The sequence below is a fragment of the Vidua chalybeata genome, chromosome 11 (assembly GCF_026979565.1).
Source record: "Vidua chalybeata isolate OUT-0048 chromosome 11, bVidCha1 merged haplotype, whole genome shotgun sequence".
Classification (NCBI taxonomy): domain Eukaryota; kingdom Metazoa; phylum Chordata; class Aves; order Passeriformes; family Viduidae; genus Vidua; species Vidua chalybeata.
This window is the reverse complement of record NC_071540.1, coordinates 12123648-12267826: the sequence shown is the minus strand read 5'-3', so window position 1 is coordinate 12267826 and position 144179 is coordinate 12123648. Positions and strand designations below refer to the sequence as shown.

Here is a 144179-nt window from a genome sequence, read left to right as displayed (position 1 = left end):
ACTTATCTGTACAAACACTGCCTCTCTCCAAACACCCCCATATATATGTGGGATTTTGGGAGGAGGGGAACAGGTTGGGAAAAGAGGAACAATTCTCACTTGCAGTCATTTTTATGGTCCTTATTACAGACTTCAATGATAAGAATCATCCCATTCTCAATAACAGTCTGTTACACTGTTTCATTATCACTATATCCAAAGGATATAACAAAAGGAAAATGAATGGGGTTTTATTCTACCAAGGACTTCTGGAAATGCATTGACAGAGGAAAATATAGCTGTGGCATAAATTCAGCAATGCTAGAAAATACAATGCTGAAAATATTTTGAATATATAAATATATACATGTTACAGATTAAAGTTTTCATCTCTGTTCAAGAATTTGCCTTTCTGTAGACATATTTTCAGGATTGCTTCTCAGGCAGCTGCATGAGCTGCAGAGACAACAGCTGAGAGGTGTTTAACTGTCTTGTGATGTTCAGTGAGATGCACCTGTGCAAGGTTTCCTGCACGGCCTCTGTCAGATAAATACTTGTAACACATAAATTATAAGATACCTGACATCAGACAGCATCCCTGAACTGTAGTTTGTTTTCACTGAAATATATGGAATTATTCTTGCTGGTGGTGTTAGCATGGGGAATCAGTGCTTGCCAGAAGGAGGTCCATAATAACTGCTATAATTAATCAATTATAAAATTGGAATGTTGAAAGAAGATGAGAAAATGTGACTTAATAATTTAAGCCATCAGATAGTCACAATTAAATGCTCAGCTCTGCATTTTCCCAGGGTAGACATCAGTAGCTAAATAGCAGCACCAATTTTCATTCAGTAAAAACTATTTCAACACAAACACTAATATTGAAGTATAAACTGAAGACTTAATTAAACAAAAGAAAAATTATGACTAGTCTAACTTGCAGCATTTGGCCTTTAAAAATCATTAGTAATTCATCAGTGGTGGCAGTAGGAAAAATAACTTTCAAAAGAGTTTAGAAGCCTTTTGATGTTTTTTTTTTTTCTGCTTTAAAAATCAATTTGAGTTTGAAAATGTCTCTGAACATTTTCTCAGTCCCCAGTGTTTACAAATATTGCTGCTGCTGTTGAGCAGGAGTGTTTTCATAGCAGCTAAACCAGGTGGTGGTTTCCCCTTGTAGCCTCACCAGTGCAAGAGGAGAGAGGAGTGGAGAAAAGCTGCCCATCTTGGACTGCAGTAAATGCTCAGGAGACAGCTCCTTATTGAGCACTTGTAGGGGAGAAAATGCAGGTCTTTATACTGTGTTTTTGCTAAACTTCTTTTCTCAAAACAAAAAGAATTGTTTTACTAAGACCCATCTTTACAAACTATATGAAGGACAGGGACTAAATTGCAAAGCACTCTCTGCCTGTAATATCCCTTAAAAATCCCTGTGGAATGCCACACTATCATTACGCATTAGCGTTGGCGTCGGTAGCTGGATACGCACACAGGGCACAAAGGGCAATTACTTAGAAGCAGGTAAAGACTTTTATTTCGTGGAATTCAATGCTAAGTCATAAATCGTGTTTTAGCCACGGTACTCGGTTGTTGTTCAGATTTGCCCCGAACCGGGCGCGGGTCCGAGCGCACAGAGCCCCGTGTGCCCCGCACGCCGGGCGGGACCCGCTGAACTGAAAGCAGGTAGAGGCACTTCCTGCAGGCAGAATTAAACAGAGAAAGGGAGTTTGCCTCTGATCTCCTTCAAAAACCAATCAGGCCAGATCAGCCAGGCGTTGATTCTCCCTCCGTCCCTCCTACACCTTTTCCAGAGGCCCAATGGCCTTGTCCCTTTGGGAGATTGACTAGAGTCACATGAGCTGCACCAAGGGCAGGTAACTCAGGAGAGGGGAAGGGGAAGAGGGAAGGGAAAGAGAGAGAGAGGGGAAAAAAAAAAAAAAAAGCTCAAGCCCAGACTGAGCTTCTGCCATGATGTCAGAGGGAAAGAAACCCACAGCTTGCTAATTTCACCTCCTAATCGGCCCCGGGAAGGAGATCACCGGGAACAGGTAGAGATGGGAGCTTTCTTTCTCCATGTTTTTTTTTTTTTTTTTTCCTCAAACACCCAATCTCCTAAATAGCTCTTTCTCTCCTCTTTATATTGTGACTTCTCGTTCGCTCCTTTTCCCTTTGATTACTTGGAGGTAGGGGGTGAGCCTTGTGGGATTTTTTTGGTTTTATTTTTTTCTTGTTTGTTAGTGTGTCTTTCTTTTGCCTTTTTTTTTCCTCTTTTTTTTTTTTTTTTTTTTCTTTTTTGACCTCTGCTTTTGATTGTAGTTGTTTCCCCCTGTGGTCATGACGGCTTCGCACAGTGACTCTTTGGTGGTGTTGTTTGGGGCAACAGCTGGTGCATATGGGGCTAAACTGGGTTCGGATGAGAGGGAACTAATTCTCTTGGTGTGGCAAGTTGTGGATCTACAGAACAAGAAGGTATGGCTTCGATATCGGGGGCGAGGGCGCGTTCCCCGGCGCGGGGCGAGCGGGCTCTCCCGGGCACTCGCCGCCTGCCCGGAGCCGTTTGTTCATTTCACAAATGCACCGAGGGAGGGGAGGGCGCGGGGCCCGTGCCCGGGGGTCATTCCCTGCCCGGGGCGCTCGCTCGGGAAGCTCCTTTTTGTTCCGTCTTGAGGGAAGGAGTAACTTTTAAAGAAAGTTTGGCCGCTTCCACACCCCACTGCCCCGTCCGCCTTAAATCATGTGTAGCTTCGAGGATGTCTACGGACTTGTGAAGCTTTAAAACAAAAAGCTGCCCCGGGTGGCTCCGAGCGTGCTCGCTTCCCTGGGAGCCGGCTCACGGTCACCGTTGGACCCTTGGGCCTGCTTTTTGTTTGTTTAACCAATGTTTGGATAACCTTCAAGAGAATATTGACTTCTTTTAATTTTTAGGCCAACCTAAAAGTCTAATCTTTTTTCTCCCCAAAAGCCCTATCATAAATAACCCCCTAGAGATGAAGGGCTTTGATAAAACAAACACGACTATCAGTTTCATTAGTTGATTCACGAAGCTGCCTTAATATTAAGATCTTCCCTTTGCACTTAACAACTCCCGCAAAAGTCGCTGCTAACTGCAAAAGGCCTAGATACTCCGGAGCAGAGAGCGTGGCTCTGCGGGGTGGGAGGGAGAGAAACCGCGGCCAAAGGTTTCGATTTGTGAAATAGACAAATGCGTTTTCTCCTGGCATTTATCGGGAGGTGATACTGCACCTTTCTGATTTTTCTGCAGTCTCAACATAATGCTATAAAGAGCTATTTTGATTGTTCCTCACTTTTGTCCATAATTTCTTGAATGTTTTTAGGTAGGGACGCTACACAAATCCCTGGTGAAAGCAGACAACTTGGACTTAAGTGACCAGTGTCGTGAAGTCAGTGGCTTAACACCAGAGGGACTGGGCAAAGCTGAACCACTGGACCGGGTTCTTCAGCAGGTGAGGTGCTGCTTCTGGGTGAAGCCTGTGAATGAGATTTAATGGATCTGAAAAAGAAACAGGCTTTAGTTTTGTCTTTCACCTTGAAATCACTAGCAAGCTTTCATCCTTGTTTTTAAGCTAACCCAAAAGAGACTTGAACCATTTGAAATGGGAACTCCATAATGCTGAAACAGTAGTGTACAATACCAGAGTATTTGAGCTGATGCTATGAGTCCTGGGAAGAAATGACTTCTGGTTGTTTTGATGGCTCTACTTTTATTCCAAGTTTCTCTTAAGCTTTGAAAAAGTAGGCCAGTAAGAGTACTGTTTAATAAAGCAGTGCTAATCAAACTTTCAGACTTCACATGGTACATTCTAATCTACAGGTTCACTGTTCTAATGTGTATTGAAAAACTTTTTCTCATTTGCTCTTCTAAAAATCAGTTGAAATCTTCAAAATCTTTCATGTAACATCAGTTATGCTTGTTGTGTATTACTCTTTTCCAGATGAGATTAATGAGTAGATTATGAAGTGATTTGGTTTGATTTTTTTCTGATATATGTAGTTTTGCTCTTTGGCTCATTTAATATGACACTGAGACAATAAATCTAAAATTTGTATGATACTTACAGTCAAGAGGACTTCAGCTGCTTCAAAAAAATTAGTGCAAATAGTGTACACGTAATGCAGTTCCCAAAAGTTTGCTTGCTTTGACTGTCCTTTCTATGCATGAAATGTGCTTGAATGGAAAAATACAATAGTACATTTTTGTGTAACATATAAACCTGCCTTTCCACACCTTGTCTGAATCATTCGTAGGTGTGTTTCAGCAAGAAACTTGCTTAGGCAGTAGAACAGGTTCATGTTGCTGTAATTTCTGGTGACACAGATAACTTGGCAGACTTGGTCCTAACCCTCTTTGATACTGCAAAAATCAACTACACTCTGGAGTGTCTTTGAACATGTAACTTCTATGTGGCTTAAAATCTGTCAGCATTGGCTGCAGTGGCATTTGTTCTACTTGCATTTGTTTTGCTGGAGTCCAGGACCAAGAGGTGATTTTCTTTCTTCTTTTTTTTTTTTCCTAAAGCTCCGTAATAACCCCTGAGAAAATGTGCAGCTGCAGGTTTGATCTTGTCCCAGATCTTGCACTAAAGACATCTGGAACAGCTTAGCCTAGTACACTCTGTTTACCTTTATAACAGACACACTTTAATTATACCCAATACTTTATGAGAGATTGTATCTTATTGCTGTAAATTGCACTGTAGGTGGGTCTGCTTTAGCAAATAAAAGGAAATACTACCTTTGTGTGTAGGTGGGTAGAGACTCTTGAAAAACAACAAATTTTTTCCTTTTTGTTTGCATATCTATGCAACTAAATAAAGATTTTGTTGTTAATTGTTGGATGCCAGTTGTGATGTGGCCAGTTCCATCATAAGTCTTCTGGACCACACCTTACCTAAACTCTTCTCCCTTCCCCTCTGTGTCCTGACTCCTGTGAGAATTAGGAGAGAATTAATTCAAATTCCCACTTGCAGTGGTGGCAAAAAGCAAAACTCCATATTCTTTAATAGTAAATCCTTTTCTGTGTTTTTGAAGACAAGCCTGAGGGATATTTTAATTGCATCATGTATTTTAAGGATGAGTTAGGTGACAAGACATACAGTTTTTATACCGTTTTTTTTTTCTTTCTCAGTTAAGCATTTTGATTAGCAAAAGCAACAGGTAGTTGAAGTGGTTATTTGAAAAGGAGGAGGAAAAGGAAGTAGACTTGTACCTTGATTTGAGATAATGTTATGGAGTACGTGAAATTAGCTTTCCACACCCTGCCTGGATTGTGGTAGAAAATTGATGATGCAGCTGAAAATTGAGCTAAGCACCTTAGCTCAATTGAGGTGAGCACCTTAGCACATATCTCAATCATGTAAATGAAAGTTTTGGTGCCTGCTTCTGTTTTTTTTGCCTTGGGTTCCCAGTCTCTATTTGTAGAGGGAAGTGAGAATTACTGAGCACAAATCCATTGTAACTTTTATCCATGCTTCAGAGGCCTCTTTCAACTTCAAACATTCTGTGGTTCTGAATCAGTGATTTGTAGCTGGTAAACAGTAGATCAGCTTCTGTGGCTCTAGAGTTATTCCCCTGACCACAGAAAGTCTCCTTCTGTTGCTGGATAGTTCACTTTCCAGCAATGATGGGGTCTACGAAAGGCCTGTAATCTGTGATCAAGTCCTTACTCTGCTTTTAACCAGGCACTTCATCAAATGATGCATCTTTTTAATTTTATTTCATATTCTTAAAATGTTACATCTTGCACAGCTTACTACTTGAGTTTGTCTTAAGAAATATTTTGAAATAGGGTTCATTATCAATAAGTTTTGGTTGTTGTAATTTTACAAGGTAAGGTTCTGAAGCACAGTGCCCCCAAATAACCAAGTTCTTTGCTGCAGCATATGCTCTGTATGTTTTGTTGCAAGGTTTTAAATACTGTACTTGTCCAGGGTAACAAGCACTTGATTCCAGAGGTACTACTGCAGTTATGGGATCCATCTGTATTTTCTCATAGGTGATGTGCAGTGTTGTGGTAGCTTTCCTTTGTGGGGTTGGAGTATGTACAAATGTCAGGGAAATAGTTTCCTGAAGTCATAAAACGTGTGCCCTTTGGGAGCACCTTGCTTGATGTATTTAGTTCAAAATGGCATTAATAACTTACCTTTGATGTGAGACGAGTAATGGTGAACTCACAGCTGCTGAGATGTTGCAGAACGCTACTGAGTAGAAAACTGAGGATTTTTATTTAATAAAGTGGGAGATCTCTTGTTCGAGTGTGCATTTGGAACTGTCTTGAGCCTGTGATCTAAGCCTCTAAACATGCATCAGCTACACTACTTACCAAAGGGAATAGTTTTCTTCCTGGATGACTGGGACACTCTTGCCAGGTTTCATTGTTCAGATCCTCAAATCACAGGACTGCTTTATTTAGCATGTTATTTATATTTTTCTAGTCAACTGCTGTAGCTTTATTGTTTTCCACTTTGCAAGCTTTTAAGGGGGAGCAGTTATTCTCAGGTTGCTCTCTGAAACCTTGTAGGAATGGAACCTTGCTTTTAAAGAGCAAAACCAAAATGAACTTTGCCTTTCTCTCAGCCCCATTACTCTGTCATCAAAAAGCTGACATCCTCATGTGTTTCTCTGATTGTGGCCATGGGGGTTCTAAGTTAAAGATCCCATATGAAGTTGAAAGTGTTGTGGATTTCTTAATCCCTCCCATACAGAAAACCTGGCTGAATCAGCATGACTTGCCTTAAGACATGTTACTTTCCTTTTGCAAGGCAATATTTGCATGTCTTCCTGAAAAAGGATAAGTCTAAGAAGAGCTAATAATTTTGGAGAACTGTCTGCAGTATTTAGCTGTAATTACCATCTTTCTTTGAACGATATACATAAAAAGGGAGACATTCTCAAGTGAGACCTGGCTTTGCTTTTGGATCTACTAAAACTATTCAATTTTAATCTGTGGATTGACATTAAAATATTAAAAATGTGTTTAAAAGAATCTCCTAGTCTTGCTGATTGAATATATTGAATCAAATACAGCAGTGAATATTTTGATTCACATTCTTATATAGAGAAAGACAAAGCTGGGCCTTTCCCCCCGACACACTTTCCTAAATAATGCTCAAATTGAAAATACTGAGTGGTTGCCACTTTATTAGGTGATAGCAAGTTGCCAGCTCCCTCAAGCATGTTTGGACACCTATTGATCATCCAGCTGAGTTGCAGGTGCAATTTATTTTCAGCAAATTCAGCAAGAAACAAGCTGGTTAAATGAGCTTTTGGAAACAAATGGGATGGGGGGAGAGGTGGAAGAACTCATGAATTCCTCTAACCTGATAAACCGGTTACAACCCTTTTTTTAAGAGAAACTTGTTCTGCAGCTTCTTCTTCACAAAGTACTAGCAGAAAGTTTTCTTGGCTCCCTTGCCAGCTGTCACATCTTCATTTTGGATAAATGATTTTTTAAAATTTATTTTTAATACACCTCTCAGTCTTCAAACTGCAGAAAAAAATCTGAAAATGCAGGGTGACTTTTTTTTTTTGAGTCTTACGGTTGGTCTTCCAACTTCAGATTATTTGGTGCCTGCATCACCTCAATAAAACTTCTAACAGAGTTTGGAGTATTTGCTGGGTCTGAGTTCTGACGGTTTGGAGCAGGTGTTTGGCGAATCTTTGGCAAGTGTTACTAGACAGGCTGTTCTTTCCACAACAAACACTTAGGGTGTCATTTCACAAGATTTGGCTTCAACACTGAAGCCGGCTTCTCCCCTGGCCCTACACCAGACTTTGCCATCTTTTTGTTGTGTCAGTAAAACCCTTTGTGAAGCTGTGCTGTAAACAGGATCACTGAAATGAGCAGATGGGGTGGGAACTTAAAACTGCTTTGCTGTCTAATCTCACATCCTGTGGAACTACACCCTTTGCTTGTGTTTTCATGATCCAACATGTTTGATGGCGATACCAGCTTAAGCTATTTCTGCCCCTGAACTCTTCAATGGCACCTTTCATTTAGGCAGGTGCTGCTACATGACCCTCCCTCCTGCATCCTGCCAGTACAAAAGTTTTTGGGGATGTAGATTGAACTGGAGCAGGCCACTGTTCTGAGTTGAAGGCAGTTCTGCTTTGGAGTGGTTCTGTCTGATGCACATGTGGCAGATTGGGAAGTTTTCCCGAGGGCAGCCGTAGCACTAAGGTGTGGGTGAAAGGAGGGGAACATTTTAGGACAGGTAGAGCACCGAGCAATTTATGTGAAACTGTGGCCTTGGTTTGGCATCAGCAGTGAGTGATAAGGATTTCCTGATAGACACAAGGGCCTGCAGGTTGTCAGGGTAGGTAAGCGATAGATTCCTGCTATTACAGGAGGGCTGAGAGTCCTGTGTGCAGATAGCCTTATGTAGAGTTTTCACATTTATTAACATCCAATAGCTCCCTATTTTCATTGATAAACATAGATGAGGATTGGTTAAATTATAATGTATACTTCTTATTGGAATATCATCAGTATTTACTGTGGGGAATTAAGGATGTGCTAATGCTTCCTGTAGCTGTAGGATGTTGCAGTGTGGATTTTTGTTGTTTTTTTTAGCTATGGTTAACTCTTTTTCAGAGCCTTAGTTGCAATTCTATTGTTGATGGCCTAGATAAACGATTTTTCCCTTTACAAATTCTCAGCACTACCCAGCTCTGTAGCCCATTACATTATTATTAAAACACTCAAATCTGTTCCCTCAAAAAGCTTAGAAAATACTTGATAGTATAAACAGTTCTTCTGTTATGTGTATTAAATATATATATATATATATGTATACAACAATATGCATATGTAGATCATGTGAATCCATTTGTTATTGGCAGCACTTATGTCGTGTGGAAAAGCAGTGACCTTACCTTCTCCAAAGGTTGCAATACTTTTATCTGAATTCCTCAAGTATTCCCTGTAGGAAATAGGAAGGTTCCCTTGCTTTGTTCCTGTATTTAGGTACATTTCACTTCTGAATGAGCAGAGAATTAGATAAAAGAGTTTGTCTAAAGCTGCATATTCTTTTCCTTATAGATATAAAAGTGTGGTAGCCTTGGCAAGCTGGGCTATCTTTTCTTAAAACTAGAAGTGCCAATATTAATGAGAAGTGAATTGGCCCAGTGGTTTGAGGATATGAGTAGACTTTTTTGTGATAGCAGATGTTGCTACATTTTCTGGTGAAGTTGAACAGTAACAATTAATTACCAAGTCTGGGATTAGCATATATGGACAAATAAACTTTACTCTGAGCTTGTAGAACAGCTAAAGGTGCCTGCCTTCACAGGGAGTGATGTTGTGCCATGTTTGTAAACTGTGTCACTAATACATTTGGATGTTTCCACAGCTACAATATGTCTGAATATTCGAATTTCTTTTGAAATTGTTCTTGCAATTTTTTTAACATCATTGAAAGACAGCAAAATAGAGGGTAGAGCATTGTAGTACAAAGATTGTTGGATTGCATGATCCTCAGAGACTTTGAACTTCTTCTAACTTGCTCTAAATAGCTACTGAAAAAATCACTGGAAATGTGTTAATGAATTATCGTCAGAGTTTTTAAAAGTGGCTGAGGAATAAATGAAGCATAAAGAATTTTAACATGGTAGATGTGGCATTTAGCAACATGGTTTAGTGGTCAACTTGGCACTGTTAGGTTAATGGTAGGACTCAATGATCTGGAAGACCTTTTCCAACCTAAATGATTCTATGATTTGTATTCTATTATTTTGGCAGTAATTATATGTGCAGTGCTTCTATCTGTTCTTGCTGTTAACATGAAAGCAGCTTAGAAAACTTTGTGTGGATTTGTCTGCATTGTCTGCAAACCTGGGCTGTTTCTCTCTTCCTCTGGTAGCATTTTGAAAGGGTTGCACACTTCCTCAATCTGTATGTTGGTTTACTTGATTTTTTCCCCCCTTTTTAATAAACCAACACTTTTAAGTTATGTATGAAGTTCTTGGGTAGCTGGGTGCTGCCAAATGAGGGCAACATCTCTATCAATCTCTTGAAGCTCTTTTTGCTGAGCAGCTGGGTTTGAGACTGATGGACAGTTGCTAAAATTGATACTGCTAGCAAAGCAGTGTTGTGGCCAGAACTAAAAATGCTGATTAAAGATTAAATTTTTAGCAACATAATGTCAACCCTCTCTCATTTTATAATTTCTGTGGTTAAAAGTGGAAATTTTATGTCTCTTAATTAGAAACGAAACCAGTAATTCTCCCTCATGTTCATGTTTTTGCCATCTCCTACCTGCTTTGGAAAAGCTTTTTTGTTGCCTGTAGAGATATCATGTTATTTTCTGTTAGCTACAACCTTATTCCAATAAAAGGGAGGAAATACTGATGCTCTGAAAGACACCTTGTCATGTGTTCTAGGGGAGTCTTGGGTCAGAAGTCATGTTTGTTCTACAAACCATGTTTCAGTGCTTTGCTCTGATGAATCAGTGGTGATGTTCTTTAAACTGTTCACAACTTGCTCCAGTGTACTTCTGTACAATAGCCTCTGTTGCTTTGTTCACAAACAGCTGCTTTGCTTATTTGTCCCTCATTCATTAAATCCACATGCTGTGAAGGTAGTTGTGAGTTATGGGATAAATACTAAGCAAAAGGTATTGGGAACTGAAATTCAAATGATCACCCCTTTTGATGAGAGACAAAACAAAGCAACTAAACCAACTCTCTCACTTCTCCCAAACTTCTATTTCAAAATATTTTCGTTTCTCTTTCCTCCTGCTGCCTTTCTTTGTAGAGATGCTGTGGGCAGAGTACGGCAAAAAAGGATTGAGAAATGGATATTTTATTAACATTAAAATATTGGTTAGAAGCTTGCGGTTAAGAAATAGTTTTATTCCTTCTTGCAAAAACTTGGCTCCTATGGTGATTTTGGACACCTGTTAGCTTGAAATGAAAGGTTTTGTTACTGAAGCTCTAGGACAGTCTCTGAATTTTGTTATCATTCTTATTGCATTCAAATCAAAACTCAATCAGTGAGGTTCCCATTCTCTGGCTCTTATTCTAGAGAGATGTAAACGTGCTTTAACATTACAATGAGCTGTGAAGACACTGGCAATATGTGAAATTAATTTTGCTGTAACTTCTGTAAAGATGTTTACTTTCCTGGTAAGTAAGTCTGTTGCAGTGAATTGCACTAAGAGGAAAGTAGAACTATAGTAATATTATTTGAAAATAAAAGTGAAAAAAAAACCCTGTGGAAATTTTGCTGTGTAACCAGACCTTATTGTAGCTGACAGTTGATTTAAGTTAACTTTGCAGCTTAAAAATACACAAGACCTTGTATAACACACCAATCCTCTTGAATCAAATACCATTGGATTGGAGGGGGATCATGAGAGATACAGAGCTGGAAATACATAGTTGTCACAAGAATATGACTGGGACAGGGTTTTGCAGTTTGCTTGACTGATAATTTGAGTGTCTCAGTGTTATTTCTTACAACAGGATTAAAATTACACAGGACTTCAGCTTATTGTAAAGCATGTGAGATGGCACCTTGTAGATATGAAGTGTAGAAGAAAACTGCTGTTCTTGTGGTTATGCTTAAAGAAACAAAAGAAAATATAAATCAACACCCTTTCTCTAAGAAGCTGTGACTTGCTTGACATTCAGACAAACTCATGTCAAGTCTTTCAGTCACAAGGAACTTCCTTTGGAAGCAGTAAGTTACCTGAAAAGGAGAATGTAGCTCTGTGAGAGGAAGCAACATCCTAATAGTGTAACCATTAATGTCTTTGTTCTGTGTTGGGCGAGTCTGAATCCCTTGGAAGGCCAAGTGTAAATTTTGATCTTACTTAGTTGTGAACTGCTAAAATCAAATCTAATAATTTCTTACTCTCATTTTTCCTTATGAGTCATTACCAATTCTTGATGCTTGCCCTAATCTGTGACTTGGAAGTTTGAGAGATTGATGGTAAATTGATGTAGGGATCTAATTGCACTTGTCCTTTATGTATTTGTGAAAGTATGCTTGTGCAAGAAAGGGAACACTCCCCCATTTGCAAAGCAAAACAGAGTCAGTTTAAGAAAGTTTGAGTTTCTTTTGCTCATATTTGTAAGGGTTTGATCAATAATCAATTCCTATTTAACAAAAGATACTTCATAGATTTCAAGACTGTTATTCAGGAAAGTCCATGCTTATAATCTTACAGTACAAGTTTAATGGAGAAGGAGGAGTATGAGAAAATCATGCAGGAAACTAGGTTGTGGATGATAAGTGTCTCCTCATTCTTTTGGTGTAGCCTCATCTTTTTACTTTCCCTGAGTATTATTAAAAAAAAAAAACTTGAGAAACAACCTACTAGAAAAAAAGCTTTAATTTTGCAGGCATTGGCTATTCTCCTACAACTGGTTAAGCTTGCACTACAAACAATGAGGTAGTGTTGAGTAAATAGAGCAGTACCAAGCATTGCAGTCAATAGAGCCAGTGCTAAAGATCACATTGCTAATGAAAGTTTGTCCTTGAAACAGAGGTTGAGTAGGAGTGGGGGAGGTATAGAACACTGAGAGAGAGCTTGTGCTTATATCAAGACTTTGGGAAATGTTGCAGTCATGGCATTAATTAAAAACTAGAGTTTGGAAAGTATGTTCAGCCTTGTCTTTCAGGCTATAATGACTTGCTCTGAGCTGAGCTGATAGCAAGCAGCCTGTGAGGACTGTGAGGCACCATTGTAAACCTGCTTGAAATGTAGGTAAAAGGTTGACAGAGGAGGGATTTTTTTGTATTAGTTACATTCAGAATTTTCTTTTTGCTTAAAATCAGATTTATGAATAATCTTTGCTAACAAATTATAAAGTATTTTGTAAGATATGCATATTTTGGGTTATTTTGTTGGTTTTGACAGCTATGGTGTCTTTCACACAGATAAATTTAAAGTGAAAACATTTTTTATCTCAGTAAACGTTTTTTTCTTTAGCAGTTTCCTGACACATAATGCAGTAGTAAAGTAAGTCCACAAACTCTGAAATTCTTATGTTGCTGGACTGGGGTGCTTTATCTTACACAAGGCTAAATTCAAGTAGCTTATTTGTGGAGTACTCTGCATATTTCAACACTCTCTTATTAAAACAGGTTGTGCTTTTGAAGATAAAAGTCTGTGACCTGATTGCTGTGACATTCAGATGGTCTGAGCCATGGTCTTGCCTTGTATGCTTAATGCATTACCTGAATTAGATGCTGTAGATACCATAGTTGGAAAGCATGCAAATAATCTGGTGTTTCAAACTTTCATCTAAGAAATAATTAATCAAAAATGGTCATAAAATGCTCAAGTGGCATGGCTTGGACAGATCTTTGTCATGGCAGAAAGTTAGGTGTTTGCATTCTTTCCTAGGAAGAATTAAAGCATTTAGTTAGCTATTGTTTACTTTGCTGCACAAGGACCCAGGTCCAATTAAAATGAACCACAGAAACAAATAATGTGGAAGTTTCATCTTTAAAACAGTAAGGATGGTCTGTTTTCTATGCTCCACAGAGTGTCACTGGACAGACAAACCATGACAATTGTTGCTCTGTTTCTGGATTTCATGTTCCACCTGTTGCTGAACAACACTAAACAAACTTATTTTTATGCAGGAAATTAGCTGTAGGCTGCTCTCACCAGCTAAATTTAAAGTTGCCAGTCCCTTTATTAATTCTGAAGGAGTATAACGAATTTTAAAGGAATTTTCTCTGTTTTATTGAGTGAAAGGATGCAATAAACTTCAAGGGAAATGGAAAGTATTCTTCAAGTCTTGCAGTAATTATAAGAAGCGTCTGTAGGCCTTTCTCTCTTGAGAGACTTGTGGTGACCTGTGAGGTGGTCAAGGAGGAGGAGAAGGTGGTATTATTTCCTGTAACTTCAGCTTCCCAACAAAGTAAAAAATAAAACTGAATATCATAAATACACTTAAAAATATAATTCTGTTTTTCAATTACTACTTCTTTTGAAGATTTGTTATTGTAATTTCATGGCAGAACCCCAAGCCTAGGATAGCTGAGACCCTGTTGTCACCTTTTGCACATGGCATGAGTGGAAAAGAATCAGTTTCTTTCTGTGAGAGAGGCAACAACAGGAGTTTGTCTAGATAAGCAGTTGGTGTGGAGGAGACTGCTTTGGAAGCTAGAGAAGCAGCAGGATGTGCAGCACCTGGTCTGGACCTCTGTTCAGGAAAGAAGACAAAGTGGTAGCAGATTACCAGGTAGTAAGAAGCAGCATAATGTACTTGAGGAGAAGGCAATCTCCAGTGCTTGAAGCTCAGTGCCACATCCTGCCTCTCCTTGAGACTTAGTAGGGCAAACTTGCTCTTACACTTGCAAATTCCAAAGATGGATCTGGACTCTAAGTGGTTTTGGCTACTATGTAATGTCTCTTGAGTACATTTATGGTGGCCTTTGTGACTGTTTAGTCCTTCTGTTTTTTAATGCAGTTTCTAGGCCATCAAGAGGCATAAAGTGATACGTAACTTGACTGGTCATACTGAGCAGAATTAGATTCTCTGGCAAGCTGGAAATTAACCCCATGCTTTTGTCCAAGCTAGTCTGCAGTCACTAAATAATCTCATGCATTAGTGTTCAGTAGAGCAAATAATTGCCTTCCTCCTAATAGGAGACATCAACTGGCAATATTATTTTTGAACATTTCTAGTGAATGGACCGGGGCTGCCTCTGTCATCTCCTGCATGTTTGCTCTGCAATGAAATAAAACCAAGGGGCAATTTCTTTTTCACATTTATGTCTGAATGGTATCTAAATACTGTATTTTTCCCCCTGTTTAGCTAGAAGGGGAAAAGAAGTTATTTGTAGCTCGTGGCTACACTGGGGCTTACACTGTTTTCTTTTTTTCCATACAGCAATTTCAGTACAAGGTCACCACGTATCCATTATCAGCCATGTGGAATATCAGTTAACAGATGAACAAAGGCAAGGGCTTACTATAGGATTCTCTGTTTAAAAAGTTACCCAGCACAATAAAGGGTTATCATACTTGTAAATAGTGCTGAAACACAGTCTGTGCACCTCCCAGTAGTATTGACATGCTTTAAATTCCTCTATTGCATGGATAAGGCTGACATTATCACCAGGGTTGGAAGAGTGAAGGAGCAGAAGACTGCCCATGGAGAGGATTGTAAATAAATGTGAAACCCTCATGGGTGTAGGAACTGAGGCACAAAGTCCAAGTGAAAATATTTTCCTAGGCTGGCATGTCATGGTATGTTATGTGTGTGCAAACTTTGTATACCAAAGCCATGGCTTGTTACTCCTGACTTTGCTCATGCTGTATTGGACCCTTTCAGTCTTCGGACAAACTTCAGGATTGCTGGGTGTTGTTTTTCAGTGGTGCTTCAATCTTGCTTAGGTTTTCATGGCAGACAAGTTCTGTTAATGAGATTGGGCTGCATCTCAACTCTTGATCTCTTTCACTTCCCCTCATCCTGGAAAACATGTCCTTTCCCAAACACCCCCAGCCCCTCAGGTACACACTGTGGTGCCATTGGTGTCCTGATCTTTGGTGGAGCTGCAGAGTGGGCAAAAGAGAGTCCAAAGTGATGGGAGTCACACAACAGCTGAGGCTGGAAGGCACCTGTAAATGTTGTCCAGCCCAAGCCCTGAAAACAGGGACACTTGAGCAGGCTGCCAAAGACCATGGCCACTTGGGTCTTTAGTATCTTCAATGGTGAAGAATCTGCAACTTCTCTCAGCAGCCTCTTTCATTGTTCAACTACTGGAGATCTTTCAGGAACCACACCTGCAACTGTATAATTGGGTTTGGGTGTTCTCTGGAATAAATTGTAGAGGACTTAGCATAAAATCAGACTTTGAAGCAACAACTGCAGTACATTTTGCCTGTTGAAACAGAACTGGAAATAGAAAATCTTCAGTGAAACCTTTTTGAAGATTATCTTTTGTTTTCCATGCTGTTGTTAGCTGAAAGAAGACTGATCATTGTTATATGCTCAATGCTACAAGCAAAGAATGACTCAAACGTAAGGCCTGAAAGGGAGTCTCAAGCTCTAATGTTGTGAATTACAGTAATGTCTAATAAGTGATGATGATTTTTTTAAAATACAAGTTAGACTGGAAAACATCCATGGTTATAAACAGTAGGGCTTTAATCATAGGTTTGCACAAAGGAGTTGTATGCAGTGCACATTTATGTGCCTCAGACAAAACTTTTTTCTTCTCAGGGTACTTTACAGTGGAGTCTTATTTTCACTTTCTCTAGAACAATTTCATTTTAGTAATATGAGGGGTTTTTAAGCTCAAGGGAATATATCAGAATGTAAGTCCTAAGTGAGCCAAAATAACTTTTCTTCTAAGTTATTCCTGAAAGTTTTCTTCTTAATAATGACAAAAACCTATAATTCCTGAAAAAGTTTTATTGTCAGGGTTTTTGTTGTTTGTTTGTTTTGGTGGTTTTTGTTTTGTTTGCTTGGGTTTTTTTGCAAAACACTAATCTAGAATGCTAAACCTGTTCAAAGGCTTTCTACAGCCTTTAAGCCAAATCAGTTATCATCTTTCTGTCTCATGTCTCCAATTTTGACTGGACCAGATATGATCTGCTCACCCTCCCCAGTCTAAAGATGGCATGGATGAAAAAATGAGCACTTTTTGATATGCTGACCATGCCGATATGTAGACCATGTATTCATCTGCAATCACCAAATTGTAAACTCTGGGCAATTTAGTAACATCCTGTTGATAACTACTGATTTGAAACCAGATCTCTACACTGTGAGGACCATTCTTTGTGCAAAGAATATTGATAAATATAACTCATCTTTCTACTTGAAAATAGATTCAAGTCTAGCTTGTGTGTACTACAAGCTAAGCTGTTTTCTGGATTTTTATGTTATACTTTAGCATGGCATTCCAGACCTGCTTAAACTGCAAGGATGCCTTTAATTCTGAAGCTCTGGGAAGGATTTTATCTTGTCTTAACTGTGATGGGTCAGTAGGGCCAAAAGAAGCAAAACAGAGGAATTCTGTGCATGACTAAAGGAAAGGATCCTGTTCTAAAGACTCACTAGGAGCTGCTGGAAATCTGATGCATAAGAGGCAGATGAATTTTCTGTTACTTTGAAGTGATTTGAGGTGATTTAAAGAAAGAATCCCCCAGAGTGCCATGGTGTTTTAGACATGGTTCCATTTGACAGCATGGGTGCATTCTGTGACTGAATTATTTCAGTATTTAATTACCATGCCAGGCACAGACACAGCATAGATGCAGTGGCCTTTCTCAAGGATGACAGCTATTTTTAGTAAGGGAAATGAGACTATCCAAATAGACAGATGTTTATTTTACTTTTTCGTGTATCATAACTGTAGAAAAAGCTTAATGAAGAATCTTCTTCCTTCTCCAAGATCTACATCTTAGCTTGGCTATATTTAAGGCAAAATGAAGGGGGCTGTTACTTTAGTCCCTTGGGATTCATCTGTAAAAAACACAGCAGCTTGTGCTGGCTTTCATCCAACTTTGCTGCTGGCACAACATGTCTCTTCAATCTCTTTGTACTCTCAGCTACATGACCAAAATCCTGTTTAGCCAGTTTTTCAAACTGGTGTTCAAAGTCTTTTCTTCCCTCTCACCACCTTTTCTCTAAGAACTGTTTTAGGTTTCGTGAAGGCAAGTATACAGAGCAGCTTGTTTGATTCTTCCTCTTCTCTCTGTTCAATTTTTAATCTTGGTGTGGAATTAATGAACATATTCCTTTAAATATGGAATGACTCATCAGAGCTCTGCTGGAGAGACTGATCTGGTGGAATAAGCAAGAAAAGTGGAGGATGATGCTAATAGACTGGTTCTTGCAGTAAAAATGAGGGCTGGTTGCAAGATGCAAACAGGTAATTAACAGTGTGTAACTGCTGTGAAAGGAGTAGACAGGGTGTGTGAGCTCGGTGGGGGCAGCGTTAAGGTGGGGCAGCTTTGCCTGCTGAAGTGGGGGCGTGCTTGGACGGCAGCATGAAGGTGAATGACAGAAGGTAAATAGTTGAGATGGATTTTATTAGTGGAGTGAAGGAGATGGGAATGGAATTTATGAAATGACAGAGTTGTGGACAGGTTGTTCAACATGTGAGACAGAAAAATGTAATGTAAATCTGATGCTGGTCTTAACTTGTCCTTGGCTTGCTCCATTTGGGTGGATGCCGGTTCAAGGCTGTCTTTGAAATGCTGCCTGAAATCTGTGGTGCAAGAAAGGAGGCTGAAGATTGCTTTTCCTGGGCAATCTGGATTGCTTAACTGGTGGGGCTTGTTGGGCTGAACAATGTGGCTTTACAAACACATCTGCCCTAGCTGCTTTAACACGTTTGACATGTGTTAGGTGTATCTATTGCCTGGAAGACTTGAGGGTCCAGCATAATCTGTAGCAGCAAGAGCTGGTCCACAGCTATGCCTTTCATACTCAACCTCTGCAGAATTAGAAGACATCTCCTGTGGATGAAAGAAGCTACTTCAGGCTGATCTCAAATATCTGTCCTTCCTCTGAGGCTATTTTGCCCTGTGCTCTGATCCTGGGTGAATCTTCCCATTCACTCTGCTGCCCCCTCCTTTCCTCAGTTAACCCATGCCATAGTTCAGCTGGTTTGGATAAGGAAAGATTGCTTATGTCTGCTGACTATTCTTCCCACAGTCTTCTTGGCCTCTTCCAGAGCAGTACACCCCAAAGTTTGACTAGCTGTTTTTTAAATAGAAGTTTCTAAATAAGCTCCCAGCTAGGCCTGCCAGCCTTGTGGCAGTTTATCTAAGGCACTTTAAGCTGCTGGCATTTGGTAAGAAAAGTAGAGTATTGTTTTGACATGTTGATTGTTCCACTGGAAAGGAGTTTGCAGTGTTGAATGTTATCACTGACATTTAATAAATATGCAGTGCAAACACTTATGCTTGGTAAAAATAAAAACAAATGCTGATCCTTGGGAGTCCTTTAAACCTTAGTACAGTTGGAATTCTGGGCTTATCAGTGTCCTTATGCAATATTTTACTACTCTGGCATCTTCTCAGTAGAGGCTTCTGAAAATATCTGTGTTGTCTTTTCAGCTGTAAGGTTGTGTGGGAAACACCACCTGGAAAAATGTGAATGTTTCAGTGCAACAGTCTTGAATTTTACTAACTTGACTTACACCATTTGACCTGAGCATTTCCTCCCTTGTACAAACATTTTTGTCCTTTTGTTTTCTAACTTGATGAAGTCTTTTCATAATTGAATTGTTATGTATTATGTGTACAGCAGGAGGCTGCTTACATTTGTTGCTTTCTTCAAATTGTGTGGGTTAGATTTCTTGTTGTATCTGACCAAAATAGCTCCCTAACTGCACGCTCTGTATTGGCTCTTGAGCATCTTCAGTAACACAGGGTACAAAGTTGAAGGTTTGGGGAGTGTTTTATTGCTGTTCATCAGTAAGACTCTGCTTCCTTTTGGCAAGAATCCCTGTGCACCTCCTCTAGAGGCTGATTCCTATTGCCATTTCCAACCCCTTTTTACAAATATTTGCTCTTTACTGTTCCCATTAGTTAAAAAAAAAAAAACAAAAAACAAACAAACAAACTAATAAGTTGCTGCATTTAGGAAGGAGGCAATTCTCCTCATGTGTGTTATTGTGGTGAGAATATTTGTTGTTGGTCTGTGACTGTGGCCGTCCACAGAACTACTTTTCTGAAGTGGTTCCTCTAGAGTCCACTGGAATTTTCTTCTTTTTCTGATGTTTACACATCAACTGAGGTATTTTGAGCACTCTCAGATCTCAATTTTCTGACTTTAAATAATCTTTGAACAATAACTGGCTTTAAAGCCTCAGGTTCTTCAAGACTCCAGCTTGTGGTAGGACCACAACCTGTACAAGCAATTGGGAGGAAACCTGCTTTGTGAATCTGCAAGCTGGTTGATTTTCAGTTAGTTATTTTGTCTGTGTGTGGTGTGTTAGTTCTTTCTGTGTGTTTTGGTAGTGTGCAGAGAATTGCATTATAAAGGTTTTTGTTCTGGGGGGATATTCACCCTTCTTAAAGTTTCAAATATGTTCTCTGCTTTTAAATAACTTCACTTTATAGATATGTTCATATCTGTATCTGTAAATATATCTGCAAATGAAGCAACTCAACACAAGGTGCTGAGCTGAGTGCCCCTCCTTCCCCAGCTCTGCCCCTCAGTTCCATGCTTTGATGTGTAGAACCCACTACTACAGGATTGGTAGTGGAACTCTGGTCAGCTGCCCAAGCCTAGAAAAGGGCCTGGATTGGTTTGAGCAGTTATTTTGAAATAAAGCCTGGGTAATCATGTCTCTGCTCCTTCTAAATCATGTTCAGTACACGTTTTTCCCCTTGTGGAGCCTTACCTTTGGGCTGCAGGTGCTGCAACACTTGTTCACACTGTGAGTTCTGCGTAGCTGTGGGATCAGGTCATTAGGACATCATCTTTCCTGAGCAGAGACTGTAATGTGTAGTGTCACATGTGTTATGATAAAACAAACCAACTCTCTTTTCTCCCCATACACAGGTTAAAAGACAGCACAAAGATATTGTCTACAAAGATATTGTCTATTGATTACAAGTCTCAGGTCAACTTGTAATTTGCTTTTGGGGGTGGTTGTTTTGGAGTTAAAAGCTGTTGCTGAGAGCAGTGGGTGGCTACTGCATCATGATTGTAATTATTGCTTTGTTTGTGAGGTGATGATTTCCTGGGAGGGAGTACCATCAAGAGGGAAGCTTAAAATAATTACATTTGTCCCCTTGAAAATTAGTTAACAAGCTACTGCTTACTGATATGATACAGGTAGGTACTATAATATGCTAGCTGACTTATTAGGAGCTAGGAATTTAACATTGGTATAGAGTAATAAAAGGCTGGAAACTTATCTAAGGATGGAAAATAATGTTGAACAAGACAGCTGGAGCCCTTTCCTCTTGAGAATTAATTTCCTGGGGGTTAGCCATCCTAGAGCTGGGAATAATTTTTTTTAATCTAGTATTCATAACACTTCATCTCTACCAAGAACTTTATTAGCTTGGACGTGACTTGATTATAATTTTAGTTTTGAAAGTATTAGATCACTATTTGTTTGGCTTTTCTTAATATATTACTGTTGAAACATTATTAAATCCTGATGGGTAGAGTTTTTTGATTTTGAAGTTAAAAATAATTATTAAGGACATAATCAAAGTCAAAGGTGCTATAGATGAAGAAAGGGTATTGCAAAATCAATATTGTGATTTATCTTCAAAGTTCTTTCAAATATTTAATAACTTAAATTATAGTTAGTCCAGATTTTTTACATTACCAATATAATATGATCACTTTGCATATGAACTCATAGTTCTGCCATATCTTCCTAATTAGTCTTTTTACTATATTCTGGGTATTCTTGCTTTCTATTCCACAAGTGCATACAGTTTATTTGCTTACTTTAATCAGGAGCCCATGTCTGTTCTCCATCATGTTTTTTCAAAAACTTTTACAAAATATTGAATTACTTTATCTCCCTAAAAAAAAAGTGCTGAAGAAATGGCAAGTACATGAAATTACCAGTCAGTACAATGAAATTTTTTGCTTCTTTTTCCAGTTTAGTCAGCTGGTATCCAGTGATTTGAAAGTACTTGGAAGGAGCTCTTACACGCTCTGCAGTGATGGCCAGTTACTCATCCGACAAGTTCTCCACCCGGAAACATCCAAGAAGGTACAAGATCAGAGCTGGTGCAGAGAGACAGCGCTGGGAGGGGAGTGATACAATTCCACCTGGGAACTAGAGTGTCCCAAGACTATTGAAGATGATCCCCTCCCTGCCTGAGCCCTGAGTAGTTATTTTAGGCGCTTGCTCTTGAAAGTCAGACGCACTATTTGGACTCCCAGATGAGCTTAAGGAAGAGGAAAATTAGGAAAAACAGGATAGAGACAGAAGCAATACAAGTACTTTGAATTCTGTGTGTGGAGTGGAAACAGAGGTACTGATCAAACCTCAGCAGAAGTGATGGAGAACAATTGCTTTGCTTAGGCTTGTGTTAAACCAGTGTCCTGTGCAGGGTAAGCACACAGGTGGTGATGTGGCCTGGCAGTGGTTCCCCATCTGCATTTATTCAGAGGGAAGCAGAGCTGCATCTTGTTTGCTACTCCCACATGAAGCAGCAGTTTCTGCTCCAAGCTCCTGGAGGGTTTAGAGCACCCTGTCACGCATTGGGAGGAGAACCTTGCCTTTATGCAAGGTGGTGGCTCCTGAGTTTGCTGGCTTAGCAAGGTCTGCAGGAGCCCCACAAAAATGAGAGCTGCTGACATGGAAGGAGCTGGCCAGTTGTAGGGTTTATTTCTGAAAGTTGCTGGTAGAGATTTTGTAATCTGTGGCAATATTTATTTAAAATTTGTCATCACAGTTTGGTACAAATCTGCTTTTCAGTGTAGCCGCAAAAGATAAAATAGTGTCAAAAATGGAAGTTTAGCAGTAAAACATAGATATTTTAAAATATTTTTCCCAGCCATCCTCTCCAGCTGTTTTGCATAGGTGTGACTCCCAGAGGCTATTTGACTTTGTTCGTGTAGAGATCCATTTCTACAGAGTTATGGAATTTGAACTGTGCAGCAAAGGAACCAAACTGCTCCAGCACCAACAAGCTGGTGACGTGGAACTACGTGATTTCTGAGAGTGTCTCATTCAGTTCAAAAGTATTTATTGAAATTTAAAGGCATAGCATGTACAAAACAAACATTTTTGCCTTCCTTGTAGAACTTCTTGTTGTCAGACTGCTTCTATTCCTTTTATGATCTGCGCAAAGAATTCCACACTTGCTACCCTAGTTCAGCCGCCGTGAAAGATCAGACTATCAAGACCATGGCAGAATGTATCCTTTTGCTGCAGCTTATATACCACAATCAGTTAAGCTTCCTTGAGTTTCATCTCTGATTGTAACAGTTTAGAAAAATAAATTTAGATGTGGGTTTTATAAACTCACACATAAAGTGAAAGGAGTGTTTACTTAAGTGTGTGTCGGGGGAGTGGCTCTGCTTGTAATTTTTTTTCCCGCAAATTGAATCTAATTGATTTCTAAACCATATTTAGTAAATCTGCCAAAGAAAAGCATCACTTGCATTGGTACTTGATCTTAAAGGAAAAGCTGAGCTGTCAGTGGGCTTTTTCAGCACTAGCTGGCCTGCAGGTTTCCCCTGTTTGCAGATAATAGTTATCTTGCATGATCTTGACTACACTGAGTTTAAAATGAAGCAAAAACAAAACCCACACAATACTCTAAATCTCAATTCAAATTAGAAGGATTATTGGGGCCCATCTGAATGGGATTAAAGTTCAGTTATGTTTAAAGTGATAGGAACTTACTCAGCTTTTTCTTTTTTGGACTGTTAACTCTGAAATTATGTAAGCCCTCAATAGTTTTCAAACTGTTGTCTGTTGAAGTGAATATAAACCAGTTTATGAGCAGAGTAACATGTCTAATAGCCACATGTCCCTGCTAAGACCAGTAGATTTGATTATTAGTTCTATGTTAATATCAGGAAAGCCTTATGACTTGTTTACAAAGGATTGTGCAAGTCTGTTATTTTCTATAACCACCTGTTTAGATCTAGGCTTAGGGACAGATGAAGCAGAGGAGGACTTTGGCGTGTGGCAAGTGAAGACCATGGTGGCTATCATTTTCAGCATGCTTTCAGAAGGTTGTAGTAAGTTAACGATTTATGAATGCTGAAATCCTTCTTTACTGAAAGAATTGGCAGTGGTGCTGTCATTCTTAACTAATCTCTGACTCTGGTTATATTTAAACTTCCTGTTTTGTCACAGATCACATATTTACTGAGCCTGAAACTGTGAAACACAAGTATGAAACGGGTCCTTGGTAAGTGCCTTTGTCACGGTTGTTTACAAACAAAGATGAGTCTTGCGTACAGCAAGGAAAGCTTGTGGATATTTCCCCATGGTCATGTGAGAGCAGGCTGGCTCCTGAGAACAGCCCAGTGTACTCAGCAGTCACTCCAGTGCAGCCAGACTGTGGCTGGCTTGCTGAATGCTGTACTTTAGTCCATCTCTTTAAAGTCACTGCAAGTTAAATGCTCTTTGTTCTCTTGCTTCTGTTTTGCATGGCAGTGAGGCTGGCTTATCTTACCCAGGGTGAAGAAATATTTGTGAACTTTCCCTAAGTCAACAGGGCTGATGGCCAGTGCACCCTACATGAGCTGAGCTGTGTGGTGCTTCCTAAAGTGATTTTACATGCTAAATTGGGTGTTGGCTTTAGGGATGAAGGAACAGGATGGCTCATTCTTTACAAATGAACTTCAGTGACCAGACTGAAATATCTTAGGCACAAGTAATTTGTGTTGCTTGGATTGCTAGATCTTTCAAATAAAATTAATTCAGTTCCTCATTACTTTACATTGAGGCAGTTTTCCTATTTTTTTATTTAAGGAATTCCAATGTGGTGACAACATTGTGCATCTACAGTGTTGTGGATATAAAGGAATTATCCAAGTTATCTTCCCTTTCTTTATTGAAAGGAATAATGGGGACAGGAGAGTCTCAACAGAAAATATGCTCCCAATTTACAATTCAATTAGTTGCAATCTGAAGTTTGATAAAATATTGGAAAACCTGGATTAAAGCTTATTTTTTCTTCTTTTTTCTTTCTGTGCAGTAGTAAATCTGAAACTGTGGACAGTGAGACAGTAATACGTGCCAGAGGTTTGCCATGGCAGTCTTCAGACCAGGATATCGCTCGATTTTTCAAAGGACTCAACATTGCCAAGTGAGATAAGGAGAATTTGCCTTGCTTTATCACTTGCCTTTAATACCAAGTTCCTTTAATATTTGTTTTACACACATCCCCCACTCTCCCCACTGGAGTCCTTCAGTCTTTCCCCACTGGACCCTTTCCCACACTGTGGCCATGACAGCTGAACAGGTTTACCATCCTTAGGGGTGCAAGAAAAAGTTTTGAAATGTGTGAAGAAGAAAAGAGACTTACCAATTGAAAACCAATACACATTCATTCATTGCTAGTATCAAAAGGAAGAAACTCCTATTGCATTAATCAAAGCAGTGGCCAAGACATGAAAAAAGCTTTAATTTTGTGTCAATTTATTATTTTCCTGTATCTCCTAAACAGGCCACATTCAGAAACTTCTAAGTACTGTTTGGAATAAATTTTCATATGATTCATGTGTATAACTATGTATAGATTTATGTGTATACATATATATCAAGAGAGTGAGTTTATTTAGAATACATGTCACTTATATATATATATATAAGTGATAATATATATAATATATATTCCACATCTCCTACACTGAGAAAATAGATATTTTTTTTTATTTAGAGTGATGAAGAAGTTCAAATGTGCATCTCTGAGATAACAGGAAGGACAAACTTGCATCTTTATGGGAATTGAGAAAGTGGTGAACAACATGAGATGCATGATCTCAGTGAAGCAGATTTTAAAGTATAATTGTGTTACAACAAAAATTAAATTGTGGATAGTGGCAATTTCTTTTTCAATCTGTAATCTTCATGTTAAAGTCTGATTCCTTTACTATTCTTACACAATTATTTATTAAATGTATTAAAGATTCTGACTAAGCTTATATTTGTTGGCTTTAACTTCCAGAGGTGGTGTGGCTCTTTGTCTGAATTCTCAAGGAAGAAGAAATGGGGAGGCTTTGGTTCGGTTTGTCAATTCTGAACAGAGAGACCTTGCCTTGGAAAGGCACAAGCATCACATGGGTAGCAGATACATTGAGGTAAAAAATTGTGACTTGAAACAAATCTTTGGAGAGAAACCTGAATATTTTAGGCATGCTCTCATTTAAAACCAAACTGCACTTCTGTTTTGCTCAAAGTACCAAAACAAAATTTTCTTGCTTGTGAAAGTGTGTGTGGTTTGAAGCTGAACATTGTGATTTTTATGTGGATCTTTTTGTTCTTTCTTTCAAGGTTTACAAAGCAACTGGGGAAGAATTCTTAAAAATTGCAGGAGGTAAGTGATGCTGGAGTTCAATGTGATTACTTAAGTTCATAGGAATGTTCTTCTAGTTCTTTTTTTTTTCCTTGACTGAGGATGCAAATGGATAATGAAGTAGCTTTTCCTGTTTTGCCTTCCAAGAATGTTTGACCCAGTCAATTTCTGTTTTCATGTGGTTGAAACTGAACTATGAGCATTTGAGCTGTGATGCTCACAAATTTCCCTCCTTCTTGGGAGGAAGACCAGCCTTTGCAGTGGAAGCATCTGTGTGTCTTGTATCAATTCACTCTAATCTCATCTTTGCTCCAATTTCATTAAAATATGAAGCACTTGCAGGTTAAGAGGTTTCCCCCTCTAAATAGATGGCTGAGAGTTAGTGGTGTTTTGGGCCTTGTCTGGGTTTGTTGCTGGCTGTTCACCTACTGCATTCTTCCTTAATACTTTGCTGCTGCAGCTGCACCCCCTGGAACTGGGTGCCCAGCACTGACCATTGACCATCTTGGCTGACCATGTGCTGTTATCTCTCTACCAGGCACCTCCAATGAAGTTGCCCAGTTCTTATCCAAGGAGAATCAAGTTATCATCAGGATGAGAGGCCTTCCATTCACTGCTACTCAGGAAGATGTCTTGGGTTTCCTGGGGTCAGAGTGCCCAGTCACAGGAGGAAAAGAGGGACTTCTCTTTGTCAAGTACCCAGATGGCAGGCCCACAGGAGATGCATTTGTGTTATTTTCCTGTGAAGAATATGCACAGAATGCACTTAAAAAGCACAAAGAAATACTTGGAAAACGTTACATTGAACTCTTCAGGAGCACAGCAGCAGAGGTCCAACAGGTTGTAACTATTGGTTGTGAGACTCAAAACTGAACAGTTGAAACATTTCTTCTAACACTTGCACACAAATATGTTGTAGACCACCATTAACATTTATTATATGAAAAATGTCAAGAAAGGCCAATACATGTTTCCTAATGGGCATGGAAAATTATGCAGCACTGTTTTAGCTTTGTTTGTTTGGGGAGGGGGTGTTTGTTTTGTTTTTTTTTTTAAGCTGCCACTGCTTGGGTGTTTATTTTTTTTACCATCCTTCAGACTATAAAGTAAAAATCATTGCATAATTTTCTTCTCATTAAAGGCTGACTGAAATCGCAAAAATAATTCTAAAAATATAGTAGATTGATAGTATTGTAGTAATGCTTCTTGAAAATCTGCAGTATTGTCTTTAAATGCTAGTCTCCATGTACAGAATTTCTAATATTAAATCCAAATCTGGATGCATGAAATGAGCAACTGCTTTCTTGGAAGCCAAGAATTAAGAGGACATATCTGATTTTTGTAAAAGGAAGTAATTTTTTTTTCCCTGAGGTAATATATTTCCTTTTTTCCCTATCTTTCATCAATTCCTATCATTACCTTCTTAAACTGGTAAAACCATTTTATTTTGTCACCAGCAGCTTGTCCCTATGAAACTTGTCCCTATCACATATTGTATTTTTCTTCCTGACACAGACTATTTCTAGAATGGTGGCTCCAGAGGGAACCACTGTTAGATTTGGTCTGGTCTTTGCATAACCACTGGCTATAAAAGTGTAATACAGTTACTGTGCAACTTATGTGACAGGTGAAGTCTTTCTGTAGAAGGGATGGGGCAAGAGAAAGAATATCCACCCTTGTAGATCATTGCCACTGCTGTGATATGGATATTACAACAGCCAAGAATCTGTGTGCTGTGGAGATTGGGAAGTGGCATTTCCCCCTCCTCCACAACTCCCCTCCTGAGAGAGAAGGAAGCAAAATCTCCTATGAAACAAAATCACTCTGTCACAGCAACCAACTTTTGTGCTTCCAGTTTTTTTAGGGGTGACCTGGATATAATTTATATTCTACCAATATGTCATTACTTCTTCCTCTATGACAGCTGTCTAGGCTAACACCCGAACTTTTTTGCTGCTTGGGCAAGAGATTATTTCTTAGGAAATTACAGGCTACTTGTTTGAATAATTACAAAAAGTAAAGCCAGCTCTCATCTATTTAGTGCAAAGTAATTGCAATATTCTCCGCTCAACTGAGAGGCATTTCTGTCCTGAAATGCATAACAAGGAGATTCTAGAAACAAACTCCCTCAGCCAAATCACCTTTAACAAAACTAAAGCTTTGTAACCTGTTTTTTAGTACCTCTTTCAGTAGAATGTGTTTATTTGTGATAATCATCACTAAAAATGGTTCTCAGCAGTAAGCCCCAACATGTATCATGTGTTCTTTTTATCATTTGGAAATGAGCCAAGGGAAAATGTTGAGATCAAAGTCTCCTATATTCTTATCTTTCATTTTTATTTTTTCCTCAGAACGTCTGTACTTGGAGATGAGCACAGGGGTTAAACAAATAAGCACCCTCACTTAACCAATCAGGTTTTAGAATAATTAGAATTAGTGTTTTTACTTACTAGCTTTCAGGTCCCAGTTCTTTTAAAATGACTGTTTTTAATTTACCCTGATTTAACTAAGAACTGTACGTGGCAATACTGGTTTATTAGCACACATGTGATTTCAGATGTTCTGCTTTGAGATACTATGAACAGTAATTGGCTTTTAACTTTTTTTATATTGACATGAGAAAAGTCTGTTGTTAGGGTCTGGAAAATGGAATTTGTTAGCCTTCCCCTCTACTTTTCTGAGTTTAAAACTTTCAAATGGCCAACAGGAAACTAGCTGCAACAATTTGGCGAAAGAAGGTTTTGTTGGAAATAATATTGTGAGAACTGCTCTGTGCTCAGACAGATGATTGTAAATCTGCATTGCTGTGGGTTTTTTGCCAACAGGTACTTAATCGATACATGTCAACACCTCTTATTCCAACTCTTCCAACTCCCATCATTCCAGTCATACCCCCACCATACACCATTGCCACGGGCAGCATCCGCGACTGTGTCCGGCTCAGAGGTCTTCCTTACACTGCTGGCATTGATGACATCTTGGAATTTATGGGAGATGCCACGGGGGATATCAAGCCCCATGGAGTTCACATGGTCCTTAATCAGCAGGTAACAGCATTTTTGCATGGGAGGAGTAACTTTGCAGTGATTTAACAGGTTAGAAGTCAGGGCAGCTTACCTGATCTTGGCTTTAGTCTTCTCCAACCTTGGGAAAATACAATGTTCTCTTTGTCTGTCTTTGCCTCAGTTCTCTTCCTCTTTTGCATACACCCTTGATTTTCTCTCTCTGTATGTATATATGCATCAGCCTGGGGAAGGTGAAGCTTGTTCTTTGAATGATAACATTATCCTGCAGGCTGTTTTCAGCCAGAGGCTGGAGATACCCAACAGAAATGTCTCTTTTAGATGGCGTAGCTTCTCTGTCAGCTTCAGGGTTCCTGTGGTGTTTGGGTGGTCTTTGTGTCAAAATGAAGTTTTTCTAAATGAGCAGTTGCTCATGCTTTAAAGAGAGTTGATAATTAAAAATTGTGGTTTGGGTATATTTTAATGATGTGATGATAGAAATATATTTTCTTTCTTGTCTTGTGTTAAAAGTAAGTTCTTAATGACAAATACTTAGGTATTAAAGAAAACAAATGAGAGATCTACTATATTTGTTTAGGGGTTTTTTATGTGTGTATATTTTTTTGGTTAAGGAAGTTTTTTGTATTTTATACAGACAGGTATACCTGTCATATTGCAGAAAATCAGACCTGCAAATCAACTTCCAATGTAGCTATGGACTTTACTAAAGGATCTGGAACTTTATGCTGTTTTACTATTACCTTGAAAGTAGTTGTGGGGAAGACAAAGACAAAGCCAGACTCTTCCTAGAGCTTCACAGCAAAAGAATAAGAGACAATGTAAATAAACTACATAAAAAAAAAAAAAAAAAACCCAAAAAAAAAAAAAAAAAAAAAAAAAAAAGACAAAAAAACCAAACCCATTCCAGTTGATAGAAAAGGGAAAAAATAAAATCACAATGAGAAATTAGCTAAGCACCTGAACAGGTTCCCAGAGGTGATATGGAGCCTTCACCCCTGGAGATGCTCAGATTTCAAGTGGAGAAGGCCATGAGTGGCCTGACGTAAAATGAAAGTTAGTCCTGCTTTGAACAGCTTTTGGATGAGAGACCTCCATTTTTTTCCATGCTACATGATTCTGTTTCTTTCTGCAGAGGACTGAAGTAGCATTGTGTTAACTGGGCACTTGTTGCATGAGGCTTGATTTTTCTGCTCCTAAATACAATTGTTGAGTTGTGAGTCACTCATTCCAGAAAAGGAATAACGATACAGGCTTTCAGTAGATGTTTGATCTTAATCCTTTCTGCATTTCTTGTGATCTGGGTGATTTCATAACAGATTGACCTATAATTACTTTTCCCACCTCCCCTAGGGACGACCATCAGGTGATGCTTTTATCCAAATGAAATCTGCTGACAAAGCCTTTATGGTGGCTCAAAAATGTCACAAAAAAATGATGAAGGACCGTTATGTGGAAGTATTCCAGTGTTCTGGAGAGGAGATGAACTTTGTTTTAATGGGTGGCACTTTAAATCGTAGTGGCTTATCCCCACCGCCATGTAAGTTACCATGTAAGTCTCCAATTCTTCTGCTCTCTGCTGCTAAAGGCTGATATGTGGTAGGTGCTGAAGCTTTGTGGCCTTTCGCCTTTTGACTCGGGTTTTGCCATGATCAATAATCATCCATCTGTGTACATGCTAAGATTGGAATTGTTCCCTTTGGGCAATAATGGGACTGATCAGAGGCATTTTTATTGTATTTTCGGTGGTGAATAGAGGGCAGCAAGGCCTTGCCAGTGAAATTGTTGCATACTTTGCTTTTTATGGGTGTACTGTTCTTCTGAGCTCTGCAGTAGACTTGCCTGTAGTGAAACCTACTTGGAATGAGAGGGATTTTTAAAATGGGGAGAAGTTCTATATTCCAGCTGCCGATGAGTGCTCTTGCTATCTTGCCTCAGAGCATTGAGAAGGTACTCTTTGGGCTTATTTTTGAAGGAAAACACCCACTGGGATGATAAACTAACCAACTGTAGAGTGGTGAAGTTGGATGGATTTTAATTTTTTTATTTTAAGATTACAGTGAACCTTACTGAGGAGCTATAATGGAATTTTACTGTACTGGTCTAATTAATCTCACACCAAATCACAAAGCAGATACTGATGTGTATTTGCAAAACAGTAAAAAGCTGCCAAATATAGTATATAAAACCAATTTGACTGCACACCAAGCCAAGTTTATTATTCTTGTACAAATCAGGTATTGTTCATCAAAATGCATCAGACTAGTGATCTAGTGGGGTATTCTCCCTTCTATTTGCTATATCCTAAAAATAGTCTTTGAAGTCACAGGAAGCTTATACATGGTCAGTAGTTATGCCCAAGCACTATTATGGTGCTTTTGTCCCACAGAGTACGACTTCTGTTAGAAAACACCAGGGTGTGTTGGTGTGCACGCCTGCTTTCTCTATGCACATGGCTTTATGCTTTCTTTTATTAACTCTGAAGTTCCCTACTTTCCATTTACATATAGACAAGGCTGCTCAGATCTAGGAGCTGTGAACTTTTAGGAATTACTCATTCCAAATGCCCTGGTTGTTATTCGTGGCAATGTTGCAAAGGTCTCCAGGGGAGAGGCTAGAGAGCAGTCTTTGCTCAAGTGTTCATCAATCATGCCCAGATGGTTTTAATCACATTGCTGTAGGAGAGGAGTTACTCATCTGAGACTTCTCCATTCTGATTGCTTTTTGTTGCTGTGTCCTTGTTTGGTTTTAGGTCTTTCTCCACCAGCTTATGCTGCTTTCCAAACAGCAGCTGTGATCCCAGCAGAGGCTGCAGCCCTTTACCAGCCACAAGCCCTCTTGCCATCCACCAGGACGCCCCAGGCCTCTGCAGCTGCTCCTCCAACTGTTACCTACTACCCAGCCCAGGCTGCTCAGCTTTACATGAACTACACAGCTTACTATCCCAGGTAACCCCGAGATTTCACTGCTCCTCTTGACCTTTCATCCCAGTGCAGTGGGTGACTGTGTGGTCACCTGTGAACAGCTCTTAAATTTGTACTTCTAGTATAGGTAGTCCTGGGAACTTAATGTTCAGCAACAGAGGCAGAAACCATTTTAACTCTTTCTTTGTGACTTTGTACAGGGGTTCATCTCCTCTGTAGGTTTTGCTTGAATCTTGTGATAATGTTGGCCAAAAAGGGTTTTTTTTGGCACTGAGGCAATGTCATCAAGGCAGTTCTATGTCTTGTCCAGAAGAGAAGCTGTGTCAATCCACACCTCTACCCTCACCTCTTAGTTTGTTCTTTTACTTACAATACAGTTTTCATGCTAAAAGACTCATCATAGGTGTGTACTCGGCTTGATTTTGTACATCAGTGAGACCTGAGGTTCAAAGAATATTTTTACATGTGAAAGCAAAGCAAATCTCCACCTTTTCCCTTCCCATAGATGGTATCAGCATGAGTCACTGAAGTCTGGTACCGGAGCTGTGGGGAAATAGCTTGTTCACTGATAGCTCCTAGGCTTATGTGATGCTTGTTAGCTTGAGTATCTGGTAATTTGCTAAATGGGCCCTGACCAGAGAAGGAGATGCTAATTACTCACTATTTTGTGGCTCAGAAATGCTAGATTTGGGTGTTTTCCTCCTTTTCATACTGTGGCACACCCCTCTCCTTTATTTCTTTGTGTTTTTATTAACGATCTTAAAACAAGTCATCTGCAGCTACTTTTTCTACTCCCCTGTGAAATAACAAATGCCACTCCTTATGTCTTTAACTGCAAATGTTAACTGTTTTCCCTTCCCTCCCTTCTCTATAAATAGATCATGAGATGTGAAGAGAAATTAAGAAAGTCCAAAAAACAATCCACATCAGGACTCTTTGTTTTCTTGTGGTATTTGGATTATTTTTCAAATCTGAATTTTCAGTTTCCTCTTTGCCTATTCTGAGTAGTAGAACCAGTTATTGGTTTTGGTAACAATTTTGCTCCCTCTCTCTCTTTCAGTCCTCCAGTATCTCCTACCACGGTGGGGTACATTGCAGCTCCTCCAGGAGCTGTGGCAGCTGCTGCCACTGCCACCCACACTCCAATCCTGCCCCAGCCTGGAGCCTTAGTCCGGATGCAGGGCTTGCCATATAACACAGGAATGAAGGAGATACTCAGTTTCTTCCAAGGGTACCAGGTTAGTATGCAGCCCTCTCCTTGAGATCGTATTTGGACCACTGAGCACTGATCAGTGGAGGCCAAACTGAGCAAGCAAGTTCTTTTGGAAACTGCCAAACAAATGTGCAAGCTGCATGTTGTATATTTAACTGGCAGACTGAAGAGTAACACATGATATGCCTTACTTCTTATGAAATCAATCCTGATCTGGAAGCAGTGATTTGGTGTCTGGGTTTGGGGTTTGAGTTTGAAGACCTCAGAGCCCCAGTGTGAGTGGGGCTGCCACAGGAAAGTGTGGGCTGCCAAAAGTTTTCAGTCCTGGCCACTTGGTGGTGGGAGCCTTTTGGTAAGGTCAGTGTTTGACCTTCAAAGCTGAAACTTTGCAGATTTCTAATACAGAGAGCTGTGAGCTGGGTGTGGTGACTTGCAAAAGGAGAGACACAGATGTCTTGGTCAAACACTGTTTCAATTGCTAATTATTTTGGTTACAGGCAGGAACATCTTTCATTAAAGCTGTATTACATTGCAAACTAAAGGAAATCTATATTATCCATGCTGTCCATATTGACAGCAAATGTACTATAGGTAGTGTCAGTCTGTATGGACTGATGGAATGCTCTCAGGTGAGCAAACAGAAACTTATCTTCTTGATAAGTTAAAAAAAAAAAAAAGACACCAGCTACAAACACTGTTTTCCAGCAGCCTTTATTTGATGTCTTCTGCCTTTTGTCTCAGAGGATACTGTATCTATATCCATGATTTGTCATGACCTATTGGCTAAAAGGAAAGGTAATTGAATATGGTATGTTCTGGTGAGTATTTAACTCCTGTGGGTAACAGCACTTACACAGCTACCAACTCTGCCCTTTTGGCTACTGCTTGGAAGCCCTGACCTAAAATCCTCTTTGTGGCTCTCAAACTACTGCAAGTGATCAGGGGATTTGTGCCAAAAGGCAATAATCTTTGCATGTTTGTCCTTCAACATTCTGGGATAACAGTGATATTGCAAGAGGTAATGGGAAACATTCAGGCATGGTATGTTTTCTTTCTTTGTTTCTTTTTTTTTAACCTTTAGATTCTTAGAGGACAATGAGCTTTAATTTGTTGAGCCAGATATCTGGTGTGCAAATGAATGTAGACTGAGAACAGATGTTTAAATGTGTATGTTCCAAGTTTTGAGTATTTGGAAGATGCAGTGCTCTACCTGTTGTGTCTTCTCTTTGAACGTTACATTTATGTTTTGAAAGCAGTTTTGCATACTCAATTTTTCAGCTGAAAAAGACTGTCACATAAAAAATGTGGTGAATTTTGACAGATAGTAAAAAGAAACTGCATGTTGTTGTATTTTAGGGCTTTTTCTTCCACAGATATTTCCAAAGTTCAAACCAAGTTCAGTTATTTGTGGCTTTCATGATACCCAGACAAGTAATAAACATTCATCCTATTGTTTAGCCATCAATATTTTGCCTTTAGTTGTTTTCTACTGGCTGGGGGTTTTGGTAGATAGATGGTGGATGTTTTAATACGGTTTTAAAACCATAAGTGTGGAAGCTTCTTTGCTAAATTGAAATTTAGCTAGAAGTGTAACTGCAACTTTGGAAAATGTGACCTGAACCTGTCCTTGCATGGAACAGTGACCACCTCTAGCGCCTCTACCTTTTGTTAAATCTTCAGTTTAGTGAACCTGGACTTTGTGTCTCGTGCTCAGTTTGCCCTTCTCCTCATTTCTGCATTTGGGGAGCAATTCCTGGTGTTTGTATTGCACAATTAAATGGTTATAGGATCAGAAATTCTGCCACAAGGTGAAACCTATCTTCTGCTGCTGCAATCTCCTGTGATCATCAGTTACTGTTATTAAATTGGTCACTTCTTTGATTGCTTTAGAAGATGTTGTCCAAATGAGATCAGGTTCAAAATCTTATAAAGAAGCCAGGAATTCTTTTGAATTGTTCTTGGAATCCCGCATGTGGTAATGCTAATTTTATACTCATTCATTCCTTCAAGGGAAAAAGAGATGGTGACTTACTGTAATGGGACAATATTGCATCTCTGGAGCAATAACTAATCATGTTTTTCTTTTTTCCTCCCCTTTCTTCACATTGTTTTCTCATTTTCTGCTGCTGCCCAAGGATTTATTGCACGATGCTTCTGCTTGTTCATAAAGTGAGCCCTTAATCATCATCAGTGGTTTGGGCATGGTTTTAATCTCTGTACAGCTAATTGATGTTGGTATTCAATGGATTTCAGTGTTGGTATTCTGGGAACTAGATTGGAGATGCTGAGATTGAAGGGTGATTTTTGTCTTTGTGTGTCCTTGTCTGGAAGGAACAGGGTTTAAGTTTTAGTTCTTGCTTTATTCTCCTCTGGATTTTTCCTTCAAGCTTCATGGGCTCTGTATATTGCATGTGTGCACATGTTGCTACTTAAGTGAAAGCACTTTTCATACCAGACCTGCCTCTTTAGAGATATCATGGGCTTCAACAAGCTGGTCTCAACATCAGTACATGCTTCTAAAAACAAATAATTTAAAAGTTTGCAGATCAGCATTTTAGTTTTCATTTTATTTTATTAGTATTAGCCTCTTGTTTAGTGTTTCAGCAGCTCAGTTTCTTCCTATAGCTCTGTTTTCTTGTTTTATTGGTGAAAATTCCTTCCAGCTTGCATATATTTATTGAAACTTGGATTAAGCAATTGAAAAACTCAGGAAGAATTTTAATAGTCTATCAGGGCAATTTTCCCCATCACCTTTCTGTATAATATTGTAGTGTATTGTAATCCTCAAAAGAGCTAATATTAGTACTCTCTGATTCAGTAATTCACATTAAACTGCTTTTTAGTTGTACTATAAAGCAGTAGGGTCATTGATTTGAGTACAATTATACACCGGATACATAGCTGAAGGATAGCTAAAAAAAACCACAAAACCCAAGCCAACTAAAACCCCACTGAAAAAACAACAAAACTCAAAATAACCAAAACAACAACAAAACCCTCACTATGACATTCACCAGCTGCTCAGCAGATCCTGGTCCCTGGGCATTATGTTGAAGTAAGGGATCTATGGACAGGATTGTGAGGAGACTCTGCAGGAATTCAGAAAAATAACTCATATTTCATATCATGGGGTAAAGTCTGAGGAAGAAGTGGTGCAAATGTAAATACAGCAAAACTCCTCAGTGTTACTTCAGGCCATCCCTCTGTACAGCTGCAGAAGCAGTGAGAGAACTCCAGTAAATAATGATTGAAGCGGGGTAGTAGTTGTGATGGATTTATGTGAAGTTGGTGCATAGCAAAACAAAATTTTTCACTAAAGACTTTTTATTTTTCTTTATTTAGTGGCTAAATACTTAATGGGTTTTACTATTTAGCCACTAAGTGAATCAATGCAAAATATTTTAGTTTCCAAATACTGACTCTTTTGGGATTGGGGTTCTCTTTCAGTTTTCTTTTTTTTGTTGTGGTTTGGTTTGGTTGTTTGGTTGGTTTGGGTTTTGGGGCGGGGGGGGGATGGTTTTTGTTGGTGTGTGGTTTTTCAATAATTTTTTAAAATGAGAATGCAAATAATGGCAGGGTTGGTATCATGACAAGAACTGTTAGGTTAATGTAAAAGCAGGTGCAATTTAGCTGTGCCTGTGGTCTTAGCTGACCAAAAACTAGTTCACAGCTGTTGTCTTGGCTAGGATTCAGCTTCCTTTCAGTAGCACTTGCCCAATTTCTTGGAGGTTGGTGTGAATGTGAAGTGAGCTCAAGCCTGCCTGAAAAAGACCCTGTGGATTAGTCCTTAGAAAGCAGACTTGCTATTTAGGTAGGTTGTGTGTAAGTATAATAGTTAAAAAAAAAATACAAACTAGAAGATGACTAAGATTTAGGGGCCATAGTCATCATCTGAACTTTTTAAAAGGCCCCTGAGTTTGCTGATAAAGTCTGGGATAGAAATGTAAGGACTTTTTAGTGTACATGTTTCTACATAAGAAAAGCATAAAATAAATAGTATTCTTTAAACCTGTACCAGGCTTAAGTGTCTTTTGTCTGCAGCTGTAAAGAGCTTTTGCAGTATATTAATCCTCCAAGGCTTCAGAGACACAGAATTTAAGGCTTGCTGGTGAAGGGGAGGAGGGTGAATTGTGGTTAAAAACAGTAATAAGGAAGTGAAGGGAAGTGGATGGATGGCTAAATTCCAAGGGCACTAACCACATTTCTCTTTTCTATCAGGACAACAGACTTCATTGTTGCTGATTTTTTAGGGATTAGGAGTTTTTTCTCTGAAATGTGTGCTTAAACATGGAAATATTCTCTATTTCCTTTGGGATCCTTTTGAAATCTGATTCTCTGCAATCTGAGAGGGGTACATCATCTGTGTACCAGTCATAGGCATGGGACCCTCTGATAAGGGAAGAGAAAAGGGAAGTGGTAGAGGAAAAATTCCCACTTCCTGGGGTTGGAAGTCTTTTGGCAATACAAACGCTATTCCATGCTCACCCCCACACTCTCAGAATAGAGCACATTGCTTGTTTTGCCTTATTCCTAAATTTATCTCCCACCTGGAAATGTTGCCTGTGTGGAGAAAGCATCTGTGAGACTGGGACCAGTAAATGACTGGTTACAGTTTCTGTCTGTTGCCTCCCACGCTTGAAGCAAGAGACTGAAGTGGCACCTCTGTATTTTTTGAATAGGCATTACCTGTTTCAGCCTCTGATACACAGGAGGTTCAGGGGGTATCTCTTCCACAGAGCACTCAGGTATTTGTGTATTGGCAGTCTTATGATACAATTGATGTGCTTCTAGGGGCAAAGCCAATTTAGGGTATTTCTCCTGACTCTTGTGCTTAAGGTTGCAGTTACCTACCATCAAACCTGATTCTAAATTCCAGGCTTAGTCTAGCTAGACTTTTTTCCAGAGTCTGAGAGTTCCCTTTGGGAACTGTTCTGTGATAAATTTTATGGGCAGTTTGGGCAAGAATTACAGCTGCCTTAAGTGGCCATTTTGCCTATGATGTTTTATCATTTGCTCCTGTTTTTTCCCAGTTGGAGTGTGTCTAAATATACTTTCCAGTTTCAATGCTGGGTTTGTGTTTTTTTAAGCAGTGGGTTATTTTCTCTAGATTGCTTTGTATGTGCTGTTTTTAGACTGAGCTTTGAAAATTCACTGCAGGAACTGCAAAAATGAAATGGAAATCAATGATTTACTGGTTAGTGACCTGGTTAAATCTGTGCACAGTCTGTGAGGGGAAGACAGTCCCATATTTCTCTCAGCAAGAGAAGAACAAAGAAATAAAATAGGATGAAGAAAAAGCAAATTCGAGGAGGGACTATAGTGTATTACATCTTTATTAACCAGTTTACCCTTGGTTTGGTCCTGTGTGGTTGGATGTTCTTGTTTTGTTCTTATGGGTTCTGAAATGCAGACAGAATCAGAAAGATTCACAATCATGTGCTTACTCAGGCAAGTTAGGGTAGCTTTCATTTATTTGAAGAATTTACTGTTCTACAGCTTCTGTTTTAATTTCCTTCAGTCTCTTACCTGTCATTATGATTAGATGCGACTTCTGTTTCTAGGTGTTTTCATGAATTTATTTTTCTTCTTTCTTTCTCACTTTCTTTAGGTGTTTGCCTAAGCTCTGACAACTCTGTACAGGATATTTTTCCAATTTTCATATTTTCTACATTGTTTATTCCATTCCAAGTGTAACTTAATAAATACTGTCCCTTAAGGCTGTAGAACTTTGCCTACTGTACATCTACTGATAATCTAAAGTATGTACTATCTTGAGACATTCCTTCCAAAGAGTAAACTTGCATTTTGTAGATTTGTTTCAAGGGCAGGTCTGGGAACTCATAAATCTAATATTTGCACGGTCTGGTTGCCCTGGCAGAGACTATCTAGAAAATACTTCTTATATTTGTCTTTTACTTAATGGCATGGGTTTAGATGTGGCTAGAATTCAGTAGTAAAATTCTGGGGGGTTCTTTGCTTTTGTGTTCTCTGGGCTCTTGGTTATTGTTTTCTGTGAAAGGTGTGTACAAGATGGTTGGTGTTTTTCTTTTCAACTTCCCTTTGGATGGATACATGTTCTGTATGCCCAAATATAATGCCCTTTTCTCCCTAAGCTGGCAGGAGACTTTTTGTGTCATAGAAATATCAAAGGGAAGGCAGCACAGTGCATCTACATTGTGTGCATTTGGCAATCATCTAAAGCCTTAGCGCAAAACCATTAGTATTAGTCTGTCTGGGGGGAGACAGGAAACTCTTCTAGACACCAAAAAAATATTCTACAACTCAGGTTATGATAAACATTCTTGTCTTCTCGATTACAGGAACCACTCAAGTAGTCTTTGTAACGTGTTTAAGAATGCTCAGTCCCTTTCCAGGATATGTGATTTGGGAAGATTATGTGCTAAGAACAATGTTTCTATTCTTCAAGATGTATTTTCTGACTATATGTGTCATATTTGTACCAGGCCAGTAGTATGAGTGATTACTGCTCATATTCAAGATCTCAAATAATTCTTAGATCTGATTCATGTATGAGGTTTTTGTTCTAATTTGTTGGTGTGACTGTTCTGTATAGTCACTATTTTTATTTTAATATATTACTTCTACAAATCTGTCATGATGCAGTTACACTGTGTAGGTTATTTCATTTTCCAATGTAGAAATACACTGCACTAGCATAAATGCTATTTTACCTTGTGAATGCATTCATGCTGGGGCATTGATTTTCTTTCATTACATTGGTGTAATCTGTGGAGTACAAGTATTATCTGCAGCTCAAGTGTTTGTCACCCTACCCTAGAGAAGCTGCCCTTCATTCCCATGAGTGCATAAAAGATCTGACTAGATCCATACGATTATTCTGATCTCCCACCTCAGGGTGCAGGCTGGAAGATGCTCATCTGTCCCAGTGAGAGCCATCACTGGGTTCGTGATTGTGCCTATGAAAATTTGAGTTTGGTTACCTGGTGCTGCCATCTCATGAGTAGAAGGAAAAAAGGAGAACTTCATGGTCTGAGCTATTTCCCTTCCTTGATAAGGAGCAGTTCAAATACACAATTTAGAACATTGCCCACAAGCATTTACTTTATTTCTACAACCAGCAATACAACAAATGTATTTTTTATCTTACATCAAAGTAGTTTCTATCCAATTCTCTGTCTCCTGCCAGTTGTTATAGCTGATGCTCTTAATTGTGGTTGCAAATGGTGGTCTGTGTGGCTTGCTGTGCCAGAGTGTTCCTTCTCTTGCTGATTGTCCCATGTCACACTTGTACTGTAGTATGCACCTGATGACTACAATGGCCTAATTCAGCTGAGCGATCAAGCCAGGAGTGTGTTACAAGCACCGAAAGAGTGGGTCTGTTTGTAACTCTTTGTAACTTCTGAAGAAGGTAAGATGTGACTGGCAGAGCCTGGCTCTCCAGAGGTGAATGGGAAGGGAAAGAAGGGCTTGGTGCTACAGAGATCTTTGCTTGTGGCTTTTCCCCTTAGTAGCTTGCATTGGGATCCTGGTGTTAGTCTTCCTGCTTCAAAAATCAACTAACCCAAGGAAGTGGGCTGCCTGTGATCTGTAGCTGATGGGGCAGCAGTGGTGGAGGTAGTGTCATTGCCTGGTTCTGCTCAGATGGTGTGTTCAACTTCCAGAAGGGTTTGTAATGCTTGTATCTCATGTGAACCTTTCGGTCCAGTATTTTCCTTTTAGTAGAGTGGTAGAGGATGATTTTTTTCCCCTCCTGATATTGCTAGAAAGCACACATAAATATGTGTGTGAAAACCCCCAGACCTCTGGCTGTGTCTTTTCTGTACCATATAAATGGCTTGAGATTAATATCTCTCCTTCTTGATCTCCCCAGTGCAATGTGAACTATTACATCAGTTTTTTCCAGAAGAGGTTTTTTTGGATATAGTGACTTTCTAATGCAACCAACTAGATTTGCTAACAGTAAATTTCCCTGCAACTTTGGCACTTATACATAATTCTTAGAGAAATTTTGTTATGGCCTATGTGGAGTATGTGATACCACAATACTACTGTATTCCATTCAAAATGCTACTGATTAGTTAGTACATTTTCTTTTTCCTTAAGAAAAAAAACAGAACGACCTTTCAGTTTAAAAATGGCAATCACATACTGTGATTGAGAGAATTGCTTTCACAGACAAATGTACTTTCACTAACAACCATCAACTCAGTTGTTTTCAAATTAGCTGTTTTCTCATGTTGGAACTGTAGGGAGCAGATGGACTGCATGGTCTGGTGATTAACTGGAAAACCAGATCAGCAGTTGGTTTCTATGAAGTATGACATGGAAACAGTCTGACTAATTCGTGGAGTAGCTCAGTCTGAATTCTAAGTGGTACAAAGTAGTATTATACAGGTACCACTGTTAGAGAGTAAAAAAAAAAAAAATCCAGGAAAAAGATTTGTGTGAATCTTAATCTAATTTTAAAACACACACATACATACAGAAAATCTATTTCTCTAGAATTATCTATAAATAAGAACTTAAACCCAGTATGTCTTAAAATGAAACTAAAGGGGTTCATTTAGCTCTTTTAATTATGTTGCTTGCAGAATGTGTAGACTTCTCTGCTGGCTTTCTATGCAGCTCTTATAACATGAATTTCCAGATCCCTGCATTGGTATTACACCAATACTGCTGTTTAAACTATGTTTTTAAAGCTCTCCTCTGTGCTCAGAGGTCTGACTGTGTTCCATGTGTGTTTTCAGCTGACTCTGAGCTGAAATATTAAAGTTCTATTCTGGACTGATGGTAAATGAATTGATCCCATATGGATTAACAGCAAAGAGCTGGTTTAGAGCAGAGCATCTTTTAGCTCAGATTTGCAGCTCAAGCCAAGTTGTGTACAGCTTTCTCTTGGAGAGAGGGTTACTCTGAAATAAACCAAGATTGCTTCCAAACTAGAAGTGGGCTTTAGAGATGATGTTTTTTATCTCTTTTTCAATTTCTTTCTGCATGCTATTTCTTGACTAACTTTAGTCCTCTGAAAAGAAATGATAGAAAGTTTGCACTAACTGTTTTATGCATGCTTTTGGTTTTTAAAGTGTGCTGTTGCTTATATTTTAAGAGTATTTTTACTGCCTGCTCAGTGTTTGGGTGAGTGAAGCTCTGGCATGCACTTGATTTATTTTCATATGTTTGAATGTAAAGCTGATATATGATATGATACATGAATGAAATGCTATTGGTAGTAACTGAGAAGTCTGCTGTTTCTGTAGTATACCAAACACACACAAGTTCTACAGAAATTAAACACTTAAATATTTTAACCTTTTATAAACTCAAGAGAACATATGTCACATGAACTTAACTTGAATTAATATTCATAAAACTAGTTGGTTTTCCAGCATTGCTTTTGTCTGATGCTGTTTTTCAAAAAAACAACTAACCTTGTATGCTAAGCTTTTGATCCTTCAGTCTCTCATTTTGAAACTTCACTAAGATTCATTTCTATCCATCAACCAAGAGTTCCAAACTCAGCTTGGAAGAATTTACTGCATCTTATGGAAAATGGATGGGGTACAATAGGGCTTACTGTAATGTCTGCTTTGAACTCAGCAATTTGGAACTGCCTTTTAAGACTTTATAAGGGCAAATGCCCTCAAAAGTAAATAAACTCCAATGACTAAATAATCCCATCTGCTAACCTGATTCTTCTTAGCCTTATTAAAATTACAATAAATATTTATTTAATTCAGTTTTGCACCAAATTTTACTTAATTTTTCTGAAAAATCTTCCTTGCACTGTATACCTGTGTTGAGTTCAGCTCATTCTCCCAGCACAGAACTCATACAGCTTTTATTTTTTGCATGTGTGTTGGGGTTTTTTTAAACTTTGTGTGTGAGTATTGACATGCCTTAATAGCCTTTGTCACTTGACCAGTAGTCCACATAGTACAAGAATTATTCATGCCTGGATTTCTTGCTCCATTCACCTCCTATTAACATCTAACTCTCTCCTTTTATCAATTTTTAATCTCAATTGCTTCTCAAGCAAAATTTTTGCACAGAATTATGTCTATATCACTATATTCAGTACTCCAGCAGAATAAGAGCTGCTGCTGTTTGCCAAGCTAAAAGCTGAATTTCCTTTAATCTTTGATTCCTTCTCCTTCCCATTCTTAACATCCAGAATATTTTTACCATGGACACAGGAGTGGAGCGAGCCAGATGCACTAAAAAATGTACTAGCATTAAAAACTGCAACTGCATTTCCAGGTTTTGTCTCTGGTCTTAATAGTGTTTTTTTTTTTTTGTTGTTGTTGTTTTTTGTTGTTGTTGTTGTTGTTTTGTTTGTTTGTTTTGTTTTGTTTTTTATTTTTGTTGTTTTCTTTTTTCTTGTACCATTGCAGCTCCAAGCAGATTCCATCCTCATGCTTTACAACTTTAGTGGCCAGCCCAGTGGCGAGGCGTTGGTGACTTTTCCAAGCCTGGATCTAGCTAAGCAAGCAGTGGCTGAGAGAAATGGACAGCTCCTGGGGAGCCGCTGTGTACAATTGTACCTGGTCTAACTGAACACTCTGGAGGATGAGGAAAGGATGTTGCACTCAACACCGTGCCTTTTGCAAAATAAGAAGTCTTCCCTTGCCACCCAGGCAGCAACAAATGTGCCTTTTCAGCATAACATGTTGGAATGCAGCATGGTGCATGTCCTTTTTAATTTGAAAAATGGCGTCTCCTATGCCAAAGATAAAGTGAAACCAGAAATTGTGCAGTTAATTTACTTAATTTCTAATGTGCCTGTGTAAAAAGAAGCAACGCTGCTCATGGCATGCAGTTAATTCTGAAGACAGTCCAGTGCACTTCAGCTACTGCAGCCACGGGAGAAACTTACTCAGTAGCATTTGAAGTGGAAAACGATGCTTGAGTCATTCAGATTATTTTGTGTTTAGTTTTTAAGAGTTTACACTTGACAAAGTGTCTCATTCTTGTAGAGTTTAAATGCCTTTAGAAAGGTCTTTTGGAATGCATGGCTTACCCAGTTCAAAGCGTAGATCATATTGATTTTTGTTTTGTTTTGTTCTTGACTGGAAAATATCAGGATGCTGGATCCTGAACCAATTGTGCTTTTTCGTGTTTTCATTAGACATTGTTTTGCAAAAGCCATATTTGACCTTCTTACCAGTGTACTGCTGCCAGTGGGTAAAGCAAAAAAATAAAACCAACGGCAAAACCAGAAAAATCCTCTCTTCCCACCCTGCCCCCAATTTTTAATCTCTACAGGACAAAAATGGCACATAAACCTGAGTTCTAATAAGTTATATTTTTTTATTTAAGCATAATAGCTTTCAGATACTGTATTAAAGATTTTGCTCTAGTTTATGTGCATGCAATTTGTTTACATCTTTAAACTACTTTATTTGTATATTATGAAACAGCAAGATATGTTGAAATCTGAATTCTCTAGTGCATGCTTTTTTCTTTTTCCCCTGTGTGTATATACATAAGCTAGAAGTACTTTTACGTCATGTAGCACGTGTTTAAAAAAAAGACATCTGCTGTAGAAGCACTAAATGACTTTGTTTTTACTGTGCCTTACTTCTAAATCATTCCAAGTGCAATACAAGCAGAGCAAAATGTAATGAATTCTGTTGTTGACATGTTCATGGATGTCTGAATTGATCTTTTTTTGTTAGTGTACAATTTGAGTTGTACTTTAAAGAACTGAATGATGTATGCTTCTTTATATTACAATAAAAGAGATGCTTACAATGTGCATTGCCTTTTGAAAGTAACTTATGCTTTGCTTTAATGTATTTTCACAGAGCATCAGTCTTTGATAAATAGCCTTACACACTTTTCTCCTAGATTTAGATGAGCATTTGTACTTTGTGACATCTCTGGTTTTTTGGGGTTGTGGTGGTTTTTTTGGTTGTTTTGGGTTTTGGTTTTGTGGGTTTGTTTGTTTGTTTGTTTTTGTTTTGTTTTTGTCTTTTTGCATGTTCTAGTAAACCAGAAATCTGTATGATGCATGTTTCTCTCCTAGTGCCACACATTTTAGGCAACATGATGTAACTGTTTACATGCTTAGTGTTCCCTTTCTGTTGCCAGAGGAAACAAAGTATTGAACTTGAAATTGCATTGCTGTTTGCATTTAATTGACCTAACGGGTCACTCACTTATCTGTGCAACCCAAAATGCTACATTTAAGTCAACATAGAGCCAGTCTGCATTTTTGTACTGAAAATGAAGAAAGTGGAGGAAATCATATCAAGATAAGAAGGTGTGTTTCTCTCTAGTCAGACACATCTCATGCCAGATACCATTTCACCATCAAAACCTCCCAAATTAAATTTCAGCACAATCAGATGGAACTGGAGGGAAGGATTTTTTTTTTTTTTTTTAATAGGAGTGTTTACACTAACCTGTTTCCAATATTCATCTTGGTGAAGTCTACCAAAAATCTTACTTTTAAAATAATTTGAATAGTATAAAGGATTGCACAGTAGTAATTAACATTCTCATTGTTCCTTGGAGGAAAATTTGGTAGCTGTGTAGTCCATTTATTACACACTTACAGTCTGCCATACTCCAGCTGGTCACAGCTTTGCAGGCTGTTGAAACATTCTCATTTTTCCTGTTATAAAACCTGTATGGAACCTGTGGGTTTCTGCTTCCTTGGCATGCTGAGGCAGGGCTGGAATGGAGAACCTCAGCCTCATCAGCCGTGATTGAGGTGCCGCTCTCCCATCTCACTGAACACCCTTATGGCTCTGTTGGCAGCGATCACAGTTCTGCTTTGGAGCACAGTCCCATGCCCATGGCACAAACTGCAAACAGGCTCTGCCACGTGCAGAATCTGTACCTACCTATCACCCACTGCTGTTTTAATCCTTGTTTAGCATGAGATGGTGGAAACCAGTTCTGGAAAGTGAACCTGCGGATGTTCCAGGCTGTATGGTTTTGTGTGTGAAACTGAACGTGTGGAACATGGGACCAGAGTATAATTTTTAGCAGTTACTGCTGTAAAATGAGTGCAAGGGCAGTGACAGCATTTTGGGTAGGCCAGAGTTCTCCAGGTGGGGCTGACAAGAGACCAGACCTGAGGACGCTCTTCCTCTGAACTTTGACTTTCTTGCTCATATTGAAAACTGTGGTCTTGTCTAAAAAAAAGAATAAAAGACAAAAAAAAAAAAAAAAAAAAAAAAAGGGGAACGTTAAAAAACAAAGTGCTGCTGGCATAGGGCGGTGGCTGGGGCAGGAATCCATCAGGATCACAGGATGTTCCGAGTAGGGAAGGACCCACAGAGACCATCAAGTCCAGCCGTAAGTGAATGGCCCACCCGGGATCGAACCCGCGGTCTCGGCGCTGTCGGCACCGCGCTCTGCCCGGGGGCTGATCCCGTGAGGGGCCGGTCCCGGCCGGGCCCCCGCGGCCGGCGGGGCCTCAAACTCCACCGGCCGCCTCCTGTGCTGCCCTTCAGCTCGGAAAAAGCGGGGCGGCCGAGCCGGAGCGGTTCGGGTCTGCCGGGTTCGGCTCCAGAGCCAGGAGGGCCGGGCTGGGCCCGCGCTCGGCGCTTGAAGCTTTCCGGCGCTGCCCGGCACCGAGGCCGGGGCTGCGCGCAGGGCTTGTGCCTCGGCTCCGGCGGCTGCGCCGGGCCCTCAGGTGAGGCAGCGAACTCGGGGCAGCTCAGCTGTGGCCACGCTGAGCCCTCAGCCTCACCCCTGAGCTGCAGCAGCGTCCCTTGGGCGCTGCTCACCTGGAATTTGCTGCAGACGCTTTATAGCTGCTGGGGTGGCTTCAAGTCCAAGAGCTCTCCTTCACAAATGGAAGATAAATACTTATATCACACGTGTTTGAATGATGGCTCCCATCACTGGAGAAGGCTGGGAACTTGGGGTAAACTCTAAGTGTTTTGTGTTCTTTGATGAATGCATTTACTCTTTGTGATTGAAGTTTTAGGCTGTGCTGTATTGCAAAATCTTGTCAGAGGAGTTGCTGTCTTAGTGTGCTGTTATAGTAAGCTGCTATGTAGCTTAATAGAAAAATAAAAAAAAGCGTTAAGCTTTTACTGTTTCACCAAAGAAGAAATGAAGTTTGGTAAAGAACTCTGATTTGACTTTCACTGTTGTTAAAGAAAGGGTCCTCACATTCATCCACAAAACTCGATTCTCAAAAACCTTCTTCTGTGCTTGCAATCAGCAAAGTCCTTCACCATTTGTGCTGCCATGTGCTGTAACTACAGAACAGAATTACCATTGGTTGTATTTCTTCTCCTGATTTCACACTTCTGATAGTGCTGGTTTGGAGCTGATTCATTTAGTCATTTCTGCTCCCATTCTCTTGAGACTGATAATTTTACCTGGAGATTATTTCTGTGTCTATCCTATGGGATATTCCTGCCCACCTTAGAGAGAAGATAGCTTATTCTAATTATACTTGTTGGAGGTGAGACTGAAGAGTTTGAAATGGCCATTTTCTGTTTCAGTCATTGCACCTGTGCATCCAGATCAGGTGTTTCTTCTTGGGATGTCTTCATTTGCAGAGCAGGCTTGCTGAAGACAGGCTTATAAGTTTTGTTTGTTTATGTGAACTGAGATATTTTCAACAAATATTTTATTAGTGATATTCAATTCCTAAATTTTTTTAAAGAATAAAAGCTTTTTTGGCTTCTTCATTTCTGAAATAGTATTTGTTCTATTTCAGTCAGTTAAAATGAACTGCTGATGAAGGCGGACAGTTTAACCTCCTGGGTCCTATCTTATATAGAACTGTATTTGACAAAATCTGTTATAATATGTTTTGAGTCTATCACTAGAAGTGTCTTCTAAAAGCTGATTGCGTCCAAGGAAAACTTGAAATATTCTAAAGCAGAAAATTCCTGATGTGCCAAGGTTTGCCTGTAGTCAATTTAAAATTTTGCCTTTTTATATCTACTAGTTATAAAGCTTTTGAAAAAGAACAGGTGAGGGTTACTGTGTTATTTAGCTGGATATGCAGCTGAAATGTAAATATTCAAATAAAGATGACAGCATGTTAATTTAGACTTGGTAATTGCAGTTTCTTTTATTGCTATGTTATAATCGTTTTTACTTTTAATAATTTTTTCAATAACTATTGTTTGTGGCTTTCTGTGTGTTTGCTGATAATATGAAGTTGAGTTTAAATGAAATGCCTTCCCTTCTGTAAACCTTACTAAGGTGCTGCTCTAATTTTGCCGATGTAATGTTAGCTGTGTCTTTGGGAGAATATCTTTTGCTGCCAGTAGATGTCCCCTTTCCACCGGGGCTCGCAAGGACGGGGCTTGAAACAGCGGCTTTGGAGCCGGGAGTTCCCTGTCAGCAGCTGCAGCAGGAGCTCCAGTGCCGGGAATACTCTGGGCTCTGTTAGCCTTAAAGTTGGAGGTCATTTTGCTGCTCATAAAATTGTTGACTTAAGTTGGTTGTGTTGTTTTTTCGGTTTTTTTTTTTTTTTTCCAAATTTGTCCTTGTTTTTCTATTATTAATGTTTTCATTGATACTCAATACGGTTGCTTTGAAATGTACAAATTGATTTCAAATTGTGAAAATCACAATTGTATCTGGCCCAATTTAGTTGGTAAAAATTTAACTTTTAAAAACTGCTCTACAGAAATAAATGTTTTTAATGTTTTGTATTAGATCTTGAGCTGCTCCAGCACTTGCCACATTTTGGGACTGCCTAATTTTTTCAAGGGAAATTGAAAAGTAGGTCAGTGGGGGGGGGGGAGGTTATCAGTAGTTCCACTATTTAGAAAAAGGAACAAACTCTCTCACCCACAACCCTTAACCCTCAAACACGGGAGTCATCTTTGTAAATTTCTGTTGCATTAAACTGGGCCTTCTGCTCCTAGACCTTCTAGGACTTTCTCTCATTGAGCTATAACTGAAAATAAAAACGTGTTGTGTTTCATTTGGGAAAGCAGCTTTTACCATAGACCTGATGAAACTCTGTGGTAAATTGTTCTGGTTTATACCAATGGCCTGTACTGGTCCCTACCTCCCAGCTTGGCTGTTACAACACTGTAACTTTTGAAAGGTTTTTTTGTTGTTGCTATTTGGTTTTAATCATTCCTTGTTATCAGCTCTTTATCTCCTGCTTGCTGCAGGTAGGGGAAAAGTTAATATGCTACTGGCATACTGCACTTGTGTGTGTATATTCCCTTCTAAAATAACTTGAGATGTTTGAATTTCATGCAAGTGTAACTTTTAAAATTTATATTAATGTGCAAAAACATTCAAAATCTTTACTCCAGGTGCACTTAAAATAATAATACTTAAAAGTATGCAAGAGCAAAATGAAGAAAATATTGTTCTATTTCTTCTTACTACTGTCCACAAGAATAGGTGAGAGGTGGAAGGAAACAACAGAATAACTGAAGAGAGGAAAAATGATGTATTTTGGGGAGGGGGAGTCTTACTGGCATTTTCTGTGAGAAGCTCCAAAAAGCTGATGGTTGGTTGTTGGAAAAATCTGTTGTGTGCAATGGAATAGCATTAGAACTTAGCTGTCTTTGCTGCATTGAATAAAAGCCGTTGGGTTTGTCAGGAAGAGTAAGATATTTTCCTGCTGTTTTCTGAACTAATTCAGTGTTGGGGATCTCTCTGGCACTGCTTTCAGTAGGGATGGGAGGCACACAAAATTCTGCTGTGGGAGAAATACAGAGGTGTGCTGGAACTGCACGGTGCAAAGGCTGGCAAGCAACAGATCCCTCCTCCTCCCTGGTCGGGGCATGAGAGGTTAAAGTGAGGAAAGGACAGTCTGAGCCTTATCTGGAGTGTAACATTTGTCACTAGACTTAGTCCAAGGAATTCTTGGTTAAACATGCCCTGAAAATGTGGGACTCATTCCCATTGGATTAGGTGTGCCTTTCTTTTGTTTGATGCAATGCAGTCCTTGTGCAATTGTGAACTTTACTGTGAAAATCCACACAAGCTACACTGAATATTAATTGTAGCAATAGCATTAAATTAAAATGCCCTTGAAAAGGTCAGGACTTTTTGGAGGCTTTTTTTGTTTTGTTTCGGGATGTGTTTGGTTGGTTGGTTATTTTGTTTTGGTTTGTTTTTTGAAAAGCAATGGAAAAACTTAGAAAACCCATCAATTTTGCTTAGTTTTTACTGACAAGAAATCTATGTCTGAGAATATAAACTGTCAGATTGCTTACAGTGCTGTGTATTTTGTGTGTGTGTGTTAAATTGTTCTAAAATGTTTTATCAAACGTCAGGTACATCATATTCCTGATGGGATCTGGAGCACAGGTTGGATGATGATCTGCAGGCCATAAGGAGATTTGTCCTAGAGCTGGGGTTATACCTGGCAGTGCTCACAACAGTAATAGACTTGTGAGGAGGAGAAGGCCTATAAGGATGGCAGGCTCCGTATTTTCAATGAAATGTGGCTTCTGCTTGTCTGTAAAATCAATCTTTTTGTTCAGCTAAAAGATATTGGTAGCTGATAACAGCGTGTCAGTGGTTTTATTTAAAGTGACCTGATCTTGCCTTGTAAAAAGTAATCCCCCAGAAAAGAAAGGATTCCAAATTTTCAGGTTTTGGAGACTCTATTTGAGATAATCTGGGGAAGAAAGAAAATTGTAAGATCATGGACCTAGGCAGTGATAGTACATCCCAGAGACTGTGCTAACAACAGGGGAGACTGTGAATGCAGTGAAAACAATATTTTGGGTTTGTGGGTTGTTTGTATTTTTTTAAAATTCTGTTCACTGGCACCAGGTTCCAGCAGTGGTTCCCTTTCAGACACAGCTTCTCCGGCAAAACAGCACCGAGCTGCTGCAGTGTGGGAACTCAATGCACAGCCTGGAGATCTTCCAGCTACAGAGCAAGTTCAGCGTGGGATATTATAGCTTCCAGAGGGTTTGCAATGACCAGGATAATGACTCTTGTAATGGTTTAGGAGGCGGGATGATTTTCTGACCTGTTTTGAACAGGAAAAGCAGGTTGCAAATGTGCTGAGGAGGCAGCATCAGCCCACACTGCCGGTGGGCTGGGACGAGCCTGTGGCAAAGGACAGCAGTGCTGGCAGACTGCTCTTGGGGTAACTCTGGGAAGCCACAAACATAAAAATCAGACAAAGTGCATTGTAGATTGAGCTAAAGCAGCTTTGAGCTGAGCAGGTCCAGAACCAGCGGCAGCCCAGGCTCAGCTGAGTGCAGCTCCATGGGGCAAGCAGGAATGCGGCTCCCAGCACAGGTCTACTCATGTTGCTGTTCTCAGCAACTGTACTCACAACTGATTAGAACTTATAGACTCTAGACTTTTTTGAGACAATTAGCATAAACCAAAGTGGGGGAAAGAAAGGGTTGCTGGATACAATTACAGTTTGTTCATTGCATGTCTGTCATTGATCATAAATGATGTCTAGCCTCTAGATACAGAATAGGAAATTGGATTTGAAATCAGAAGGAAGAGCCAAGGAACATTTTTTCTTATGCCAGCACATCAGTTTTTATTGCTTTAAACAAGGCTTAGTAAGGGGGAACATGCAGTATTTGTGTGGATGTCACTGTAAAAACTTTGAGGAATAATTATGGAGCTAGTAATGAAGCAGACACACCTGACTCTTGGAGGCCTTGAATTTGTAACTCTGGAATTTGAGTCAGAAATCCTTCAGAAGAGCTATTACAGAAATAGAGTAACTTTTGAATTCTATTTAGCAAGCACGTCATCTCTCTTCAGAAATTCTTCTAATTCCTATGTATTGTTGTTGATATCAGAAATATTCAGTTTCATATTTGCTTCAGATAAAAAATTTGTGAAGTATACAGGGAAAAAAATGGTTGCTCTTTAGCAGACTATGCCACTGAAAATTGAACTCCAGAAACTCTTTGTGTAAGACAACTTGCATTTTTTCCTGAATGCTCAAAACCACTGCCATCCCCACCCCCACTTGAATGTTTTTTTCTATTGTTCAGTGTACCCAGGAAAAATAACCCTGAGGTTTATAATTCATTTTTATTTTTTACCCACATAAACCATAGGGTATTTCTTAAATTTTCGTGTTAAAAACAGTCCATCGTGTGCTCCCCAAATCAGCAGTGGAACACTGAAACCCAAGAGATGAGTGTTCAGTACCTTTGTGAGTACCTTTGGAACACGCAGTGCTTTGCATTGTTTCGATGTGTTTAGATGGTGGTGTGAGACAGCAGCTGTGCAGAATGGTAGCTGCTGTGACAATCCCCCTCACTTGGAGAGGATGAGAGAATACCAGTGACCCTCTCTTTCCTAAATGGGTTCTGCTGTTTTGCTTTAGGAATTACATAAAGACATTTCATGCTTGCTGCCCTTCAATGACTCCAAACCGGATAGATGTTTTTCAGGAATGGCAAACAAAACTGAAGATCTCAGCCTCACTTCTCCACCAGTGGTGAGGTTTGTAAATATATAACCATCAGCAATATGGAAAGCAACCCAAACTAGTACCTGTCACTGTGGTGGCTCTGTAGCGCCAAAAGCAGTAAAGCATGACAGGCTTGTTTTGGGGTTTTTAGGTATGAAAATGAAAGTGGCAATTTTTAGTAAGGATGACATAATGTAGATGTGAAAGGAAAGCTTTTGTCCTGCCTTGTGATGCTCATGAGCAGCTGCTCAGGTTGTGCTACCAGAATACCTTTGTGGCATGGCCTAGGCTGTGCTCCACATTCAAGGGTCTCGCACGGGTCTGGTTTTTGTGTATTCATTCCCTCTCTAGAATATGCCCTGTTCAGTGGGGTGGGCTCTGTTTAAGCTCTGCATGGGAGATATCTGCTGGCAGTTCTCTGGAACTTCTCCCTGCATGGCTGCACACACAGGCTGGGTCAGCAACATGCCCAGAGCAGCAGCCCGGGTTTGTTCTGATATGCCCCAAGTATAGATTTTGTGGGATGACCTCATCTGGTTTTGACCACGTTTGAATACATTTGAAGCATGATGTTAATATTTAGTCTAAAATTATCTTTGTTTTCCACATAGGATCTCAACAGTGAATAAGATCAGCAACTTGTGATTATTTTTTTACTCACCCCTTCCCCCCACATAAATTTTTCACTCTGAGGCACAAAGAAAGTTAGTTTTTTGAAGTATTTTTTTGTGAAGACAGTAAATGCAGTACACTTCAGACCAATAATCAAACCACACACACAGCCTTTTGTCTCAAGTCTATTAAAGTATTAAAGATAATGTTCTCTTGATAATGCTTCATGATGGGAAAACATCCCTCTCTTTCAAAAGTGCCTTTACATTTATCTTACTGCAGCGTTCCCTAAAAGATTGCTAATGTGGAGCTTTATAAATAATCCTTTCTGCGCTGCTGTAAAAGTAATTTAATGGACATTTCTGGGAGGACAGGCCGATGGGAAGGTATTTATAGGAAGTACCAAGGGGTGCCTGACAAAGTGAGGTGGATGGTTTGGCTTTTAACGGGAGCTGGGAGCAGAGCTCAGTGTGGATGCTGTGCGGGGTGAGCACAGTCTGTGCCTCCTGTTCCCAGCCCACCCAGCCTGTTCTGAGAACAGCTCGGCTCTGCAACCCTTGTAAACATTGCTCCAGCTGTGTGAAGCCACTGGAGTGACTGCAGTCGTTGCTGGAAGGCCAACCAAGGCCAGCCTTAATTATGCAGACAAAAAAGAGAAAATAATTTAAATGTTCCCAACACTGAGCAAACAACAAAGATTTCCTCTTAACCCTACTATAGAAAGAACACCTTTTCTCTGAAGGACACGTTCTTTTATTTCCAAAATGGCTCCTCTGCCAGAAAGCCTTCACTGAATCATCAGTCCTACCTGGCCATGCCTCTGAATCGAGCCTCTTTTGCCAGGTTTCGTCTTTCTTACAAAGCAGATTTTTCTATGGAAAACTCTGCACTACTTTTTAAAAAATAAGTCTATAGAGGGTTGATTTGATTTGATTCTTCTCACTTAATTTTTTTGAGACATCCAGTGTGGGATACCAGGAATCTGTTCTGTAAGAATTAATGCTGCCTTAAATACACCTTCATGTGTCATTTTCTTTAGTTTTGCATCTCCTTTGTGGAAAGCACCAGTTGTGCAATACTGGCTTTCAGGTAGTACCTTTAGTGGCAGGGGCAGATGGAGACTTCCTGGGCAGTTGTGCATGGCTGGTGTTGGAAGCAATTGTTTCATGTGGTTTAGATGCTTCTCTACTGCTGCCAGAACAAGAGAGGGACATCAGATTAATTGTTTATATATAAATTATTCATTACTTTTAAATTAATAAAACTAGAAGCCTGTGTTAAAAATTTCTAGGGTTCATCAACCACCATCTGTTAGTTAAGTGAATGTGATGTTGGGGCATAAATAAGGCATTAGGTGAACGCAAGTTATCTTTTCATAACAGCAGAATTTTGGAGCTGGGTAGAAGGACTTTAAACTTAGAAATAATAGGAACAGAATAGAGTGAGATAACACTCTCTAACCAAGAGCTGGCAGGAGGCATTGCTGCCACTGCAGATGTGAATTACAGACAAGAAAAGCCCCTGAACAGCCCTGTCCTGCCCCCTCCCCATGTTTTCTTCCTCTGGGAGTACAGAGAGGGCTGGGGGCTGGGTGTGAGTGCACCACCCAAGCCCACCTGATCTAACTGGGAACTGGAACTTCTCCTCCCAAGTGGAATCTGATATGGACTCATTAAGTAGCATGGAGGGGGAAAGAACCAATGCAGCTTAAAGGTCCTTGGGTTTCAGGCTGACTTTAGATGGTGAGATTTTCTGGGAGATTTTTGGGTGAATTTTTCAGGGAGGTAAATGGCTGATAAAGCTGTGAACTGTTGCAAGTTTGAGTTACGGGAAAGATCGGTGATGGAACAGCTCATGATCAATGTTTGCAAAGACTGGGACTAAAAGGTGCACTTTGTAACCAATAAGACTCTAAAATGCTTTCTATATGTGACCTGCAATGTCGACCAAAACATATATTGAGTTCTGGGAACTGGAGATCACAGTACTTAACAGAGATTTTATGTTATCTCAGTGGGACATAGTGGAAAATAACTTGGAATTCAAATGATAATTGCTTAAGAAAACATTTACCTTAGTAGCCTGCACAAACCCAGGTAATTACATAATACCTACTTGAAACTCACCTCCATTTCAGCCGGCCATGATATTTCTTAAATCTTGAACTTTTATTATAAATATTAAACACTTGCTACATTCCAGCTGAGCAGAAGCTGTCTTCTTGGTGACTAACACGATCTTTTTGGCATTTATTTGAAGTACCTCATAACAGAAAGTGGGTTAAAATAAAATTGTTGCACAAATTGTCTATGATACAGTGATACTGTATTATTAGTGTCCTAAGATACCCATTTATTTTACCAAATGTTGTTCAGTGCTGTGATATTCTGCCCTGTGTGAGCCTTGCAGTTCCAGTGTATTTTCAAAACCTGACTGCCCAGCAGGGAGCCTCCAGTATGGCCAACAGCTACTAGGAGTTATTTGTGCTTCTCTGGCACATGTGCTGCAGCTCTTCTTGGAGCAGTGCCTTTTGAATGGGGAACCTGTCTGTTGGTATTTCAATTGAGTGCAAGAAGTCCTGGGTGGCTGGGTCACTTGCTGCAATGTCCTGAGGTCTCAGTTTTTACATTCACCATGCATGAGGATAAGGAATGCCTTGCAGTTACCCAGATTACTTTAGCATCAGTTAAGTGTGATTTAGGTTGTGAACCTGTGTTTAATCATAATGCTCAGAGCAGTCAGGTTAGTTGTTTTGGTTTTTTTTTTTTTTTAACCATACAGGAGTAGAAATAGATAAACAACCAGTGCTGTGTTTAGTCTAGTTGCATTTATATTGCGTGAGAAAGCTTTCTCTTTGTGCAGTAATCAGCTTTGCTCTTTTGCTTTCTGATAACCTTACTAAAGGGTTTAGCCTTTGTGTCTCCCACATTTTTGGTGGAGTATCTTTAGTTTTTACAGCCATTATTCCCTTTCAAGTCTCCTAGAATATTTATCCAGGTTTAATCTCACCTGATTCCCTCCTTTCTTCCAGATCTTCCTCTTTTCTTGAGTAGGAGAGTTGGGCCAGCCTTTAAGTTACAATAAAGGCTGTTCCCTTCCATATCCATGTAAACGTTTCCAGCCATTAAGCATCAGTTCTTTTACTAAATTGCTTAGGTGTTCTGCCTCAATGAGATGTGGAATTCTCTCCCTTCTATAGATGCTGCCCCTTGCTGTTCCACCGAGGCCCTGTGTCAGTCTGTGCGCTGAAAGCAGCGCTGTGGCTCTGTCACCTTACTGCTGGCTCTTGAGAGAGACCAGGCACTCCCGAGCACCACTCAGGGGGAGCAGATTTCCAGCCTTTTCTCCTTCATGAGCTTCCCAGCATTTTCTTGTTCTAGAAGCAAATCTCCCCCAAACTCGTCTGTGGCCAGCCCTGGGATGAAGAATTAGCAGTGCTACCAGGAATTCAGGCTTTGCTTTTCAGCTGGATTCATTATTGTATCTTGGTTAGCAGTCAGGCACTCGCCTCTTCTGGCTGAGAGACGGTCCTGTCGAGAACTGGAGGGAGAAGCAGCAGGGACCTCTCTGGAGTTCGGCACAGGGGACGCTGCTGTGACCCTCCTGATGGGCCCTGGTTGGTTCAGTGCAGGCAGACCAAAGCTGTTTCCCTCAGCGACCTTTCTGCATGTGAGATTTCATCTCCTATTCCTGCTTATGTTTGTTTTGTGGGAGTCCTACTGAGAGTAAAGTGACTCAAAATACACAAATGGAGAGAAATAATTCAAACTGCATGTGATTTTAAACCTCCTTTGCAGTTGCAAATAGAAAGCTAAAACTGGTTTGCCATTAACTTCTGGCTTTAAGCCAAAATGTCTGTGCCTTTGGGGAGCTCATAAAGTCTAATCTGGATTCAGGTGTGTGTTTTGTGAGCACCCACACATTTTTCCAGAAAAAGAGACCCCAGAGAACTGTCCTGTGTCGGCTTTTTTCTTACCTCAACTTTTCTTTGGGGGGGAATTTGAACTGCATTAATTCACATAATTCTCTATGTGAATTAAATTTTATAACACCCCTGGCCCCATGCCCAAGCTGCAATTTTCCTTCTTAAAAAAAAAAAAAAGTAATCCTAAAAATCTTGTTGCTTTTGAGAGCAGGATCCTGATCCTATGTGACTGAGAGAGTGCCAGTAACACCAAATGAAGGTTTGACACTTGTTTAAACAAATTTGAGAGCTTGGGGACATTTTCAGAACAGCTGAACAACTGAGCTCCTTGAATCTCAGTAATGTGATTTCTTTTTTGTTAACTCTACCCCTGAGGATATTTTATGTTGCATGGAGCCAGTACTGATTCTGCTTGCTGGGCCCATCTACAGCACATCTCTACTGTCTGCAGAATGGCCTTCAGTGAAGCCACCCGAGTGTATTTTGAATGAAAGAAACACCAGGTAGCTTGAAAGCTATCTTACAAGCCAAGTGTAAAGACAACATTTAATTGCTTTCTAAATTTTTTCTATTTTGATTATGAAAGACTGAGTCACTGTTTAAATATAATATTTAATGTCACTCAGAATTGTTCTGGTTTTAGGTCATGTCCTTCCAACCAAACACAACTTTTTTTTTTTACATAAGTGATTGAATTCCATTTTACTCATCTGGTACAGATGGTGTTTGACCTGCTAAGAGTTCATGTGCTGTTGGAAAAAGTATTGAGCTTAGTGTAATATATGTGAAAATGATACAAAGTCATGAAGACAGAGTCTCTGTGGGAGGGTGGTCTGGGCAGGAGGGCACAAATGGCACAGAAAACCAGAACAATTTACATTAGAACATGCCCTGCTTAGCCAGTGGTATGTTTAACTGTTGCTTATCTAAAAAATTATTTTTGCAGCTTTACTGCTATCTAAAAAGTATATTTAAGAAGAATTTTGTGGGAGATTTTCCTACTTTCTGCTATGAAGTAGTTGAGGTCAGCCTTTCGTGGGAGTGGAAGCCTGTAATTGGAGACAGACCTGCTCAGCAACCAAAATATTTTCTCTTTTTTCTTTTCCCCCTTTTCTCTGTCTTTTGTATGTTTTGTATTCCTCTTTTCTAGCTAAGAAAACCTTATTGGTCTCCAGTGTCATTTTAGCAGCTGGATTAGTTCCAAAGGGTTTAGGCTTGGGCAAGCAACATTTGAGTCTCTCAGCAAACTCTGCTGACAGCCACAAAATGTATGGCTGTGCCTCTCCAAGCCACGATGTCATTCAGCCCTGGATCTGGCCAGTGTTGCATTGCTTGTTATCCTCCATTGTTTGTGCAGCTTTTCCATTAGAACTTCTGTTAGTGGTGAGGTCAGATGGCAATGATGACATTCTTGGCATAGCTTCTTTTTTCATATCCTTAGAAAAAAAAAATAATCCCATAGTAGCACTTAATTCAGTTTCAGTATTGCCTTATTTGTCCTATTGGCTTGATGCTTATACTCCTCCTCCAGCTACTGTGACTACAGCCAGGCAAATGTCACAGGGTGCTATTTGCTGTTACTTGAATAAAGTTATCCTTGACCTCTCTTAGTTGATTTCTGTAGAAGATTTTATTTTTCATTCTTGGTAAGGGAAGAAATGGTGGGAACATGAAAATGCAGAAATGCATGTGCTGGCAAAACTGTGTGATTAGTGCAGCTGGAGACAGAAACAACTGCAGCAGGAACTGATCACACAGCACGGAGCTGAGCAAGAGCTGCTGTGACAGGCAGGTGTGAGGATTAATGTCCTGTGAGCAACCTTTCCACGTGGAGACCCGGCCCAGAAAACACACAGGGTAAAGTTGAACCAATGGCAGTTAAACTGGAAATCTGCACATCTGCTGTCAACTGCAGCTGGTTCTGATCTGTAAATGGTTGTTGCACCTTTATTATGATGCAAATCTTAAAACGGCAAACCTTGAAAGTAAACCTTAATTCATTAAATCATAGACAACCAGTGCTTTGGACAGGCTATGCAGCAGCTCCGGAGGCACTTCTTCAAATGATGGAAAACTAGAAAAATCTGTTCTTGCATCATACTTAGAGAATTTCCTACTTGAAAACAGTGACATACTGACTGCTCAAAGTTTGTCTTGTCCTTTTCCAACACATTGCAAGAACGACTTGGCTGGTGGATACACCAAGGAGTTCTTGGGATATTTACAAATGGATCTTTTTATTGCTGTGAGAAAAAAATTATGATGCATGTAGGACAACACTCAGCTATTCTGTGCTGTGTGTTTGTTGCAGTAGTTGTGCCTCCTTGGCAGAGAAGAATCCATTACACCTTTTGTACCAAGCTGTAGTAAATTTAGGAAGGCAACCCTGACCTTCCATGCCTTGTCCTAAAAAATGCTCTATGCCAGCCTAGATCCTTGATGCTGGTGTTACAGCCAGAACCTTGGGTATGTGGAAAAGCTTTTGTCTTTGATTCCAGAACCTGCAGTCGTTAATGTGTGGAAGTGTTTATTGAGAGATAAACTCAAGTTTATTGCTGCAGCTGTTAATATGTAGGGTGGTTATTGTTTTTTATAATTGCCTGTTTTCTAGAAAATATTTGCCTTCCCGACTTTCAGTATTTTCAACATGCTGCTTCCTTGTCTTTCCTGCTTTTTATTACAAGAAGGACCTAAGTCATCAGTCATTTATCATCCCACTGTCAGAAGAACTTGGAAGAGTAGTTGTTCCCTTTTTCCTCCAGCTGACTTCACATGATGCCACTGATTATGCAGCACCGCATTCCCAAGCAATATTTTCATATCAAGTCCTTTTTAGCTGCATCACTTTTCTTTGATCAAAAATTACAGAAAAGAACAAGCACAGGCTACAAACATTCTTCCAGCTCTTACCAGCAGGTGTCACAGCAATGACAGGAAGGAAGAGGTAGGTATTTATTTTTCAATTCCTAGTAATAAAAACCACAAATGCAATGAAAACTTTACATTTGCAGCTTGAGAACTTCTATAGCCTGACTTTTCTAGTGGATCAATCTCTTCAAAAAGAAGATCTATGGAACATCCAAGTCTTTGTAAATACTCCTTTTCTATTGCTTCTGTATCTTAGTCTGAGACTTTTTTCCTTCTGTTTTCTTTTGCATGTAGCAGGTGTTAACAAAAGTAACAGTTGGTTAGTGTAAAATAATTTTTTGGAGGATCTCTGCAAATGACAATGCTTTTTGTTTGCTAAAAATGACTGATTGATAAAAATAATACTTTTACCAGGCAGAATAAAGTTCTGAGTTAACTTCCTTTACCAGAGAAGTCTGTATGCAAAACTATGCATGAATTTTTAAATATATTGAAAATCCTTTTTTCTTTTCCATGGTCTTCTACATATCTTAATACTTCACTCACTACAGCGGTGGCTAGTTTCTGAATACTGTTATTGTAAATGAACTTAAGCCAAGGGGAAATTAAAAAAGGTAAACTCTCACCTTATTCAGTCCAGTGGAGGACATGGTAGATTCAGAACACACAGCAGTATTTTGAGTTAGGCAGGGGGAGAGAGAGGTCCAGAAACAAACAGCAGGAAGAAGACAGCACAAGTCTGTGCTGTGGAATATTGTAAGGAAATATTGGCTACAATATGCGAATTAAAAGGCCTTGATTTCTGCCAGCATTTCCTTTGGGTTTGGGTCCTAAGTGAACTAACGTCTGATTACTCTTCTAAAAGAGCTGGCTTTAACAGGACAGTCCTTTTCTCTGATTACCTGAAATACCAAACCAGTGTTTTGCAAGCTAGAAGCGACGTTTTCACCCGGCCTGGAATAAAGCAACAAGAGCCGTGCGTGTGTCAGTGCTGAGCTCTACCCACCCTGGTGTGACTGCAGATCCTCTCCTGTCCCACCCCATCAGCCCGAGCGGAGCAGCCTCCAGCCCATTTGCATCTGAAAGGCGTCTTGAATTGACGGCAAAGGAGACGCAGTCAATGGCTTATTGCTGGTGTCGGTGTGTGCTAATTATACCCTGGGTAATCACCCTGCAGAACACGTGAACAGCTTTCAAACTGCCGGGGCTATTTTTACTAAACCTCGGCTATATTTACCGTGCATTCGGTTCGTGGCACTCGAGCATCCCCTTTCTGGTGTATTTATAGCGAAATGCAGCTGAAGGTAATGGGCCGGGACACGCGCTCGGAGGGACGCTAATCCCAGCCTGGCCGCGCTGCTCCTGGCAACGCGAGCCGGGATCCCTGCCCCTGCTCCTGCTCCTGCTCTCTCCCGGCAGGTGAGCAGGGGAGCCAAAGGCCGGAGCTTTTGCTTTCCTGTTCTGTTTGGAACAGTCCCACACCGCACTGGGATTCCAAGGGTAAGGAAAGGGCCCGGTAGGAAACTGCAAGGGAGACAAAAATCCTTTCAGTAGCACCAAGATCACTGAGATGAGACACACGTTGTAAGACCTGACTGTACCCACAGAGACTTCCCTCGGTACTGCTTGATCAGCCAGGATTTGGCATTTCATTTAAACTTTGTTGGAATTCCACATTTCTTTCAGAAACGGTTCAACTATATCTTGCCTAAGATAATATCCTTTCAGGAATGGTAATTAGTTTATTATGAATTCCCTTGAATAATAGTTTCTGGAAAAATCTTTCAAAATAACCTTGTGATTGTCTAATTGAAACAATGACACTTGCTAGTAGGGAAGCAGACTGATACTGTGCCAGTACTGTTTTCACTTCTTACACAGGTGGAGGTTCACTGTTGCTGGCTCTAATCTGAGCCCCAAACTCTCTATCACATTGTTCAAAATCACCACTCTTCCAGGGGGAATATCCACTGTCCCTCACTTCCCCTCCCCCAGCCTGGCACAGCTGGTTACCACCGCATCACAAATGGAGTTTCTTCCCACTGTGGCTGGGTCTGCGTTTTAAATAAGTGACAATGTATTTGCATTATTTTTATTTATTTGAACACTATGATTTAAGAGCCTAAATGCAAGTTTTTCCCTTTATTTCTGCAAGTAGCACTGCAATCATAACTTACAAAAATGTTTAAAATACAAAATGTACATGAAATTACAATACAAGGCTCTGTAAACATCTAGAACTTAATCTTTATTGTCCCACATTTTTAAATATAAAACTTCAATTTGAACGATTTCTGAACCTCAAGGAATGACATCCATTATGAGTATCAAAAATAGAGTTTCAAAGCTTTGTATCAGAACAAAACCATTTTCTCATTCTTTGGTTTAAAAAGGGTGGCAGTTCCCCTGATAACAGGTAAGTTTTACCACAGAAATTCAGATTCCTAGTTAATGGTAATTTCAGAACTCATCCCTGTCCCCCTGGATTAATTTGCTACCCCTTTATTTTTTTTTTCCCTAAACATTGATCTTTGACCCTCCTTATAGAAAAGCTACCTCATCATTAAGGCTTTCCTTCAGGATAATCTAAGTTATTACAAATTTCTGGGAAAGTACTCAAGGAGAAGACAGGACTTAAGGACAAGGAAGTGGATGCCAACAAAATATTAACAGTTGCCGGGTTCTGCTGTTTAATTAAATTTGCATAGTCCAATAGAGATCATGTGCTTTTTATACCACTAAAATTATACAAGATTAACAGTCTTTATCTACGTTATCACACAAGCTAAAATAAAATTAAGACCCTTGTATTGAAGCTTTTACAAGGCAAATACAAAACTGCTTTAGTATCCAAAGCTATATATTTTTTTTAATTTCATTTTTAAATAGGAAAGCATTTCTATGTCTACAGGCATCAAGGTATTTAAAGGCATCAGAAAATTTAGTGCATAGCAACTCCGGATTGTTTGGGCTCCTATATTTTAGGTACAGTGTGAATTCCAGCTACTTGGAGAACTTGCAAGGAGAGTCTGTACCAGCAGGATAAAGGAGCATAAATCCCATACAGTATGAAAAGCTTTTCAGTCAGAATTCTCCTACAAACAATGGTTAATGCAAAAGACCCAATACAAGAAAGAAAACTGGAACGTGCCTTGCCACCATCACACACTCTGAGACAATGACATAGTTTACAGCATTGTGTGGTTTGGTTTGTTTTGAAGGTGTTAAAAACAGAAGTAGATGCATTTCGGAGCATGTGAGTTCTTTCTAGGATCTTTAACGTACACGAGTAGAGGACAGAGTAAAGCACCATTGCTGAGGGACAATTACAATATCACACTTTCCAGATTCCAGCCCTGCCAATTATTTCCTGCAAATGTCAAGATTTGCACCACTGAACAGTACATTCACAAAAAGGATGCTTAAGATTCCCAGCAGATACACAGTGGCCTTGCATTAAGTTGTTTGAAATAATTATGAAACAGCAAGTTAGTAGCCTCAGGCTGCGCTCTTAAAAGGAAGTACATGATAAAATTACAATTTTACCCACTTAATATATGGTCTCTGAAAGTTTATGATTCAGCTATTACAGAGATGGGATTACAGCTATGGTATTGCTTGGGCACTGACTTCACTCCAGGTGTAAGGTTCTCCCTGCAAAAGGCTCAGTGGAAAGTTTTCCCTACCGTTTGCCAAAATACAACAGCAGTAGAAGCTGTGTTTGCTCTCCCAGGTGTTGTAACTCAGCACTGCTCTCCACTGTCAGACTCTTTCATTCCTTTGAAGTCTACGAAGGGCATGTGCTCCCCATGTGTTAACTGCTAAAATGGCTGCACTTGTCTGAACTGGATCCAGTGCAAATATGCTTTCCAATTTTCTAATTATTTGTGTTAATTCACTCTTAATTTTTGTTAGATTGTCATGGCTCACCCAAATGAGCAACTAAAAGGAACACCTGGGATGTTGTGAGGTTCCCTGTACTGCTGATCTTCCTTTGCCATGGCTGCTACATCCTGCATGTTCCATGGAGGGAAGCGCTGTAAATGAGTGATTCCTGCGGGAGGGAAATGGCTGTGGCCTCCACAGCAGTGTTGGATCCTCTCCACAGTGTCTAACTGGAAAGGCCAGAGAATTTTAAGTAATGATGTGAACAGATTGCTTCAAATTCACCAGATTATGGGGATAAGGGAGATGCATCCTCAGAGCACAGCACGGAGTTTACTGCTGCTGTGATCAATCTCGTGTATTTCTTTGGTAGCTCCTGCTTCACACCTTTGAAATTAAACATGGACACATCATACTGCCTAACCACTAATTCACAGTAAATTACTTTTTAGCAAACTGACATTTACAAACAGCCTGAATTTAAAGAACTGTGTCATCTCCTTAGGAGTTCCAAGTGGCATGGTCGGGCATACAGCATATAAAAGATACAGATGTGATCAAATGATTTATTGCATTGAAAACTTGAATGCCACTGAATTGGTGATTTCAAAACCATATTCTGCAGGGATAATGGGAATATTTAGATCCTCAGCAAACATTAAATTTTATCCTGTATCTAACATGGCTTTGATGTTGCTGTTCTTTAATCTAAAATCCTACTGCTCAAATTGGATTACAAATGTAACTTGCTAAGAAATAAAGCTATTTCAAGAAGGAGCCTGTGCTAATAAAGATCAGGAAGATTATCCACAAAGTTATAAAAGTTAAATTTTGGAATGTAATTTCTATCCCAACACTTTCATGATGGAATGGTCTTTTTGCAGCCTATCAAGTAACATCTTCAGTTTATAAACAAGTGCAGATCTACATTTGGCTTTGCTTCCTATGAATCTAAGAAAGAAAACACTACAGTATTCATATACACAATGGCTTCCGTGGCATTGGCTTCAGATGACAGGTATGATTTGCCACTGGAAGATCTTATTAAGTAAAAAATTAAACAACAGAAGCTTTAAAGGCTTTCCAAAATGACCAAAAGGTGTTACAAATCATCAGTTACAAACTATACTACCTCTAAGGGCAAGCAGCACACTGAAGATGTGCATTAAATCTTCCACGTTCAGGACTGTGAGTATTATAAGAGCAAACTAACATCTCCACACATCTGAAGTACTTAAAATATAAAAGTATTCTATTTAAATGCAAAAAGCAAAGCTTGTTTGTAACTTTAAAACAGTTAAAATATTTTGTGTAGATTCTGTGTGTCCATTTTAAGAAGTCTCTTTACAGCATCTGAGGAACTATAATTAAAATGCTCTGTCTCTACATCAAAAATGTAACCCACTAAAAGGGCTTTGCAAGGATCCACTGTTCCAGTTCATAAAGGCCACAGAGTTGGAAGCACAGTAAGTCTAAAGAGGAAGAGGAAGAAGAAATATTCAGAGAAGCTGTGATGTCTTCATGGATGTTGAGTCATTATCTTAACCATTACTGGATTCCATCAGATATTCTTGTCTCCAGAGATCCAGGACATGTACGTGCAGGCTGGCTGGCCGCTGTTGTTCCATGTGACACTGAGATCTGTGACATATCTCTTCCTATGATCTCATTCACTATAAAAAAAAGAAGAAATATTAAAAATTTATTTTATGCTTTCCAAAAGGCAGAACTCATCAGCATAACCCTTTTAAAAATAAATACTTTCAGAGCTAAGCCTTGATGCTGTTACGTAACAGGAGATGAACGAGGAGCCTGGCTTCAGCAACAGTTAAGCAAGGGAGAAAAAACATCCTGCCATAATCCATGCTGGAGACTCCCTAAGCCCCTTGAAGAAAATAAGCACATGAGCATTCATGACACACAGGTAACTGAAAGGCACAGCAGAGGTCAGGTTATCAAGATTTCCCCACAGAACTCCTCCTGTTCAAGACTGTGACAGGTACAACAAATAACTCCAGCAACTCCTGGCTCTTTCAGGCTACTTACAGAACTTCCTAAGAACTTGGGTTCAGGTTAAGAGAATATTCTTTTTAAACACTACACACCTATTAACTGGGCCAGTTTTCTGAATACTTGCATTTCTGAAACCACAGTAACTAAATTTTATCAGTCAATTTCTCTACAGTGAAGATTCAGGATGGACTAATATACAGGCCACTTTGTGTATCCATGTGTGTCAACTTCAGCAAAGCTTAAAATCAACTTGTACTACTTAAAAGTGAGGGACACCTCCATGACTGTGACAAAGTTAACCTAGGTTATTAAAAAATTATAATCTTGGAAATTATAATGACTCTAAAACCTATGTAATTAAATGCAGGACAACTGAGGTTAGAAGATGATAAAAATTATCATTTTAAAGGTTAAATGTGATAAAAACAGTGATACAAATATCTACTTTACAAAAACGGACCTTAGTAATGTTATCAAAGACAACTGAATAACATTCTACATGGACATGAAAAATATAATATTAAATAATAATGACAAATTTTAGAAAAATATTGGACTATAACCACAATCTAGATTATTATTTCATTGTTGGAGGCAATGAGTCCTGTTGATTGCCATTACTGAGTGGGCAGTAGGTTATAATATCTCTTTCTCAGCAAGACTTTGAATAGGCTGAATTATAGAAGCTTTTCCTTAATCACTGGCATGAGTTTGCTTGGACCTTCTATAGACAGGCATTTAATGGATCCTTTCGTTGACTAAGGACCATTTTTATGTTTAGAATGTTTTGTTCTGTAACAGATTTGGAACCCAGGCTTTTGCTACTTTGTTCTCCATTGGGCAATTTTGCAGAACAGTGTTGATGCACTTCACCACCTTTCTTAATGCTTCCTTAATTTTCCATAGCAGGATTTAAGTTTCCTACCAACAATTCCTGTCTGTTAGAAGCATAACAAAACCAATCTACAGGTGTTGTAATTTGCTCTTCGTGTTTATAGCACTGAACAGCCTGAGCATTGCCCTTTGTGGCAGTGGGACCCATAAGTGGTTCTGAAAGAAAATGTATTAATATTGTGAATATGCTGAAGTCCATGTAACTTAGAAAATTCAGCTCTGAAAAGAGGTTGTGTCTATATTCTTTAAAGTCGCCCAGGAAAGCGTTAAAAGCACCCCCTGCACAGCCCAGTGTGTAATGCAGGAGGTGTTTGTTATCCACCAGTTGATCCCTGCCAACGTTTTCTCCTCAGGAGTGCAAGGACAGCTTGTTACACACATAGTATTGAACCCAAGGGTTCCAACAGGTCACACACACCATGGAAAAGCCAATTCCCTCAAGCATTACAAGATTTGCAATTCATCTGGCTTCAAGAAAAACTGTAATTCAATGAACTTTACTGCACAATGACACTGGAAATTGTGTGACTGCAGGTAGGGCACTTTCCCAAGTATTTTTATCAGGCCAACACAATACATAAGTAAACAACTGCTAAAAAAACCCACAACGTTTTTTTTAAACAAATTATAGATGATTATTCATAAGAACTGTGCTCCACCAACTTCTGTCAGGGCATTCATTAGCTTGCTCTAAGGACCTCTAACAGCTCTTATCTACTGAACAGTAGCTTTGTGCAAATCGAGTGTCCCAGCTGTTCAGTACTGCTAAAACTTTGTAAGTGCTACAATAAAAACACTAAAAATAACATTTTCAAGTTCAGTATTTTGAAATTATTAGTTACTTAAGTTTTGATGGCTGATCTGTTATCTGTACTAGCACCATCAGCACAAACTGGTCTGTCCTGCAATGTTTTGTAGTTCCCACAGGCAGAGGTGTCTAACTGAGCAGCACGTAGCCTTTGGCACTGCATTCTCCTTAAAACACATTACTCTGAAGACAATAGCTGCTCACATGGGGTTTTATTTGCCAAACTTCTGCAGAAGTCATTACGTAGAATATTAAAGCTACAGGTTAGTTTGTGTTGCTTTTTTCTAAATAATCACTGATCTGTTTATAAGAAGCTGTTTTGTAACTCAGTGAGGTTTTTTTGCAATACTTTTAGCATGTGGTGAATACAGATTTTTCTGGTTTACATGGATTTCCATTAGAAACACCTACCATTCCTTAGGCAAATGCAGAACCATGTCTTCATTCCAACGAAGAATTCTAGTGGAGGAATCTTACTTGTCACAGTGACTTTGTAAGAATTGCTAATTTATAAAACAAACCAGTATTCACATGTGCTTTTTCCAAAATAAGTATGTAAATCAGTGTTCTGCCAGAGCACCTTGCAGGCCTCAAGAAAAGGCCAAAAATGCTTTTCCTGCTGTGTCTGGCCAAGGTGTTTTTACACAGACCTTGGCCTCCCAACTAACAGATCGTCCTATTTTGTACTTTCCAGGAATGTCATTTTCAGCTGTCTGGAACTCTGTACCCAACAAATGGACTGGGGGGAGCCTGCAGACTCCAGAAGACTCTCCACTGTTTAGATGAGGTACAGATGAGGGTAAAATAAAGGCTTTAAAGAAAGGAGAGCTTACAGAAGGCAGCAGCTCAGATCAGTCTCTAATCTTTCATGGCACATATAATATTCATATAACACCAGCATTATCAGAACTTGTCTTTCTGATGGGGAATGGTATAAATTAAAGCAGGTTAAAATGTAAATCATGTAGTCAGTAAGAGATAAAATCCTGCATAAAAATGTACAAGGCTGAAGGTGAAATCATACAACATTTTCCTTTTTGTATTAAAGACTAAAAGAGAAATCCAGAGGTCAGCATTTGAATGCATGATGTGTCACCTTCTTCCAATGAGGGGCAAGCACACAACATGTAGCAGTCTGTGATTAAAACTGAAAATTTAATTAATGCACATAAGTACAGGTTTTCTACAATACTGTCTAGCAAAACTCAGTATTTTCAGGTGACAAATTGGGAGAGGAACAAATTTCAACAATTCTGAGAAAGGACAAGCTCAGGCTCTACTGCTGATTCTTTACAAACAAAAGAACATTTCTTTACTTTTAAAAAACCACCTTATCCCACCTCTCCTACTTTTGACTATGGGCTGCAGGGGCTACTCTGTCCTAAAAATATATCTAGAAAGATTTCATACTCCCTTTTGCTTAACTTTAAGAGCCATCCCATTAGCAACTAGACAGGGGGAAAGCAGCATGCATGGCTTTGTTAAACCTCCTTGTCTTGATACCATTTCCTTTCTTCAGCAGAAGTTTGCAGGGGAAGGCTGCAGAGCTTGTTTGGGATGCTGCATTACAGATCTCCAGGATGATTTTCATGTTCTCTGTGCTCTGTCTGCCAGGTTCATGTGTGTTTTGTAGTTCATACTTTTGTTACCTCTTTGGAGAGAACCAATTTCATTAGACCTTAGATGAACAGTTGTGCAAGTAGGACCTTGACTTTTCAGTCCACTGCCCCCTCCAGTTAAGTCCCGGCCTGTTTGGTACCTGTGGTTCCAGGTGTTGACTGCTGATCCCATAGCCTGGACCTCTACTCACTCCTCAATTCAGGAGAAACCAGAAATGTAATTTTGTAATCATTTGCTACCTACTGATACCTAAAATCATTCTGGATGATCACTATCAACTGAATGGATGACATAAAAAATATTACTAAGTGTTTTCTGTGCTAACAGTCTGGGTCAAAAATCCTGAAATGACAACTGGAGCAGACGAAAAGAGAGAGGGGTGCACACACTACCCTGTGTACCCATGTGGCATATTCCTCCATACAACAGTGGTAACTGCACTTTGAAAACTTGTCAGATATGGCACAGATCAAAATGTGATACAGTGGGTTTTTTAAATATTCTTTTCTCCCTTTTTTTAATATTGGGCTCTGAAATGGAAGTGATCTTAACAACTCTTCTCTGTCTATGTAGTTGACCTCTTTGGCAGTTTTCCCAGATTTCAGAATTTCAGCTGTTACTTTATTTGCAATAGTTTCACCTTTTCCTCCTTTAGTATTTATCTACAATGTAAGCTGGCTGGCAAATTTATACTAACAGTTAAAAATAGATTGTGCAGAACAGAAGTTAAGATGGTAGGGAGAAAATCTGCTACAGACAGATTAGATTGGCCTTGTCAATACTGGTGATACTGCAATATTGCAATGCAAAGCTTTTCCCTCTCTCTGCTGCATCGAAAAAGGAGCAGCACACTGCATTGAGAAAGCACCAAATGTTAGACAGAGGCTCCAGCCTACAAAATTAAAAATTGCAAAATATGAAGCAGCATCCTAACATCAATATGCTTAGAACAGAGTAGAAGTAGCCCTGACTTTTGGATCTGCTGTAAAATAAGCTGTAAAAAAAGAGCAACCACTTACTCTGTTTTACTGAGTTACATGGTTTTCATTTCCCACTGTGCTTTGTTTGCCTGTTTCCAGTCCCTGCTCACTGCACAAGTGGAAGCAGCTGGAGCACCGAGGCCTCCCCTGCCCCTGAGGCTGAGGGCTTTGCCTCTGGTCACCGAAGGCTCACACTGGACAGCTGACAAAGCCACAGCCTGACAGACAGACTGCTCAGGATGAGCTCTTCAAACTTTGCAATTTGCTATCCAGAGTTTTAAGACATTAGGTTGAACAGCTCAGCCATTTGTGCAGTGAGTGACACCCAGAGCTATGGGTGCTGATCTCATCAGCTGTTCCAGCACCGACCAACCCCTCTGCAGAAATTCCTCTGGACAAATTCCCACCTACAGAAAGTGATCCACGTTCACTGATTTGAACAGAACAAAGCCCTTGTGTTATCAAGCATGACATCATCATTAGAAGCTGGTGCTTCTAATAATAAATTCCTGAATGTTTTGCATAAATTAACCCCCCAAACTACCAATTTAGAATAACAAGTTCTCTTAAGGTGTTTTAAAGGTGTTTGAAGTTCTAATATCAAAAGTAAAGGCATTATCTTTTTTAATCAAATGCCAAGCAAAAACAAACATGTTTCTGAATTGCTCTGTATCTAATTTCCCCTCTCATTGTGCTAAAAGACAAATATTTTGTACTGGAGCACAAAGGAAAACAGAATTATATCTAAGTATATGCATTTTTTATAAGAATATAAGAAAAGGCCTGAACCTACAGGACTTTCAGGGAATAATGCAAGTAACCTCTTTTTCCTTGCAGGAAGCCACTAATCTACTTTCTACAGGACAAGCAAGTATCTTTATTGGCAGTTACCAAGCATTTTAGGTTTTTCTAAGTCAAAAATACTTCCTGAAAACCTCCATGGAGAACTTCAGGCAAACCAGTTCAGATTACAGACCACTAGGGCTGCAATGGGCAAGAGCAGAGATGTGTGCAAGATACAACAATGCTTCCCCAGGGTGTTCCACCAGCCTCCAAAATGTGTTCTTCCCAGGAACTCCTGAGCTAGAGACAGTATCTTTTGCACCAAATGTTCCTATTTGGATTTTTCTCCCTGGGATCTTCTAAGGTCTGTGCAAAATTCTGTCAACTGCAACATTCTGTGACAGCAGATTGCAAAGCTTAGCCCCCTATAGCAGTAGCAATGCTTTTTAGATGTGCTGAACTTGCCCCAGGATTACTTGGTGGTCACTTACTGGTTTCTTTCCCAGGAATTATCTTTCATTACCTTTTCTGTGCCCCCCACTCATTTTATTATATTTGGCAGTTTTTCCTCATTCCTTTTTCTGGCTGCAGAGTTCTAGCAGAACCAACAACAAGCATTCATCTAATTCCTTTGTGGTATCAGGGACAAAATGTGGTCACAAAATAGGTCTAAGGAGTAGCATTTTCTTATTCTCTGCTGTTCCCTAGACATTCCTAGCATTTATTCACCCTTTCAAGACTACTTTTAACACTACTAAGCAAGTTCTCATTTTGAATTCAAGACACCTTTAAATGAGAATAGTTAATACTGTATGATGAGTGCAGGTTTAATTCTTTCCCTTACTCTAATTTCCACTTTAACTATCTGGTTGTCTTTAATCACAAGATCTTGCTGTAGAGGTTTCTGGACAGTTTTTGGCTTTCACCCTTCCGAAGAGCTGAGCAGCAGCAGTGTCACCTTTACCCAGGCTCCACATCAGGTTCTACATTACAGTTCATAGTTAACTGCTGTTTACCTTTCCAGAGCTGTCTGGCATGTCATCTACTTGAGGACAATTGTCACTGTCACTGCTCTGAAACATTTTTACTGACACCTTACACTGAGACAGGTTCTGCAACAGGTTTCTTTTTTAAAGGACTCTAGGCATGAGAATCTCTTGTTCCTCAATTGTCAACATCAATACACAAAACTTTCTAACATCACTTACCTAATTTTAACTGAATTACTGATTTGTCGTCTGTTGGTCATATTTCCCATTTAACTTCATAACTTTTATGTTCTTTTCTGTTTTCTGCACGTGGAAGCAGCTTGAAGTCTCCCTCACAGCAGAGTAATTGCACACTTATGAACCTTCATAAATAATTTGCAGACTGCTCGCAACTATGTGACCCTTTTGACCAACTATTATATTTTCAGAAGCTTGATTGTTTTCTACAGTTTGTCTTTTCAAGTTTGTCACAGCCTGTGATGCTGAAACTGCCACAAAACAAGATTTAATTATTTCAAGAAGTTTTTGTACACTCCTTTCGACCAAATAAAGAGATATTTCCTCATGTGGGTTCTCCTCATGTTTGGCACTCCCTGAAGCAGTCATCTCACTTACCCCTTCTATAAAGGATGACTCAAGTATTCCGTTAGTTATTTCCTGTGGATGCTCTGATCTCCTGCAGCACACTACAGTCGTAGTTGCTCTCCTCTTTAGCAGTATAATTTAGAAGCTGTGCTCTTCCTAATTTAAGCCTGAAAATTGGCTCTGTAAGAATTCTGTACTGGCAGTGGATACAGTTAACTTGTCTGATTTGACACTGAGCATTCTTCAAGGTACAAAGCCATCCCACTTTCCTCTGTAATCCTATCTCCTGTATCAGACCACACTACATTGTGTCAAATACATAAAATACCCATTATTTTCATTTTAAAAATGCCATGTTTCTCAATTGCATTTGTCAAATGCTAACACTTGTGTGTAAATGTGTTTCTGTCTGGGTTTCTGTTTGTGTGCCCTTTATAAAAGGGACTTGTCAGCGTACATTTCACAGGCCTAAATTTGGGGGTTGCCAGCCCATGTGTTATTTCTCAGTTCGGAAACTGGTATTTGAGGGTTATTTTATTATTAGCCTGAATTTCCATTTTTCAAGAACTCCTGCTCTTCAACAATTATTCTGAACCTACCAGATTCTGAATTGCACAGGATATAGTGTAGAACACTGAAATAATCTAAATTACAACTTATATTTTACTAATTGATTTGCTATTTCAAGACACAGGAATTTCAGCTTGGTGTACAGTCCTTTCCCTGTCTTTGCCATTCCAAAGAGGAGCTACTTACCTTACTAATAACATTTTGATAGGTAAGGAAAGCAGAATTAAGTTTCTTGAAAGCTGGCAAAAGACCTGTGTGGTTCACTTCAGTTTCATAAGCAAACTTAGAATCAGTCTATATAGTAATTGTGTGAAAATTTTATGAAGAGTTTTTGCTATTTCACCATTACCAAATCTACTGCACATTTACAGTTATTAACCTTTAAAAATCTATGGAGAAAGTAGAACATGTTATAAGTGGTTATAACGTATATGTACATGTATTGAAAGAAAAAGGACAGTGTAGTTCTTTGGCATTTTAGGCATGTTTGTAATAAAGTGAAAACCACTGAAGTCTAAACACAAACAAGACCAATAGACCATGCAAAAATTTTTAATATCATTAGTATTTAGAAGAGTCACAGGGCCTAATTATCTTGTTTACATGTGAAATAAAGATACCGAAATAATAAATCCAGATATTCTTACCCAATTATAGTGCACATTCAACTCTAAATCTAGTTATGAACCTGTATTCCCAATACTCTGACTGGTGGTGCGTGCCACTGCATTCCATCTATTTTAACTGACATTGCTTCATCTTTTTGGAAAAGAGAAATGTTCCAAATTTCTCAGTTAACTAATGGTCACTTCTCTACCATGCCCGTATTTCGCTTAGGATTTTCATATCCTCTTCTTCTGTTTTACTAGATCCTACAGCACTCAGGAAGTTCTGTGGCAGCTCTGTATACCTTGAGTGGACGTTTTTACTGAATGAGTGTACACCTGGTTCACAAATGCTAAATTTCAAACTATTTCAGAATACACAGGTGTCCAGTTATAGCAATACTTCAGTATTACAAGTGCTTTTCACTTGCAGCTCTTAAAACTCTTACAACACTTTCCCCTTTCCTTTGTGCTCCAATTTTAAACATTGAAGCATTTCAGTAAGCAGACTCACCCTCTAGATTTTCCACAAAGGAGTTGGACATGAGTGCTGAATGTTGAGTCCATTTCTCTGTTGAACCTGATGGCTGGTATTCCAGGTCAGAGATAAAACTGTCTGTGTCAGAGAAGAAGACAGACATAACTACTGACTGGACTAAACCAAGAAGTTACAGTTCACTCAACCAGGAAGTGATTTTCATTTTTCTTTTAATAGCACTAAATTTAAATACCCCATTTCATTCACAAACACTGTGTATGTGACATAAGTAACTATTTTTAAGTTATCAGAGTGCCTATTAAAAACAGTATCACTTGTATATTTACTTGTATAATTACTTTCATTTAGCAGCCAGAGCCATAAAGGTAATGGTTAATTTTTTGGATGTCTGCATAATTGTATCATCATGAATTTATACTACTTAAATCTGATTTTAGTATTTGTGTTTAGAACATTCCTCCTTCAGGTTTTTCAATTTGTTTTACTTACTGTGGTCACATTAGAAGTACTTGTGGCCCTTGACAGCAACTCCAGGGTAGGTAAAAGAGAAGAGTCCTAGTGAACAGAACCTTTTGTGCCACTTTCCCTCTCCCCCAAGCACAAGGAGCTGTTGCTGCTCACAGCTGCTGGCTCCCCTTGCTGTCCCACTGCACACCCTGCCCAAGTGTTGTCTTGGCACAGGTGGCTCCCTCAGACTTGGGCCATGTGAGAAACCCTGCAGGTACTGCAGAGCTGCTTTTCAAGGAACTGCTTTTCCTAAGGGAAAAAATCGATGTCAAATAGTCTATTCATTATTTTAACCAACAAGTCTATATTTATTCAGTTGTGATCAGTGGCTAGGCAGAGCTTACAACAGGGTTGGATTTGGTTTTTTTCCTTGCCCAAGACAGGGTTGCAAATTTAGTCAACTAGGCTTTAACATAATTAAGAAAATTACTCTGGACCCTGGCTAATTTGTGCCTTCTGGATACAGGCACACACTTATTTTGCCAGCATGGTATCTAAGCCCTGCTTAGGAATGACTCCTGGGAGAACAAAGGAACCTACTCTTACTTCCTTCTGAAATTCAAGTAGCTCAAATTACCTCTTTGGGTGACTTCTTATGCTTAATTGTTCAAAGTGTAAAGTTTCACATGTTTAAATGGGAAGTGGAAAGCATTATCTGGGTTTCAATGAAAATGTTCACTGCCATTGTGAAGGAAAGGAGTAAATTAAGGACAAATTCTTGTCAAATAATAGGAGATAAGAAAAGATCATTTCCCCCCATCAATTATGGTCAAAACAGCAAGAAAGTAATATTTAAATAAAGATCTAATGAATCCAGGGAGATGGGCAGGAAACTGCCTGGTGAGGAAACAAATTAACTGTACCAACAACCCTCTTTAGAAAGGTGAAGCTTTCGAAAGAGCAGACAACAAACATTGCCAAAAAGCCTCCAGAGAGAACAGTGGAGTTCATTAGCTGATAAAGCAACAGCCTCTGCACCATTAAGACAGCCCAGCTTATACAGTAAGGATTATATGTCACTCTGGCAGGGAAATATGTTTCTGAGCAATTTTTCTAATTAGTTTCATACTTAGCAAGATCCTGAGGTTCTTGTGTGCACTACCAAAGCTGCTGACAGTGGTGAGTGTTTGCTTTTATCAATCCCTAACAAATTGTGCCATGCACAGCACACACAGCATCTCCAGCCAGCACCTTCTGGAACAGAGCATGCATGCACTGCCCTCGGGCACACATTGCTTCTTGTTTGGGAATTGTGGGACATAAAACAACAGCCTTTTCAACTGTGTGATGCAGCATAAAGATTTTGTTCTACACACACACATTAGGCAGAACTTGAGGTACCAGAAAAATATACATTAAAAATTATTAAAAATGCCTTTATACTTTGTAATACCCTAAACATTCAAAAAAGCTTTTTACTACCTTAAGCACTACTAAAATACATTCTGTACCCAAAGAATATAAAGCCAAAATGAAACTATGAAGTTGAAACAAAAATCAAGAAAAATGACACCCAGTAGATCTGTTTAACTGATGAAAAATTCATACTTTTTTGAATGATCTTGCTGTTCTGACTCAGTCTTTAATGAAAGCTTAAGAAAAGCTTTAAACTCAATTATGAGCACTCAGTTTGGGTCAAAGCAGGAAGTCAAAATTAGAGTTCTGTTATGGATACAGGCAGACCAAAGAGCTCCTGGAGTCATCCCATTTGGTTTTCAGTATCTCTTCTGACAGGAGCCAATTAACTTCCTGTTTTTGTAGCACTATCTGATTAAAAGTTTAGCCTGTGTATCCTTTACTCCTGCTGAACTTGAGCAGGATGTGCAAGCTGTGGGACTTAACCTAGAAGATGTACTGGTTTTAGAAGAGTAAATCTCCCAAAACACTCTAGAATGCATGACTGTCTGCAGTGCTGCTTCAGTGAGTAGCAGAGAGTGGATTTTTTTTAATACGCTTCGCAAAAAGAAGTTTGATACAAATGATGTGTTTTAGAGGACAGGTGAGTGAATTGCTCTCCTGACAGAGGTAACAAGGATCAGCAAACCTCAAGGAAAACTATGGACAGACTGCAGCACACATTTCCTGGGACATACACCTTCTTCTGTCAGCTCCAGACAGAACTCTACCAGCTGAATTTATGTGAAGAATCTCTGCAACTACATCACATTGCTTAGTGCAATATATTTAGCCTGGTTTTGACTCCACAAGACCAGCAAGCGTCAACTTTCCCTAACAAAAAAGAAGGAGCTGCCAGGCTCTAATTAACCCTCAGCTGTCCGTGCTGGAGCAGCCAGCTGATTGTGCTGCTCTGAGACCAAACCTGTCACACATCAGGCCATGGCTGCTGTGGCAAACTACCACAAAAATGGCAGGCTGCCTTGCAAGTCACCATTCCAAGCCATAGGCCAGGCTTACTTTCAGTAATTTCAGGTTTAATGCCAACTTCATTAAGCAGTACTATTTTTTTTTTCAATTAACTGTATGGAATGTTGGAGTATGGTTTTTTCCTGTGCACATTATGTACAGAAAAACTAAATGTGCCTGTAGAATCATAGCACCAGCTCTGCAATTACCTACTACAGTTACAAATACCCTGCTCATGGCTTGGCTTTGCTGTCACACTCTGCATTTCTGTATCCTGGTGAAACCAACTCATTGCAGTCATGTTTACTTTTTCCCTCACATAAGAAGAGAGCTGAGTCTGACACAGAATTCAGCACAAGCCTTGAGTCTAGAGGACACTTGGGCTGTGCAGTGGAAAGTGGTGCTGAAGTGTCTGTGTAGATTTCTTCCGGGGGCACAAGGTGTACTGAGCTCCTTCCAGTTCTGCTGCGACTGCCAGCAGCCACACCTTGGTGAAGAAGTGTCACCTGCACTGATAGAAGAAGTCTCTGTCCTCTTCTAATTCTTGAATGGGAATCTTTTTGAAGTGGTGAGTCAGTTGAGTTTACTTTGCATTAGTTACAAGATGTTCTGTGGCTCTCCCAGGGAGAGCTGGCCACAGACACCTGAGGATTTAGCTGACATTTTTACACATTAGAAATCTGTAACTGGTCTTCTTGGGATGCCTCACTGACATAGATTTTATGGACACAGTGAGTGAATCCCCTAGAAGATACGGTCAACTTTAACTGCTGACAACCCCTGATGCAAAACATTTCACCTTTGCTCACTGCTCCACTCTTCAGCTTTTAGACTACTGCTCCATCTGGATCTTCATTTTCCTCATAACATATTTTGCTCAAAGTAGAGTTCCATCCTCTTTTAATACATTCCAGGTTCTGCCTTATCACCTCAACATCTCACTGCAGGACTGCTTTTTACTACTGCCTCATACTGCTTGACAATACAGATTTAATAATCAGAATGCTAAGAAAGGAGGAATCTGAACACAACTTTACTGAACAGTTTATACTGGTAGAGTTTTCAGAATGCCTTTTAGTGCAGGATTGTTGTGACAGTTCCAGGCATCGTGTAGGTTGCAGTCCTTGGCCTTGCTGGGCACACTGCAAGGTGCAACATTGCGCTCTGTACTCAGGAGACAATAAAAACACCTTGGATTTGAGATGTACCTCTCAAGTTTGAGCTGCTCTCCTCCACACTACACCAAACTCCAGCATTCAGTACTCTCTGTGCTTCTGCAGACCTCCAATGGCAGGATGCTGCATTAACACTGATCTGTTAATGAGTAAGTTTTAAATATAGACAGAAATAAAAAGTATAGTCCTTCTCCAATACTTTCTTATCACTCAGCACTTCGATTCTCCAGAAATTCAGCTGAAGCTACAGTTAAAAAGCTGCTTGCAAACATGTACAAGTCTTCTGGCCAAGATCAGAATAATCTGAGCTTCTCAGCAAGAGAATTTGTAAGCTATAGAGTTATCACAGAACTATTAAAATGAATGAATGCTAACAGCTTAGAGTTCTACATGGAATATGTCTGACAAAGCAGCCTTACTGCTTCATATACACAAAGTGCTTAGGGGATTTCTAGTTATGATTTATAGTAAATGCACATACTGGATTTTTTAATCTCCAGCTTTATGTAATGGAGATACAATGAGTAACAAAATGTAAGAGGATTAGTAAAAGGTCATCCTGATTGCTGAATACAGCCAAACAATACCTTAAAAATGGTTAAATACAGGTGTACATGTTAGAAATCTCATCACTGTAGAAAGCCATGAAATCCAAGGTAAATTCCCTCCTAAACTGCAAATCACAAACAATTAAATTTGAGATCAGCAGTATTGGAACAGTTTTAAACCTAAAATTTGACAGTGGGAATAGGTAAACCACTACATTAGGAGCACTTTTTAAAAACAGAGGGGATGGATTAATTAGGCCTCATCATATAATCAGACTGAGTCTAACTTTGAGTAGCTTTTCTTTCAAGTGGGGAAGAAGCTTTATTAGATGGGTGTGCAGCAAAGCCCAGTATGGATGATGGATATGGGAAAGGCCAGGAATGACCAGCTGCCTGTTTCCTGTCACTTCAGCTGTTGACCTGAGCTGTTGGCCAGAGGGGTGACTTGCTGAAAGATGCTAAGGGAAAAATGGTCCAACACACCCAGGGATAGAAAAAGTCAAGGGGACAAATAAAAGTGCTAGAAGCTGCTTTTACTTAGCTCCAAAAGTTTCTGACCTTGTGCAGCCTCAGTACTGCAAAAACCTAAGCAGAAAAGAGAACTTTTTCAGAATACCTTTGAAGTAGTAGCATACAATACTACTTTGAAATTGTGTTATGTTTCAAATATTCTTAAAATGTAATTTGAATTTTGTTTCTATGTGACCTCATGCATTTTGATCCCTTGTTTCAAGTGAATTAGAAGGTGTTCCCTGTAGGATGCAAAAATGGGAAGAGGGGAAACAAAACATAAAAGCAAATTCAAGGTGGAGATAAGAGAAGTCTAAGGATATCAACACGGTCCTCCTGAAAAACAAGACAATGAAGAGTCACACAAAGTTCAGTGGGGGGGGGGGGGGGGGAAAGTAAAGAAGCAGGAAGGAAAGGAAGGAAAGGAAAGTTCTTTGTGAGGCACATGGGCAGGATCTGCCTTTCCATCGTGTAATTTGTGTCCAGTCACAGTCTGAACAGAGCCCAGATAAAGGGCAAGGGAATAAAACATTTCAAAAGATTCTCCATCTGGTCACTGACAAACACCCGGGACTTTGCAGGGAAGCTGCAAATGTGTTACACTTTCCAGGAGATGCTGGATCAAGACTAATCCAGATGCTCTTGACTTGAGCGCTGATGGATGAAGCAGCTTTGTAGTTCTGTACTGTGCAGTGATTTGGAGGGGGTTTTGGTGTGTTTTTAAGAAAATACCTGAATTTTGGCTGAAGAGGTAGTAAGAGTCATTTCTAGGGGTCTTACTGAAATGAATTTATGTAACTATTATCCACACAGCCACATCTGGAGGTGGGCTGGGGGTTTCGCAGTTTTGTTGTTTTTTTAATTGGATTTTAAGAATTTTAAATCCAATTCTGTCAAGCTACACAGTAATTCTGGGATTTACTTTATCATGGGGTAGCACTTCCATAGTACACTGAAATTTTGTAAAATATTTCTTAAAATATTTTATTTTCTTGGCAAAGAAATAGATACTATTTTAATTTTGAAACAGTACACATTACTTAAAAGATAATTTATGCTCTCAGAGTTTTTTGTTTATTTTAAGACTACTGATTTAAATATTTAAGGCCAGTAATCCAGACATGATTTAAAGAATTTTCAACTGGCTTTGCCTTAGTGTTTTATTTTGAGAGGTAACCAATTATTTACCTTAATTGGTAACCCTCAAAACCCTATTTTCCAACTAAGTAGAGCTTTCAGGTTTGATATATTAGTTTAGAAAACATATTGTATCAACACTCATTTTATGTATGTAATTATGTTTGGATTTTTTTCTTTAATTGTTATAACATTATTGTAGAATAGCCTATTTGCTCTTTGTGCTTGGCACTATTTGTACAGAAACAAAAATTCAATTACACATGAAAAAGAAATTTTAGAATTATTTTTTAAACCAGAGTAATATGTCAGATAAATTACTGAAAAAAGAGTTCTTGTCTAAACATGTTTTTTTTTTCCCCTTAAAGCTGATTAAGCAGAGGAAGTATTCACTCACATTGAGAGAACTGAGCAGCTTTGCTTCTTGTCACTGTGCCCTTCCAGACTTTTGGAACAGCAGGTTTCATGCTCGACATCTGATTTGTATTTGCAGATTGGAAATGCAAACAAACCCCAAACCCAAGCCCCAGGAAATCATCGCACGGCGGCAACATGGAAGGGAAAGGCAGGAATCTGCTCACAAACCCAGTGCTGCTGCCAAGGGCAAGTTCAGCATTTAAATCCATGTTCAATTTTCTATATATGAAGTATGTTTAATCAGAGCTTCTTTAATTGTCTACAACAATCATTTAAAAAAAGAAGTTAATTAAGCTGTGGCCATTTGACTCCCATGTTCATTGTACTCTAAACCATCAGCAAGTGGCCATGCTTTCAGTGGGGCTCCGAGAGCTTCTCCTGTGATTGCACGGCTTTGTCAGCACAGGAACAAGGCAGTACTTTCAGTGCTAAGCAAAGGAAATATTTGTGACATAGAGAAAAAAAACTTTTTTACTGAGCATTCATTTTAATTTCTGAACAATTATAAACAAACTGCCAAGATGTTAATAAGTGCTAAACACTTCTGCTTACTTTGTGAACAGTCTAACTACAGTATTCAGTTATATTTGATTTGTTTCTACTTTTTTTGTGGCTGTGGAGAGAAGGATGAGAAGAAGGTGGGTTCTAACCTGACAATTATTGAAACATTACATTTCTTTCTTACGCCTCTATATAGAAGTATAAAATGCTAAATGCTATTTTTTTTGCTGCATGCTGTTTCATAAAGCCTTGCTTTTCTCCCCTCAGCAAGTCCTTGACAGAATCAGTCTCTTCCTTCCTTTCTAAATAAACTTAAGTTGATTGATAAACAGTGTTTCTAAAAAGAGAGCTTTGTTTAATTAAGGTGGCCGTTGAACTGAAAGCTCAACTAGACTGGTTTCTCTCTTTTTCTTCCTACTATGCCATGTCTTTAAAGGCATTTCTTACTATATTTTATTACTACTGTCTGGAGGTAACAATAGCAAAGCTCCATTTATGCAGGGAGTTGGGACTGACACAGATTCTTAACAGATGGCCTACACTTAAGTCTTTATTCTACTGCTGATGCAATTAAGTAATTACTAGGGATGGTTAAAAAAAACCCAAACCACAACATTTATGGCTACTTTAGAAAAGAGACACTGGCATGACTCCCTTCATCAAAATCAAACACATTTTACACAACTTCTAAGGCCAGGCCGCTTGTTTTCCAGCCTTTATTAGGATGACATAGTCTTTAAATTGCTTTGCATCTACACCTCAAATAGTCTGATGTTTAGGATCTGATATTTTTCTTTTTTTACTTGGTTGGAAAATATTATAAATAACTATTTAATTAATAACAAAATGAAAAAAATGTCCAAATATTTACAGTACAATCCTTTATAGTCTGGCCTTTAGCATTATAATGTCCTTGTTCTGCCTATGTTAAACAAGTGAACTTCTCAAAAAGGTAGTCAAAGTGGAGAAAGCAAACAGCCACCGTGAGCAGAGGTGCTGAAGGATGACAGGTATCTACAGAATGTCTGTGAGGAGACCAAGACAGTGCCAAATGCATGTGACAGATTATCAAAACACCAGCCTGCCCTTCAAAACTGGGACAACTCCAAGAAACAAGACTCCATACTACATCTATGCAACTCAGATATCGTATTATGAGTTTTACTGAAGCATATCAATGACACAATCAGAAAAGACTTCAAATCACTTTCTTGTATACAAGGTGTCAGTGTGTAAGAGGTGATCCTCAAGCCTTGTTTTACAACAAAACCAAAATCCGTGGGCAAATCAGACTAAAATGCTTGAACTGTATAACTACAAATTAACAGCTGATATAATTAGTTTTAAACAAGTTGTTGCTTTAAACACAAAAATATGACTCCATTCTGATGATATAAATTTCCTTCTGTGATGAGCAGTGTGTTCTAAACAAAACAAGCCTCCCACACCTACTTTGTAGTTTAATGCCCATTATAACCCCAGTATGGCAATATTACATCCACTTACCATCATCTAGCGTGATGTCTTGTAGTCCTATGGTTTGAAAATTCATTTCCCGGTCTTCAGGCTCTGGTTTGATGTGAACAGCTGCCCCCTCGGGTGCAAAGGGAGATGAGTCACACACGGGGTGGGGCCCCAGGGGTGACACCGTGCCCAGGGCTCCCAGCGCGGGGCTGGCGGCCTGCGGCGAGTGCTGCCCCGAGCGGCTCCCGGGCGGCGGCGACGGGGCGGGTCCTGAGCTCGGAGATTGGTAAGGCAGAGGCTGGAGCTGGGGGGAAGAGGGGCCGGACAGCGGCGAGTGGCCCAGCGGGTGGGAAGCTGTCGGGGACGGGGAAGAAGCGGCCGCTGGGTTTGGAGAGTGGTACGGGACCTGCTGCAGCTGCGGAGAGGCCTGGCCGAGGGAGCGGCTCATTGCAGAGGGGAGGGAGCCCTGCCCGGCACCCGGGCAGTGGAATCCCATCGATGGCAGGTGAGCAGACGACTGTCCCGAATGAGCTGCATGTGCCAGGGGGTGTCCTGCTGGACTTGATGCGGACACAGAACCTGGATTTGAAGAATGGAACTGCACTGGTGGTAGAGCTTGGCAGCTGAGATTTATCAAATGTGGTACAGCCGTGTCCTGCGGAAATGGAATCGCATCAAATCCTTGGCCGGAGGCAGAGTTCATGGGAAGACCGGGCTGTCCATTGTACACATCGGTAGGCTGCATAGGCTGGTAAGAAGGCCTCACAGGAGGTGCTGATGTTACCTGAAAAGACTGAACCACAGCAGGAGGCAAAACATGACACTCTTCACTTGGACTGAGGTTTCTACCCTGCATATGTGGCAGGTGTGGCACTGCCGAGGTCACCATGGCCGTGTAGGGCGGCTGAATGGGACACACGAGGCTCCTGGGTGACGTAGACAGCAAATTGTCATGGGGGTGGCCTTGCTCTGGTGAAGGCAGCTGGGCTCGCATTGAGTGCAGGCCCTGGACGCTGCCCGCGTGCGGCAGGGCCAAGGACGGAACAGCAGACAAATCCACCTCATCTCTGTGCTCTTGCTTCATTATAACTAGAAAAAGTAACAGTAACAGTTTTACAATTCCAGCCCATCTGCGGCAAATACACACCAACTGCTGTTTAACAACCACAATAGCACTGTTAGTGTCATTGCTTCCCTTCTTCTGCTCTGCTTTCACCTTTGTTTCTATGCCTGCTACATCAACCCTCCAAGCCAGAACAACTCTCCCAGCAGGTATTCCAGGGCAAGTATCTCTCCTTCCAGCACATCTTCCTATGCAATGTATGATTTTAAAGACATTTGCAACGCAGCCAGAGAAAGTCCAGTTCATCTGAAGGACCTTCTTGTCACCAGAGGGGGGGGAGCTGCTGCTGGGCTCCACTGAAAATAGGCAGATGTGAGCTCAGTATCACACACTAGGAAATGGTGAAGGAAATTTTTAGCAGGCCTTCCTTAGCCTCTGATCACAAGGACAGCTGAACTTTGGAAACCCACGCCCTAGCTTGAGAAGCACCATGTTTTAATTACAGCAGCTCTTTAAGCACATCCCCCAGTTTCAGTGATGGCAGCAACTGTTCTTATAAGAGCTACAAAGTGACACATTTTCAGTTACAGGTTTATTTTTTTTTAAACTACTGGTAGGCTACAAGAAGATACTGATCTTAAGTACAAGTAGAAAAATGCTAACAGTTAAATGTCATTTACTATTTTATAAAATACAGTTAAATAAATATTACAGTCAAATGAACTGTAATACATATAGAGTGTTGTAAGTACTTGTGTAATAACAGCTGCAGTTACAATTCAGTTTGCTTCTTATTTAAGTAATAACTGTCATTATTTCATTCCACTGTTTAAATAACTTAGAGATATTTCCAACAAAAATATAGATGTGTAACTATCTTAGGAGATGATATTCTTGAAAAACAGTTGACAAATACCACAGAAATCTGATAACACAGTTAATGTGTACTTGGCATACCAGACACCTCGGTAATACTGCCTCAATTTAAAAAGTAGGTAATTTTAGAGCACAACAAGCGAGCACAGCTTATTTTAAATTCTGTTAACTAACAGAAGTTGGCTTTGTCAGCATATACAGAAGTTTTAAGAAGTTTATATTAATATCTGTATCTGACTTTAAAGCCTCCTTCAGATATCTGACTTCAAGTGCTCCGAGCAGCACCAAAGGGTCCCCACCACCACTGGTACCCTGGGAATTCTGACTGCTCCAAATGAGCACGCAGCTGAAATAAAGCAAGAGGCAGGAAAGGAGCAGGGACTGCACATCTGGTGTAAGCTCTTCCGCACACCAAGTGGGAGGGAAGAGGCTGTTTTACTACATCTGCAGTTAACATGTCCTGGTTTTACTTCTGGCTAAGTTACAAACTGATTTGTCTCAGTAAGCTCCAATATGTCCAGAGTCGGGGGGAAAAATAATTTGACCTTCCTTGTACCTAAACCTGTTTTTTTTTTTTTTCATTTTTGACATTTGAGAGTGGGGAAAAAAATGCAAAATCTGTTTTTCTATGATCTCACTATCCACTACGTCATCACGAGGGTTATTTAAAGAGCAGCTTCTGAGATTCATCATCATTCTCAAAGAAAAGTAGAATGCAAAAATTATTGTGTACAAAGTGTAATGAAGAAATAATTAGCTGTAGTCACAGTACTGGAGCTTATTACTCTATATTTCAGCTTTTTAATTAGACAAGCTTTAGTAACTGTTTTACAAACAGTTCAAAGCTAATCCTATGTACCTGTCAAAGGAACAAGACTGTCTGGAGTATTTTTATACATCCACTTTAAAAAACAAAATAAAATGCCACTTTTGTATTTTTCATTTGATACCTGGTGTGTAAGTAAAACGTTGAGATTGGCTTTTTTTCCTCTTGCCATTGCAGAGATAAAACTGCACCTGAACTGCAGCTGTGATGGTTTTGTTATGGTATGGAGGAACTTCAAGTATGATGTTTGCCTATAGGAAAGTTGAAATAAAGATGTTTTACACATTAAATGCAAATGAAACTGTTAATTACAGAAAACCTGAAACAGTTATGGTAAATCTAAGCACCCTAATATTTTGAAATCCGCAAACTTCAAGTTCATGCACATTACATAGTAAAACAGTACTACAGGCAAACTTTTATTTGGAGAATTTTATTTTCTTTTAAACACAAATGCTCTGAAGATAATGCTTTAATTAAATAGACATATCATCTAAAGGATGCTTTGCTTATCTGCCAGAGCACAAAAAACCTTCTAGCAGTTAAAAACCTGCATTTTGGATCATCAAGCTTTTAGAAGAAATTTTAATGCACTGGAAGTAATTTGTCACGTTAGCAAAATTATCTTAAGTTTCCACTTTTTGATTTTCAAGTTCTTTTTTCATTGCTTTCACAACAAGCATGCTATTTCCAGTTCCTTCAAAGCATCCTCTTAATGGCTACTTTATAGTGTTAAGACAATTTAGAAGTCTACAGTTGTCTATCTGAATTAGTCAGTGATCTACTTACTTTAATATATGAAGTTTAAATTTCAGAACAACAATGAAAATATAAATTTTCACATTAAAAAAAAAAAAAAGCTTTCTAAAATAAGAAAAAATGTTTCTCACCCCTTGACACTTTTCCCTAATTATTTTCCCTTCTACCTCCCACTGAGGTCGTCCATCTGTTAAGAAAAATTTACAAACAATTCAAGCAAAAAGCATTTTCTTAACACTTTAATAATTCATCTTAAAAATATTTAAATACTTAATATAAAATTGGATTTATTTTGAGTCACAAAGAGGCTGTTAAACTGGCAGACACACACTGTAAACAAAGTACAGAGATGCTTTAGGAGTTTCAGCACTACAGCCTCTGCAGTTGCCTGTTGTGCAGGACTGTGCACTGCACCCCAGCGTGCTCGTCCCCCAGAGGCAGACTGAGCTGCAGAGGAGGCTCTGAGTACTGGGAGTGTACACAAGGCTTCTCCCCTCGTGTTTCTGAAACCTTTCTGAAGGGTGCTTAAACTGCTGCTGCCACTTGTGCTTATTCAAACAAACTGCTGATGACGGGAGGCTGAGTCAGCAGCAGAGATAACCCGGGCCACCCCTCCCTGCCCGGCCCCAGGGTCACGGTGCCCGCGGGCTCCCCGCCCTGAACCCACAGACCCCGCGCTGCAATGCTGGGCACGGTGCCCTGCCGAGAGGGGCGATCACCTGGGCAGCCTCCCCGTGCTCTGACCCGGCATCAGCCACACCCTGCACCCAGCACTCGGCTCTGCCACTGGCTGCTGTTACAGGTAACCAGGGAACCACAGCAGCAGCTCTGCTTCTTCCAGAGGTGTTCAGCTTGTGTGGCAAAACACACGATTACATAACATTTTGTATTTGCTAATAAAAATAACACCACTCTTATTTACATCTATATGGAGATAAGAAGATGTAGAAGAATTGGACTTGGTTTGCAAATTTTTATTTTTAATAATTTCTTTTGCTACTGTTTTCCTGAAACTTCAAATCAAGACACTTAAGTCACCAAAATGATAATTTAAGCTGTTCAGATTTTATGTTTTATTGCTTTCTAGCTAGCATTTATTTAATTAGCTAAGGAATCAGTTCCTACGCATTGATTAAATCAGATGTAACACGGTATCAATGCCAAATACTACAGTTCAATTAGATCCCATTTTCACTTTTTCATTTTTTATAATAAGAAGGAACAAATACATGGTATGATCTGTTAACAGCATCTTTCAAATACACACATGCCAAGTTAGCTACCCTCTGTCTTCCTGAATTAGAAGTACTACTTCATTAATAACTGCCAACCAGCACACAGATCAGTGCCCAAACAAACTTTTCCATTAGTACTCAGGACTTTCCTTTCTCCTTTTAAACATCCTTATTTCTTAAAATCAAGCTCAGGTACTGAGCTTGGTTTGAAAAAAGCCCAGCCAAGACAGTATTTACCTTGTCCTTTTTCAAAAAATATAATTTTGGATTCTGGAAGAAAATTGGATCCTGTCACCACCATTTCATGGCCTCCATTTACGGAGCAGCTGTTGATGCTGTACTTCTCAATCTGAGGAAGTTCTTGCGCAGATCGCTGAGCTTTAGAAATATTAAGGGAATAATTATTACTCGCAACTTTAATCATAATGACATTTATTTTATGATTCTAACTTGAAGAATCAGGGATGAAACTAAAATGACCATCTGTTTACATACACAAATCATATTTGTCTATGATTTATCTCTGCTTTTAAAATTATTTTGAAATTACATAATTACAGAAAAGAAACACCAAGAAGACATGAATGCCAACAGTCTCTACTATTACAGCAAATTCGATTTTTAGTTTAGGAGTACTGGATTAAAAATTACTTTAGTAGTTTCTGGAAAAAATGAATTCTAGGGGAAATTCAGATTAAGGTCATGCCTTGATTCCTTAGTGCCAGTATTTAACAAATCAACTCTCTAGAAGTTCAGCTGTTCGCTAGATATTACTGTATAGGGAAAGTCATAGTACAGACTCTTGTCAATGAAATGGTATCAGCTCTAGAATGAATATTTTCACTGAGATGTATCAGCTGCATGCACAGGCACTGCTGAAGCTGCTGTGTGACTGCACTGAGGTTAAAGCCCAAACCCTTGTTTTTCCTCTAAACCTCCAAGCTGTCCCTTGGCAAGTACCATCTTTACTTAAAGACATATTAACTTTCGGTAATCGAGCTCTTTACACACAAAGCTTTTTACACAATTGCAGTATTTAATGCTGGCAATAAATATTGTCAGAATGACACTACTACTGACACATGCAGAAACCATGAGTATAAAAGATGTATAGTTAGAGCAATCTTACAGCATTCAACAGGTATGGAAGCAGTCTGCAGAGATAAGACTTTTCCACTGGGCTGTGGGATGTGAACACGGAACACAAGGCGCACTCTGGTGTTCTTTCTTCCAATATCTGTCTCTCCTTTCCGGAGCTCTATGTCTGAATTGCGCAGTTTCAAAATACCAGCACAATCGATACTGGAGATAGGAGAGGATGGACAGATGGACCACAAGAGAAATGGAAGAAAACCAATCAAACTACTGCCAAAGTTCACTCTGAAAGCCTTTTGTTAAAGAATGAAGCTGTTCTATTTTTCCCCACATTATGGTATTTTGAGGGTTATTTTCATGTCTGTGATTGAAAGAATGCTTAGTGTGGAAACAGCAGCAAGTACTGGTGAAACATTTTATCTTGTAAATGTCCAGCTGCTGCTTTTATAAATCTTCAAAAGATTGTTTGTTATTGCACATTATTTAACCTCCAAAGTGAGTTATTTAACATAGTAAATGTGATTTACAAGGAGCAAGAGACCACTATTTAGTTCTAGTTCAGGAAGGACTAGAGAGTGACAAAGCGTGCCCATCAAATCCCAGCTGCTATTCCACACATTCATATGAGACACACAACTTCAATCATATACCACATTTGTATGAGAGCTTCCCTGCCTCTCTGCTCCTTTACTTCTGACTGTTCTCACACTGGCTTGCTTGAAGAGATTTGTCTCTTCATCATGACCCAGATTTGTGGAAGATATGCTAATTTTACATGACTTTTCTTTCACCTTTGCACAAATGAAGAAAATATAAACTACACATAGCAACCAAATGGCTAACTCATGCTGTGATGTACCTGGCTGACATATTATTTTCTGGAAGAAGAGGAATTTCCAACACTTTGGTGCTGGCAATGATGATCTCCTGGCTGGCGGTGGCCACGGTCTTGCCGGTGATGCGGTGCACCTGGTAGAAGGCGTGGGGCCGCAGGTAGCGATCGTCGGCCGTGCCAATGAACATCTGCAGGTTCACCGGCTTCTCGCTGTAGCCCAGCAGCTGAGGGAGGGGCACATGGAATAGCAACAGGTTAGGTGACTCCCACTGCATCTGTGTGTGCACACTACAAACACACAACCAGTCCAAAGAGTTAAGAGTCACTAGTATTTCATTACAAACTTCTTCAAACTCTTCAGCAAGCAGAAAACTGAGTACAGGTATCTGTCGCCAAACACAAGGACTGGCAACAATTACTGGAACTAATCAGTTCCAAAATATCATTATTATTTCTGAATCTCTCAAAGACAATTTTTCTACCTACAGAATTTCTATATCAAAGCTATGCTATAGGTCTGTTTCTGGTACTGTTTTTAATTACTAATTACCAATTTTACTAAGATGCTTTTCTTCTATGAAATGGAATAGCAACTTCTATTAAACTTAAGTTTTGTGAATGCAAATGTATCAAGTTAGGACAAGAAGATTCAATTCATATCTAGAAAATCAAATGTGGTTTATTTTTGGCAAAGAAAATATTTCAAATCCCCCAATTCTGCAAATGTTAATTTACACATCTTTCCGTTTCTCAAATACACATCCAACCACCAACACACTCAGTTACCATAAAACCACCTGGTGCATGAGATAACTGTAGCAATTCTGGCACAACACTGAAACAGTAGAAAAAAATTATGAACTGAAACTAGAAGAAAAAACCCATTTTATGATAGTACGTGGGTAATTTGTTAAGGAAACAAATGTAAACAACAGTAACCCCAGTTTCCTTTAACCCCTGTTATTATAAATCTGAAGCCTAGAGAGTACTTCTTACAAATCCATTTTCCTTCACCTTGCTGCATTTGGCAGATTGATGCAGGCTGCAAGTTATATAATTGCTAAACTGCACTGGAGCAGATTTACGTTTCATTGACTTTGACATCAACTTATGTTCAAACGGGAGGGAGGGACAGACAGTCATTCTTTGATCGTGGTTTTGTCATGTCAATATTTTTGTCTCTAGGGAGAGTTATTTGGTCACACAACAATATTATCCAAGCTCTTTACAGAACTAACACTTAAAAACCAAACAAAACATGTCAATTTAACCTACTGAGAAGAGTAATTTAAGCCAGTAGTCAGCGGCACAAAAGCCCAAAGCACACCCATATCCAGCAGTAAGAAGCCGCACTGCTGGTGCATCACTCCTGCCAGGGAGTTTTATGGACCAAATATGCCTCGTTTCTATATTCAAGGTACAGCTTGGTTTCTATATTCAAGTGGCAGCACCTGCCAGGCCTGTCACTTTTATTAGAGCTTTCTCAGTCAAGAATAGAAATTTAGGTTTCAACAGAAGTCTAGAAAGACTTTGTTTTGCCAAATATGTTATCCCTGGAGTTCTCAGTACAAAAAGAGCTAAATCCAGCTAAAAGCCACCAAACCAAACTATCTCTTCAGCCACTGAGTGGAGACAGTCTAGATTGTCAGAGTTGCTTCCCATGTAAGTAAATGTGATAAACAAGCATTTAGAAAGGTTACAGTAAAGAACCTCCTGTGACAGTCAGTGTACTGACAGGTTTCTCTCCCTTCACTGTCAGAAGTCAACTATAAACTACAGAAACACCAGGAACTTTCCTCTTAGTGTTGCCATCACAGTGGAGCATAGGGACTTTCACACCAATTAAATATATACACATGCATAAGTTCCTTTTTATGCTTGATGCAGGACTCCAGTCTTTCCAAAAGTGTCTTTTTCATTAAATACCAAATTAATAATTCATTTTTTTATTAGTCTGAATTGTTTTAAGAGTTTATAGAAAATTAGGACATGTATTAGTTTAGCATTACAGCAGCCATCTTGTCACAAGTTCTCAACACTATGACTCCACCATCCATTTTCCTCAGAGTTAAAATTAAGTCTCAACACAATGGAATACAGCCTAAATGTGACGTTAGTTAAATGTGTTCACTTTAATACTGGGAATTATAAAAATTACAAGCCAGGCCTATTCAAAAATTTGACTGACTTCCAAATGCGGTCATTGTGACAAAGCTAATTTCCAATTAAGGTTAATCTTCCCCATGCTGAACAATAGACATGTACACAGCAGTTCTAGAGATACTGGTGATACCAGAGATAAGGAAGGGTGGGGGATACTTGTAAAACTAAGCTGGTCTCTCTACAGTGCATGAAGACCATCTTCTACAGAAGACACAGAGCAGGAGCTCAGTTCAGGGAAGTAAAACATCCCCATGCCAGCAGTCACACTGGTATTGCCCAGGAGACTCTATGGCCAGGTACACTGGCAAGGTAGCAGAGACTTAAAAATATCTATTTGGTATTGCAGACAATTAATTGCTTTTATTCAAGGTCAAGTAAAAAGAAACACCCCCCCCCCACACACACCCCCCCAGCCAATGTAAAGGTATAAATATAACCAATGTGTGCAATACCTGTGGCAATAAAGTAAGCCAGGGAGTGGGAAAGAAAGAAAGAATGACCCCCATGTACTCCAGCACAGAGTGCAATTCAGGGCCTGACTGCACCAACTGGACCTCATTACAGGAAACATCCCAGCCTTAAGCAAGCAGTGGACAGGCTGCAGTGTCCCTGTGCTCCCAACAGCCACAGCCAAAAGCCACTAAGCTCAACAGGCTGTGCATGCTAACAAGAGAGCCTGATGTGCTAGTGAATCTCAGGCAGCTGGAGAGATTGTGGATAGAAAAAACCTGATTTTCATTATACAAATCTATGCTTTAGAATGAACATTTCCCCCTTAAATCTTGTGTAATAAGCAAGCTGGCAACTCCAGGCTGACTTGCCATTATTGATGCAAAACCTACCTTGTGAATAATGAAGGGGACTTACTAGCCCAAATCAACTTCAAATCAGGAAAAAATATTTATTTAGGCATTTAAAATGCATTCCCTTAAAATACTGTTTTGTTCTCATCCAAAAAAATATTGATTGTTCTTAATTTCACTGACAGCAGGGTGATGCTGTCTTACCACCTTGTCTGCTTCATGCACACTTTTGTATGTTGAACAGCCCAAACATTTAAATCAGTAAAAACCCCCAATCTGCTAATTGTTTTTCAATGAAAATAAGTACTTAATTAACTTGAGAGAAAAGGTACTGTATTTTGTTCAAAAATATAATGAAACCATGGTATCTGTACCTTAATTCACCTTAGTAAAGAATATTCACAAATAAGAACACAGTGTGTTTTTACAGACCATAGGTATTTAAATAAACAGCATTTTACAACCTACTGGCAAGTGCTGCAGAATCAGCACCATGAAGAAGCATTATGGTAAGGCACTACAGTATCAGTGTGCTCAAGATTCAGTCATGGGTCACTTACAGAGGAACAGTAACCTGAACTACTGGTTGAGCCCTAGGAAGGCTTTCAAGTACACCTTCCAGCACTTATTCCATTAATGTGCAGTATTAGAGCTGCTCACTACAAACAAAAAATTGCTAATTTTACTTAAAAAAAAGAGATAGCACTTTCCCAGGAGCAGCAAACAGTGTGCTGCAGACAAGCAGTAAGTTACTGCACTGTGTCACTAGTGACCTCTAGAAACCCTCCCCTGTAACAGAATCCTGACACACCACCCACTGCTCTGCCGAGGAAACTCAGCCAAGTTGTTTTTGTGTTTCTATATCGTTTCCATAGCAAAGGTCAGTGCCTGCGTAAGTTAAACTAAAGCTGGAAGGCTAAAGACTGAAGGTCACTACAGGATAAGCCACAAGGGCTTCACGCCAAAGCAGTTCCAGCCCTATTACTACACTGCACACAGGAAACCCCTGCATGGCACTGGGAGCTCAGAGCTTTTACCAAGCAACTACAAAGGCAGGCACTTAATGAGACAGTTTTGGATCATCAAGAAGCTGTATTGTATGCAATAAAAACAACAAATGTTTTTAATGCACACATGGAAAATCCTTTAAAAACATGTCATGCTAGAGACTATATGGATTAACTTGATCACTGAAGACAGCACTATTTAAACTTGGAATTTTGTGACAGTGGTGAGAACCTTTCCTTGCTGAGAAAAACAAAGAGGTTACGTTAATTAAGAGGCATCAACCTGGAAAAAATAAATTAGCATTTTTCCAGATTTCATGCAGATTATATTTGGGCCATAGCTGGCTCACATATCATTGGTTCCATGCTCTGATCAAAAGAAAACCTTGCAACTTGAAAAGCTTGTGAGAAGACTCTTTTTAGTCTTTAATGCTTAAAATTTTTACCTCCTCGTCCCACTTTATTTTTAAATGATGAAGGTTCTGTCCACATTTTCAATTTATTGTTATAGGCCAAGTCTTAACAATCTCTATTCAACTGTAAAAGTGTCATTTCTTAAGACATACAACAAAGCTTGGGAAAAATATCCAACAGGAAATACACATTTCACAGTAACCAAGTACTAACAGACATCCCTAGTATACTTGGAAATAGTCTGGGTTTTTGAACCAAAGTATCCAAAACCCCAAATATCTAAAAGTGTCACTGAATCCAGAAATAATTTCAGCATTCCATACACCTACACTTTCAGTCTTAGAATTTAAGAGAAAACGTGGAACTGGGAGAGTGTGTGTAGAGTGGTGGTGGTAGGGGAAAGATCATTTCATCAGTTAGGTTTTATGCTCAGCTATCAAGTATACTGTGATACCAACAACATTCAGATGGTGCCAAAACCTATTTGATTGTATTTTTAAAGCATTTTTCCTGCAAAGCTTCCCAGCATTTATTAGGAAATTTCCATGCTTAATCAAAGTTTCATTGGGGCTTAATACTCATGTTTTATGTGCCTTTTTTTGCTTGCTAATTCAAGATGAAGATTCCATTGCTCCTTTGCCTTTGCACAATTAATTCACTGCTTATGGCATTACTGGATTGGTGAAGTAGGCTGATTAGAAAGAAAGCTTTTACATACAAATAGACCTCCCTAAAAATAGGGCACACTCTTGAAATACAATGCAAGTTTGACATAATCAAAAGTTCACAATCCGTCTTCACCAAATGCACACCAGTATCTATACAGAAATCCTCAGCTCAAATGTGAAGAACGGGGAAGGAAACTCATCTGTGTGAAGACCCACAAGTACTATCTAAGCATTTACTTCAGATAGAGATCTCCAAGGCTTTTCAACACCTTGATATAAAAAGCAGGTTGTAAATAGTTATTTCCCCCTTGATAGACTCACAGCAGCTGGATGCATTTCACTGACTTCTGTATTCCTTAGAACACCCCCCAGAATGACAAGGTAAGGAGGACAAAAGAGAAGAATGCAGGCCCCACTGTAGAGGGTGAAAAGGAAGAGCTGTTCTCATGAATCAGGTACTTTTTCCTTTTACTTTGGAGGCCTGAGCAAGATACGGTACAGTTCACTATGAAACCTAAACAATCCTAAAGGAAAAGAACCTTCATTGCTTACATTTCAGTCCACTTCAAAAATAAAATACAATTTCTTTTAAAAAGAAATGATTTAAAGAAAAAACTGAGCTATCTAAATGTTATATCCTCTGAGAAAAGGAAGACATGACCCACAAGCCTGGAATCTTTTGGACAGTGGTATCAGAGAGGCACCAGTGCATGGATTTGATTAACTGAACTTTTTTTCTACAAACATTTCTCCACAAGAGTTTGAGTGGTGTGTAGCTGCTTTGCTAAAGAACTGTGAGGATTGCTGGGTTTAAAAGCTGAAGGGCTATCTGCCAAGCTGAACAGCACATCTATCAGCCATGACTTGGGATGACAAGTAAGGGATGACAAGGATCCAAGGGCATGAAGATGAACATAATTTAAAACAAAAGACACCATGACTAGTGCCAGTGATACAATTTATTGTGAATTTATCAACAGCTGCATTTTGAAAAAACCGAAGCACACCATGGGCATGAAATGAAGAAAGCAGAGCTCAGGGAAGCTACTGAAAGTCAAAATTACCTCAGTCATCCTTTGCAGGCTTGCAGAGGTGCAGTGAGTGCTGACCTATAATCTCCAATGGACTGTTTAAAAGAGACTGCAGAAACGGATGGAAGGAAACTCCATTCAGATCTATCATGCAATATCCCAACCACTGGCTCAGAAAGTCTTAACAACACATTGGATTTTTTTTATAATTTCATTCTGATTCTGCAGAGGTTATAATGTTACAAAAAGTTAAATGTCTGATTGTAAAGTTCAATATGTTGAACCAAAACATCTATTTCAATCCCTTCTTGATGTGCAGTACTATTTTTTGTCACTTGATTATTTGGTGCACCTTTGCATCAACAGAGAAGGAAAAGTAAACACATCAGAGAAGTCTACCTTTGTGTTTTGTTAAATAAATTCATTGAGTAGACTGACTTGAAGACTTTAAAATAGTACAGACCTTTGCAATTGTGAGAAAAATAGTGACAGATAAAAGGAACAAACTTTAATAAACTATTAGGTAGGGGCACAAGTCCAACTAAAGGCATTTTAAAGGTCGCCACAAAAACAAACAGATCCTGCAAAAGACTAAAGCAAAAGAGTAATGGCAAATATCAGTTAGTTCATTATTGGTCATGGTACCATGTGTTTACACATGTACAGAACATTCTTCAACGTTTAAAAATTTGGACTTATTTTTCTGAAATTGCACACTTTTACTCACTGCTTCCAGGATTGAATGTGTTTTAAATACTGACTTCAGGCATTTTTTGAGGTGTTTTAGCCCTGTCCCATTTTACACTACGCAAAAAATGATATAATCTAATAGCTAAAATAGTATTAGGCTAACACACAGTACAGAATTGCCAATCCCATGTAACCAGCCATCAAACCATCCATCTGCACTTGGCTCTACCACACTCTCAAAAAAAAAAAAAAAAGGTGCTATTTCTGAAATACCAACTCCAAATGCTAAGTATGCTATGGAGAGTTTTTGGACAAGCATTGCTGGGATAGGAAGAGGTTATTCCCACATAACCTGTAGAAAAAAGAAAAATTTACTAAACCAATGATACGAAAAGCAGATGACTTTTTATTGGTTTTTGCACCAATTAGTGCATTCTCCGAAAATGAGTAGATGCATCACTTTTGCTATCTGTTTTTGGGATTCTGAAGCAGAAGATGCCTAAATCTTGAAAGATATATAGTTTTAGAATCTCATCCAAAGGTCAATGTTTTTTGCCAGTACAGCCCATTACACAGTTCACACAGGCTGAGATTTACCTTCTCTCTTTTACATTTATTGGCAGGTTGCTGTCACCAATCAACAGCAGGCAACTAGAGCTGGGATACAGCCTGCCTTCTGGTGAGGGACAAACCAGGAAAAAGTTCAAGACAAAAATGAAAATTAAAGAGTGGAAGGCAGGAAGAATGGGAAGGGTTGCAAAACACAGAAAAAAATGTGCTGTTTATTAGACATAGAGAAGAGGAAGAATTCCAATATTATACCTGATATGCAAGTAGTTACATGCATTGGCCACAGGGAACAGCTGGGAAAAGGTGACAGCCACAGAATTATAGGCCAGGAAACATACACTCATTTAGACAATGCTTTGTTAATTTATTTTTATCAATCTGATATTGGATAGATCCTTTCTTGTTGGTTGCAGTTTCTTCCATCAGGACTCAGGCAGAGTTTGACAGGCTTTTTGAGAACACATTCCTGTCTCAGAACTTTCAAAGCAGTTCAGAGTGAGTTTACTTTTGCTCAATTAGTTTACTTTTTTCTTCCACTGCAGCACTTCTCATGACTTCAAGTTCTGCAATCACTTTAAACAGAGCTGACACAGAGTCCCTCTTTTACAGATCTCCATGAAATCTCACACAGAAAACTCTTTACTTGTCAGTGAGTAGCAGTGTGTAGCCACCTAAATAAACTGGCCTTTATCTAATATTGCTTTGATTTTTGATTTTACATCTTTTTTGTCAGCTGCAGAACTGCTGAGTTGTCCATATGGATTCCACAATGCATCCCCTCCTCTGTTACCGTGAATCTGCTACAGGAATAATTCTGTTTGTGGCAGAGGAACAGAATGACTCTATCCTTAAGCACTTTGCAGTACAGGAAAAAGACACTTCTGGTCCAGGCTAATTCTTAACAGCTACCACCACTCCAAATCTATCTTGCATACACGGATTCTGTACAGTGTCTGTTGCAGATACACCATCAGCTGTAGAACCAATTATCCATCACAATCCATGCCTACACCTGACTCGCACAGTGGCCCCAGGACAGACACTCCTTGCACACAGAATGGTGCCAAGGAGTAGCTGTGAGCCCACATCCCTGAGTACATCACTCTGTGTGGTTACAAGATGACCAGCATGGACATCACCTTCTTCCCTAGCAACAGGACAAAAGATAAAAGCAAATACTACTTCTTGTGCACAACACAGCCTTTATGGTTTACTACCAAAAGATGTCATCAATTTAAAATCCTTGAACTCAGAAAATTGCAGAAAATTACATGAGTAACAGGAACACAATATATAAAACAAGTTTGCTTATTTTAAAAAGAGAAGTTCATTTTAGATCAGAAAACTAAGTTTTTAAACTAAAGCTAAAAAACCACAAACTATCCCAAAGAGATTCTTATCAGGTGCTCACCTGCTCTAAAAGGCTTTTCTGTTTTTGATCATAAGCATTATCCAAGTGAGGTCTCATGAAGAACCCTACCAGTTCAGACAGCAATAAACGCTCATTTTAGAAAATTCTAAGTGCAAATATTATTTTATGTACAATTGTACCCATGGGAAGGGTGAAAATTCAAGCAATGATGATTGTTCATTTAGAGTTGGATAAAATGTGACGGCTCCTTGTTTAAAAGGCTTAGTAGATGGGTGAATTGCAGACTCTTACCTATGAATTAGAATGGTAAAATTAGGGAGTGTTCAGAGGCTGTCTCCTGGCAATGCACTACAAAATTTCCACATCATTTGCATGACAAAAGCTCAACATGCCACCTTTCTCCTTGCAAACCATTCTGCTATATTATTTATTCCTTCCCTGTGAAAAATGTCAGCATTATCATGCAGATTCTCTACCAAGGTAAAAGAAACTGTTCTAGATGACAAGGATTAGTTGGAACAAGCTCCCAAGAAAGCAAAGCTTAAAATGAAAGCTATCTGCTACTTAGAACATTTTGCATTAAAAAAAGCTAAAAACAAGGGAACATCGTTATAGAATTAGCTTTCTTAAAGTTAAGGGATATACAAAGCAAAGCATGATTCTCCACTTATTTAATTTCCTCCCATTTGGAAATAAGCTGATTAAATGTACTCACAACAGATGATGCCAAATTTGTCAGAAGCTTAGTGTCCTAGCAACAGGTGTGGTACAGTATTAGTAATAGACTAATGACATGCACTAATACATTAAAGGCTTGAAGCCATGTACTATCTTAAAAGTCTTTAAATAATACATCAAGTGCACATACAGAACTACAGAGGCTTCACAGTTCGGAGACTAAATACTCCAGCTTTCTATAAAATAATGTTCAAAAGCAAAACAAGTTGTGTAAGAAGCAAAAGCACAGAGGCCTTCAGGCACCCAATGATGTGGCAGTTGGACTTGACAATTGGTGTAGATCTGTTCCAATTAAAGGATTCTATTCTCTTTACCCACCTCCTTTCTCATCTCTGACACTGGTAAACATACAGCTATTTTACACAGGAAAATGTGGAGTACTTTACTGCAATGATCACACACATGAAGTGACTGCTCTAAAGCTGAGAGCACCAAAAGCTTCCTATCTCCTATCAAACACAACAATTAATTTGCAGTCCAGCTGGAAGAGACCAAATTGCAAAGTTGAATATTAATTTGCATTCATTTTAATTTAGAGAGGCATAGCACAATGCATATGTTGAAGCGTAAGACTGGCAGACACATAAATGCCATCCTCATTTTTAAGACAGCATTCTCATATGGCAAAGTTTTTCACAATTTCAATGCAAATAAATAGCTTTTAAAATCATTGGTGTAAGTCACCCACTACAGATGTTTCTTCTAATTTGCATTACTGCAGTTAGAAGCATCTAGTTCTGTAAGCAAAAGAAAGCCCACATATTTGTCAAATCTTGCAAATATCACCATAAATTCCCTTAATGCAAATATTAGTGCAAAACATAAGCACCCAGAAAAAAAAAAATTAAACAATATTGAATGCGGTTCACAGCACTTCAGGAAAGATTTATTTTGTCGCTAAAATCCCTCAGGTTTCTGTCCTCATTAATGATGTGTTAAATTCCACTGCAAGCACCTTGGCATGTGGAAGTTGTGTCTACTTGTCCTCCACTGACTAAAGCAACACAATACTCTACATGAAGGAACGTGTCTTGCCAGCTTTCCAATCCCAGCCTAGTCCAGGCATCCTCAAATTTCTCTAGTTTGCAGCATACACTTCCCTAAGAAGCACCTGACCTTTGCCTCTACTGTGCTAAGAAATCCTGTAGGTCTGACAGAAGGAGAGAGTTGCAGCTGGTTAAAAACACTGAGCAACTTTGCAGGGAACATGAAAGCTGGATGAAGAGCTCAGCTTAAGAATTGCAATGGAAAAACAAGGAAAGACATTCAAGAAAGAAGATGGGATGCAGATAACCAACCCTTTATAGAGGGAGAGAAAGGAATGATGCAAAGTCTTGAAGAGGAAAAAAGGTGTAATGAAAAAGTTCAAGATAAGCTAACAGAGAAGAAACAGTTTGATAAACAGCCCAAAGAATACAATTAGGAATCAGGTTGAGGGAAGATATTCATCAGATGAAGACCCTGGAAGCAGAGGTTGCTTAGACTAATAAAGAACAGCAGATTGTCCAATCCACTTAAACTCTTTTAGCATATCTTCATCTATATAGATGAAATGTAATGATGTAAATACAGAGTGTGACACAATTTACTTGCCAAAAAGGAGGAATAAACTATAAGGAGGAAAAGTGATAACATGTTTATACCACAGTAAGAGTAGGAGAAAGAATGGGGACTGATTATGCCAATCCTATCAGCACTTTGCATCTGGTCTCCAATTATAATGAGTTACTTTCAACTACTGGAAGAGGATAAATATATAAAATACATTTTTAATATATAGACTGTAGCAAAAGATTTAGGACCAAAATACTAACTTTATTAGAAAAGAACATGAAATATCCTGGATTTGGAGGAAAAGACAAAACATGCTGCAACCTTCATGTAATCAGATTTTTCTCCCCTATTTGTTTTATAAAGATTTTGTAACTGTTGTCTGATTTGTCTTATAAACAAGCCATTAAATTTTGTCTTAACCTGGCTTGGAATGAAAATAAAGACCATTAAGCAATATTGAGGTAAGTAAGGAGACACTGCTTTCACCTGAGGATGTGGCAAACAGAAACCAAGGTATGTTAAGGAGCCCTACAGTTTCTCAGCACCATTTGCCCCATGTTCAGTGAATGAGGGTGGGTTCCCTTCCAAGTTGTGTGAGCCAGCTGTCACCATGGATATTAAAGGAGACATCAATGACTATCCCTAAGCAATCCAGAGTCTCTCCAGCATAGAGCAAGATATTTGTGTGCACACCTGAACATTCCAAGCCAGAGAGCAGCACATCACATCTTGTGCACAGAGTTATTCCAACAAGACCAAACCCACATATCTTTCTCTTCAAAGAGTATGATGCCAAAGCCAAGTCTAATTTACCAGGACCTTACACCTAATTCTGAGCTCAACAATAATTGGTTTTATTGGTCAACGTTTTCAAGATAGTTATCATTACATTGAAGGGAGAAAATCTTGCCCAGGAAAGGCTGTAAGCTTCACAAAAGGTAACAATTCACAGCATTGTAAATACCAGTAACTGTAGTTAAAAAATTACCTTCTATTCAAGAAAGCCAAACTTCCTACCTTTACTACAGGGTGTCCTCCAGTAGATGCTTTTACTGCTCCTCTGCTTCCTTCTGTTTCATAGTGAGCTCTGTGATGAGTTTTAGGCTGGACTTCTATTTTCAGTTCACACTGCCCATAATGGCTTGGTAAAGGCCAGTCAAGAGGTGGCAATGAAGATGTGCTGCAATCAAGACAAGCACACTGTGGTTACATGAACGGTGCCATGTGGCCACAGCACAAAGCCTTCACTGTAAAAGGCAGACAGACAATGATGTCACTTCCCTAAAAAATGATAACCAAATAAGAATAACTATCATCTTAAAACTGTTCTGTGAAAATTCCACAGTTTTGCTGGTACATTAAAATCTTCAACTAGAATGGAATTTCTTCTTTCCAACACCTGAGCAAAAGAAAGGTACTCTATGACCCACACTACCAGTGCTACTCTATAATGCCTTTATATTCACTTTTTAACCTTAAGTATATCAGCAAGCAAATTCAAATGTGGTCTAGAGGGAACAGTGTAAACTCAATCTGCCAGTCATTAAGTTTTAACTTTGCATTATTTCCCAACTTGCTGTTTTTGTTTTCCTTTGGCAAGCACTGCATTTTGTTAACTATCATTAAAACGAACACTATGTGATCACCCTAAGTTTTAAAAAGCTACTTGCTCTATCTAAGCATAAAGACTTACTGCAGCAGGCAACAAAGACACCTAAAATTGTGTTCAGCTTGTCCATAGACACTTACATACAGTAGCAAAGTCACTCCAGGGAAGAAGAACAAAATACAGTAACAGAAATAATATGGAAGAACCTCAAACCAATGTTTACCTTTTACCTGCACAGATTTATAGACTTAAGATTCTAATAACATGAACAGTCAGATTCAAGCCAGTAATTACCTGGTAGAGTAAATTAAATTATGAATATTTAAAAGTGAAAATCTGTTTATCTCTTATGTACCCAAATTTCTCTGTCAAAATAGTTGGTATACACTGAACAGACACGGTACCTGAGAGAACTCTGTTAATGCAACACAGGCTATACACCAATTATTGGGAGGTATTACTGGAAGTTGAATGAAAAATTCAGTCAAGAAAAAAGTGTTTGTTGATCATGACCACTCTCCATACAGTGTCTCAGAGAGACTTACTCCTCCTGCAATTAACTAACTATAATGTGGCACGAGTTGCATCAGACTCACATTATCTTTTGAAAAAAGATTTGGCATACTAGGACAAACATGGAGACAAGAAAATAACCAACTCTCAAAATTTTGTCATTCTTTGAAAACAAAAAGAAAATAACAGCATGAGAGAGCAAGGAAGTGGACTGTGCACGTGCAGATGCCTAAAACGTTAAAAAATTGCAAAGCTTCCAAAACAGAGATTCCCCAGTAAATGACACAGCTTTTGAGGCTGCACTGCATCAAACAGATGTTTTCTAGATGTAGCTGGTCTGACAGTTACAGCTGCTTCCCTTTTGATGTTGGATAGCCAAACTGTTGTTTCTCTCTGAATATTTTCCTTGCTGTCTCTGTCCCTGAACTTCTCAGTAGCAGTGGATTCTTTACAGGTTTTAGGGTGCTCTGTCATGTACCTTTCTGCTTTGTAGGGATATCAGTTTTATATTTTTGCTTCCACATCATCCTTACACATTTTTCAGACAAGTACTATAGAGGAACACATTGAACCAAACCAGTGATCTAATTTGGGTTCATTTTGAAATGTAAATTCTTTAATCCTATTAATTTAACAGTGTCCTAATTGCCTGTACTAAGGGGTGGGAAGCAGGGTGGGAAGCAGAGTGGGAACTTCCTAGCCAGCACGGTCACCTTCTTAAAGTCACACAAAACCACAAGACTGTACATTAAATAAATCAAAAAACCCAGCAGAATATAGTCTACAAACTCTTGGTATTTTGGTTTTTTTGGTTTTTGGTTTTTTTTTTTTTTTTTAATTCTAAGTACAATTCAATATAAAATGAGAAAAATCATGTCAGCCTTTGAGGTGCAAGAAGTAACAAATCTGTATATGTTTTGAATACTTTTTCATATGAAGCAATGCTATTTTGTACCAGATACTGAATATGGGAAAGTAGGTCTGAAGCTGTCAGCTTTACTGCATTTAAGGATCTGTTCTCAAGAAAATATTATTCAGTCTACACTAATAGGTGAGGATCATCAGTAAAACTGCTAGATTTAGCTCACCACAGTTATCTGTTGTAAACTGTGCCCTGAACTTCTGCACAATCTCTGATAGTGCAGAACTTAAATTCACAATTTAGTGGTGCATTACTCTTAAAATATCTGGAACATGTTACAGAATAAGCAGCTCAGCTGCTTCAGAAATGAACAAGTACTTTTTCTGTCTCTCCCCAGCTTATGCAGCATGACAGCTTTGTGTTATTGATAAAGACACTTTGCATTCAGAACCCAGATCAGCTGCTAAACATGAGGGTTTTTTCCAAGTTATTTTAGAACAAAAGAATAAGAAAAATAAGACCTCTTATGTTTTAAAACCCTTCACTTTTCAGTCTTGATGGGGAAGGAACATGTCTGTAGATATTTCCACATGTTCCATTAGTAAGTTCTACCCAGTTCAGTGCCAAATTACTGTTAGAATAGCTTGGGACTTAGCCTTTCACAGAAGTTTCTCTCTCTTTTTTTTTAATTAAAAACCTTATTAGCAATGCAGTAACCTACTAGTAAAGGACCAAATCACATCAGGATATGGAAGTGATAAGTGACAGTCATTCTAAAGATTTTATTAAATTAAATCTTTGCACATTGTTGAAACAGCACCAATCTGTAAACTTACAAATGTTCTTCTGAAAATACCAAGGGAGTTCTATTATCTGATTAATGCAAGCCTCGGAAGCTCATACTCATATATATCACATCAAGACTAAAGACTTTGGAGAACAGCAGCTATTAAAGGGACCTCAGAGGTAAAGAAGGAACCCGTTGGCAGCATTCTCAGCAGAAGCAACAGCATTTAAAGGTATCACTCCATTGATTTTATCAATATTAATCTTCTCTGCAACCATTATCTCCAAAACAGAACTGATTGATGAGGAAACAACTGATGCTCAGTATAAGAACAGCCAAACATGGCCATAAGGACTTCAGCATTCAGACCTGTAAAAGGCAGGGCACAGCTCATGGGCTGACTCTGCCCCTCTGCCATAGGAAGCAGCTTAGGGCAGAGACAGGACTGCGGCCCCAGAGCAGCGTGTGTGGGACAGAAGGGAGAACAAAGCCTAAAAACAATTACCTTGTACTTACTTGTAGCACTGTTTTTGAACACAGGTGCAACTGACAGAAAAATTCATTTTAGCCACTCTGTATTAAAATGTTCCTACCTCTTTCTAGACACTAATTCTAGTAGTAAACTTTCAAAGACACCTCACAGTATCTCCAGATAGTTGTGAAAGTTCTTACTTCCTTCACTGGTTGAGATTCCCAGATCTTCTAGAGAGATACTTTTATTAATTTTTAGTTGCAGCAAAAATAGTTTTCCACGTAAAGCTCCTCCCAACATTTCAAAATAAAAAAGCTCACTGACCATACAATGGCTATTCCAATTTTTTTCACATCCCAAGTTTTTACAGAGATGAACCCGCAGTGTATTCTGTGACAAGTCAATGCTGCAAGACAGCAACCCTCTGAGAATCTCAAATCATAACTATGATCCAATACTATGGTTTTCAAGAACTCTTGCAGAGCCAAAATACTGCTGTGGCTGCTCTTCACTGCCTAGAACAAAGCCATAAATTCTCCCTGATGGAGAAATTCTGAAGTTAAGAAGTTTGGGGGCATTCCAGCTGCCACACTGGCCTATCACAAGACTTTATTAATACAGTTTACATTCAAAATACCACCATTCTGCTCCTAGCAGAGCCACGGTTCACAATGCTGTCAGAGTACTGGTACAGTGAACTGCCATGTGGAAATCTCTGTTCCATCATCCCAGAGCAAAACAGAGAGATGAATAACAGGTACAGCACTAAGGTCCTGCACTAAACACTACCTGAATTTCCCTGGATTGATTAATGGTGTGTAAACATTACAGTGATAGCCTCGCTTATTAAAAACTTAAGAGGTTCAAAGTTCCTTTGCTTGTCTCACTTAAGTGGGTCTTTATCTTCAAAGTCAGTAATTTGCAAATATTTTCATTTTAAAGTTTTGCTAGTAGAATAGCTGGTGTTATTTCTATTTATCAGAAAAAGGTGATAAATACTTGGCAGACTAACTTTGTCTATAGAAATCTTTCAATGTGAGTGCAGTACTTAAAATGAAGACTGAAGGCCCAATATACTTACAGTAAAAATAGGACCTAATTCTGTTCCTCTCTATTGACTTTCAAGAGAAGGATTCAAACCAAAGGAACAGTTTTCTCCAGTATTCCACTATCTACCACTTTATGTAAACTAGTTTTTTCCTGAATGAATTAATTACATTGTCAGCCATCCTAGTTTTCAGCAGTAAAATACTCTCAAGCTGCCATTACATGTCCACCATTAAAGTTATTTCTGAGCTGTAAATACATCTGTCAAAGACTGTTTGTTCATCACCACTGGGACAAAGAAACTATTTGATGTCCAATCACTCCTCAGTGTCATAAACTAAATTCATGACAAAACAGTCTGGAGACAAACATCAATTTACGTAGCAGTTTTTCAATCTGTGTGTAAGTCTCTATGAATTCCATGAGGGAAGTAAAGAAAACTAGGTTTTATTTCAAGATTTTTGACCATTAATGAATATTGCCTGGTTATCTTCCAGACACAAAAGCATCATTTGTTGCCATCAAATACTGTGGGACTAAAGAAAGAAAGAAAAAATAAACCTCATTAAGATTACTACCCTGCAAATGCCTGTTTGCTTGAGACACAGATTAGATTCTCAGGATCCACTGGACCAAACCTAAAGTCGACTGTTCCACTAGTCATTCATGTTAAAATTTTAAGTTTAAAGCCATCAAGCCTAAAAGCAAAAATACCAGAACTGCCATGATTTTCAATTGCATCATCAGTGAGTGCTTTTCTAAGAAATGGCCCCATGTTACCTGCACCAGTGCTGGCCTTGTCTGTGACAGTCCTTAACTCCACAATACCATAACCAAGGTCAGCACCAGCAATGCTCCTGATCTCTTATGAATTGTACTTGTAGAGTGAAGTCCTCACCAAAGATATTGTATTATATCATCTGCTCAGTAGAGATTTTAGGTGATCTCTAGACTCTTTTTATTCCCCTTGTTCAAGTAAAAAAAGTACTGTAAAACAGACTTTCTGATTATTTATTTTTGCACTTTCTGGAACTCTTACAACCCAAGCTCTAACAGCAAGTATGAAAGAAAGTCATAAAATCAGCACATTTGTGGAATGCTGGAGTAAAACACTAGTGGGAAGGTTGGATCTACTATCACTATCTACTAACCCCAAGAAGAAAGGGTTTTTTAAGTGGAGGGGAAGGAAAACATGAGACACAGATAAAACCATGTGGGGAGGCTGGGGGTGAAAGAAAGGTATCTTAAACAGCAACAAGAGTAACCATGTAATAAATAAAATTACCAAGTTAATTGCTGAATATTCTGTAAAATGACCAACTGAATCTGCCATCATACCTGCTGAGTAGGTATGATGCAGACACCTCCACTACTCCCTGTACAGAAACTGCTGCCCAGTTCTTTCACTTGTAGGAAGGAATTGCTGCAGTGGTCCTGCCCAAGCCCCTGCCTACACTTATCTTTGACAAGGAGCAGAAAGGGGACTTGGGGCACACACTACAGAGACATTTTTCATATGCTACTGACTGGCAGATTATGAGTTTCTGTGACCAAATAACAAGCTGTCATTTAACAAACCAGTTTGGATGGCACGTGAAATATGACTAATATGCTCAAAAGCATCTTAGATATTTTTAGATTTTCTTAAGAATTGCACACTTACTGAAAACAGAAGAATGAAGGAAAACATGGTCAGGCCTGACAGATAAAGTAGATAACAGATTTACAAACCTTTAGAGAGCGCTCAAAGCTGAAGGTGCTACCTACGCATTTCACACCACAGAACACGTCAGGCAAATCACTCCCCTTCTTCCAGGGGTCAGTTATTGCAACTGGGTGTGTACTTACTTTATCTGCTTGGAATCAATACTCCTGTTTACTTCATACACTACTTTGTGCTTGACAATACAATCAAGACATTCTAAAGTATACTATTTTTACTATATCTTGTAATTTATACTACAATTAATACAATTGTACATACATTATGGAATAAATACATCAATAGTGATTACATAATTCTTTATGACAACTAGTATGCTCACTTTTGGTCACCATCATCAACTATTTAGAAACAGAGGATCTTCTTGCATTTCATTTTTATTTATAAAAAGTAAGGGTCAGCTTAGGTTTATAAGACTCAAAACTACAAAATACTATATGACAGAATGGAAGGTTTTACCTACTGAAGATGCACACTGCCATAGCCCCTGTGGAACAGGCTACAACTGCTAAGTAATTCAACATTTCAATGAGGATACAGCTGCCAGTGCAGCCATTTCCACCAATTCTATAGTCAGCCGACATTTTTGGCAGCAAACACACCCAGCTTAATAGGTTTATGTAGCTTCCTTGTGCATAGGTGTAGTCTTCATTGTCTTCTGTCTGTTTGCCCATCTTCTATTTACAGAAATTCTTCAGCTCCTGCTTCTAAATAAAGTCTGACATTTTAAAAAATATTTTTACTTTTTAATGAAAACACAAAAATTTTGTTTTATTCAGTTGTACTCAGTTTTCTGCAGTACAAGAGGAAACAGGTATGAGCTGTCTGTGTTTCAAACCACTTTGTTCATCCCACAGAACCATAGATCCACACCCCATGCCTGTATGTTCATGACCTCTAACCCTACAGTAGCGCTCACCTTTTATGAACAAAATTAGCATGCAAGCTAACAAAAACGCCAAGTTAGGACTGCTTAGTATCCTACACAAATATAATACAATTCCAAAATACACAAATAATTAAAACAGTCATCATTGTTTTAGTTTGAATGAAAAGATTCTAGAAACAGATTGAACACCTATTACTAACAGATGGCAATGGAACTTAAAAAAAACCCCAGACTTAAGGACAGTTATCTGTTAACAGTAGTTTCAGACCTGGTAGAACAGATTTTTCCAGCCAGCAGCTTTGTGTCTTTACTGTTAAATTTTACATCCGTAAACAGGTATGTGGAAGAACATTAAAGGAAAAGAAAAAAAAAATCACTTTTATTTACTAAAATTAGTGCAATTCTGTGGAGAGAAATTAAAACCTGTGGTTATAAAATTAAGCAAAAAATAACCAAATGGCTTAATAAATAATAAATATTGTTCAAATATATTTAGCTATTAACAAGCCAAGCTAGGTGACAACTTCTCAAGAATTTATACAAGCTCTGTAACTTGAAAGATCACAGAACTGATCCATCTAAAAAGTAACAGACTGGAAAGGAGGGGGACTTTTTCCTCAATTGACAAGCTCCCTCTTCTGAGTCCCCACAAATCATCCTGCTAGCACATGAGAGGACTGCAAAAGGAAAAGACCAATTTAATTCTATCTTGGATGGTGGAAATACCTTGGAACTACATCCCAGACATGCATTCTTTCTAGATGATTTTCAGCATGGCATACAAATTTCTTTCTTTATTCCATTTCTAGAATTATCTGAGCCCAAAGAAGTAAATAGACACAAAAGCAAATAAACTCCCTACCTCTTTTGTGATCTCCCAGTTTTGTAAATTAATCCAAGTCAAGTTTCCCTAGCTATATTAAAATGTCAAGTGCTCAGATTAGATAGAACTGCAAAGCATGTACAAAATCCACAGGCATTTAATTCAGCTGGGCTCTGTGCATATATACAAATTTTACTTAAATAAAACTAATCCTATTTACAATGCATCTACTGTATTTTTAAAGATGAAGGGTATTTAGTATCTCAACTTGTTTTTTTCCTATTTATAGCATCTATCCGCCTTCAACAAGTTTTATTTAAGAAGTCTTAATGCATCACTGAAATATAAGGGCATTTATATGTCTATTTAAGATGCACAGGAGGGGAAAAGCAGGAAGGAGTTACTTTCTAATCACTTACCGGAATATAGGCGTGTGACCAGGCTTCGGTTTGTTCCAAGTAAAGTGCGAAGGAACAGAAAGAAATTGGTCTCCAGGCAAGTCTTTTTTCAAGGTGTGCTGAGGTCCAGAGCAATCATCCACTGCAGTTTCAAGGGATGATGACAAGTTACCTTGCTCTTCAGGACAGATATCTATTTTTCCAGATAAAGTGGCAGTCTGATCCTCTGAGGTCTTTCTGGTTTTTAGAGGAATATCAGTCTCTGTACAACACTGAAACGGTGAAAGCCCAGAGTTAAGGCCTTGTACATTATGAATGGAAGTGTTTAGCCACGTGTCTTCTGTTATGCTTCCTCTGGGAGAATGGCCAGGTGATGGAGTTGGAGAATGGTGAGGAGAGAGAGAACCAGCATAGCAAATCTCAGCACTGGAGTGTCGGCGTTTCCCACAGGGGGATGTAGGTCTTGATGAGGGCCTTGATGTTGGTCTAGGGCTCAGCCAATTTTCATCTGTAATACTAGTTCTAGGAGAATGACATGGAGACTGTCTAGGTGACAAGGCATGCCCAAACCCGTAAGGCTGCTGCCATGATTCATCACTGGGACCTCTTGGAGAACCACCAGGTGATGCCAAAGGAGAGCCAAGGGTAAATCGAGCAGCTGCTTCATTTAGCTCTGAGTCTACATCATCATAAACATGGGAAATGGATTCACAAGAGGAAGCATCTGAAAACCAACTCCTGGATGAAATGCTGCTGGCAGGGCTCGGACTAAGGGATGATTCCCTATATGATGGCTCAAGAGGAAGATAGAGATGGTCCCGGGAAGGCCTTTCCATATACTCATTTTCTGTGCCATTTGTGTGTAATTCATCTTCATTGGCCTCAATCCCCTGGTGACAGTTGGGTGAAATCGATGTGATTTGAATGCTGGGGCACTCGAAGGGTTTGGGTCCACCTAGTGGACTGTACTTGGATTCTGGTACCTCGCAAGTGCCTTCATAGTTCTTGAGACTCTGAAATCTTGTAGGAGAGGAGTGAGACTGCAGTCCATGGCGAGGAATACAAATTGGCTGATTGACAGAGGAGGATGGCTGGTCTACATTAAAGATGTATATGGACGCACAGTCATCTGACTCAAGATCTGAAAACGAAATTTAGAAAGATAAAAAAGTAGTAAGAGTCAGAATAGTCAGAACTTGGATAAATGCCATAAACAAAATCCTTTGCTCCCCAGATATGGACTGTTATCAACATCCTAGACATTTTCTATTGCACTAGTTACAAAAAACAAAGCTAATTCTTAATTTAAAATTTTCCCCAGTCTATTTTACAACTAAATATGACTACAGTATGATTGTTTTACCATAAATTCTGTTTTCAATCAGATTTTACAGTTTATACACATCTTCATAAAGAAATTATAATGCAAACAGAAAAATGGGTTAAAATCCAGAAAGGATCTCAGCTTGAACACTCAATTCAAACTTCATCTTTCATAATTGTATTCCACTTATAAACATTTTTAATAAAAAATCATTATAAGTTCACCTTTTTGACACGAATAGGACGAAGGTACTTTCTGCAAGCTCTGCCAATACTTACAAGCACCAGAACATCACATCTGTAATACTGATCTACTTTTAACAATAGAAAGCATCTTACAGCGACTCAAGCTTGAATGAAGACTATGAACTACTAAAAACATTCAACCAAAGGAGGCCTAACAAAGAATATTATTAGAGATACTATGAAGAATCATACTCCTAAGATATATTTTTTGTAGGTTAGAAAACTCTCAGATGCCTATGGTAAATAGGATTTTTGAGGAGAGTCGCATGAAGTTTGAGCACAAGTTGTCCAGCAAAATAAGGCAAAACAAAATATTCTCAGACCTCACTAACTTATCCAAAACACAGGAAATATTCCAAAGAAAAACAAGCAATTGAGAAGGAGTACAAGTCCCGTTAACAGAATCAGCCACTTTGTCTCACAGAACTGAAGCAGATTTTCTTGCCCCACTTCTCAATATTAAATTCACTGCCAATATGAGATATTTGTCTGAAACAAAATTAGAAAACACAACTTTTTTTCCATATTTTTTAGCCATTGTGTTTCTTTTCACTTGTAAATAGGGTCTTCACTCTTTAATTTTCCACAAATCTAAGCTAGATAACATTAATTGCATCTCTAGCTATTAGCTCTTTTTTAAAGATTATTTTTATCCTGAGTATCAGCAGACTAATAATATTTGTTTTAAAATAAATGTATTCTCTCACACAATTAGTTAAAATATCCAGACTGGAAGCTATGTACTTTAGACCTTTCCATGACAAAAAAATTAGTTTGTTAATGAAGTCAGTCTATTACCAGTTTCACTAATAGCAACCAGCTTAAAATTAACTAAAACAGAAATAAAACATCAGCTTCTCAGAGGGAAGCATCTTCAAATGAAGAGAAAGCACACTGTTACCAAGGAATGGACTACATTCCTCAGACTTCATAAAGATAACAAAAAAGAAAAGGCTGAAGGTTCATGAGCAAGGAACAACTCTATGAGAAATCTATTAAAGGAAGCATACATTGCATTTAAGGAGTACTTAGTGATATTACAAGCACTGCATGATTTTATATGTATTATGGTTATGTATGACAATTATCCATATTATATATCATTAACTACTATTATAAGTGTTAAGAGCACAGAAAATCAGCATAGGTTGATTTCTAAAAATGCACACACGGAAAGGACCAGGGTTCTCAGGAAGGACTACTGCACGTATCACACACAATTAACTAAGGCTCACTATGTTGAGCACTACCAAAACTGCACTTCCCTTTTCTTTCACTAGGGTAACAAACATTTTTAAAAACATATGTTAAGGGCCTTTCTTCTTGCTGTTTTCCATCACAAAGCATGAAATGCAGACAGTAATTGGTTCTACGTTTTCCACATCTATTGGTGTATTAATGTGCAAGATCACAGATATCTGTTTTCTAACTCAGTATTAATAAAAGCATAGATCTAGGGAAGAAAAAGGCAGTCCTAATGAAGGCTATTGTCTAGCTTATAAAAACTTAGAAATAAAACAGTTACAGGTACAGAACTTTTAAAATAAGAAGAAGAATGTTTTAGAAAAACAGCAGTTGGAAGTCTTTAAGCCCTGTGTGTAACCATTTACTGTCATTAATGGTTTTAGGAACAGTAGCAGCACATTGTTTGCACTAAACCTCTCACCATTGCAAAGAGCCTTATTCCTCTTGCACCAATAATCAAGAAATCTTAAAATATTTAAGACAATTTCTGTACTTTCAGTGTCACAGGGATTTACAAAAAGCAGATGTACATTCAGAATTTAATTTTCACATTGTTGAGGTGCAGAGATCAGACTAGCACAGAATTACCAACACCAGCTGGGAAGAACAGGGGAAGAGACGGAGCAGACAGGAGACAGAACTTTTCTGACTCAGGCTTCTTTGGTCCCTCTCCTGAGTTTGGGTGTGCTGGCCGTTACCCCTCCCCAGCTGCACAGACAAAACAGGAAGCTAGAAACCTATTGAATTTCCAATCCCAAAAGCACGCTTAACACCGTGAACACAACATGGTTTGAAGTCTAAATCACCCAAATAATTTTCAGATTCAATTGGTAAACATGTAGATTTATTTCAGTCTGTGCACACAAATCCACCCCTTACAGCTCATGTGTTTAAATAACCTGTTAGCTGCTCACAAAAAAGGACAACACTAAGACCTTTACAAATCATGTCATTAATTCTATGAGATTATTTACCAGAATTTATTTTTGTCCTAATAAAGACTGCAGAGAATCCAATCTGAAAGAGCCTTCTAACCTATCTTAAGGAATTAGTAAACATACAAACACAAATGTACAAGGGGGGGGGGGGAAGAAAGAATGAAAGAAAACTTTGTTGATAACCCTTAAAAGAGAAAGCAGTGAGAATAACACAAAACAAATCCAACACAGGGCTTCAAGAAGCAGAGGGTAAACAAACAAAGGGAAGTCTCACAATAGGCAAGTGTAAAGAAAAAAGAGTTATGGAGAAGCCCAAGGGAAAAAAATGGAGTTATGGAAATCTGGTTACTTAACAGGAGAGCTATTACATTCAAACAATCCTACTGGGGGAGGAAAGACAATAAAGAAGTTGGCCAAGTCATGAGACCTTCACTGACCATAAAACATATGAAAGCACTCAAGACACAGAAACTAGGGCAGACTATGAAGGTAGAACACAAAAACTACCATAAGCAAATGGGGGCAAGATGCTAGACAAGACAGATGCAGCAAAACAGACCAAGAGAAGTAGTGCAATTCACATCAAATCCCTTCATGCCACTGAAAAGGCAGGTGTGCTAAATGCTTTTGCTTTAGTAAGGACAACGGAATAAACTCCTAATAAGATAACAGCAATACAGAGTAAAGAAAACTGGATTAAATAAAAGGTTAAAAAATGAAGGATTATGGGCCAATAAGTTCAACTTCACTTTTAGAAGTAGTATTAATAGTTTATTTGTTCCAGTAAGCATTTTAAAGGAGACAAAGAAACAAAACAAGTCAAGAACAAACCACGTCAAACACATTTTCTTTTACAATCAAAGGAGATCTTCTGGACAAATGGCATAGAAAGAAACTCAGCTTTGTTTTTACTTACTAAGACTTCTACCACTGCCATGCACAGAGAAGCCATGAGTCTTTAAAAATTTACTGGAGTCTTCTTCCCCACCTTGCTGAGATTAGGTTCACTACTGAGGGATCACAAAAATGAGTAGATTCTCTATATTCACAGTGTATAAGCTAAATAAAGATTGCAGACTTTCACTGCAATCTTCCATCAGGCATCTGTGTCATCCACTGTCAATGAGAACCAGAAGGTTGCTCATTTTGAATGTACATTTGCTACTGTGTGGAAACAGCCTCGTGTACAGAAGCTCCTGTTCAGCATTAAAACAATGCTGGCTCATCCCTTACTAAGCTGCTAACTACACTTCAACATAAGCTAACTGGGGAATATAATTAAATAATATCCAGAACTGCTTCTAAAGTACATTTTGCTTGCTACTTGCTGTATCAGAGTGCACATTTAAGACTAGCAATGCTTGCCCACCAGTTGTTCACTCCCCAGTGATGTCCTGGCACATGCACATGTGCAGCTGTGCACTCAGACAGATTTCTCCAGAGAAGGAAGGTCAATTACTATCAAATGTCTGAACACAAGCCCTGTGCCAGAATTACCCAAACTGTTTTATTATTCTAAGTTTATAAGCCCATAAACAAACATTTTCAGACAATAGGAGTTGCTATAAGGTACGAAGAAAGTGCAACATGACCTAGGTCTTATAAAATTACTACTGTGAAAACAGGATCAGCAATCAAGTCCTTTAAATAGCATGAGGAAAGACCTGAACGTTGACACAGACATCATGTGTGTTCTCAGGCAAGTCTGCCTCGCTTACAAGTTTTAAGAAGAATGACCAACTCTTCTGTTTTCCACTTCTATCATGACAGTTACCACTATCTCTTTCTGAACACAATGGTTACGAAAACATTTGTAAAAAGGGACAAAAACCACATGTGACTGTTTTTAATTCATTATTCTGCAGGTTTGCACAAGTTTATATATTTCTTGGGATGAAAGGGGAGAATTAAATCTTCGCAGGGAACGTAAAATAGTCAATAACCAATAGTTTTTCTTTTGTGCACTTAAAACCACGATTGATGAGAGTTCTTTTTGGTATACTATTCCACTAAAGTTCTATAATTGGATATTTAACTCCAGTTTCCTATTGCAAGCTATCAGTTCTCCAGAAACACTTCCTACAAGCTTAAACACCAATTTAAAAAAATGCCACAATCCCAAACTGAAACATAGCAATGTATTAGTTTATACTGAGTATGAGTGACTAGCAAGCCAAATATGGTACCGAAAAAGAATAAATTGTGAAAAAAAAAATTAAGGTAGCAGGGTAGGGTAGGGGGAAACATCCTTCTAGACCAAAGTTAGCAATACATGAAGCAGTACTGCAAGTTTAAATTTTCAGAAAGGGATGATTTACAACTCTCATTTTATGAAGCAGTTCACTTCTTTGATGGTTTTGTGCTGTTTCATGGCCATGTCAGATTATGCAAAAAAGGATAAAAATTAATTTTACTTTTGTCAATCATTTATGCCAAAGGCTGTTCTGTCATGCCAGTCACAGTTTCAATCGTTTTCTTTTGTTAAGCAAGTATACTTGAAATGTAGAAGAAAAAGAATCTTCTCAACAGTGGGAGCTCATCAATGAGTCTTTTCCAAATTCTAGTCTGGATAAGAATTCATTATCCTTTGTAGAAATACAGAAGAATAAAGAAGCTGCACTAGTTTAAGCAGTTTAAACAAAAGAATAATCCAGCATATCAAATGTTTACAACTGACACTGACTAAAATAAGAACACACTGGCTCTTGGGGTGTAACTACACTAAGGGTTTTTGAGCAACAACCACCCTCCCACACACCTTCACACACAAAGGGGGAGGGGAACTGAAAAGAGACTTCTTTTAACACAGATGATTTTGGCAATCATATTTACAGTGCACTAACACCTGTATATACACAACTGACAGAGTGGCAAGCTTTAGGACATGGGACAAAACAAGCAACCAGGACAGGAGCTGCAGGTGTTCACTATCAAATAAAAACATAACATGCAACTAAATAAACCCTTAGGCCACAGCCTGGTACGCATTTAAACTAGAACTGTTGTCTTAGTGTACATCCAGCTTCACACTGAAGTAATGAAATTCAATTTCAAATAAGGAAAGAACAGCTTTGAGATACATCGCTAAAAAGTTATGTAGAAGGTAGGTAAAGAATTCAACTTGTAACTGTAAGATTCAACAAGAATTAGTCATTCTGAGTTCAGTTACAAAACAGAAAATAACAACCGGAAGTGCTAAGCAGTGTTTATACCTGTGCCTTCTCCAGCTCTCCTGCTATTTCTGGTTGATATGAAGCATGTCTTTAAATGATAACTTTATAAAGCCTTTGGTTCAGTATTTAAGGATTATTCATTAATACTCATAACAGGTTAAAAAAAACCTGCTTCTTGCTTTAAAAGCCTCCAAGTTCTATGGGCTCCTCTTTGGTACCTTTTTTTAATCTGTGGCTATATCATTCAAGAAGACATAGTATTTCACTGCATAATAACCGTGCAGACAAAACAGAAGCTGCTGCCCTCCAGTTTGATGAAGCCTCATTTGTCATTCACTGTCAGATCAAAAGTAATCTCAGCACAACCCAGTAGTTCAGAGATATTAGTGTACAGCCTTTTGGAAACAGCACAGTACATGGGCACAGCAGGTACTATCACACAGTATGAGCAGCCATCTGACACTGCTGTTCTGAAGATGAACTGTCTTATCAGGTGTTAGAGTCTGCAAAGGGACTGCAGCCCTGCAACCCCAGAGCATTTCAGGTGTGTAGACATGAGACCTAAGAGAAGCCTGATCACTCCCAAACTGGTGTGCTGTGCCTGACCCACTGGAAGTAGACTGAGCATAAAGGTAATTGAGAAGATAAGGCAAATACTGAGTGAAGGGAACAAGGGAATTAATCATGTACTGTAATTGCCAGCAAGCCAGGTTTGCCTAGTTTCTTGCTATTGTGGGCCAATTTACCATGCACAACTCTTCCTTTGTGGGGCAAAACCAACAGACTCCATGAAAAGGCTCTCCACTTATTCAAATAGAATGAACCGAAATCCTCACCTAATTCACCTAACTCCTACATGGATGCCTTTACCACCAACTAACTTCTAACACGACCTTGCTCACAGCAACCTGCTGCTCTTTACAGAGACACTGCCAGTTCACTGCTCCAGTCCTGAAGCAAGCAGTAAGCAGAAACTAAAATTCCAAAATCAGAAGGTATTAAGTAGGGCTGTATCAAAGAAAACAGACTGGAGTGTGCAAGAAAATGGTTATTTTAGTTTACAGGAGAGTATGGTGACAAAGACCAGGGTCTTTGTGCAAACTGGTATAAAAGGAGAGCAGTAAGCCAAGGCAAGATGTCCGAGTGGGGAATAGTTACACAGTGGAAGGGAGACTGAAATGGGGGCACCCCCTTTCTGATTATCAAACAGAGCACAACACACAGATAGAGGACTGGTATCAATAATATCTGAACAAACTCGTTTGGGAACTCTTCACACTTCGACCAAATTACACTGTGCTTCTGCAGCTGGCCTGCATGACACAGGGCAAACCCTTCCACAGCAGGCACTCCTACCATATACTTAAGTCAGTATTTCAAACCACCAATTATTACAGCTTTTCACCAATATTTTATAATGCAGCTTAAGTGTGGACTTTAGATGCATTAAACTCAAAGGCTGTGTTCAGCAAAGAACTGTAATGAGCCAGAATGGCAATCTGAAACTGCCTTGTTTTCCCTCTGCTCACATGAATGTAGAATCAGAAACACCTTGAATTCACTTTGCTAGATTGATACAGTAAAAGGTAGAAACATGAATCAGCCAAATGAAAAAGAGGAGGCTGAAGCTGAGCACAAATACCATTTTTCTCAGCAAGGTTCAAACTGACATCCCAAAATACAGAGATGGTGATACTAGCATGCGTCATGACCATGCCACGTGTAACTTTGCATCCTTTTCCAGAGTCCTAAATGGCTTGTGTTTATTCCAGCAGGAGTGAAGGTATCACCACATACTGTACATCGGCCTAACTCCTGCCCCCAACACAAACAGCCTGGCAATTTGAAGGACAGCAGCATTTGCTCTCAAAAGACTAAACGTGACAAATTACACTGATGAAATACAGAGACTCGCGTCACTTAAAGAAGCTATGCAAAATACAAAATGTTGACAGAATTGATTAGTAGTTCTTTGGATTAAATAATGTATTTCCTTATGGCCTTGTTGTTTGAATACAGTTACCCAAATGACACTACTAAAGCCTTTTGTAATCAGTTACTGAATCTCCTCATCTTTTTCGTGTCCTTGACTTAGGGAACATCTTCTAGAAAGCATCTAAAGATACACATGAGTAGCTATACATCACTGCAGATATTATTACAGGCCATTATGCAGCCATCAAAGCAATGAATCATTGTCACTAACAGTTAATAAATGCAGCATGACTGGATTAGCAGTTTGTCATTCTGTCACACTTTCATTTTGGCTATGAAGATACAGAGGGCTACTCTGTAAAACAACTTCAGTTAAAAGGGGACAGCTTCTGCCCTAATCCAACTACATACAATCAGTCACAATTTCTTTCCCTCTAGCACAGAGCAAATACAGCCTCTCTGAAAGTATGTGTAAGTCATCCTTCCATTTTTCCCAAAAACCATTAAAAACATTAAAATATGGGATTAAAAAGACATTTCTCACAGTATTTGTTCCCAAAAAAAGCAGTGTTAGCAGCCACTAAAACAAAGATTCTCATGAACCCTCTCCATTAACCTGCTAAAAAAAAACCAGAAAACACCAGAAATATTCAACTCCATTCAAGAATTTTTTCTATATTAAAAATATTTCTCACTTTTAGAAGTGATGACTAATCTTCAAAGTGCAGCCTGAGAAGCCATTTTAAGCATGCAATTCCTTTTAATCTAAATATTAATATAAATAATATGATACTGCATTTCTAGTATTAATAAATTAGTTCTAAGTACTTGCTCATGTTTTTAATTAAAAACATCTTTCATGCAACCTCAAATGAAGTTTTTGTTTCTGCTTTAAAAAAACCCACCAAAATCACCACACAACACCAAATCAAACCACACACAGAATTCTATTTTCATGACTTTACTGCTGAAAGGTCATCGGTTTGTAGTCAGATCCCCAGAAAGCTCATTCTTCTCTCCTTCCACCAAACCTGCAGTGCTTCAGATTCAAATTCATCTTCCCTGAATGACTTTGAACAGTTCTACAGTTATTTAATGTTCTCTTTTGCCAGTATTTCACAAGAACACTCACAGATGGGTGTACTAAAGGTAGAAGAGAATGCTGGCTTCTTAATAAGCTTGCTCCTGCCTTGCAGTTTTACTTAGCCTTACTGATCATTTCACTCATCTTGAATTCCACTGTCATTCGAACCCACATGGCATGCCTGGACAAATGCAAGGACTTGGATGTTGTTTTACTGGTTGGGCTCTCTGCCAAGTCTGCTCCACACTTCCCTGGCCCACTAGGGCAGCTTGAGGCAACAACTCCCGTATTTACGTTATTGCTGTGAACAGCCAAACTGCTGCTTCCTATTGACCCAGGCCCATCTACTCGAATTTATTCTCTCTCATTCACAGCAACATTACTGAGCTGGCTACACTTCAGGTGGCATCTGACAAACTGCTTCCAGTTGGACAATACAGACCAAAGTAATGGGGCTGTCATGTTTTAAACAGAGGGCTACTTTTTACTTTGAGAAACAGCGAGCTTATTTCCAATTTTCAGAAATATGTAAGACAAAAGCACTAGCCCTAATGCTTTTGTACCCTGACCATCTCCCACATCCCAAATCTCAGGATTTGTTTTCATTTACACTCTGCCCACAATTCAGTTGAGAGGAAAGGGGACAGAGACTGATATGCAACTATGAATTCACAAACAAAATAAGTGACACTTTGTCAAACTGAGGACCTTTTTCAAATCCCTGCAATATATAGTGACTCACTAGCTAGTGACTCTCAATGCACTATGTAGTGATCAAAGAACCATACTGCCAAAATAGGAAAGTTATTAAATTAGATTAGCTGCAACTACAACTGCTTTGCAACACCACACAGAAGATTTTGATATTTTCCCTGAATAGTCTCATCCTGGTCAAGCTTCATTCAAATAAGCAAGATTTAATTTATCCAGAATACTGTGAAAAATCACAACATACTCAAACATGTCAGCTTGCCAGAATTACCATCTTAATCTCTTACACTTAATTGCCCGGCAATTCTTGACTCCACTGATACCACTTTAGTACACATGCTCCTTTGGTTCTTCCTCAGTGTTTCTCTAAGCTGTCTTGAAGTCACAAGACCCTCTGTTTTTGGTCAGATGCAGCTGTTTGGTTTTCCCTCCTCCCCCCTATCAGAAGATTATATAACCACAGCCTATATGACTGATTTGCATTGTGTCCCTCTGTGTCAATCTTTTACATGCAGATACCAGCATCCACCAGCTTGTAAAATAAAATGATAGCTCAATTTCCTGCAAGTGATGGTTTATCATTATATATGTAATACTCAGTTATCTAATAAATAAATATTTCTGTTATAGAGTGTAATTTATATCTAAGAGAAAAAAAAATAGATTCAAGTAACTTATCCATTCATTCCTTTGTTAGAGTTGCACCAGCTGATCCTATTCTTAACAACATGAGCACTCTTTTGTATAGCAAATGTTAACAGACCAGCACAGACAGCTGTATTGAGATGGATGGCTCAAATTATACATATTAACCACAGTTAGAATCTTGTACAAAGACTCTCTCTCCTACCCATTTATGTAGACAACCAAATCTAAACAGAAACAAAATATTTTAAAAATAATAAAACTTCAAGTGAACCACACACATGTGCAAGGTAGCCTGGTAAAAAGACTTTAAAAGCTGTCTCACAAGCTCCTCTTACCCAGCTAGGGAAAGCAAACTTTGCAACAATTCTGGACCACCTCTTTTGAACACAAAACCAAATTTCACCAATAGCAATCCTCAGTCAACTCACACCTTAAGTTCACACTCCTACCAGCATCCAGCCCTTAATTTTCCACTCAAATTATAAGACTACTGTCTCTTTTCTACCACAACTTGACTTTCTTAAGATTATTTATCTTAATCATGACCTCAGGGAAAAGAACAAAAAGTTCAACCAGGCTGCAAACTCTCATCAACAGCTTTGACTGTTTTCTTCTCTCTACCAACGATCCCTGACAGCAATACCAGTCACGAATACACATTTGGGAAGGGAAAAAGGCTATTTTACATATTAATGACGAAGGCAATACTATAAAGACAAGTATTGTTGTGGCGTTTCAGTACAAATCAGTGGTTTTAAGACTTCTGTGACATACATAAATAAAATAACACATACATAGTGCCAGTTTTTGCTACAAGAGAACTCTGCCTAGCTGAGGGAAAATCCAGCACCCATCATCACTTCAGAGCACTTGGTATGTGGGCAGGAGACAACTGCTGAGCAGCCCATGGACACTCACAGATAAAGGATTGACACAAAGACTTTCAAAATAAAAGATCAGGTATTACTCTGACAGTCACTACAGGAAAATGTGTGTTTCAGTTGTGATGTCCAGTAACAAACCAATAACCTACCAGCTCTAAGTGAAAGGAAAAAATCTCAGAGGAGAACAGGAGTAGAAGTTTGCAAATCAATGAAAGAGACAAATCCAGATATAGCATCCTTATGCAGAATGAGGCTTCAGCTCACAAAGATGTTTTGAACAGTCACTAAATTCATCACAGAACTGGGATGTTTTTTATACTCTTCAGAAGAAAAGTAGGAGATTTTATAAGATTCATTTGTAACAAGATTACCAAATATTATTACCTAACCAAATGTTAAGTCACAGGAAATATGAAGAACTCATTTTCAGCTTGTTTCATGATTTCCAATAAAATAAAATAAATACTATGAACCTGAAGTCCAAGGAGGGTAGTTTGATCCGTTCTTTTAAAGCACTCATATTGTGGGAAAGCAAATAAACAAGATCAGCCAGGGAAGATTATTTATATGGAAATATTAATTTCTCCTTCTCTACTTCAAAACCCAAGAACAAAAGGTAGAAGTTAGGGTGAAATTCATATTAATGTTTCACTGGGTAACAAAACATTAGCTCCTCTTTAGCTCTTAGAATACTTAATCAGAAATAATAGGAACATTTTAGGCAGGATGCTGAACAGCAGCATCAATAACTCATCTGCAACTCTTTATCTTCTGAATACTGAACAGTTTGCAGTCTCTAATTTTAAGTTAGTTCTGATTTCACATACCAATAAGAAATAGTTTTGCATGACATAGAACCCTATAAGATCCCAGATTCCCAGCTTAGTACTATATACTCCAAGTACAGCTTTTACCTTATAAGAACTCATTCTTTAAAAGAGAAGATGCACCCCTAAAATAAAACTTCAGATATTATCATAGCAACTCATATTTGCTTCCATTTTGAGAAGTTTGGCATTTAAAAAGTATAACATGTCCTCAGTGAAAACCTCAATGCAGTTTAAGTGCTCAATAAATTTTAGACAAATTTCCCAAAATTACATGGAATAGTATTGCAAAACTGGTGGTGGGGAAGGGAATCGGGGTATCATTACAAAAACACTCAAGCTAATTCAATTACTCAAGTGTCACATACTACATCCCAAAGGTCTGTTCATCAAAAAGACCAAACCAGGTGGCACATCAAACACTGTCACTGACAGTTGCATGCCAGTCTCCTTCAGCAGACTGTAGAGGACCTGAACATACTGTAATGCACATGCTGACTTAGACATTTCAAAGGCAGCTGATACAAGGTGGCACGATGCAATCGGATGCTACAGCAGCTACCCAAAATTTTGCAACAAAGAGCACACCAAAGAGATTTGGTTCACTTCAGAGTGATCCAGAGCATTGCCTTTGGGCACTGGAGGCTTGAATTTCTTGGTCATAAAAAGATGAATCTCATCAGTACCTAGAACTGTACCAAACGCTTTTAGTGCTTAACACTACAAAAACAAAGTGACAATCACTTGGTTCTTTGGGACAAGGACACTGAACAATCAGAGAAACAGAAAGCAAGAGTTTGCAGAAACTCTTGCTCAGTACCTAACATCCACTTAAAAGCAGCTGAAGGGTTTTTGAGAATCTTTAATTTAGCAATTACCTGAGCAAATTTTTACTCCACTCAAAAACTACTGGAAATGGGCTACCCCTTTTAATTTCAATCCAAGTATGCTGCAAATATTGCAGTATTACACTAGGGATTTCAAGCATCTTCACACATCTTCTTTCATGCATTCTCCTCTGCAGCAGGAGCTACAACTTTCAGATCAAGCAAATATGCACTAATGCAGAACAGAGGTCTTAAGTCCAGCCACTTAGCACAAAACTACGAATGCCAGTCCTGATATCCTGAAACCCACTGAAATTGTTCTGTGTAATAACTAAAGATCCCAGCTGATTTAATTTCTCTTACTGTTCTTTTAATATCATAAAAAGGGTAATTACTGCCTGGCACTACCACTTTCTTAGTAATTCAGATATCAAAAGTATTTCAAGGAAATGAAAGAATAGCTCACTTTTCCTTGCTGTTGATTACAAATACAGTTAAATATAAATATGTACCTGTATTATTTATATGTGTACATATATAAAAGAATAAAATCCTCACAACACTAGAGTAGTCTCAGTATAAAGGACGCTATTAACATAGATTTCCATGTTATTTGCACAATAACTTAGTACCAGACATTTCCTTCATCAGAATGCCAGTCTCAAACTTCTAGAGACAAAGCATGAAGGATCATAATGTGTTTTCGGTGTTCTCCATGATCATGGAAAATTTAGTATTATTTTTTTCAAATTAAGCAACTTTCCCTGTGACCTACATGTTTTATTATTAGCATACATTTTTTAAAAATACCCTTACGCTTACTTTGCAACACAACAGACACTACCAGCGGAGGAAGTGATATGGGATTATGAAATAGATGCTTTACGGAGCTCTAAGAACTTTTTTTTTTGTTTGTTTATCTAATGTATTTGGAAGAGGGGTAAGGGAAAAAATAGATTTCCAATATGGGACCTCTCATATGAATTCTAGTTCTTCATGTGTAAAATACACGGGCAGAATAAACAGATGAGCTCTGGCAATACTTTTAACAGAATACATGACAGCAGAGTCCTACTCTAACCCTTTCCCCCGGAGGCCACATCTGTGCACAGCAGGCAAGATCATCTCCAGAATTCTACAAAACAGTAAAATTACTTAAGTTTCAGATGCAGAATTTCTTACTGAGAGCTACTGCAAACAAACTAGTTCATGGTCCAAATATCACATTTTTAAATTTGACATAGGAATAGTTTTGACTTATCAAGCATGGAAAATTCTCTGTATTCAGAGTAACATCTGAACTGCTTGTTAAGGACTGCTACCCAAATACAAATATAACAGTGAGTTGATACCACACTAGTACTTCCAGTTTTCTGAGAAACTTGTTCTCTCATTCTCATTTATCATCGACAAAGGAACATAGTTTAGACAACCAGTTTTATGTCAAAATAATAGAAATGAGGGTGTCAAAATTATTTTTGTTGTCATTTGTTCACATGTTTTCCATTGTTTTCATACAGTACTGTAACGCACTTATCTAGATTGCAGAATTCAGGCCCCCTTCATAAAACACACCATCTGGTATTGTGCTGAGATGGAAAATAGACAAAGCCTTCCTTGACCTGAACGAATTTGCAAATTAAATCTGAGCATCAAGAAAGTTAGGGATTTTCTAAGAAGTTAATCCTGAGTGCTTTCACACAGACTGTATCAAACAATTTTTTTTCTAATTAACTTAGGCAGACAACCGAGTCAAACAACATGGCTGCATCATTTAGCCTGAATACAGCCGTGTTTCAGAGCTATCTTATCAGCTAACACTTAGACATAAGACAGCCCATTACCAACTAAAACTTATTTCAAGTATGTTAGAAAATACAGCACGCAGCCATCAAACTCGGTATGGCTAAACAAGGCACAGCTGGTCCTTATTGATTCTTCACGCCACAATTCACAGGGAGTACTTTGTTTTCTGCAGTTTCAAGAAATACGAGCATTTTAAAACAGGATTTTCAGGCGCCAGTACTACAAAACAAAGTAAAATGGAAGCGCTCCGAGATGTATGCGTGCATCTGTACACACGGACCCAGAGCCATCACATCTCGACACGCGGTGTTCGCCCGTGCACACGTACACAAAGTCCGCAGAACACACTGGAGTCGCTGGGATGTTCTATATACGGGGAACACTTCGCTTGAAACTTTTCATCACAAGTGCCCGAACATTGCCCTGCTCCGGCCCCGTTAACGCTTTGCTGCTCCCTGCCCTGTCCCTCACCGGCCCCATCGCGCTCCCCGGGCTCGGGGGGCGTGGGGCCACCAGATCCAAACCAGGGCCTTTTCCCCGCCGGCGCCACCGCGCCCGGGGCGGCTCCTCCCGTACGATGCGAGCTCTTGGGTTTCTTTCCCCAAAGAAAGTTGTTACGGTGGGGAGAGGCCCGGCCGACCGCCCCTGAGCCCCCGCGTCCCGCGGGAGGAACGGGAGCGGCGCCGGGAAGCGGCCGCGGCCTGAGAGACGGACGGACGGCGCCGCTCCCCCCGGGCTGCCGCCTCCCGCAGCGGCGGGGCCGGCGCAGTCCCCGCTGCCCTCCCCGCCTCGTTCGGAGGAAAACAGGAACCCGACCGACCGCCCCCCGGCCCCGGGGCGCACCTGCGGGCCCCAGCGGCGGCCCGGGGCCGGGCTGCCCGTCCTCGCCGAAGATCAGCCTGAAGTCGAACTCGTCGGTGGCGCCGCAGTTTGCCGTAGTCATGGGTTTGGCCGGCGAGGAGCAGCGAGACCCCGTCGCCCCTCAGGGCCGCGCCGGGTCCTGCCGAGCTGCGCTCGCCCCTCAGGACCGCCGCATAACACCGGGCGGCGGAGGGGCCGGAGGCGGGGCGGCGGCGCGAGCGGCAGCTGCGGCCCCAGCGCGAGCTCCGGTGCCCGGGCGCTTCTGTCACTCGGGGGGGGGCGGGCGCCTACTCCGGGCTGCGGCTGGACCCGCCCCCGCGCCGCGCCCCGGGCAGCGCCCCCCGCCCCGGCCCGCCCCGCCGGGCCCTCCCCCCGACCCCGGCCCTCCCCCGTCCGTCCGTGCGTCCTCCGTCCGTCCCTCCCGCGGTGACGTCACGGCACCGACAGCGGCCCGTGACCGCCGCCCGCGCCACCGAGGGACGGAGGGAGCCAGACCGCCTCGCCCGCCGCGCCGCGGGGCCTGCCGGGAGTTGTAGTTGGCGCTCGGTGCCCAATCGGGCGCGGCCAGCGGCGCGGGGGCGGGGCGGCGCGCGGGGCGCGGTGCCACGTGTCGGTCCCGGCGCCGCCGAGCAGCGCCCGCCCCGCGCCGAGCCCGCTCCGCTCCGCTCCCGGTGCCGCTCTGTGACCCCTCCTGCACGGCGCACACGGCCCCACGGCAGAGCAGAGGAGCACAGCTCCCTTGCGGCGTGCGGAGCGGTACTTTCTAAAACACCGCATGTAAATAGGTGGTGCTCCTGGCACCAGCTAATGAATAATTAGATAGGATGGCGTAAGCTGAGGAATGTCGCTTGGGTAACAAATGCTGGCTCCAGGACTCAAAGCTGTTGGCTACTTGTCTTCCGGCTCAGTGGGAACACTGGCACTCAAGCAAACATAGAACCACAGAATATTGAGCTGGAAGGGACCCACAAAGATCCCCCAGCTCCTGGGCCTGCACAGGACACCCCAAGAACCCCACCATGTGTCTGAGAACCTTGTTCAAACACTCCTTGAACTCTGGCAGGTTTGGTGCTGTGACCGCTTCCTTCGGGAGCCCGTTCCAGTGCCCAGCCACCCTGGCTTGCACTGTGGCACTTCCTCGTGCACTTCACTTTCTGGTCACCACAGCTGCTGCACCAAGGCTGTAGAACTGTGGGGAATTCTCCTCCAAAACCAATTCCAAAAATAATTTTAAAGCGTGGAATAGTGTCTTCTCAGTCTTGCATTTTGTGAGATCTGCATCTAAAAGTTTTTAACTATAAGGAAACTAATTAAAACATTCCTTAGCCATGTATGTCGTCAATGAAGGGAGCCCAGCAGTCAGCAGGAAGATCACAGAAGCTTCAGGGTGCTCTGCCTGCATGATAACATACCATAATCTATAGTTTTGCCTTGCACTAAGATGAAAAGATGAAGGGAAAAAAAAAAGTACAACTTGTTCTTGCAGCATAAGCATCTGTTCCCTGCAGGAGATGGCAGCATAAAAACTGTAACTGTCCTGATGTGTCTGGAATTTGCACTCTAAGAAGTCATACAGCAACTTGAGGGGAGCGTAATACTTGAGTCCTGTGTCCAGTTCTGGGCCCCTCACTTCAAAAAACACATTGAGGTACTGGAGCATGTCCAGAGAACAGCAACAGAACTGGTGAAGGGTCTGGAGCACAGGTCCTGTGAGGAGTGGCTGAGGGAGCTGGGGTTTAGCCTGGAGAGGAGGAGGCTCAGGGGTGACTTTATCCTTTTTCTGTAATTCCCAGGAAGGAGGGTGTAGCCAGGTGGGGGTCAGCCTCTTCTCACAGGCAATCAGCAACAGGATGAGAGGACATGGTCTTCAGCTATGCTAGGAGAGGTTCAGGTTGGACATCAGGAAGAATTTGTCCATGGAAAGGGTTGTCAGGCATGGGAAGGGGGTGCCCAGGGGGATGGTGGAATCACCATTCCTGTAGGTGTCCAAGGAATGACTGGACAAGGCACTCAGTGCTCTGGGCTGGTTGACAAGGTGGTGATTGGTCAAAGGCTGGACTCAATCATCTTGGAGGTCTTTTCCAACCTAAATGATTCTGTGAGTCTATTCTATGGTTCTAACTTAATGAAACAGTCACTGTGTAAAATATTAATCCCTAATGATCTAGGAAGATTTTAGGTTTGTGCTGAAACTTGGGCATTGATGGGATTTAAACTACTACTCACAATTAGTAAAGTTTGCTTATAGCCAGTTATGTAATATTCACAGTTTAATTTGTTATGGGATGTGAGACTCATATTAACCAGAAATATCATCACTACCTCTAAGGTTTCATTACTCAGTTAAAAAAGCATCTGAACTAGTTAGTGTGTTGTGACTCTATAGCCATCTCCAGATTAATATTGTTAACTGTTTCTATGCACAGTGTCTTTCCATATTTGTTGCTGTTGAGACAGATCCCAACAGGCATGTCATAATCCCAGGCATGCATTTGTACCTGGATGTTCTCTTTAGAGCCTGTGAATGAAAGTGAGACAAGAAGGCTCATGTGAAGAGGAATTAGCTACAGTGAATAATCCTCAATCCAGAGGCTCTTAAGAGAGTGCAGTGAATTCTGTCTCTCTGTGCACTTCTGAGGAAGGTCAGTAATCTGGGTTGAAGAAAGCAAGCCTAAATGAAAAGCTACTTTGTGACATTGCAATTCTAAAGGATACAGAACACATCATATTAAAAAATACTTTGCAGAACTTGGGACAGCAGGAGTTTGCCCAAGTTTGCCCAAAATGGGAAGTTGCTTCTAGTGCAAAAGCAGCCATATGTTTTTTACTTATCTTGTAAAGCACTGTCTTTGCCATTATCACTTCCCACACACCACTAGCTATTTCTTTACTGAAAATACATGAGCAGCTACAGCTACTGTTCTTACGACACTTAAACCAAAGATTCATACTCTTCTTAGGGTAGACAGTTCCCTTTTCTGAAGGAAGCCCAAACCTTTGTAAGGAGCTCACAGCCAGTTGGCCTGTAGCCTCTTTTTATCTCTAAATCCAAGGTCACGTAGCAAGACAAGCTGGAAAAGTATGTGTAATTGGATTAACTGTGGTTAAGAAAAACCCTCATACATTCTTGAATGAAAACAGATCTACGATGAACGAGTCAGTAAAATACACTATATATAAAATGACATTTAACAACTAATTTTTGTCTAAAAACTTGGGGGTAATCTTTTGCTTTTCAAAGCAGCTGAATTAGACTTTGTCTTATTGTTAAATAATTGTGTCAGATTACAGCAAATGGAGCAACCACAGCAGTTTCCTGTTCTGTTATACTAGTAGATTATTCATTATGCATGTCCTCGGTGAGAAGTACAATCAAACTTGTTCTCTTCATAAGGATGGATTTGAACACAAGTATTTGATCCATATTCTTTGATAAGATGCTTAGAGTATATTTCTAATGAATATGCTAAATGAAATATTTTATTATTGATGACTTGTTCGTTTCCCTTAACTGTAAAATAAATCTTGTCTCCCCTTTTTCTTGTCTCCACTATTAATTCAGAAAGCCATGATATAAGCAGGGCATTAGGTATTGCTTTTAGTCCTACCTACTGCTCTCCATTGAAAAAGAAAATGGACTATATGTCCTAAAATAAACAGGGTAATTGGTTATGACATGACCACCTAGCTAACAAGGTAAAAATTTAGACAATATGTAAAAATAAGGTGGTATTGTAAGTTATTTACAGTAAACTTTATAAAGGTTTTTACTTCAAAAGCAGATGTATGTCTTTGAGTTCAGTACTTCTATTGCCAACATCATTCTTTCTTTTTATCTTGTCTTCACCATAGCTTTCATTTTGCTGACTCTGTTGTACTGCACCAGAAAGCACATCCTTTCTGCATTTGAAACTGTAAAGAGAAATACACCTTCAAACCTCTTCTACACAGCTAAAGAGCAATTGGGGTGTGACTGGGAGCGAGGTGGTAAAACAACTGACGTGAGCGAGCTCACATCAATTTCCAGGGAATTATGTCAACCTCTGGGCTTGAGGTCCAGGGCATGGATGGCTGATTTGGCTTTTGTTGGCTACTGAGAAATGAAACGGTGACAGTAACAAGGGCAACTTTATTTCACTTGTGGTTTTGTGAGGAGAAGTTTCCTTTATTTATTCATTTATTTAATATGCATAGGTGGTTTCTGTCCTTTTTACTTCTAGGTTGTATTATTGCATCCAGATGGGGATACACCTTGATCTGGTCAGGAGCTGGAGTTATTGCATGTGACTCGAGAAGGAAGGAACGTGCTTCCTGTGGTATTTGAATCCTTTCCAAATTGTGGCTATTTTTTAGGCGTGTTGTGACTTTCGGCTCCAAAAACCTGAGGGCTACACTATGCTGTGTTTTATTTTCCACACATCATCCGATGCTGGATAGCTAGGAATTCTGGATCTGCAGCCACATCCCAGATCTGTATTTGTGTTGGAGTAATAGGGATTCCTCCCCCCTTCCTATGGGCAGCAAATCAAAGCCAGCTGTGCAATTGTAGCCAGAATAGGCTTTGCAAGATGCATGGTCAGGCATTCGTTCTGCATGATTCAATCAACCAAACAGCCTCGAATTAGGAATATAACACAGAAGGTTGCATTTCTTGTGCTTGATCTCATTCCTGTTTGTGGTTGAATCTGGACCTGTTTAAAAGCCCCACACACCAGCGTGGCAGAGAAAGGGCAGATGAGGGAGCCCAGAGAAAGACTCCTGGATTGAGCAGATAGTGTTCCTTGGCTGCAGCAATGGTTATGCCTTTTACAGCTGCTATTGAAGAAAGCATGAGTAACTACAACAAGGGATATTTTTTTTGCTCAATGTGTATACTTGCTATCCTTAAATTCATTTGCAAATGGCATACAAACAAAATTATCATAGCCTTCATGTCTCTTCCAGCTAACAAGGCACATCCATTGTTTAAGCAAGCAGAATGGTGGTCTACAGAAGATAATATTTCAGTATAGAGCCTGTGTTGAAGAAGATTAAATTCAGCAGTCATATAGGAAAGAGGCTTGCATTCTGCACACAAGGTCATAGGTTATTTATATTTAATAGGTGACATCTGGCATTTTAAATAATTTCCTTGGCTAATTACCAGTGCCTGGGTGAAATATGAAACTTCTGCCGTTGGGGAATTAAAAGCAAAACAAAAACAAAAGTAGATTGCATAGCATTGGAAAGTTTTCTAGCAAAATTAGGACTTGTGCTAATTCAGGCATTAGAATACACAGTAGCAAAAAATAGAGTAAAAGACAGTAATTTGACTGAACTTTGATAAATTTTCAGTGAAAATCTACAGTTACCCTTTTAAGTTTTCCTATGTCATGGCTTAGTTACAACACTCCTCTCTAGATCTTGAGCTTGGTGTTTGATCAATGGGGCATTTGTAATAGCAAGATCACAAAGTTAAAAAAAAAATTGCCAACAAGGTGTGTGTTGACAAAAACATACCCACACAAACACTTAATGAGGTCACAGTCTCATTTAACCATTTTATAGTTTTCCCCATAAATTTCATCACTCTCTGAAACCTACTGCAGTCATATTAAATACACTTTAATATATTTCTCCTCAATATACTTTTACATTAAACAATCATTGCTTTGCTTTATTATTTGTTCAACATGCCATGTAAAGCAGACATTACTTCATAAAGTTTGCTGCTGTGTTATATTTCTAGAGTTTTACAGAGGAGGTTGCAATCCTCCCATTTGGAGGTTACCATCACACATGTTGAAAAGACTAAGAGGGTCTAGAAATCTGGCACTGAACTGCATGACTCTCCTCACAGACTTTATATTCATAGTATTTTGCTCTCAGATCATTGAGTGAAAGCAAAGTAAAATTACCAGCTGCATTATTACTGATACCAGTATATAAGGACACTCCAGGCACAAGTACTTGCTTCTGAAATTATTGCTTTTACAGATATCTTAGAGTCTTATTACAAAGCCTAAAGTGGTTTGTGAGTGAAATCAGATGACAACTGAGATTGCTACCAGAACAAGAACAAACTCCTTTAATGCATAGTGATGTTTGCATAAGATAAATATTTGTGGAAACACAAATGAGGTTTCTTAAAAGTTCTTAGGCTGGGAAAAAAAAAGACTAAGATGGCATTTTACTTACTTTTCCAAGTTTTACCTTTCTTTTTTTACTGTTCACTAGCCAGCAGACAGTCCTCTTGTACAGTACTGGGATACAGAAAATATGGGCTCTGTTCCAAGCTTCCCCTTTTGTGCAGTCTAATTTTCAGACTTTAGAGGGGCACAAGTAATTTGCTATTTACATAGACATAAAACATTGCCTTAGTTTCCCTCTAAGGTGAGGGTAATACAACTTCTGTTCCTATTTTCACTTAGATTGCAAATGCATCTGAGTAAGGACTCTCAAGTCTGGAATACTTCTTATACACTCCATTTGAACATTTAAGCAGCCTGGCCAGATGATTTGGGTTGGACAAGGAGAAGCATCACACAACTGTTGTAGCAAAATGGAACCCAAGTCCTCAGCTGAGCCTTTAGCTATTCTGTCCTAGGATCTATAAATACTACGGTCCTTCTGTGGAATGGTTCTGTTCTGTTCTGTTCAAGTGTAATGCACGTGCAGTTGAAGGTGCAATGGTTTTTCTGTATTTCATATATACATTTGGTATCCTTTGATTAGCTTAGGTATAACCACAATCTTACGTGCTTAAGTCATCCCTCCTTATATACTGTAATTTCATAAATGGTACATAGACTTTGCTTATCCACAAATCAATGTTTCTTCATCAGTATTTTAATTATCTTCAGAGCAGAAAAAGAGTATTTTCCCTCATTACAGCTTTTCACTATAATTCAGAATAAGCAACTAGAATAAATGTATTACTTAACTTTTCTTGATGTGCCTGTTCCCAGGTTTCCATAGGAAGCCAATTGGGCTCACTCTTGAGTGGGCAGGACTGTCAGCCTTGTGCAAACCACTCTCATGTCCTTGACTCAGATCAGGCTGAGCCAACATGAAACAATAGGTTCCAGTGGGGTGGAAAACTTTGAAGGCTCCCTGGCAGGTTGGATCTCAGACTTCCACCTTTCCTCTGTGGATCCATTGTGCAGTACTTAGAGCACATATGCTCACACCCCTTGCTTAGTCTGTACCTAATGAGCTTTCTGACTCAACATCTTAATTTGGACACAACAGGATTCAGCTGAGAGGTAACATGTGGAACACGACTGCCGTACCCCAGCTGTTGCAGGTGCTTATGTGTCTTTTTTGCTGTAATCCATCCCAGTCTAAAGTCAAACAGGCCAGCCAGGTGGTCTACGTTTATTTTTGCCTTTGCATTGGAGTAGAGGGGCGGTTTTCATTAGCTGCTCTTGCCTCTCCATTTTTTAGTTGACTGAGTTTCCGCCTGGCTTGATGTCCAGATTGCAGCATGTAAGAGGGTTGGTTCTTCTTTGACAGAGCAAGGGCTGGGAGCTTTAGCTATTTGATTTGGTCACAGAATCAATCCTCATTACAGTCAGTCATCTGATATGCTGCTGGTCCTGATCCTTATCTTTCTACCATAACCCTTTCCCAAGAATATCTTTAGCTGCATCCTCTAGCTCCTTATGTATTGGCAGAGTGGATTGGGATAAAGGTACTGCTGTATATTAAAAATTTATGCTAAGTAGAAAAGACAACACACAGAAAGGAATAACTGATTAAATACTATTTCAGTATTTTTCCTAGCTGGAGAATGAGCAATTCAATGAATAAAGTGATCCCAGTCAGCTCTGGAAGAATATTACTCAGTAAAGGTTCACCCATTAAAATTAATTTAGTTTTCCTGTATTTGCAGATCTTATATATATATATATATATATATATATATATTCATCAGATATGTATATAAAGAATGGTTTGGCTGGTAATTTATATTGAACAAAACAACAGAGTTTAAATGAATGCTCAGATAAAATGGATTTTTAACATGTATTCAAACTAGAAATCTTATTGCAAGGGTTCATGTCATTTAATCATCGAGCAAAACCAAATCATATGATCAGTCTTTTTGCTTTCATTATCAAAAAGGCCACAGATGCCTGAATATGGACAGATCATCTGTCTTACAAATACAAAATAAAATGTTTGACCTGCTTACTCCTTTGGAGACCAGGGTCTGGTGTTCCTATATGTTAAGAAGAAATAACACCAATAAGCTACAAATATTTTCCCATTAAGAAAACCAGTAGGAGAAAAGGCTAAACTTGTTAAATTCAATCATGTTAATCATGATATTATTTGATCGGTAAATAATTCTGGGAGGTCTGTACCAAACGTAAATAGATTACCTTCCCATTAAAAAATGGAAATTGTCTAAAACAATTCTATAATCCATTACATTAAGAATTAATGTTAAAATACAGAATACCTCCATTCTAAAATGATACATACTTTAGAGTGTTCAAAATATTTTTTCTCGTGTATTTCATTGCATAATGGTTTTTTGAGCATTATAATAGCTTGACTTTGACAGACTGAAAATATGATTATCTGTACAAAATGTTGTGCCTTTATCATTCAAAATGTTGGCTAGTTAACATTTAAAGCATTCAAGGCTGCACTGGCTGCTGGGAAAAACAATTAACTATTAAGTTTTTTTTTTTATTCAGTCTGACTTTTTTATAAAGCATTTTTTGACAGTGAAGTTCACAATCTGTTGATTAATCAGAATGCAGACAACAATTGCAAAATGTATCATCAGAAAATTGCTCAGTGTTCAGCCTACTCTCCAATTTTGTAATTTACTTCTGGTTTCTGTGATTGTTAGGCTAAAATATCATAATAGTAGTTACATCCAGGTAGTAACATTTGAAGTAAAGAATGTAAGATAATAGAAACTGGCCACCTCCACGATGATGGGTACAATACAGACAGGGAGGTGCTAGTAATTAGTTAAAGAAATTTCTGCTTTAACTTAATAAACACTTTTGCTGAACTAAATATACTCAGATAAGAAAAGGTCTCTGGAATCTGCTACTTAGCTTTCCATTATAACTCAAACATACACATCTTCTCCAGTTTTGCACAATTAAAAAGAAGAAACAATCAATTGGCCGTAGAGTGGTTTCAGCTGGGCAGGGACTCAGCATGCCTGGATGTACCCACAATCACTATAATGCATGACTGTTTTAGCATGTAGTAGCATTAAGCTGTCCTGATGGCTCAGCAAAAAAATGCTGAAGAGAACAACAGCTGCCCTTCTTGGTGCTCTCCTGCAGCAGACTCTAATCCTCTGGGTTTATACAGTTGTTCAAGAAACATTAAAAGGAAAAGCCTTCTAAAGCACCAGAGGCACCAAATGGGACATTGCTTGCTCCAAGTTTTATCCGTGTTTAAAAAAAGTGCATTTTATGCTTTAAAATTTTTTTACAGTAGCACCTTCCAAAAACAGTCAATGTATTAAAGATCCATATCACAGAATGCAGTTTTGTATTTATTATCACAAAGGGAGTGGTGTGTCTGCTACAGTATGACCATAAACTGAAAATGAATATTTTCCAGTCAAGACAGTACATGAAACTTATTTGTCTAAGCAGCTTCCAAAGTTGTAAACCCAGTCCAACTGGCTACCAGGCTCTGACTGTGCTTGGTTCAAAACAATTGGTACAGACCAGTGAATTGGACAAAAGATCAAACTAAAAATAGTTTAAACATTGTATTTATATACCTTCAGAGTATTAAAATAGTCTTACTGGATTTCTTGGACTTTTTCTCATTGGGAATTCCCTGACAAATAATATTGAGGCTGTAATAAAATTGATTGTAAGAGTTTAAAAATAAGCTTTAAAATTAGTGTAGAAAACATTTGTAAGCCAATAAATGTTAGAGCAGAACTTGAAAGAAATCCAAACTTTTTCAGACATAGAACTACATATAGGATAGCGATGTTAACCCTTTCCTATAGTAGTCTTTTAGTTGGAAAAGAAATTTGATCTAGTTTTTAATATGCTTTTAATCTGAGATAACAATCTTTTCTTACAGTAAATGATGGCAAGCATTTGGCATTAAGGTACAGCATTTCTGGTGTCAATAACTTTGTGAAATATCTAAAACTCTTCTGTTAATTAACTTTAACATCAATTGTCTGTGTGAGGCTTCATGTTAGGAAATAGTAGCTATATGTGGTTTATATTGCTAAGGGAATCACAAATAAGAAATCCTAAAAGGAAAGGAATGGTTTCCAGTAAACTGTACAAGACCAAAGGTTAAGTAACTCTCAGAACATGAGGTTATGGGTTGAAGTAGTTAAAGGGAAAATATTCCAGAAATACATTTCAGAAAATAAACTAATTAACCCATAATATCACCAGAATGACAGGTATTTAAACAAAAGAGAAGGGGTGGAAATAATCCCTTTTTTGGGAAATTACTTCAACATTTATAACTTAACTTGCCCAAATATGACTGAAAATTAAAAATTCAATTAGAATTATGTAGGATTTAAATTCTTTTGTACTTAATATCCTTGCATTTCTCAGTAGTGGCTCAATTGCTCAAGAAAAACAGTATTCTGGAAGGGAAGTTTTTCTATTTTTTCTGCTTCCATTCAGGGTGTTTTTCTCTAACACCTTAAGCCAACCTAATTTACGGTTGCCGCAGCCCGGCCCTCCACCCTGCCGGGGCTGCTGGGCGATTTGTGCTGATGCGAGCGCTGCGCGCTGGGGCAGCTCAGGGAGCTCAGCCAGCGAAAGGCTCGTGCTCCAAAGAAAGCAACTTTTTGTCTCAGCTCCCTGAAGTGGCTCATTATCCGGCAGCGTCGGTGGCACCAGGGAGGGACCTCGGCCAGCTCAGCTTCAGGCTCGTTTGAGAGGAGGTCCTAGAGAGGCCCTGGGACCCTCAGCGTTCTGTGGTTAACCACCCTGCTGGGAGCCCCGGAGCCCGCAGTCTGGAGAGAGACATGACTATAATTAGCTTTAGACAGGTAGTAAATTAAACGGATGAAACCTCACCAAACCTGATACTTCCAACACGGGAACAGTAACATCTTTCAGCAGCAAAGTCACAAATGGCCCAGCCTGACTTGTTAGAAGTGGTTTGCTGGAAGCAGCACAGTAAAGAAAGGTGCAGTGGGATCGCTGCTCCAGCTGGACATTTCCCCGTGTGGAAAGGGGGGGTTTCCACACACTTTCTTCCCTATGACCCCCTTGTATGAGAACTGCCTAAACTCACTAAACCGGGTGGAAATGTCTCACTCACTTTTGCTGTGTTAATTTTCTGCCTGGGGCAGAACAAGGTGGGAATGGAGTCATTTTCCTTGGAAGCAGGTTTTTCAGCTCAACTCAGCTCGGCCAGTGGCTGTTCCCTCCCGGGGATGCATGTCCTGGTGGGATGGCTCGGGGAAGGGGTGGCCTCTGCCAGGCACCCACAACTCACTCAGTGACACTCCCTTGCAGTCACTATTTAAATAAGTCACATTACCCACACAGCTTAAACTGAAGCTCTTTCCCTGTGAAAATCTAATACAGGATGGAACCTGTATCTCAGTCATAACTTTATCACCTTAGATTTCTTCACCAGCAGCCCACCTGCCTATGCCTCAGAGCCAATTCTCTGAGGTATTTGATGGGTGTGTACCAGAGCTCTCTCATGATGCACCAATTTTGCAATGAGGCCACAACAAACATGTAAAAGACAGGGCTTTGCATGTAACCTTTTCCTGTTCCTCTATTGTTGTGTCTCCACACCTACTCCATAAAGCTAAAACAAAAAGAGCAATTTGTATCAACTGAACACATCCAGTTTCAAAAATAAGGTACTATTAAGGATGAACCTGTTGCTTCAACAGAAATTGTCAATTGCTTGCCTTGTGCCAAACTGCAGAGTGGTGGGAGGAAAAAAAACCAGCATTTAAACCATGGAATATCTGAAGGTTTGATCAAAGAACAATACATGGAGAATGAATGCAGGGCAGCAAAGGCATAATCACAGGTTTCTGACCTGCAAGACTTGCAGGAAAAGCCAGCCCAAGTCAGGTACAGTACAGAAATCACTGGAATTGGTTCAATTTGACTGCATGCCAGAGCACACTCTAATCCAGGGAACAGAGCCAGACCTGACCCCATTTGCAGGACCTTTGTTGCTGTTTTAAACATGTATCTCTACTGTGCCAGATAACAAACCAAAGATGGTATTAGGCCAGCAATTAAAGAATAATTAGCAAAAGAAGCAATGCTTTGATCCACACCAGTTACTTAGATTGCCATTAATGCCAGCTGGGGTGTATTAAGTACAGATTTTTCTCTAACAATGTTTTAATCGATTTGAATAAATAAATTAATTTAGGCTACATGATAAGTTTTAACACATAAGCCTCAAAACCTCCGCCCTTAAAATCAGTAACCTAGCCATTAAGGTAGATTGCAGTTATAACTACAAGTATTAGGAAATAAATTTAATATTTGCATCTGTTTGTACTCTGAGGCTTATAAGAATATGGTGTTAGGCAATGCCAGTGTAATGGTTTGCTCCTTCCCTCTGTGCCCTGCAAGCACCCCATCTGCTCAGCTGCCTCAGCAGAACCATTTGTGAGACCACCCCGTGAGCCAGACCAAGGGAACTGACCCAGCTTGGGGCTTTATTTGAGGGGAGAGGGGAGGATTGTTAGGGCTGGGTGAGTTCCCCTGATCAGATCACAGCGTGGCCCCACAAAGAGCTGTGTCAGCACTGCCACGTGGGGATGGGGCAGAGGCTGCAGCAAGAACACAGACCAAGGATGTCTAAAGTTAGTACTGCTGCCAAGTGCTGCGTGTCATGAGACAAAACCACAGGAGCAGCCCTGGTCACTGGCCATGCCCACGGCAGGCAGCAGCCCCAGAGAAACGCTCCAGCACTGAGTCATCCATGCGCCCCACAAGCAGGAAAAACCCCCTGAACGAGCATATGAAGGATGAACAGATGATATCTCCAGGAGAAATGCTGTGGATACATTGCTGTACAGTGGCTTTAGAAGAAAAGCTGTGATGAGGCTGATCAGCAGTGAAACCTGGAGAAAATGAATCTGAACAGTAAACGATGAGGCTTATTTGAAGCGATAAATACAGGGCCATTGAACTGTTTGCTATAGAATTTCCTCATGTTAACATTTGTTTTAAAGACATTTTACATGCAGTAAAGAAAAGAATAATCACTTTAAAGGATCATTGTCAGAAGGATGTATATGAAATAGTACATCAGGAAAAACAGGCTAAAGTTGAGTTCAAATAAGAGAGAATCTTTAAAATACTCAGTCAAAAATTCATCAACTTTTCCCCTCCTCACAATTCATAGCAGTAACTCTGAAAACAAACAATTTATCCGCTAGGGATGATTGTTGTTCTAAGGCATGGCCCTGATGAATGTAGTTTTTAGTCTCAGATATAAGGAAAGCTACAAAAGGTTAAAAAATGTGGGCATAGTTTAGATAAACATCTAAGAGTTTGGAAAATCAATCTGAATGCTTTCTATCAGAAAAAAAAAGAGCTTTAAGTCTTGTGAGAAAAAGGCTTATTTGTGATGTTGGCTCTTTTATTTCTGGTCTCAGCTGGAATATGATGAGAGTAGTCAACCTCACACATGGTGTTTTGTCTTCAGGAGTTGTGGGGAAAAAGTTCAGCTCTAAAAATAGAAGATTATGGTGAGACTTTCATCCTACGTAAACTCACTTTGCCTCTTGTGAGAGGGAGAGACAAGAGGATAGTAATGTAAAATTTTGCTTAATACTGAAAAGTTGCATGCAGTTAAAGAAGAGAGAATTGTTTTCATTTTACAAGATTAAAAAGTCCCCATATATTCAACTGGAAATACAACTTTTGTTCTGATTTTTAGTTACTTGGCACAAAATCAAAAATGCCTCTCAGTTGACTTGAACTGTAACTCTGACACCCACCAAGTTCTTATGACAGTGCCTAGAGATGAAGCTTGACCATACACAGCAGTAGGACTGGGTGTTAGCAACAAATGGAATAAGTAGTCTACCATCAATAAATTACCTCCAAAAACTACATTTCATTTCCAAAATGACTAGATATTTTTAATTTTTTCATTTTAAGTCAGTTGGATGTAGCCTCCAATATTAGTCATGAAAACGAAACTTGAAATTTTAAATTACTTTGACTTGTTGAAATTTTTCTATCAACAGTTTTATATGACAAATACACATACATGCAGGGAAGGGCCATGGTGTACATGCAAATTTTGAATGCTCTGCCTCACCAGAGGCAGCTGAAGAAATCACATCTTTCATAATGGCCATTCTCCCTTTCGATAGAGCAGGGTTTTTTTTGTCCTGAAACAAATGGGTTTGGTTTATATTTCCTTGGCCTAGCTCTGCTGGGAAGTCTTTAATATTTCCAATGTCACAGACATCCACATCAACAAAGGTAGCTAGCATCTACAGGACACAGTCTGATAAATGCTGCTTTTGCCAGCAGTTCTGTCTTAAACCATCCTTGTCTCCAGGCTCCTTGTTCCTTCCTTTTCTTTCTGCCTTGTTGCCCTCAAAGAACTGTTTGGAGGGGGCTGGCAGATGTGGAGAATACGGGTTTTAACCTGCAAAAGCTCCCTGATCCACCTATAAATCAGAATTGCACTATTAGGACCAAGGAGATACACACTTAAAAAGGGTCACACACAGCCCTCCATGGTCTCTCCTTCTCTCTCCCACCCTGGATAAGGTTGCAATTTCACACTGCTTTTGTATGAACAAGCTTGTTGTTACTGACTCTTGCAGTTTATTAGAAAATTAAAAAATTAAATATGCAGAATATTTTATAACCCTACATGAATGTACAAATTTCCAAGATTCAGTATGTTTGCTGTCCCCAAGCCAGATACACAATACAGGTATTTGTATGTAAAAATTCATAGACTGAATTTTAAAGGCTCCATAACACACAAGAAAGAGCTGTTAGGCAGCTGCTCATTCCCCACTTTTATAAATAGAGGACTGAGTTATTACTCTATATAATAGAGTACTTGTTTTTCCAAGAGGTAGGAGGTAATCCCTAACACTTAGTCTTTTTACAGGTCATATCTGCCTCTCCAGTGATACTTCCAGGGCCTGGTGTATTTTCTGAAGGGCAGTGGGACTAGACTAAGTACCGTTCACATACTGACCAGGCTATATGCTCCCTATTTAGAACTCTATAAGGAGATTCCAAAGAATATGCTTTTGTTTTAGGGAACAGAGGCACATTTTTGTTTTGCTCCTCCCCTCCCAAATATTTTCCTTCAGAAATGACTCTTGGTAATCCTTCATGCTTGTGTTTTTTTAATCTATAGACAAAAATCTGGAGCCAGAAGAAAACTCAAATGCATAAATCCTTTTAAAAGAGCTTCTATCTTATCTAGGCTTATATAGATGTGGCAGGAACGTGGAGACTGGAGCCAACTGCATTATTTTTGCCAATCTGCCTTCAAGTGTGAATAATGTCCCAAAAGTTTATATGCTTTCCTAGATATATGTTACATAGCTCACAGATAACTGTGTAGTTTGTCTGTCACCTATCCCAGCAGCTGTGAGAAATACCTGGACTCCTCAGGAAGGCATATTGTTCAAGATGTCATCACCTCATTCATTTAGAAAATAATAAATTCTCAGGAGCAGCATCAAAGAGTAGTGAAAAAAGGTTAGTGTGAATCCTGGAACAACTTTTTTTGAATTCTCTCCCCTGGACCTTTCCCTTCCCCTTGGCTTTTTCATCCCCTATGCTGTCTGGGACCAGTTCAGTAGAGAGGATTGCTCTGCAAACCTTGGCTGCATTTGCAGTTAAGTGAAGGCAAAGGATCAGACTCATCTGCCTGTCTAGAGCAATCAGAACTTCAAGTTTATCATTCAGAAATCATACAGACCATAAGCTGAACATTTATTTGGCTTCTGTATCACAAGGGACTTTGAGAACAGAATCTCCATCTCCCCTGCCTTGATCTGAGATGGAGTATTACTGAATTTCAGCACATGGTCAGAGTTGTGCAGCTGGTCTGTATTAAGAGATGAATTCCTTCACACCCCCTATAGCTGCCAGTCCTCTCAGATCTGCCAGTCTGACTACACATGGAGCCACTCCCTACTCTGGTTCTGTCAAAATAATCTGATTTTTGTGGCAAACTATCAGAGAACCATAGGAAAGAAAGGGAAAAAAAAAATGTTCCTTTTTGTTGGCTCCTGTTACTCCCAGGACTGGACAACGTTCTACTGACAGTTGGTTACCATGGCTATTAATACCTTGACAGAAAGTGAATGAATACCGTGATCTAGAAGAAGAGTGAAATCTCACTAAGAATATCATAGGAGTAGGCAACTGCTTCTTTAAAGAGAGGAACTGATGGCCATTTGGAAAAAAGTATTTCTATTTAATGATCTGCAAAGTTTAGCCTCTGGCAGTTCCATTTTAAAGATAATCTCTTACAATTAAAACCAGTTAACTCAAAAACTGCTGCAGGATGACATATATTTGTTCTCTTGTCCACACTTTGAATTGGCAGAACTTTTTTTTTTTTTGCTGCAGACTAACTTCCCTCCAAGGATTAAATGTTGCTACCTTGCATAGCATAGAGAAGAGGCACAGCATCTGTTACCCAGTCAAGAAACAAGCCTGAGCACCTTACTTCCAGGAAAGACAACTCACTTTGTACAAGAATGCTATTTATCTGTTAGACGTACAAGAATCCACTTAGCTTCCATTTCAGCTCATTTGTAGTTGCCAATATCTACCCTTTAAATACTTCCAGCTGCCACTTCTGTCTTGAAAAGGTATCTGTTTTCATCTTTCATTTAGGACTGAGACATTGTCCAAAGCATCTGGTAATGTGAACTGTGGGGCCCTGGGTAGCCCATGAACTATATAACCTGGTTCAAAGGCATCCCAGAGGGGCATAAAGGAGGTTCCTGAGTGGTTCTTCTGGCAGCAGTGCTCCTTTGTTATCAAAAAATTCCACCTAACAAACCCACTTTCTTTTGCAGGCTTGTTTTTTACTCTGCATCAGTTCCCCAGTCAAGCTGGCCAGATAGTTGTACACACAGCTGCACTTGCAGAACTGAGAGTGTGATGCAGGGGCAGGAGATTTCCACTCTACTCTTCTAGAATTTCACACATCACACTTTTAAAACTGACTTGACTACAGTGCATCCAAATCATAGTCAGAGGACTTCAGCCTACACAGACACTAACCCAAACCTCTTTCATAGCACTAATTCCTCAGGCAAACATTTACAAATAGGCTGTGGATTCAATAATGATTTCAAAATGTTTATTTTCAGGAAACAATAGTGGGAGGATAAAGAAGGTAAAACAAGATATTTAATTTTAGATTCTACACTTGAGTGAATTGTTTATCAGTTGCCATGATCCCTATTGAGAGATAGCAAGAAGTAATAAAATTATTAGGGCTTAAAAGATACAGTCTTCCCTAAAATCGTTACCTAGGCTCAGAAATGCAGACTTCCATCACAAACTTGTATTGCTGCCATATGCATAAAAATCAATGGTTAGTCCACCTAAACTACAACTACTTTAACCACTCAATAAAGCAGATGCTGGCCCAACAACTCCCCAGTGTGTATGGACACTGTAGCATGTTTAGAGCTACAGCTCATGAAAGCACAGCCAGCTTGGCTGTAGAGCAGCTGTTAGCAGAACTCTTGCAGCAGAGATTTCATTGCAGGGGTGCATGACGTTCTACAAAACTGAATAAATACTTGAGAAGTATTATTAGCCAGCTCAGAGATCTGTTTCAGTCTAGCTCTTCTGCCAGTAGGCAATCATTTTAACTGGTATTTTAACAACACAACTTCAATTACATGTAAATAACACTTGTCTTAACTGCTCCCAGAAATCACAGAACTTACAAAGCAAAGTGTCTGCCAGTGTACCATATCCTTGTTCAGAAGGGCTCTTTTGCCACGACCCTCATCATCTGTAGGGATAATTTGATGCAAAAAAGTTACAAGTCTCATTTGACTAATATGAATGCTGCCCATAAACTGCTGGGAGGTATTTCTCTGGGCCTGAAGCTAATGAAGCTCTGGCTGTTCTGACCTTTCCTGGTGACTAATACTGACCAACAGTCTCCATTTGCCCTCTTTAGGCAGTCTCCATTCCCAGGTACCATT

The 144179-nt window shown here is 39.4% G+C and overlaps 2 protein-coding genes across 8 annotated transcripts; one reads left to right on the top strand and one right to left on the bottom strand.

Annotated features, from left to right (window-relative positions):
* The first annotated feature begins 1921 nt into the window (after nucleotides 1–1921).
* Nucleotides 1922–44825, top strand: ESRP2 (epithelial splicing regulatory protein 2). 5 transcript variants are annotated; one of them, XM_053953118.1, is made up of 17 exons: nucleotides 1922–2027; nucleotides 2296–2448; nucleotides 3315–3443; nucleotides 21548–21661; nucleotides 22700–22814; nucleotides 23548–23646; nucleotides 23765–23819; nucleotides 24612–24722; nucleotides 25584–25716; nucleotides 25910–25952; nucleotides 26470–26771; nucleotides 28757–28978; nucleotides 30305–30491; nucleotides 31704–31899; nucleotides 32936–33113; nucleotides 40367–40478; nucleotides 43462–43545. In XM_053953118.1, the coding sequence occupies exons 2-16, from the start codon at nucleotides 2314–2316 to the stop codon at nucleotides 40454–40456; spliced, it is 2109 nt and encodes a 702-aa protein (XP_053809093.1). In that variant the 5' UTR covers nucleotides 1922–2027; nucleotides 2296–2313; the 3' UTR covers nucleotides 40457–40478; nucleotides 43462–43545. The 5 variants fall into 5 exon arrangements, with proteins under 5 accessions (XP_053809093.1, XP_053809092.1, XP_053809090.1 ...); XM_053953117.1 differs by having other exon boundaries at nucleotides 30305–30503; XM_053953115.1 differs by lacking the exon at nucleotides 40367–40478 and having other exon boundaries at nucleotides 23548–23640; nucleotides 30305–30503; nucleotides 43462–44825.
* A 17127-nt stretch (nucleotides 44826–61952) lies between these two features.
* Nucleotides 61953–126262, bottom strand: NFATC3 (nuclear factor of activated T cells 3). Of its 3 annotated transcripts, XM_053952688.1 has the most exons (11): nucleotides 125996–126262; nucleotides 109527–110646; nucleotides 101400–101562; nucleotides 89397–89596; nucleotides 88572–88744; nucleotides 87680–87820; nucleotides 86339–86394; nucleotides 85573–85699; nucleotides 82726–83772; nucleotides 74076–74177; nucleotides 61953–65387 (listed from the first exon to the last, which is right to left on the bottom strand). In XM_053952688.1, exons 1-11 carry the CDS (start codon nucleotides 126093–126095, stop codon nucleotides 65263–65265), a joined length of 3354 nt encoding a protein of 1117 aa, XP_053808663.1. In that variant the 5' UTR covers nucleotides 126096–126262; the 3' UTR covers nucleotides 61953–65262. The 3 variants fall into 3 exon arrangements, with proteins under 3 accessions (XP_053808663.1, XP_053808664.1, XP_053808665.1); XM_053952689.1 differs by lacking the exon at nucleotides 74076–74177; XM_053952690.1 differs by lacking the exons at nucleotides 61953–65387; nucleotides 74076–74177 and adding an exon at nucleotides 81023–81146.
* Nucleotides 126263–144179: the final 17917 nt, after the last annotated feature.

Excerpts from the sequence above, each read along its gene's own strand:
- NFATC3 (XM_053952688.1), bottom strand. The coding sequence starts at position 126,095 with ATGACTACGGCAAACTGCGGCGCCACCGACGAGTTCGACTTCAGGCTG. Across the intron at positions 86,395-87,679 it reads ATTTTTTGAAAAAGGACAAG|ATGGACGACCTCAGTGGGAG; the intron begins GTAAATACTGTC and ends TTTTCTTAACAG. Across the intron at positions 83,773-85,572 it reads ACGTTTTACTTACACACCAG|TTATAATGAAGCAAGAGCAC; the intron begins GTATCAAATGAA and ends TACTTTTTCTAG.
- ESRP2 (XM_053953114.1), top strand. The coding sequence starts at position 2,314 with ATGACGGCTTCGCACAGTGACTCTTTGGTGGTGTTGTTTGGGGCAACA. Across the intron at positions 2,449-3,314 it reads TGGATCTACAGAACAAGAAG|GTAGGGACGCTACACAAATC; the intron begins GTATGGCTTCGA and ends GAATGTTTTTAG. Across the intron at positions 33,114-43,461 it reads GTTTCTTCCAAGGGTACCAG|CTCCAAGCAGATTCCATCCT; the intron begins GTTAGTATGCAG and ends GTACCATTGCAG.